We start from the raw sequence: 110,358 nt of genomic DNA, 5'->3' as shown, positions 1-110,358 counted from the left end.
AAATAGCACTATAGGTAAGAAGAAAAATATGTATTTTTGATTTTGGGGTGAACTGTCCCTTTAAATGAGGTACTTGGTCTATTCTTACGTATTTCCATGTTATTCTACTTTATACTCATATTTCATTACATTTTAGATGGAAATATTTTAGTTTTTTTTCTCCACTACATGCATAATACTAATTTGTGTATATACAGTATAGTTAACGAACTTTGCATTGTCTTGAGAAGAGGCAACATAGGTGAAACACTTGTGTGTAAGGATCATGGAGCTTTGAGATTTTACTTACAAAATGTATAATCATTTAATGAAATATAATGCGTTATTGTTGCTTAAACTATTAGACAGTATAATAACTAGTTAGAATTTACTTCACCTTATAATTCTGCTTATGTACCTTGATGCAGTGGTTTCTCACCTCAGGGTCTGGACTTCAGAAATGTTTATGACAATAATCTTGGGCATCACAAAATGATTAATGTTAAAGTTTTAATTGTTCTAAATAAATTATACTTATTTGTCTCTGACTTCTTCAGTCTGTGCTTTTTTAAAGCTAAATACTGAACTGTTTTACTTCTTCAGGCCTCTGTAAATCTGTCGCAATTAAACAATTTGAGTAGCCCACAAATTTGTTTGAACATTTCAGAATCAATAGACAAAAATGGGTTGCAAATAGACATTTCATAATTTAGGTCACAAATCAAAAAGGTTGGATACCAATGATTTAGCAAAACAGCAATACTGAAAGGGATTCAGCATCTTACTGAAGGCTATTGTAATAATGAATGAAATTGTAACATTTACCTGTGTATTACGCAGCTAAGAGGACCAATAAAACATTGAGGGACCTTATTACTTACAGTAATAAGCAGTTAAGTCACCACAGAACATGGAAGTATTCGTATGTCTTACATCTGCAGTAATAATTCATGCAGTCAGCTTGTGTGGGATTTGTTAAAAATCCCTGTATTTGCCCAGTTTTAATGGAAGTGAAAATATCAGTGTGTTTGTATTTCAGACACACACATCCTCAGAGACGGTCCAGACTCCCTGTAGACTCTATTTGCCTGGCAGAGTGGTGACACAGTACTTTATCCAGGCCAAATTACACCGCTGAGCAACATTATGCATTCGGTAACCTACTTAGACAAAAGAGGAAGTCTCCAAACTACACCAGGTGTCCAAAGCAGTGCATCTCTGTTCTTGTGTTACTTTAACCACAGCCATTTCCCGTGATGGATACATTTTCAAAGCCCGTTTAGCTGCTGGAACATGTCCTGAAATTTTCTCCTTGGTCTCACAGTGGAACTATTATAGAAAGCTTTTGCAGCGTGCTTCTCTGCTAATCCTTTTTTCAGACTCCAACCTGCAGTCCAAGTCATTTTCCTGACTGTGCTCTGCTGGTACATTAGCATACTGGCCCTGTCAGAGCTAATGAGGAGAAGAGCCACTCTGCGAGCACCCACAGCATACTGATGTGTATTCAGAGTGGCTCAGTGCGGTCGGTTTGGAAGAACAGACAATCTGCCTTGTAACATTATGCCTGTGTCAAGGCGGCAGATCAATAATGCCTGCATCCTACATCATTAAGCCCCTGTGGGATATTGATCGGGACACTGCTGACTTTGGCCCCAGAAGTGCTGAGTGGCACTTTACGGCCACAAGGTGTCTCACCACCCCTCTTGTGGTCTCCTCTCACTGAATGGACACTGGGCTGGTCCTCAGCTCTGAAGGCACGGAGCTGGAAAATGTGAGCAGACTCTGGTGTCTTTTTGTGACAAATATACTGAAATCTGTGATCATAAGAGTTTATGTATTTTGGCTTTGTCCCATGTTTACTAGCTTATGATGGGGAGGTCATCCCGCCCTGTGGCTCTGGCTCCCTGAATAACACAAAGCGGGTTATATCGTTTAATCAAAAACTGGCGTGACCTCAACACAAACTCATATTTTTCTGAGCTGCCTGCACGGGGAAGTTACAACAATGAGCCGTACGCAGCCCCAAAGTTCCTGCAAATACTAGGCAGCATAAACAGACATTTCCTCTGGCTCCTACTGCTCCAGCACCACACACCTCACTGCTGAACAGGCAGAAAGAAGCAAATATTTGCTGAAAGAAATTTTAATGTATTATTTGTGTCTTCTGTTTCATCACTTCTGAAGGACAGATGTGCACAGCAGTGGCGTAGTACCAAACTTCTGGGCCCTATGCACGAGCTGCCTCTGTGGGCCCCCTACTCCCCCTTCCTCTCTTCTTCGTGTCTCTGTCACGCACCTTTGGTATGCTGCTTTTTTGCTCTTATGATATCACAACGTTCAAACTTTAAAGGGATAGTTTGGATATTTTGAAGTGGAATTGTATGGGGTTCTTATTTGTAGTCGATGGTCAGTTGCAGGAGTCTGGTCTACCGCTGCCTTTATTAGTTTGTTAGTTTGTTTTAGTGTGCAATTTTGGCGAATCCAAACTAACCATTTAAACACCAGAGTCACACAATAACACAAACAGAATAACTGTTCACGGCAGCGGTGCACCACCTGCACCTGTTTTTGTCGGTGGACTCTGGTGGCTTTGACAAGAGCACAGACGGGGAACTGAAGCTGATAACAGTTTTCCTGGTGGAACTGGCTGTCTGACAGAAAGGTCAAAGCGGTGAAAATACTTTCAACATAGCATACACTTAAACTGTTGTAGATGTTACTTGGAGTGATTTTTTTTTTGTGACAAAAGTTAATTTTGTTTCAGACCCCTCCACAGCACTAGACTGCTTAGCCTCCATGTAGGACTCCAGCCTGCCTCTCCAAACTGGGGGTGTGTCGACTGACATCCACTGTATGTAATATCCCAGCTAGCAGGGAATGTTCCCACAACATTGGCTAACATTACCCACAAGTTGCAATAATGTTTTAAAGAAAACATTTTAACCTAATGTTAAAAGAATGTTTTAAGGAAGTTTGTCACATCAAATAATGTTCCTGTACAATTAAATGATGACTAAGACGTTACATTTTCACTGAAACACTCTGAGGAGGTTTTGGTGATGTTGAGAGGTGACAGATCATATAAAAGGTTCCCACAATGTTACATGAGAACAAAATATTAACGTTTTCAAAGCAACATTCAGAAAATGTTATTGAGGCCTGAGATTACAGACCTTTTTTGTTGAAAATGTAATGTGATATGTTAACAGTAGAATGTTGCCTGGACTTTAGTAAGAATGTTCTGGTAACATTAAAAAAACAAAAAATTGCTAGCTAGGATACTGTCTATAAATTGGTGCCCTATGCAATCCTACTTTTTTAAAAAAAAAATCAGCACTATCCCTTTAATATTTCTGTTGAGACTAAGAGTTGCAGTAATCACCAGATTTTCTCGGATTGGCTCCAATGGACATTTTTGCAAATCACCTCTCAGCTTGATGCAATATAGGCTTATCTTATAGCCCTACCCAGACGGCCAAACCCACCCAATCAGAGACGCCAGCTCCCTGGGTTTCATCAGCTCTCCGTGTTTTCCAGCCTGCCTCTGTCTCGTCCCACTCACACTCTCTGTCAGAGCGCGGCGTTGACAGCCACTGGCCACTGATCAGCCCACTTTGTCGGGGTTTGTGTCTCCATGCAAGACTGCTGAAAAAGAAGCTCTGACTCTCGCATCTTCTTTTATTTGCAAAGGCAAGCAACGAAACAACAAGCCCGTCCACGGCAACAAAAGCGCAAGAAGTCCAAAAAAAAAAGCCTTCAAGTAATTTTCAAGACTCATCCCTGTCTCACATCCCTTGCACAATGTCTGGAGAGGACGCACCTGCCGAGCAGCAAAACGCCGTGGACCAGAAGCAGGAGACCAAACCCGCCGAGGAGCCCAAAGCCGAGGCGCCCAAGACGGAGCCTGCACCCGCCGCCGCCGCCGAGGCGACCACCGAGAAGGTCCCCGAGGAGGAGACGTTCACCTACCGCGCGCTGGTGCTCACCGGCTACGGCGGCTATGATAAAGTGAAGCTGCAGGTGAAGAAGGGCAAGCCTGCGCTTAAGGCTGGCGAGGTGATGGTGCGGGTCAAGGCTTGCGGGCTGAACTTCGCAGACCTGATGGCTCGGCAGGGGCTGTACGACCGGCTGCCGTCCCCGCCGGTCACCCCCGGAATGGAGTGCTCTGGGGTGGTGGAGGCTGTGGGGGAAGAAGTGACGGACAGAAAAGTAAGCACACATGCCTCTCAGCTTTTTCTAGTAACGTTAAGTCTCATTTAGTAGTTGTGCTTTATTGTGTCAGTGATGAACATTTGCCAAGCTCCGTTTTTGGTACATCTGGATATGGGCGTGTCAGGCTTTGCTCGCCGCTCAGGCACTGATGGTGTGCAGTTTCATGACTTGATGAATTTATAGCCCATTTGGTCAGACAGTAAACACAATGATGGGTTAATAATAAATATCGAGCTGCAGTTTATATTTGAGCTTTTATGTGCGCCCATCCATTCATTTACTCGTGCGTAAAGAGCGAGCATTTCCAAGTGGAAAGCCTGTAAGTGTGCCCATGTTGTATTTTATTTCTGCACAAGAAGCCCAAAGTGTGTAAATGACACGAGTTGAGCACAATGAAGCCAGCAGCAGGCGTCGCCCCTCCTGTCTCCCCGCTTTTCAAATTGCGCTGAACAGTGCGCACTTAAGATAGAGCAACTTCGAGTCCAAAATAGTTGCCGAGATGGATTCTTTGTTCTTACGCAACATGCGTGTTGAAAGACTTTAAGTCTAAATAAACGCATGCAAATCCGCGGGATGCTTTCCGCCCTTGCAGCACCTACGCTGTATATACTGCGCTTTGATGTGTGCCAAGGCGCGGAAAGCTGCGTCAAGCCAGCCAGAGATAGCAGCACAGAGACCGGAAATTAGACTGCTGTGCCTTCAAAATAAAGCTATGAGTTGTCACTCTTTTCTTTTTGCATTTTATGTTAGCAGAAGAATAGAGAAGAAAATTATGTGCAAGACATGGAAATCTAGATGGCGTTATGAGTGTGCAAAAGTGTGTAGCCGGCAGAAAGTGCAATATTCTGCCTTATGCAGTGCACATGCGGATTGTAGACCTGCATTTTCTGATCCTGCTTGGGCCTTTATTGCACTAAAAGCAACTGCAAAAATAACGTTTTTTGGAATAACACAACAAAAAATGAGTTCTCCGTTCTATATTGCTTCTCATACTTTGCTTATAAAATGTTAACCAACAAGGGATTTTATTGTGAAACCGATGGCACGATGCCACAGCTCTTAATATGGCTGACTTGACACCGGTGGCGGAGACCGGAGTCACCGACGCCTTTTGTTACCGGGAGCGGCGGTGGCGCACAGACTCACCGCGCGGAAAGGGCGAGGCGCGACGCACCAGACAGCGTGGTGTGAGATATGAAATCATTCGCCCTCTTTGTCAACAGAGAGCCTATCGCCCCTGTTGTGTTCAGAAAATATTGACAGCCATAAATACATCGCGATCAAAGTTAAAAACCCACGCGCTCTCGGACAATGAAGTCAATTAAACCCTCATGATAATAAAAAAGACAGTTTTTTTTTATGTTCAGCCACAAGGAATGAAGTGGTGATTGCAAGAGCGTTATTTGTCGCTTTCTTCCATTGCATGATGACTCACACTGGCCTATATGTCTGTCTCCTGGCTGCATGGCACCACCAGGGTAACGCCTTTGTAAGGATATTAAACTACAAAGCCAACATTTTACACATGAGCCAGTGATGACTCACATGTATTCTAAGAGCTCCACGTTTTCTCACATCAGCTTGTCAATATCTACAGACAACACCTGATCAGATGTGCAAATGCAGAATCAGAGCATCTGGCTGGGAGTGGCACATAATGCCATGTCCTTACTGAAGTGGAATCTATGCAGAGTAATAGGAATATAACCGGTGACAGGTCAGCCAACAGCAGCCAGACATCATAAGATGTTAAGACCCATGTGTTTCTTAAATAGCTACTTTCCACATTGTAAGTAATGTAGATTGGATTTAAAGGTCATGTATCACACACACACATGCACGAACACCCAGCCTGTCATCAAGGCCTCACACTCCCTCATCCCCTTGCAGCCTTATAGAATTAAGAGCCAATCTTCCTAATGGATGGAGATCTCTGAGATCTGTTGGCAGCCGACTCGGAGGGAATGTGCTGACCCTAGTGGCACAGAATTTTTTGGGAGGCTCATCACTCACTGCGGCACACACACACACACACGCACACACACACACACACACACACACACACACACACACACACACACACACACACACACACACACACAAAGACACAGTATGGGTGTGTCTGATAGTTTGCTTCAAGTACAAAGCTATGCACACATGTATACCATTTAATTAGATAATGCAACAGAAGCATTGAGGGCTAAGTAAACTGTTATTGATTTTTATTTTACCTTTCAGACATTTAAATACAGCGTGGCAGCTTGTGTTTTCTAAAAGAAGGGCCTGCTTTCATACACAGATAGAAGACCCATTTTAGGACTTTAGGGTTTTTTTTAATGAGAAAAATGTTTATATTTGTTACAGGTGTTGGAAATAATGTTATTTTCTGATCAAAATTCAAGCAAGCAACAGCCATTCATACAGTGCAATCAGACATTGAGAGTTGATAAAGGCAACACTTTCACAATTGTTGCCCTCTAATCACCCGTCTTTGTCTTGTTTTTTGTTGTGCCGCTTGCTGCCTCCTGTGCTTTCATATTATCCCCTGCATGCCTCCCATTATATTTCAATAACTTCTGCAAAACAAGCATCCCTTGAGGGAAATTGAATGAAGTAATACTACAGTGCCCTCACCCGAAATGACCTCAGATGGAGTGTGGGGAAAAGTGTAACAGTGAGTAAGCGAGGAAAGAGGGGAAATATCACAAATCACACCGAAGCTCCCCCGACACCAAACATCAGCACTTTTCTCTCCGGCCCACTTTTTTTTTTTTCATTTTTCATTCTCCCTCTCAGTGAGTCTTGGTCGGATCTGACCCATATGTTCTCAATTACCTCCCTCTGGCCCACATTGTCAGTCTGGTATTTCCTCCATCCCTCCTTCCTTGACTAACTATCTCTCCTTCTTTCTTATAATCTTTTGATTCTTCCTCTGTCGAACGTCCTGTCAGTGAATTTATCATGCTGCCCTCCCTTTATGTTACCTCCTCTCAGCTTCTCCTCTCTCAGAACATATAAAGGCCTTTCTCTTTCATCCTACATGTCTTTCTTAGCATGATGACAACATTAAGGGCTTGCTTTCATACACCACAGCCCATTGACAGTTAAGCTGCTGGGTTAAAAAACAAAAATCAGACATCTGTGTTTTGTCTTTTTTCCCTCATGCTTGTCTAGCGTGATAAAATCTGGACATTTATTAGACTGAAAGTGCATCACGGCTTCTGATTTGAATCAAGCTGCAAAAAAACAGCATGAAGAATAATGTTATTTTGTTGGCATGACATGCTCATTTGCATATTCAATGGTGCAGTCAGGTGAAAAAAGCAGCATGTTAGACCCTCCTGTCACACATTTAACTGTATGTGAGCAGGGCGTGGCCTTTATCTGAACATCACACAAACCATGTTAGAGCACAATAACACCTACACTCACACTGGAGTGATATTGTGTTTCCGTCTAATTACATTTACAGGAGCCGTGCAGGCCATGTGGGTGTTGCATCTAACATTCATCTTTTGCCTCAACCTGACTCAGGAGTAGAAGTTGTTGTTCATCCTTTTTTTCTCTCTCTCTCTTTCTCTCTTTGATAATTTTTTGCTGAGCTCATCAAGGCTCAAAACCACAAAGCAGCTGACTCGGAGGCCCCTCATACCCCAAAATTGAATCACCATCTGATTAGGTCCATTCATATACAGTTAACTGGAAGTGTCTTTGTTCTGCGTGCCCTGCACTCCTGACCCTGACTGTGACTAGATTTGATGCAGTGGCATGAAGGCCTAGAAAGGAAATGCAAGTGTTTGTGTGTCAAACTGTGATGTTGTAACAGAACTGTCACAAGGCTCGCTCGCTTTGGCCTTGAGTGTTCCTACCTCCGTTCTGTGTGAGTGACAGTAACTCACATGCTTTTATGTGGGCGCCGAAGAATAGCTGCAGATGCATTAGAATGCAATGTGTGAGTCATATTTGAGTGTGTTTCCTGTAAAAGCCTGAACTCCCCTGTCTATCGATTTGTGCCACGCTGTACCCCCAATTAAACCCGCGAGGTTGATGAGTTTGAAGACTCAAAAAGGGCGAAAAAATGGAGATGGGAGTGAGCATGGATAACAAAGGGGAGGAAAGAGGGGCAGCCCACGCTGAAAAAGTGACAGTTTGAAAATAAACCAAATGACTTGGCCTCAGACAGAAAAGATGCGGGTATGAAAAGAGAAAGAGAGAGAGAGAGATCTCTCTAATTGGAGTGGATAGACAGCGAGGCGCATGGCTCCCTCCAGACCATTAGAGAGGCCCGGGTGGAGAGGGTTTGTTCCCAGGAGGAGAGAGCTTGTCTTATGCTCAGCCATGGGGAAGAATCTGGCAGGGACTCTGATGAGTGGAGGGAAGCCAGGGGAGAAGATGGGCCCCATTGTCCTGTCTCGCTGATGAGGAAGAGGGGATACGGGACACTCCTTCACAAGAGAAAAGAAAGAGGGTGGTGAGGATGCAATGAGACGGTGAATGATATGGAGGAAAGAGAGAGCGTCGAGGAAGGCGGCAAGACCGAGACACAGGCGGGACGAGACGAGGGACTGGAGAAGGGGAAGGAAGATGTTCTAAAGTTGTAAGGGGAAAAGGAGACAGGAAGTGAAAGAGAAAGAAGGGAAGAGAAAAAGTGAGGAGAATGGAAACGGTGCGGGAGGGAGAGCTGTGCCGCGCGGGGTGAGTGGGGAGGAAGAAAACAGGAAGAGAGTTATAACGCTGCAGTCGTCTCTGTTTCCTGTGTCCCTTGGGCGGGCTCTTCTGATTGGTTAGTGAGGGCGCCGGGGGGGGTAAGTTTACAAAGTGGCGTGTCCTTCTGGAAAGAGACAGTTGTGAATCAAAGGAATCTGCTTCGATAAGGACAGTTTGGAAGCAGAAAGTGACAAGATGGTGATTGTGGCGTGCAGCATGTCTGTGAATTCCTCACTGTCAGAATTGTGGTTCAAAGAGAAAGAAACTGCTTAATGATGCTCATATATTCAGTTTATACTTCGCGATCAATCCCAAAGCATCTAACGTGTCAAACAAAGAGAAAAAACGTAGAGGCACTTCCCTTTTTACCCTGACTCCTCTGTCGTCTCATCTTTTCCCTCCATAAAGTCAATACAGTTTCTGCCCTCACTCTGCTGCGGTTTATCACTTTCCTTGTTTGCTCTCACTTTTTAAGAGAAAACACTTTGAGATTTGGTGGACGAGGTGGCTGCATGTTTGCATGCCTGCCATTGTTGTAGACCATACTCTGTTGTTTGCTGCTGCACGACTCTCATCATTCCCACTGTGCCAAAGAAACTGTGAGGCCCAAACACCCTGTCAGACAAACTGTAACTGCTGACTAATTTTCTAGCAGTCTTGTGGTGTTCAGGTGGATTCACAGTATTCCTAGCTCAGAAACAGCCCAGTCACCGCAAGAAAATGTTGGCATTATACATTTCTGCAAAACAATTAAATACCTTTATTTTGCATTTTTCATTGCTGTCATAAATGTTTCTTAAGTGGTGGAGTGTTAGGGCTGACTTTGTTATGGGTAGATGGCGGGGATGGTGGATGGAGGTGCCTGCCAGGCTGCAGACCACTGTTTGAGACCTGCAAACACCCAAAACCAGTTGTGATCTAGCAGGTCCTTGCTTTGTTTGCAGGGGCTTTTTAGGCTCTAAACATGGTGTTTTGTAGCAACCAGCGGGGATAGTGGCACAAAAATTGCTTGTTTTTACTGAGAAATTGCTGTGTTTCCTGCTGAAATAGTGTTACAAGACATCACTGCATTGTTAATGCCAGGACAGTGGTCCAAAAACCAGTTGTTTTTTTACTGATATATCAATGCAAATAATGCCAGATTGTGGCACAAAAAGTTCTTGTTTTTTTACTGAGACATCACTGCGTTTCATGCCAGGATAGTGGCACAAAAAGCGGTTGTTTTTACAACATTTTTCTGGCGATTGTATTGTGGGAATAACTGCATTAAGTTAGTTTGCACTGTTTTTAGTAACAGGAGAAAGAGAGTCCTTTACTTTGCCATCTTCTTATCCTGTGTCCTCCTTTTGCTCCAGGTCGGTGATAAGGTGATGGTGCTGAACCGCTTTGGGCTGTGGCAGGAGGTGGCAGTGGTGCCAGCAAACCACACCTTCCTCATCCCAGACGGCATGAGCTTTGAGGAAGCAGCCGCCCTCCCTGTGAACTACATCACTGCTTACATGATGCTGTTTGACTTCGGCAACCTGCGGCCCAACCAGAGCGTCCTCATTCACGCTGCTGCAGGTAAGCAGACACATACAGAGAGGGATGCACAGTGCACATGCACATAGGGCAACCCTTTTAATGTGTCAGTATACTCTCCATGAAATGGCTATTAACTTAAATAATAGTTAAATTCATCATAAATTAATCAATGGTTTACTCACAAATTAAAGCAAACATTGTTTCCTGTTGTAGCTATGAATAACTGTTGATTTATGTTGTAATCTTGCAACTAGAAACCACATTTAATCAGTTTCATCTTAAACATTGTCAACCCAGAAACAGATGCAAATCAATATAGTATTTTAGCACCAGCTGTTTGCGCATTTTGAAATCTTGCGCAGAAGCTTGACATAAAGATGCAAAGTTGGTATTATGACGTTAAGGAAATGCCTTTGAATGTTTACAGAACCACCAGACTACTTCCCTCTCTGCACCTCCTGTTTATGCATTTCTTTTCTATATGAATTATGGCTGCTGGAGAAGGTCCCGCTGCTCATTAGTGTGAGATATGGCTCCGTGTTTTGCACTCTCTAGCACTGCAACCAGAGGAAGAGAGAGCACCTGCCACCTGGACCGTGAGGTGAAAGTTCGGTGTGAGTGGGTGGGAGAAAGATGGGGATTGAGGGAGTAAAAGCACCTGTTTTGGGGCGTGATGCACCGAGCCAGAGAGCATTTGATTTTGCTGTGTTTACACAATCAAGCCAGCTGGAGAGAATGGGGAGTGCATTAGCCAAAAAAAAAATTGTTCTCTCGCTATCTGCCGGCTCTCACTCTTCCTCTGGTTCTCACTCTGTGCAGAGGGAGTCAGAGAGGGATCCCTTGGCATTTGGGACAGTGTGTGGGCGTAGATGGCTAAAAGAAGTGAGCACAAAATGAAACATGGTCCCGGTTTCTCTCTGTCAGACAACAAAAATTACTGTGGGAGACCGCCAGCCCAGGTGGATATGATGTCCCTTGGTGTGCACAATAGCACTGAAAAAGAATGAATTCATAAGATAAAAAAGTACAGTTTCCCCAGAGCTGAACGCTGACAGTTAACAGACTCATAGTTGTGGGATTGGTGGTTACAGAGGAATCCCAAATGTTTGCGTTCACCATTTCATCTGGCTGATGTCACTCACCCCTGTGAACACACATCTCGCTAGATATTTCTGAATATGTTTGCTATAGGAGGAATGCTGTGGAAGTGTGGTGTAAGACGCTTTTCCCCACTGGTTTGGTTGAGGCGGCGTCTCTGGTTTCTCAGGGCTGGCTGCCAGTCTTGGCTCGCCAGCTGTCCGGACATCAGGATTGTAAAAGCACATTACTGAGGCTATGACAAAAACATTTGCTTAACAGTCTGCTTCACTGCACTCTGTCGTTCTCTACATGTGTAAATCATAATCATCACACTGTAGGCTCCACAACGCGCTCTGTTTAGACAAAAGCGTTTTTGTGAACAGGACAGTAATACCTTTTGTGGAAAAGGTGTTACCAGTGTGTGAGATGTGCACATCCCTCTCTTAACACCACCTTTCTGCGTTGTGGGGCTGCATGGTTCACACGGTGCTGGATGCTGAGTGTGGGAGGGGGGTCCCACCCCTGAGGCTGTCAAAAAAGGTTCCTGATATTCTCTGATTCGAGAGACAAGAGGTATCTGCTTTGACAGGGCCAGAGAGAGAGGGTGTGACTGTGTCTGTGCCTTTCTGTCTGCCTTCTCAAGTCTGATATTTTTTAATATTATGAAGGAAATTGCAGTCAGGGTGGCATGTATTCCTCACTGAATGATCTCCGGTGCTGGAACTAGTTGTTTTAGGCAATGTAATGCAGGAAATATTAACAGGTCTGTAAATCAACAGAAAACTCATCTGTAAGAATTTTGGTAACAAATTAACCAATTTAAGTAATTTATCAACAAAAATGCCAAAATTTACTGACTCTGGCTTTCAAAATGCCAAAATTATCTGCTTTTTCTGTTTTATATCATTATGATTTGAATATCTTTGACTTTTGCTTTTTTTGCTAAAACAAAGAAAGCAATTTCAAGACATCACTTTAGGTCCAGGAAAATTTCATTTCTCTCAGTATTTTCTGTCATTTTACAGACTAAAGAATAAACAGATGAACCTGAAAAATAATCAGCATGTTCACTGATTACGGAAATATTTGTTAGTTGCAACCCTGCAGTAATGTAATTAAAGGGCGTGTCTTCACAAACAGATAACTGTATAATGCAGATTACATGTCTACAGATTAACTAATGATAACATCTGTGATGATTATGATTTAACAGAAAGACTTTCACGCTTACACTCAACAGGGAGATTTTGTGTTCGAGGGGCGTCTGCCCTGCAGCAGCAATAAGACGAATCAGTCATGGAGGCCGAACACTGATAGTGATGGCTGGTGACTGTGCTGAGACTGATAGGCTGATGAGGCTGTTGAATCTGCAAAGACTTGGCACTGATAGTGATGAGGTGGAGGGTGTGCACAACTGAAAATACTAGAGGAAGAAGGAGAATCATGTTAGTTAAATGTGATCAGCTGAAAGAACAGCTGATGTGTCAATTGACAAGAATTTCCCAATTTGGGATCAATAAAGTAGTATCTATCTATTGATCGATCTATCCCTCCCCTCTCTCTCCGTCTGTCTGTCTCTCTCTCAGGTCAGATACTGTATGTCTGAGATGTGAGCAGATCAAAGACATTTTCCCATCTGTCCGTAATATATCTTTAAGAGGCCTGAGGAGGTGAAATTGTACAGTATTTTAGACATTTTGTGTACACCCTTAGAAATAAAGCTGCTGACGAGGACCATATAGGGTTCTTTGGCTTGTTGCCATAGGGGAACACTTTTTGGTTCCTGGTAGAACCTTTATAAGGATTTCACCTTCAGAGGATTCTACCTAGAGCCCAAGATATAGGGTTATGCTAAGAACAATCTGTGAAACCTTTGACCTAGAGAAGTGAGATGTTCTACAGAGAACTCTTAAGTGGTGTAATGGTTCCACCCAGTACCCTCTCTTTCTCTTTTTCCACCAAATTAACTCTGGTTCTCTGGACCAGTTCCATTCAGGATTCTTGGAACCTTGGTGTTATGTAGAAAACCAGTCCTCTTTTCCAACAGTTTTCTGCAGAATTATTGTGATCGAGGATGTGTCATCGGATGAGAGCATTACGCATATTACAGATTTTTATTATCCAAAAAACAAGCATGATCTAAATTTAACGGGACCCCTGAACAATCTTTTTTTCTGATGATTTTTCACTTGATGTCTCCATTGTTGTCTTCTCCATCCCATCCTTCTGGTCTATAGAATATGACACGCCCACTGATATTGTTACGGTTCAGGTGAAGAAAAACCTGCTACTTTTAGGGTTTGGGGGTTTTGAGGTTCTAAACCAATGTATTAATCTGTTCCATTTTGGTTAAAAAGGGGTATTGTGGGGTTCAGTCCAGAACATTTCCACTATTTTGTGTTTTTCTTTTGCATCATTTAGGGTGAGAAAACTCGTGAGGGGCCGGGGCTGATGCTGTTCAGTGTAACCAACAACACTCATGGTTCACAATCATGTTTTTAGGGGGCAGAGATGTTGTGAAATCACTACTACTTGGAGTTCTTTACTAATTCAACAGTGCAGTGGATATCAACTCTACCAGGATGCTCGGAGGCAGAGTGCACAGTATCTCCACTAATTAATGATTTAACAACAAGAGTCTGTTCAATACAGCTACGCAACTAAGTACTGTATAGCATGAAATGATGGTAAAGATATCAGCTATGTCAGAACACAAGTAAAATGAATTGATCAAGGGGATACATCTGAATGTAAAAATGCCATTTGAAAAATGGCAAAACATTTGAATAGTTGATGGTGAGGACCTTTTAAAATGTGTGCTTTCAACAATCCTTGAAGAACTTTCTTGAGAAAGGGCTCTTTGGATTGAAAGGGTTCTTATTTAGTCTTACGAATAACCCTTTGTTGGAAAAATGGTTCCTCAGAAGCAAATGGCTCTGGATCAAACTTTAGCCTCTAAGGAAGAACCTTTTTGGAACCCTTATTTCTAAGAATGTAGAGAGAAAGGAGTTTTTCCTTTTTTTTTTCCTAGCATTTTGACGCAACAAGTGGGGATCCCGACCCTCTAACTGAGAATCACAGATCAAAAGTATTATCCATCCTCAGAAGTGTACTCAGATTCCTTGCACTCATTTTGCAATTACGTCCAACTTAACCCATTCAGATGTCATTTACTTTACTGTAGTGTGTCACATGAAAATGTGGAAAACCACCACTGTTACCTCAATTAAAATTCCTTGTTCCAGTATGAATGTTTTCCAAGAATGTATCTCATTTTTTACAAGTATTTGGAGTCAAAACCAAGTAACACATCAGTACACAGAGCCTGTATTGTATGTTGATTATGAAACAATAATTAAAAACTACTCTGTCACTTCTCAACCCTGCCCACAGCTCCAGTGAACGCCCCATTCAGCCGCACAGTATTAGTATGTGGTTAAATGTCTTTACTAAAGCTAGTCAGACTGTCTCACAAGACTTTGCAACTGATGTTTGCATATAGTCATATATCCAACTAAACAGCAGCAATTTTGCGTGTCAGACATGCCTGTACAACGCCACATTCCTGCTAGAACAGTGTCTGTTTTGCAAAGATAAAATAGTGAGCTTTTACTTGAGATTAAGTGGGTTTATTTGTACAGCTGAGGAGTAGCAGTGGCAGATACACAATTTGTTTTTCACCCTCAGTCACAGGGTAGGATTCGGCAATTACCAAACAGCTCTCATAGACGTAGTGTGTGAAGAGCAATTTTCTTCTCCAGTCATAAATCTTTTCATCAGAGCATCATTCTAGTAAATGCTTGAGGGGTTCATCCTCACTTGATCTGGCTCATGGTTGACCTGTTTATTCTCATAATAAGCATGTAATCCACTGATTGAATCACAATAGGAAAACGATCCTCCTCTTTTCAATTACTTTTAAATTACTTTGTCTCCAAAGTCCCTGAAGCTTGCAGTTAAACAGATAATTCATTCTAGATCATTACAAAATTTAATGATATTCGTATGATTTCATCATCTTCAACTATAGCCTGTTAAAACAATGGACATAGGTACCCTGACGTCACCTGCTTGTTTGTGAACTTCTGTTTTTGATGCTCCTAGTTTGGCATTTTGGCCATCCGCATTTAGTTTTTTTGGCGCCACAAGTGACCACATTTTGGTGAGAGGCTGGCTCTGTGGAGGAGCGAGGGGTGGATCTGTCTGAGAATCTGAGGACGCTATTTGGAGACACTCAAAGCAGCCCACCCTTCATTATGTGTAATGTTAAGCCTTAATAAAATGTAAATTAGTGAGTTATATAAAAATCCACCCTCAGTACAGTTGTCGTGACTGTTGAAATTAGCTATAGACGTGTTTATTTCTGCTGTGAAGTTGGGCATTTTAACATGGCAGTATGTGGGGATTTACTATGTTTTGGAGCCAGCCTCAAGTGACCATTTGATGTGCTGAAGCTTTTGGCACTTCCATATTGGCTTCATTTTCCAGCCTCAGAGATTACCACTTGTCTTCAGTAGGTTAAGATTTATGTCAAGATAGTCACAAGGGGTCTTCGTCTTGTGTCATTAATAGTGTCATAACCTTTTTTTTCTCTATGAAATGAAACAACAGTAAAAGAGCAAGTCAGGTCCATTTTATTTATCGGATCCATATGGCTTTACAGTGTAACATCCAACAAGCCTTGATTGGGAGAAGGTGAAACCCCATAATGAAACTCTTTCATGGGTAGAGGAAGAAACTATAGGAAGAGCAACAGGAAATATAAAGTGTTAATTAAAGAGCTTTAGAGGTGCTGATAGAAGAGTTTTGTTGCTCCAGCATATTTAAAGCAAATAAGTAAAATGTCCCCAAATTTCATATAAAGTGAAGTTTTAAGTAAGATAACAGTTTGGTGAAAAACGACAGATTGTATGTAAAGATGCACAATACTTCCGCCTCTTCCCACTGTTAACAAAAAAGGAGGCCAAAATATTACAGATATTGCTGCTACCATCTTGCACTGGTGATGTAATTTGGGGCCACATTCTTCGCAGTAGTGATCTCACAGTATACACACCTATACATTTGTCCAACCAATCTTGAGCAGTGCCATTTATTGTGAGCACATCGATCTGCAAACACAGGTGTCAATTATGATGCTATGCCACCTTCTTAGAGCATCAAATAACTAATTAAACCATTTTATCAGGGGAAAAAAGAAAACTTGAAAAAAACCTTGGCATAATAAGACCTACATTCAATGTCAAGACTTTCTTTGGGAATAATTTATTTGACTAGTACTTTTTAGTTTGGGTTACCCACTAAAACAGACCTATACTGCAGTCAGCCACCAGGGGGTGATTCAAATTTTTGCCCTCACTTTTTGGGAGCTTTCATGTCATCATCTTCATATTAAGTCTATGTGTAAAACTTCAACAGTGACAGCTCTATATGGCAAATGACCTGTAGAACCTGAAGATGTAGCGAGGGCCTAAACAGACGATGATGGGTGATGATGGATATCCAAAAAGAGAAATAATTCTCTCAAAAGTATGGTGACCTTTACCCATCATGATCAGGTGACCAGCGTGGAATGCCTGGTGCTTAGACCATCAGTCAGTCATGCCTTTATGTGTGTGTGTGTGTGCGTGTGTGCGCACATGTGCGTGTGTGTGTGTGAGTAAACTCTGGTGAATAGTCCTCAGCTGTCTCTCCCGTGGGTCCGCTCCTGTCCTCTCTCTCCAAACAATAGCTTGTTGTATTTCCTCCCATCGTGCCTCCCTTCTCTGCCGCACCGCACATCTGCATCCTCCCTTCTCCTCCTCCCCCTCCGGCCCTCCGTAACCTCCGCTCCCTCTGCGTGACCTCGCCATATCCGTGCTCGATTCCTCGTCATCGGGGAACGTGTGTACGTTTCCCATTTTTGTTTTCCCCAGAGGGCTTGGGCGGGGGGAAGTTCAGCGACATTTGGATGTACCTCGTGGGTCTTCCACTGTGCCCAGCCAACAGCCTTTCCTCTGACCTCTCCCTGAACTGGTCCTAATGTTTATGAACCCTGGCCAGCCACCCCACCCACACTACACATTCCTGCATACATATGGGGCTCCGCTGCTTCAGTGATGACGTCCACCTCTGTTTTATTTATGAGCTCTCAAGTGACTTCAGGCCAACGTCAAGTGTCACGCATTGTATTGCAGATGTGGAATATGAATTAGGTGGCGCTACAGGAGCCTGTGTCATCAATTTATCTGATGCCTCAGGGCTCAGATGCTTCCCCCTGTTTGACATTTTGGCACTAATGCTGCTGGAGTTTGTGGATTCCAACTGGATCTTCTCAAACACGCTGACTAACAGCATAGTAAGGTGCTTCGGCCTGCTAAATAACATGTGTTGTCAATCATCTGCTCTCATAAAACTCCACAGAAGTGTGACTGAGGTTTGTGTGTGAGCTTCCACATGTCCTGACCGTTATTAAACTTTTTATTTTCCCCACCAGCCAATTATGGTGGCTTCCATAGTTGTGCAGCTGCTTCTTGCTGGAGTGGCTGTGTATAGGATAGAGTTACACCAGGTTACACTGAGGATTATCTGGAAACGCTTGATGTGAGAGGCTTCCAGCTGCTGCATGTGGGTGCAATACAACCCTGAGAGTGATGGGCCACAACAGTCATAGCAGAGGAGTTAAATCCTTGTTTATGGTAATCTACGTATAGACTTGAGCCGCTTGTTCTAGGAGTAAATTTAACCACCAGAAATTCCTGTTTGAAAGTTTTCTTTTCGTGATAGCCATATTGTTTAATGTTCATCATAGAAACAAGGGAGTTTTCTGTATAATTGAATGATCTTATAGAGTTGTGTTAATGCCATCAGTCTGATTTATTTTAACTTTGCTTCTTAGAAATCACATTTCTTTCTGTCTATTCAGTGTGGCAGATTGCTCTAAATACTGTTGCTGAAGACAGTTGGAAGCACAAATCAGAGCTGTGGCAAATCACAAAAAATATGCCACAAGTTAAATCCAAAATTGACCATGAATCTTAAAAACAGCTGATTGGAATTACTGAATGTTTTATCAGTTTTCTTCATAATCTGATGAAGATATATCTGATGATGTTATAACTCAACTGTTTACATTTTATAAGGCTTCGTGTAACTAAGAGTGGGCCGCTTTGAGTGATAGGTTGTCTTTCAATTGTGTCCTCAGCTTCTTAGTCAGATCCATCCCTTGTCCTTCCACAGCTCCACCCTCACACCCAAATATGTCATTCTGGCTCCAAATATCAAAGATGGCCAAAGCCAAAATGCCAAATTCGAGGCTTCAGAATGGAAGTCCACAAACCAATGGATGATGCCATAGAGGCTACATCCATTATATTAACAGTTTATGGTTTTTAGGTACACGAGGGCTTGAAGCTTAGACTTTTCATTAAAGAGCCAGATCATTTCTTATGTCAGTGGTTCATCAGCAAAATTTCCTGTCGTGTGTAGTGATGGGATATTAATGCAGTTATTGATTTTTCATCAGTCACATTCTTTATTGATTTCCTTATGAATTCTATCAATAATCTGTGTAGAAAAAAGAAGGCCCACACAGGTTTTCATTGTCAATGCAACTGTCATATTATCGCTGAGTCTGAACACAGTGTAGAGACAGAGTAGAAAAAATGTGATCAAAACATTACAGCATCACTGTTGTTATTTTTTTTTTATGAAATGAAGCCAACACTTTGGAATGTTTCTTCCTCTCCACCAGGACTCCTTGTTGTTGCAAGTTTCCAGCAGTGTAGAGGCTTGAGTTTGACATCATTTTTTTTGCAACAGGCAAATTTGAACAGCTTCGTAGTTGAGATTTAACAACTCAACTGTTTTGCTTCGTCTTTAGATTTTTGGAGATCTTCTTTCAACTTTATGTGACAATTCATGAACATACCTACAGATTCTCAGAGTCATTTAGTTGTAATTGAACTATTCACTCAACCTATGCAGCATAGATTGAGTGAATTGAATATGTAGTGCATTGCCACATAGATAAACATCTACAATCAAAGGATTGTTTGTAGATTGAACTGTTGAACTCAACTAATAAGCTGAACTAATGTTACTACTTCTCTATAAACTATCTGCAGGAGGACTGTCTAAATAAAGTGTTACCAGACTTAAACTTCTGGAATAAAATTGCTAACTCTATAAGTTGTGTCTGTAAGGGAAGTTGGCCTAAAACATCTCTAAACTATGATTTTAGAAAAGTGAAGTGCACTGTAAATACTTAAAGGAAGTGGAACAGGTGGCTGGATCTCTTGGGTTTGGTGAATTAGAGCCTCATCCTGGTGTAGATCTTCATGACTGCTGTCAGACCTGCAGGCGGGGCCTCAGGCATATGAGCCCTCAGTGCACAGATGATTGCAGATGGGATTGAAAAATGAGAAGCAAAAAAAAAAAAAACATGTTTGGGGAGGTTGGATGACTACAAGAAACTTTGCTATAGGGACAGAAATATAGATGTATCTTGCTCTCTTAAGACTCCCCCACCTGACAGATTATTGTGCTCATTCATTACAAAGCAGCTAACAATGTCCCTAGCTATTAAAGCATTAGCTCAAGTATAGTTACATCTCTCTCTTTTATGGACCCATTGTTCCTGGGAGCCATGATAAAAGTGATGTGCCTTGAAAATGGTTTCCTCTCCTCTCCTCTGTCTGCTCGGGAGGTCTTACCCTACTTTAGAGAATGCTAATTCAGTCTGACCACTAAGCGGGAGTCTGGGCTGCGTGGTTGAACCGTCTCTGTGTTCCCCAGGCCTGGCATCGCCAGCGGCAGATCAGCTGCACTGATAGGAGAGGGAAACCAGGGCAACCTCCAACCCAACCCGCCAATCACAATGCTCGCTCGCGCTCTCGTCGCTGCAGCCGTTGACAAATGACCCCATCCACCCACCCCCCACCCTAACCACCACATACAGTCGCAGGTGCATGTGAAACTTGTGTCAGGGCACCTGTTTGTGTGTGTGTGTGTGTGTGTGTGTGTGTGTGTGTGTGTGTGTGTGTGTGTGTGTGTGTGAGAAACTGGATGAGTGTGCACCACCTTGCATTTCATTTTGTAACTGGGTTTATGGGAGGAAAGAAAGTGGCTTATGTCAGAAGTAGATTTTGTGTCCATACATGTAGAAGCATATTTTTCTGTTAGCAGTGTGAGAATCCTCACGCAGGAAATCACAGGGACCACCTTCACACACGCGCAAAGGGCGTTTTTTTAAATTCACTCACCCAGTAACTAAAAATGAGCTTCTTCTCTACTGCACGGAGAGAAATTCACCATCAGAGAGAGCACATTAAACTGCTCTTCAAGCCCACAGTGCACACAGACACACATACACACACACACACATGCTTACACAGTCATCCCAGAAAAAACACCAAGGTTACATAATGCAGAGTAATACCTCAACAGTCCACGTTCACAAACAGCCAACCACAGCTCCTATCACCGTTACAGGACTCATATCTGAACTGTTGTTATGGAGCTGCGCAAAGTGGCAATAAAAAGTTCATTTATTGGGTTGTTGATGTTGTAACGCTGCCACAGCGGGGTAAGAAGAGATGCTTGGGTCCACGTTTGTATTTCATTCTTTGTCAGCTGCTACCACTGCAGGCTAGTGAGAGGTTAAGACACACATGAGTCCTTGAGGAAATGTGGAAATAAATGCAGGAGAAATCACACAAGAAAACAACACGGAGCTCAGAGACAAGGGACCAGTCATCTCTCTGGTGGTGACAGTAGACATATGGCCCCATCCGTCCCCCGACTAACACCTGAGATCATCGCTCACACGATATAGAAATGGTGCATTGAGACTACATTTATTTATTTAGACAACAAACCAAATCTGTCATTGAGGTGTTTTAATCGCGACGAGGCAGACGTGGCGTCCGTCCCGTTATTTTTTCATAAATCTGAAAAACATTTCAGATCTCCCCACCCACCCATGCTGCTGAACTCTGGGTGTGGAGCAATAACAGTGGCCTCAGTGTCAGTCTGGATTCCACTGTGTTTTGGGGAAAATTCCTCTTCGCTCCTAACAGTCATGTTATGGAAGCCAAGTGCAATTTGTGCCAAAATGCGAGTACGTAAAGATTCAGGGGAAGACAAATCCTTCTTTGTATTCTCCACAGAGAGAGAAAAACAAAATAGATAGGTGGAAGCTTTTTGACATCTCTTAATTTCCAAGTGTAAACAATTCAATTCAATCTTGAGAACAAATGCAATTAGGAGCAAGAATTTGCTTAAGCTGCTTTCTCTTCCCCGAGGTATGGGTAAGTGTTAGTGGATGGTCTTAAATCACGCTCAGCACATACCAAAAGAGATGATTCCTGTCGGAGGAAGGAAATATAGAAGGAGAAATCAGGAAACCAAGGAAACAACTGGAACTGAAGCATTGGGTTAATGAAAGGTTGATATTTTAATCTCTGTGCATATTTGTGAAGATTAGCTGCCATGCAGGACTGTTCAAGGCTGCAGCCCCACTCCTCTCTGCCTTGTGATCTGTGTATGGATGTATGGATGTGTGTGACTGCATGTGTGTGTGTTCCTAAAGTGATGTGGGGAGCGGTGAGGGGTTCTTGGCACAGCTCAGTAGTCTTGTGACAGGAGATCAGGAGTTTGTTCTCATGGGGATCCAGAAACAGGTACCTTCTTCCTCCCTAGGCATTGTATTTCTTTGCCTGGAAAATACATTTTTACACACCAGAATTTTAACGAACAAAGACAGTAGTGCCATGTTACAAATCAGTGTTTCTCCAAAGCTTTTCATCATGTTGCATATGGGCGGCCAACCTAGTACCTGCTAGTATGTGTACTTACCATATTTCTGATCTAGACATTAAGGAAGTTTTACGGTGTGCCGAATTATCCACAGAGGTCTCTTCCTCTCCAAAACAAACTGTCCCAGTGATACAAACTAGCAAAAACACTCACTAAAGCAGTTTTATGTTAAAATAAGTGTTTTTCCAACGTTGTTTGGCATATCAGAGCTAGCCCAGCATCTGCTGAAGTGTGCTCACCTATTTTCCTATTAACTTAAAATCAAGACATACAGGAGGTTTTTACTGGTAGATGAATTAAAAGCATAGATTTCTTCCTCTCCAAAACAAACAGGCAGGCTGATTAAAATCGCTGAAAACACTGAATAGAGCAGTTTCACGTAAAAAATCTGTGTTTTTCTGATTCTTTAAGGTTCATAGCATAGGGGCTTCTAATTACAGTGGCTGGTGCAAAAACAAAAATGTCTCTACCTATCTCTTATTCTCAGGTGAGAAAAAAAAGAAAACATATATATATATATATATATATATATATATATATATATATACATATATATATATATATATATACACATCCCCTAAATCTTACATACTGGACCTTTAAGAATAAAGATTTTTTCCTCATGGCTCACTGACTTCATAAAGCAGAAGCAGAAGGGGAATCACTGTGTTTATGACAGCAGCGTTGGTTAAATATTAATATGCGAGTGCCTGGCTGTACGTGGGATTAATGCATGCATCATCCTGTCGGACAGTTTTTCACACCTGTATGTGAGGGTTGCTACTATGCGACAGAGCCATCTAGCAAAACCAGCTCTTAGACAATGCATATATTCAACATTTTCTCACCTTTTTTTATCATCCCTTCTACCTCACACAAACAGTTGATATGTGTAAAAACCCATGTGAGCCAAACAGATGCACATTTGCTTGTTGTGTTTGCCTAAAATATTTATACAAGTACATTTGTTGCACTGTATATCATAAATCCACAGTTTTTTTAGTCTGCCTGTAAATTACTCCTGAATATATAAAAACCTTGACACATGCCATTAAGGGGAAGGTATCACCCAGTCTGTCAAACATAAACTGATGACAAACACACAATAACCACCAAATGACTCTTACATGCCCAGGAAGAGCAGTCAATGAAACAAAATGGCTCCCTTTGCTCAGTCATTGCTGGCAATTTGGCCGAGGTTTCCTTGGCAACACAAACTTGGTTTCTCACTGAGGACAAGGAGAGATGCTGCTGCTATAACGCAGCCGCAACAACACTCACATCCAACAGCAATGGCCTTGATTTTGTTTTCTCATCAATTCTCCCCTCAGGTGTGATTTTAGTAATGCAGAGCAGTGTATTCAGATTGCATGGATATAAGGTGTCAGATGAGAACCAAAAATCTGAAATGCTTCTACACTGATATTGAGGTAGTCAACATTTTTGTCTTTTTTTCCATCAAATGACTAATATCTCTAGCAGAGCACTCAAAACTTCAAATGAAAGGCCCTGAAATGAGTGTTTTTTCTAAAGAGGATAATATGATTTGACTTTAATGTTATCATTACATCTTGCTTTTTTTGGGGGGGGCTGTTTTTGTGATGTGATAGTGCAGCCTCAGAGACTAACTGCCAGGATGTTGTTGAGGAAATTGTGCTATTTGACTGGTTCACTGGCTCAGAATAATTTTCATGCTGAGCTGAAAGGACCAGAGGTGTATCAGGGTCATCTAATCTTATATCCCATTATACAAGATGTTAAGACATGATAACTCTGATATCAATTTGGTTACACATTATCGAACATCATTAAGGAAATATATCTTGTATCTGTCAAAGAAAAACCATCTATATCAGTGCGTTTTCCTAAAAAAAAGTAATGCACTTGCAAGTTTGTACATATCCTTCGTAATCATGAGCCAGTTATTGTTGCATGACCCATGTATTTGCAAAAAACACTGGACTTTCACCCAAATTGAAAGGATTAAAGGTTCTGTATGCAACAGTCAGAGTATTAATATAGCAGCAAACCAGAGCAGAGAATGAAGTCATGTTACCACTGTGTGAGCGGTAATCTGAGCTTCTCTGTTCTTTGTTGTGGTGTTAGTCCCTGTCAGTGTAATCCATTGGCTTTCTAATTGCCCTGCAGTGTGCTCATATAGAGGTTATGGTGTTGTCGCAGAAGCATAAAGCCCACCCTTCAATTAGCTCTGTCAGCACTGTTGCTGTTGTTAGTACTGTTTGCATTGTTAGCACCGTTAGTTGCTGGCCACCAGCTAACGCACCCATGTTGAGAGCAGTGTCCAGTAAATCCTGGCTCAGACTCTGAATCACAAATATGCTCTGAATGCGTGTAGTTTGTAGTATTTAGGGATATGTATTGCCAGAAGTGGAATACAAATAATCATAACTGTATTTTCATTTATTTATAATCACCGGAAAGTAAGATACATTGTGTTTTTCTTACCTTAGAATGAGACATATATATCTACACACAGAGCAGGTCCTTTCTGCGGTCAGCCATGTTGTTCTACAATAGTCCAGAATGGACAAATCAAACACTGGCTCTATATGGAGCTATTTGCGTTTTTGTGTATTTGCATCAGCCACTGTAGATCTTTTACACACTTGGCAAATGCTAGAAGTTTTAGTCTGCAGCCTCACTGCTAGATGCCACTAAATTCTACACACTAGACCTTTAACTACCCTCATAGGTTACAGAAATTCTCCTACATCTGAAGCCAAATAAACCATTTAAGAACCCAGTGGATTCTTAAAAAATGCCTCATAACACAGCTGCTAACGGGGCAGCTTTTCTTAGCTTGTGAAAATTTGACGTTTTGGATATATTTCAGTATTTGCAACTTCCAGTCTGTTGTAATATGTGTCATTCCTGTGTGTTCTCTTAGTTTTTATAGGACTTATGGAGGAAACCTGTCTTTATTAATGGAACATGATAGAATCAGAAATGTACTAGATTATAAATATGTCTTCCTCTTGGGTTACTTCTGCACAGTCTTATCAAACACGCAGAGGCCTTCTCGTGCATGTCTTCCTGCCTTTCTTTATCTCACTGTGCGTGCATATTAAATGTTGGGTTTTTTGTTAGTAAGCAAATCATGATTTCATCATCCATTTAATCCAGACCTGTGCAGCAGTCTGGCAGCTCAGCTATGCTATTAAAAATGGATGTAAAGGCACATGTTTCTTGTTGCTTTGTCCTCTGGTATCAGATAAGATGTGCTCTTTACATGGTCAGGCACAAATGACCTTTGCTGGTGCCTTTCAGTTCAAGTCCTCCAGTCAGCCTCCATTTCAAACAGGCCACTGCTTATCAGTAACCTATTACTTCTTGCCCTGGCTGCCTTAGCAAACATTGGCTGAGGCATTTGCCACAACTATGTACACACTTTCAAATACAGCGAACACAAACACAGATATCCGAAACATCCACTGAAGCACACAGTCTCACAGCGCTTTGTCTTTAAAAGTTATCTTGGACAACGTTGCACATTTTGTTTTCAGCTGGCACTGTTATAAGGAGCTCTGTTTATGTAATTTGCGATAGAATGTCATCCAGCTCTCCAAAACAGATACCACAGCTATATTTTTTTTGTCCTACTGATTTTTAGACAGGTTGTCTCTTGAATAAGGAAACCAAAAAATTAGATGTGTCATTTGAGCTACAATGGCTACTTTCTCCAGAGTTATATGTGTGTGTGTGTGTGTGTGTGTGTGTCTGTGTCTGTGTCTGTGTCTGTGTCTGTGTCTGTGTGTCTGTGCTTCTGCGTGTGGGTGTCTATTCTCCCCAGGCCAGTCGGGGTAATGTGATTGTGTTTAATGCGCTCTTTACATACCCTTGAGCAAAACACGTCCATGCTGTTATTGACTGGCTTGTTTGGAACAATAAATAATGCAAATCACATTTACCTGCCGTAGAAAGTACGAATGGAATGAGAATTCTTGGGTGCCTTTAGGGACTGTTCTGCTCAGCTGAGTTTCATATAGGTCTTGGTAGGGCTGAACAATATAAAGAAATTGTGCACAATTTTACAATAATGATGTCGCTTGTAATAAATATAAAGTATACCTAGTTTTGCATTTCTGCTGTTTCACTATATTGCTCAATTAAAACAATTTGCTTGTTGAATAAAATTTCCAGCATTCTTTTATTGAACAACTCAAAAACAAAAGCAACCAATATAAGTGCAGTTTTTTACTGATACTTTTAACTAACTCAAATAAATCCCTGAATGCAATATTGCAGTCTTTTGCGGTGTGCTGATAATGCAAGTTGAAATCACAATGAAGAATAAAAAAAAACGACATATTTTTTAGTTCCAGGTCTTGGCGTTGCTTTGAACAACCATTTTCAATTAAAGGGACACTTTGCAGATTTTTCGATCAGCTTTGCATTATAACAGTGAGGGCAGTCCATGAAAATGAACTTTGGTAAACTCCCTCCATCTAACCAGGGCCCAGATCTCCCTACTCATCTCCCAGCTCAAGTCTGCCAAATAATGCGAAATCGCTGGCTCTACAGCAGTTAATTTCACTACAGATTGAACTTCCACACTTTTGCACGCCTGCCACCATGGACACAGAGTATAGAAGCGGATCAAGAGAAAGACACACCCCTCTCTCTCAAACACAGACTGAACCTAGATCAAACTCTAAAACTAGGCAGCGCTGAGCAAATTTAAACCAATATTCTGTCACTGTATTGCCTATGTCTTGCCTAAAATGTCTTCAGAAACATATTTTTGCTCACCATTTAACTGTAATACAAGATCATTTGTCACCAGCTGGTCCCCATAGTTAGCCTTTCACTAGCTATAAAGTGTTAGCTTAAAAGTTAGGTGGTTAAGGTTAGGATTAGGGTATGGATAAGGGTTTCTTGTAACTTAAATCATGTCTTCAGGTATAATTAATAATGTCAATACATAAAGTTGATTATTTACACTTTTGGCCCTTCCTCTGGTCATGCTGTACATATTTTCAAAAGTATTTGTGTATTCCTACTGCATAGATAGCGCAGTTTTATGGAAATACCATCTTTCCAGCAAAGAAATGCTTTTTTAAGCTCTTTGTTAGTTGTCTTTTAATATAACATAAGTCATACCCTGTTATTTATATTTTTTCAAAAAATCATCAACAAACTTTTAACCCCTCCTTTCGTCCTTTAGGTGGTGTTGGTATTGCAGCCACTCAGCTGTGCAAAACAGTGAAGGACGTGACTGTATTCGGCACAGCATCTGCCAGCAAGCACGAGACCATCACCCAGGGCGGAGTCACGCATCCCATCGACTATCGCACCAAGGACTATGTGGAGGAGGTCCGCAAGATCAGTCCGAAAGGTGAGAAACTTGTCATGTGCGCTGGGATAAGTGCTCTAAATTTGGAGATGTTTGTGCAGAGACCGTAAAAAATGAACCAGGTTAAACTGTCTGTAATGAAGGTTTACATCAGTATGTATGTTCATCACTGAGATGGATTCATAAAGCAAATAGACCGGCTCTATATATTCCCACCAGCACAAAGCAATACTGTGTGACTGCAGCTTTTGTTGATCAGTGTTGAACAAACTGCAGACAGCGAGATGATGTATTTTCATACACTGTGGGTTTTTTTTCCTGACACAGTTCTCAGCAGAGTTGGCTGCCATGTACACTAGACTGACAGCATGTAGGGAGTCATTTTTCCTCCCGAACAAACTCATTTTACTAAGCAGTGACTGTTTGGATTCTCATCGCCATCAATAATGTATCCGCAGTGTTTTATTGAGATGTGGACTTGCTGAGAAAAACGTTGCTTTTCAGCAAAATGAAACAATGTCCAGTTCCTGTTTTTTTTTTTCTTCTTTTTTTTTTGTGGTCGCCCACCGCTGTGTTCCTAGCAGGATGGAGACTGTTATTATGCTGGAGGCTCATTTTGTAGTCCCCTCTCCAACCCGCCTCTGTTCTCTGTAGCATGTAGCGAGACAGAGAGACATTACAGAGACAGATAGGATGAGAGCGAGAGCTGACACTTTAGACAGAATGTATCTAATTAGAAGATCGGATCAATGTGCAGCCCTGCTCGCTACCTTTCCCTCTGTCTTTGGCTCTCTGTCAATTCATCTGTGCTGTGGTCAAGGCGGAGTCCTGCTGTGCGCCTCCAACAATCAATAGAACCAGGGTTTAATGGAGCAAGGAGGGGTAGCCCAATTTGAGGAGTCCCCTCTGGCACAAAGGAGCATCATTAAGTCTGAGCCTACATGGCCAGACAATAATAAGCTACAGAGAAACCTTCATAGTTAGGTTGCCGTTCTTTACCATCTGCTCAGAGGTTGGATTGTTATTCCCTCCACTTAGGAATGGAATGACGGAGAAAAATTTTATCCCTCTTGTCTTATCAGTGACAAGAATGAGAAAACATAAAACAAGCAGGATCTCACCACGCTCTCCTCCGCTCCTCTCTTGGCATACATATGGGTTCCTCTTCGTGTAAACATGGCACAACTTGGCTACACTCGCTACTCCTAGTGAACTCTGGCATGCGGAGGGGGGCTGCTGAGGAGACTTGGCAGGCTGCTCTCGCTGAATTCACACCAGTGATAACCGGGCCCTTCTTCTCTCTGCTGCTACAGGGATGGACATAATACTGGACCCTCTCGGAGGATCGGACACCCATAAGGCCTACAACCTGCTGAAGCCAATGGGCAAACTTATCACCTATGGTAAGTAGTAAAAACCAGAGTGTAGACCAGTTAGTTTAAGTTTAGAGCCAAGTTTGGAGCAGCTTTATCGGAATCCTAAGTGATCCAACACATGCCGAGTCCAGGAGTTAATGCAATTACATTTGGTTAAAATGGTCAAACGGCAAGTATGCTCGCCAATTTCAGTGATCCCCACAGTTTTCCACACAAAATAAGCACATTCAGAACCATTTTATGAGCCAAAGTCAAATAAAAATGAAACCTCTACAAGCAAACGTCTTGTAACTGCTGTGGATAAGTCTCACGCAGAGTTTGCCCCCAGGCTGCATACATCTCTCCAACCAAGCTTCTCCAAATTTGAATTTTTAAACTTACCAGAACATCTTATGTAATGCCTGAAACCAAATATGTGGTTTGTTAAGCTTGGTTGCTGCACTGCACAGCATGGTAGGAAGCACACGTTATGTTTTACTGGTATACTACACAAGATTTTCCTTAAAAACAGAATCGTACCAAAGTAATCCCTCTCAGTCATCACTGATGACCCACTGGAGGTGTGGTGATGTATTTACCTGCAGAGACCCCGCTCTCTGTCTGGATTTTCTTATTTTCTTCTGAGAGCTCTGACACACCACGTAGGTAGAGTACATACGTGCAGGTTCGCTATTGGCTATAGTCTTTGCAATGTGTTCAATTGCAGCTTCTCGGCTGAGACATAGGCGACATGAGGCGAGCAACAGTTGGCCTTCATCGCCTCTAGTATTTTGATGTCATTTTGGTGTGTCAGGGCTTTTATTTTCCTGAGCACAGTGTGCAGGTGAGGCAAGAACTTTATAAAAGACCAGCAACCAGGCCGTAAAAAGCATGCATGCAAGAGGAAGATACAGAAATTGCAAACACAGTGCCGGGAATAAAAATGCAAATAAAGTGAACAAACTGTTAACAAACAGTTACCAACAATTCCTGCATAGTATACCTTTAAGTTAACTTCATAACTAGCTACCTTCACAAGATAGCAGCTGACAGATGATGAACGCAGTATTTCTAAACTCGTTTTTTTGTCTTACTGATGCTCCTTAGCTATATATTATTATATGTTATGAAAATATGTCACCATTTTTTTAAAGCTTACTTGTTATTTTTAAATGTTAATCCACATTATTGCAAAAAATCATAAAATTTTGGAAAAAAAATTGTAAAAGCAACAAATTCAGTCTTCCTGGATTTCTTCTTTTAAAAGAAACTCCCACAAGATCTTAGAGTGTAACTGCTGAGCAAATTGTACTACAGTACATGAAATGGTCGTGGGTTTCCACACACACAGAATAAAGCTGCTTCCTGGTGGGCAGTGTGACCTCTCTGTAGAAGTCCATGTCCTCAGTGTGCCGTGTGTCATCTGTGGGAAGGCCTTTTACGCTCACTCTGTGGCGATGCCAATCTGGAACAAGCATGCATGCAACAGTGGGCGGGGTCGGCATCCATGAAGAACAGGGCCTTTCCTTTGCATGCTTGACAAAAACCCACTACCCAGCATGGTATCCCCCCCACCTCCACCCTCGCCCATTCACCCTCTCTCAACCCCAGGTCCACCCCACCCTCCCGCTCCCTCCATGCCGGTTGCTTCTCTTCCAGCTTATCAAAAGTATGCATGGCGGAACAATGGGCGTTTTATCCACACGAAACCTGGAATGTGTCTAAATGTAGCAGGCTGGGTCCCTCTCTTCCCTCAGAGCATGCTTTGTGTCCCCCGTTTTCCCCAGAGAGACACACAGAGACAGTGAGAGTATTGGAGCGTATGTGACTGCAGAAAGAGGGGATAGGGCAGGGATGTGGTGACAGTGAGCTGAAGTGCTACAGAGGTTTTCAGGGTGGAAGGTGTAGGTGAGTGTGTGAGAGAGGCAATGATGTAAACTAAAATAACCAGTAGAGGCAAATAAGGGGACCAAATATTGTTTTGACATGGTTGATTGATTCTCTTATTGTTATCAATAATTATTTGACCCATAAAATAATATAAACTTGAAAAGGATTAGAAATCACCAAAGCCCAAGATTTTAGTGCCTGTTCAAGGCAGAAATATCTCCCAGTTCTGCTGGCTTGCAGTTCTGTATAACGGATACAGTCGCAGAATGGGGGAAAAGAGTTGTCTCACCTTTCAGCCAGCACCTTTACACTGTTACAGTAGGTAGAAACAGTGCTGAAATGGTGTCTGGAAAGACTGGAAAGCCAGTAGGACGGGACCATGGACAGAACATGTTATGCTTGCATCCCACCACAGGACATTTAATAAGCAGCAAGTACTAGTTAGGGACTAAGTGAAAGAAGAAGACCTTGATTAGAAATTGTTGAGATTGAGATAGAGATTGTTATTGACATGTGTTACATGTCATGCCTCTTTGGAATCCACGATGCCGGCATGCTGTCTGAAATCACACTGGTGTGGCATGATGTTGCCGTTCTTTGGTTCTGTGTAAAAATGCGAAGGTGGCACAAAGAGGGGACTTTTTCCCCAAACCAACAGTAAAAGAAACAAACAGCAATTTTATTTAAAATGATATAAAACAGAGAAAGTGGCCAATTTCCAAATTTGAGGGACAGAAACCACCAAATGTTTGGCATTTTTTTCTTGATAAATACCTTAAAATAATAATTTATTATCGAAATTTGGTTATTTTTTGCCAATTAAAAACACGAGTTTGTTTCAGTGCAAAAAAGGAGGATTGATACTTAGGTGAGGGCAAAGTGGGAACTAAAGAGGAAAAGGGAGAATGTGGGAGTGGAGACATTATTGGATTAAAAAAGAACCAGACTAATAAACAATTCATTGTCAGTAAATCAGTTACAGTCACAGTCAGGGATTTAGAAATGTACCTAAGTTATACATGCACTGTGTTTCTTAGACTTTATCTCCCACAGACTATAGATTGAGCTTCTTCCTCTCCTCCTCCTTCTCCTTCAGGTGCAGCCAACATGCTTGCAGGCCAGAAGAAGAACCTGCTCGCCGTGGCCAAGAACTGGTACCATCAGTTCTCCATCCACACGCTCAGCCTGATCCAGGGGAATAAGTCGGTGTGTGGCTTCCACCTGGGCTACCTGGACGGGGAGATGGAGCTCATCAGCCAGGCCATGAACACCATCCTGGATCTCTACAAGGAGGGCAAGGTCAAGCCCCGCATTGACTCCACTTGGCACCTGGAGCAGGTTTGTGTCTAACTGTGGTTGCCTTTACACCAGAAATTAAACTCTATTAGAATAAAAATATATATAGCATGAAAGAAAATATTCTAATCGTCCACCATATTTACAACTGATGCAGCTATTTTTCCGGCTACATATGTCAATTAAAACATGTCTTTGACCTTTTATGTTACTATTTGAACAGCAGATTTTTAATATATTTTTGGCTGAATCCACACACAGAGATGTATTGCATGTAAAGAAGCTCTACATGACATTAAGAACATTAATATGGCAGAAAATAATTATTTGCTATATGAAGATATAGTGAAGTAATGGAGTCTTGAGCAGAGAAGGAAGTTGTGCTCCGTCAGTGTGTATTGTAAGCGGAGCTTCTCTTTCTGTTGTTGTGGTACATGGTTCAGCCGTGCGTGCATGTTAGTGCACTTGAGTCCCATGTGTGTATCCCCCTGGCTAGTTCGTTATTGCTGCTCAGCACTGTGCTTTTATGGTGGTCACTGCTCTTATTAGGATGGTGTCATTGCAGGAGCATAGCAGCTTTGTTTTCCTTCTTGTTAACACTGTTGGCACTATTGCCATTCACGGGCTGATCATGAAACAATGGGTCCCTGGGCACAGACATGCAAAAGGCCCCACCACCTCTCCTATGTGGAAAACAAGAAACACAGACTTTTTGGTGGTTTTTGCATTTCTTTGTAGTCCTTATGCATCTTTTTGTGTCTCTTTGTGTATATTTTGTGTTTCCATGTGGTTGTTTTGTGTCTCTCTGTACTAGTTTGGGTCCCTTTTTGTATTATTTTGTGTCTTGTTGAGGTAATGGTTCCAAAGTTACTGGAGAAACTAAATTTGGTGCAGAGTTATTCACAGCCAACATGGGCATCTGGTCAAGGATGGAGACACTTGAAATTCTTTCAGATATTTATTTCTCCATAAATACTCTGAGGTACTGAATGTGGTTTTGATTAAATCACAGACACTACACACAAAACCATCCAAGTCAAAAAAGACCAAGAAGCCACACTTAACACAAATTGTGAACAACTTAACGTCCCTCTAATGTGATGGCTCTAGCTGGGACAGAAACACAATTAGCCAATCGCAGAAGATGATGTTGGAAATACTGTTTCAGTTCTTAGAGGTGACTGCACATATCTACAGCTATAGGGCATTTTCAATATCAATTTTGTGCCTTTTTGCTTTTGTTTTTTTTTGTTGTTGTTTTGCTTTTCAGTCATATTTGTCTCCTTGTGGTTGCTTTGTCCATTTTTGTAGTTATTTTGTGTTTTTTTGTATTCTCTTATATTTTTCCCTTGTTAGCACGGTTCACACTGTTCTTTCTGTTAGCATGGTTCGGTTAGCTACTAGCCTCCTGCTCAGCATCCTCCATGTTGAGAGCCATGTGCAGACAATCTTTGAAGCATTGATTTACCCTGAGTATCACACAATGCTTGTATGTGGATTTCAGATCCATTCATACCTGGTTGTTAGTGACCTAATGCATCCCTGTGCACCAGGGTCTGGATGTCCAGATGATTCACTGTGACACGAGTGCATTTGCACCTGAACTACATCCCATTTTTACACTATGTGCTCACAGCCGAGTCCCCCAGAATTCATGTGAATTCCAGGTGCGTTTTTGCAGCTCGATCTGCAGGAGCTGGGTGTGGCTCTTCGATTCAATAAGGCTCAACAATCAACAGGCGAAGTTTGTCCACAAGAAGCGCCGTGTCTCCTCAAGCATAACTCACTCAGCCAGACAGAGTCAGATTGTTGCTGATAAAATTAACACTGCTGACAGATATGAATAGAGAGAGTGTGAAAAACACCAAGAGAAAGAGGGAGTCAGAGGCTGACATCTTCTGTTGTCGGAGTTGGAGCTGGTCAGTATTTTGGCCTGAGTTACCGCGGCCAGAGAGAAACACCCGCTGTCTTTCTCCGCCATCTGACGCTCTTTCTCTGCCTCTCCATCTGTCTGCTCTTTATATCGGACTCTTTCTCTCTGTCTTTAGGTTATTGACTCCCTCTCTGTCTCTCTCCATCACGCTGTATTCTCTCCTTCTCCCTCCTCACAGTGTATCTTTTTTTGCTTTCTCTCTTGTTGCTATGGTGACATCCTTTAGTCAGTGTGTGCGTCTGTCTTAGGGAGGGGCCCTGATGTATGAGAAAGAGACATGGAAGGAGCATGGAAAAACAGAGGAGAAGACAAGATATATCGTAGAGCTGTTGGGCGATAGTCAATCATATAACTGTTTGATTATTACAAGCTGAATACAAATGCCACGCCCTGACCCCATCCATCACAGCCCTTCGTCCATCCTCCGCCACCCTTCGTTTTTGCTCCAGTAATCAATGAACATGCACAGACAATAGTTGGAAATCAGCATTATCTCTCCCTTCCATGGTTTCTTGTGGTTCATTATCTACATCTGCACTGATATCCAGTAGGATAACGGTCATGTCATCAGCCACAAATAGCACACTCCAGTCCACAATGCCTGGGAGTCAAAGAGGTCGACACATCTTCGAGAGTGAAGGGTGGAAGTGGGTGGAGTCGTCAAAAGAGCCTCTTACTGTGACTTTCATTCACATTGAAGATGATTCTAATAATTCCCTGACTCACCCCTCCCTCCCTTTCGAGGCACGTTTCTCATTCGAAGGACACCAGTTGCTCCCTTCGTTCCCCCCACTCGCCTCCACTCTGAACTCCCACACTCCCCCTCTTTCCCATGTGTCTGAGTCGTCAGGGCCACGTTTCAGCCAGGCTTTACGTTGCTAGGAGATGGCCCTGTTGCCGTGGCATTGGTCGTTAGGTGGTCTGCCTTCCTCGCACGAAGAGGGTGATTGGAGGAAGGAGGGAGGGTGAAGCGGTGGAGGCAGGAACAGACAGTGGACAGAGCTCGGTGGTCAAGATTAGGGTGGGGTCGGTCTGGCTGGGATTCTCCTCTTGTCATTGTGATTGACAGTCAGTTGGATCAAGTTGGTCGATCCACCATGGGATCAGGGTTTGACTGATTAGCTGTCAAAACACGAGTGTCTGTCCCCAGAAGCAGGATGATAGGTTAACTTTATTAAATTCAGCTTTTATATCTCAATCCAAACATATTACGATTCAACAGAGGAGAGCTTTGATCTGGCCATAAAGATCAAGCCTGACCCCACATGAACCTGTACAGTTTCTTTGTGAGCACAGCCAAAGCCCAAGCCCAAACCATGGCAGGAATTTTGTGTCCCAGCTCGATTAGAAACCGGAATTTCAGCGGTAAAAAGAAAAAAAATTATATCCAAACACTTTTCGCAAGCAAAAGTGGGAGTCTTTCTGAGCGTTAACAGACATTTATGACACAATCTCCAACACGTGTCTTCTTCTACTGCATGTTCAGCACAATCACATGCCTTATATCCTAAAAAGAGATTGTATAACATTTCTCTTGATTAATGAGTGGCAGTAGTCAAGATGGGTTGATGGCAACACAGCCTATACATTATTTACATCATTACACAGACTGAAAGATCTATATTTTAAAAAATTGGAACAAGCCCGATCCGATTCCGATTTTCAAGCCTAGATTTCGGCATGTAGGCCATTTCCATCTCGTTTTTTGATATCAGAGTGGCCACATTTGGACAAGGGGTCGGAGCTTTGGAGGAGCATGCGGTGGATCTGTCTCGTAGACTGTGGTGTAGGGGTCGACATATTATTGGCCTGGCCAGATGCTGAGGCAGATATTTGGCATTTTTCAGATTATCTGTATCTGCATTTTATTTTAATGATTGCAGATAAAATTAATTCAATAAAAAGTGCAAAGAAAGTGTCGGCATAGGAGGAACTTTTGTTTTGTAAAACCCCAGGGACCTGAGTTTGATATACTCCAAATTCTAAATATTGACAGAAAGATTTTCATTTTTGCTGTAAAGTCCTAACAGTTCTAAACATCAGTTATTGGTCTCAGTAATTACTAATAATCAGTAACGGTATCGGCCCTGAAAAACTAATATCGATCGACCCTTACTGTGGTGACGCGCTGCAGACAGCCCGTCACTCAAGCAGCCCTTAATTGTAAATTAAAATGTAAACTGATGAGTTATAAAACATTTGTTATGAATGTTGAAATTAGCTTTAGAGACCAAAAACTGTCTTCTGCACCAGGCTGTAAGTATTTTTTATTTCTACTGTAAAGTCTCGAATTTTACATGGGGATCTATGGAGATTGACAGACTTCTGGAATCAGTCTCAAGTGGCCATTAGAGGAACTGCATCATTTGTTGGGACTTCCGACTTGGCTTTTTTTTTTCAGCTTCTGAGGTTGCTGCTTGACAGAGAATCAATCTCAGTTTTAAACAAATACATGCTGTAGTATGCATATTTAAAGGACAGGTTCACCAATTCTAGTGTCCAAGTCTATCTTGAAACAACACTCACACGTCTAAGTGTCCAGTTGCAAATTTGTCTGTAATTGTTCCTCCTGTCCCTTATAAAAGCAATTTTTACATCAGGGGGACAAAATGAGCAGTCCGCAATTACTTTGATGCTTTAATACTCTACTCTACGCTAATACTTTTATGTTTCTAGTGCAAAACTCTTTTGAGCCAAATTCCTTTTCTGTTTCCCGAGACATTGTTTCCTGTCTGACTTGAAATAGAGGGATAATAACATAAATACCGGATTTTGTACTAAAAAAATTGTAACTTTGTAGGAAAGCCACTTGATATCTGTAACGCAGATGCTGAGGCCACATATTTTTGTCAGCTAAATGTTATTATGCATTTCTTAGCTGAACAAGGACTATGGATTTTGTGACCCAACACTTGCACTTGAATCACATTATGAAAAGATCTCTTTACAGCCGGTATAAAGAGGAGGAACATGCACAACCACCAAAAGCTCTTGCATTGTACATGTGGGCATGTGAGTGTTGCTTTACGGCAGACTTGGAAAAAAATGTGAACCTGCCCTTTAATAATGAGACATAACTCTATCTGAAAGCAGAGGTTCATTCATTCATTGACTTGTAGTGGCTCACAACTAAATTTTAGACAAATTACGACATAAGAATTCACATTACTGCCAATATTAAACTCAAGCACCTCCTGGAACTGACACTCAGACAAAACCAGGATTGAACCAAGATCTAAGATCCAACTTTACACTCCATCGTCCACTTGCCAGGAACTCCACCTCAACTGCCATCCTTTGTGTCCTTAACTCAAAATGCAAGATTATACACACATTTTAATGTCGAGATTATATGATTTTCTAATCAAAATAAATGTGTTGCTCGATAACGTTTGGATAGTAAATAGAATGATCACTTTTGTCTCTCTGCCTGTATTTCTTGCCTACATCATAAACATTTTGCTATATTTATACTTAATAAAGCCTAGTATTGAAAGCATGTGTTTTCAGTACGTTCTCCCCTCATTTATTTGGTTATCCTTTTTTATTTGCTTCTTGCTGCTGCAACAATTTCATTTCCCCTCAAAGATTATTACAGTCTCATCTAAACAAATGCTGTTTCTCATATACTGCATATTAAAGTTATATTTGAGCCTGTACAATTTGTTCTAGTCTCTGGCTTCAAAATAAAAGATTAGAGGCAGAGAATGCAATCGGCTCACTGTGGAAATGTGTCGGTGGAGGAGAAACTGGCTACTACTGCGTACTCTCAATAGATTTTTCTCAATGACAGGTGTATTTTAAATCTCCCCTGCCCTCCTTTCACCCTCCACTCTTTCATTTCGCCTTATGTAACCGTCTTCTGTCCCTCCTCCAGGTGGGCGATGCCATGAGAAAGATGCAGGAGAGGAACAACATCGGCAAAGTGATCCTCAACACGGAGCCAATGCCTGAGGAGGAGAAGAAGGAGGAGCCCAAGAAGGAGGACAAGAAAGAGGACAAGAAGAAGGAGGACAAGAAGAAGGAGGACAAGAAGAAGGACGATGGCAAGAAGGAGGAGAAGAAGGACGACAAGAAGAAGGAGGAGGCCAAGAAGGAGGAGAAGAAGGAGGACAAGAAGGAGGAGGAGAAGAAAGAGGAGCCCAAGAAGGAGGAGAAGTGAGAGGGAGGGATGGATAGTCAAGCAGACCAGCATGGAGTTTGTGTCCTGGGAGCAGGGGGTGGGGTGTGGGGAAGGATGGAGATGGGGTGGGAGGGTGGTGCGGTGTAAGCACGGATTGGAGGGAGTTAGAAGGGTAGATTACAAAAATTATCACACCACTGTCGATCGTTCATCTCTTTCACCTCCCCTCCGCCTCACTCTCTTGGGTCCACAATGACAGCGATTACTCAGGCCTGGCTCCGCCCACCCCCGTCCCAGCTCGTTTTCTTGCGTTTATCACTAAAAGCTAAAAAATCCAATCATTTGTAACACCTAAAATTTATCGCTCCGCCTTGCAAGATCAAGATTTTACTATTGGGAATGAGACAAGAGAGCCATGGAGGATTGTGGGTACGGTCCAGGCCTGGGGGCAAATTACTGTTTCCTTGACAACCGTAATCCCTGCTCGCACTCCCGGCCCCACCTCGACCCCCGTGCCCCTCCGCACCTCAACTCCCACTGTGCTAAATTGTTCTGCTCTGACTTCCACCTGCCACCTCCTCTTCCCCCTCACTGTGCTGAGTCCCCCACACCCCCTCCACCACCACCTCCCACACCACCACCACCCCGCCACCCCCCAATCCATCCACAGGCCGGACCCACAGACAGGCACAAAGACAGGCAGATAAACGGAGAACCACACCCACCCACACGTTGCTCTCTTAGTGTCCAACGCTTAGTTATGTCACAGAGGATGAGTCAGAGAAGCCTGTGATTGGCTGATTCACCTCCCCGGAGATATTTGCATCATGGTTTTGATCATGATGTTTGGCGGCTCAGACAATAAAATGCTACAAGGCCTAAGTTCGGTAATCATATATGTGGCCATAGCTTCGATTGATCTTGTCTCCATCAGTGGGTGAGGGAAGCAGCTCTGCCATGCATGCGTTCCCACCAAAATCCAGTTAATATAGTGGCTGCACTCGCCTGAATATGAATTCCCCTCATAATGAGCCTTTCTGTGCAGCGCTGAATAGGGAGGCAGAAATCATTGCTCAGCTTCCCTCTCCTTAGTTACAGATTTTTCTAGCTGACCAACTGTTGGCAAGAAGTGCACGGTGCCAATTAAGAGAGAATTTGTTTCTGTTCAAACAAGCCACAAACACACACACACAAACACACTCTGATGAAAGAGGCACTGTCATGCTGAGACAGTGAAGCGTCTGAAATGAAAGTTAAAAAGGTGAATATCGGTCCCTTTTTTCGCCACCTCAGGATCGGGCGGCGTCCTTCCTCCCCTGATCCTCCTCGAGGCATTCCATGGCATTCTGCTCCTTTCACAGCGACCGCTCGCCTGTCGATCAGCCTGACCTGAGAGAGGAGAATTCAATTCAAGCTGGCATCCATACTTCGCCTCCCCTGCTTGTCTCCACTCTACTCTCTCTCTCTCTCTCTCTCTCTCTCTCTCTCTCTCTCTCTCTCTTTCCCTCCTCTTTCCATTTCCCTCTCTATGGTCGGCATAGCAACAGGCGTCAGGCTCGTCAGAGAAGGCACTGTGGTCTGTTTCTCTGACTCCCTCTCCCTGTGTCTCCCTATTCTGCCTCCCTAACTCTATATTTGCCAAAAGTCGGTGCCGTCGACCAGTATTCCAACAGGTGTAAAATGTATTAAGGATTTCAGATGATAAAAATGAGGAGCTGAGGTTTGATAGTATTAGAAACAGTTTGTTCAAACCAGCTTAAAGGGGAATTTATGTATTTTTCAACCTGGACACTATTTCCTCATGTTTCTGAGTCTGAGTGAGTAATCGGAAAACAGTTTTTAAAACTGGTCTACTATTGAGAGAAAACAGGCTGCAGTGTAACAACTTGGGCATTTGCGCATTGTTAATATACGTCCACTAAAAGTGCTTGTTTTTGCCACTGACAAGCTTAGATTGTTATTCTAAGTGTCTGACAGCATTATGGAAAGGATCCCTACAGAGAAAGATCTCTATTTAACCAGACACAGGCTCAAAATCACTATTGCCAAACTTAACAAACTCTGTTTAAATAAAGCATAATTTTAAGTGTGTATAGAGCCAACATATTTTAACATCCAGCTGGATAAATTTAGGATTTATTTCAACAAACCAGAGTTGGTGATTTTTGGAACAAAGAAAAGACACACCCAGATGACTTTTGTGAGTTTTATATTGTTTCTGTCAACTTTGAATGACAGAACAATTTTACAATGATATAATTTGTTTATTTAAATGGAGTTTGGTGAGTTTGGTGACGGCAGTTTTGGGGCTGTTTCTGGTTTCATGAGCAAAAAAAGGTAACGCCTGCACACTCACTCCATGCCACACACTGTTTCAGGTTTAACAAAAAAGGTCTATGTCTGTAGGGATCCTTTTCATGATGTCGCCAGACACTTAGAATAACAACATGAGCCTGCAGTGACAAAACAAGCACTTTTAGTGGTTGTAAGTTGATGATGCACAATTGCCCCAAGTGGTTACATTGCAGCCTGTTTCACAGTCTTGATTACAGCTGGACCAAGTTCAAAAAATGTTTTGTCATATTAGTCACTCAGACACAAAAACACAAGAAAATAGGGTTCAGGTTGAAAAATACAGAAGTTACCCTTTAAATCAAGTACTGATGTGTGCAATTAGCAGTGTGCTGACTAAAACAGAGCACCGCTCCCCCTGATGGCCAGCTCGAGCTGTGTCTCACTGGTTTAATTTCATTAGTTAAGTAAAGTTAAACTAAATCATCATAAAGTCCTTGGTGGACTCTAAATATTTTATGCAGGAGGATATCAACTTTAAACCTTAGTCATTTATCTACCTGCCTGTCTGCCCGTCTGTGAGCCCGGCCTCAGTGTTGAGACTCAGATGGTGACTAGTGACTTTGTAAAAAACACAAAACAAAAATGTTTGAAAAAAAAAAAGAAAAAAGTTGTTGTGTTAGCATGAGTGGCCTCCCTCATGTGCTGTGTGTGGTGTGCCATTGTGTGTGAAGATGTGTGTGTCCTCAGGTCGTTTGTCAGGTTTTAAAAGCACCCACCCCACCCTCCCTTAGCCACCCCCTCCCACCTCATACTTCTCTGCTACAGTGTGATGTAGCTCCCACCCAACCTTACCTTCTTACTCGATCTCCCCCTCCCTGTCTGATAAGAGGCCTGTGTTATGAGGACAGTTGGTATTAGTATTTTTGCACTCTGCTCGCTGATCTTAATGCACTTACAGGCATGGCGGTTGCACTCCAGTCCCACGCAGGCTTTGATTCTGCTCCAGGTTTGCAGCCTGTTTCCCATCATCTGCTCCCAGTGCATCTGCTGAAGCTCACTGAAAGCACAGGTGGCACAAACACACACACTCATGTAAAGGTCCCCTCATTTTCAGCTCGCCAGTCCCTGCCCAGCCAACTTCTCCTGGGTGGCAGCTAAAATCAAAGCATTCATCCATCCTTGACTGTGGGAAGGAAAATGTGGAGCAGGGGCGGAGTGGACTGGGGCTGGAGTGCGACGGCCACGCTGGTGTGGGGAGTGACTGTGTCCTGTCAGCCTCTGGTTAGTGTTCTGTTCTAATCTGCTGGGCTCCCTTTGTGAACCTGTGGACGGTGCTTCTGTTCCGAGTGCCATGTGAGAAACAAACGCTTCGGTTTAAAAAAAAGAAGAAAAAAAAGGATGTTTTACTTAATATGTTATTTTAATTTACCTTTATATTTCCGTTTGTTTGTCTGTTTTGTTATCCAAGGGTTTAAAGTTCAAAGCTCATACTATATTGTGTGGGGACCTGCCAACCTGCACTCCTTTTAAATGTGATGTTCTGTTGGTCCGAACCATGTGTGCCAAATTGTATGTATATTCCTTCTGTCAATGCTTTGAATATTAACAGTGCATAAAAAAAAATATGAAGACAATTCTGTTTTTGGATGCGTTTCCATCAACCTTGAAAAAAAAACAAAAGTCACAGTGTGTCAAGATTTGTATCCCAAATGCTCATGGGTGCTGACAGGATTCTTGCTGCAGTTTACAAAAAGGTTTAACACAATTTGTAGTTTTCGATTGGTTGCAGTCTTGCTCAAGCCTAGGCCTGCACTGTGCCTCTCTCCTTGCACACAGCTTACCTCAATCCGAGGCACCTCCCTCTGTATTTATATCCTTTTCACTGTGCGTTACCAGCTCTCACATCATGTCAACCGCTACAGGTTGAAGTGTTTACAACCATAATATTAGTATCACAGTGAAAAGGAAGTGGACATAGGGTGCATTTAAGGTTCAAAACTCCACCAAAAGACATATAGATTCACAGCAAATTTCCTCCAAGTCCAAAGCTCCATGGTTTTCCTCTCTATGGATTTCTGTTCCTTTCAGTTTGTTTCCAAATGGCTTGTATTGCAAGTGAGGGAGCAGATGTTTTCACACAGCTGTGCAGGGATGCCAATACTGTAACACAGCTGCAGAAAACCCCCAGCTTACTGGCTGATCTTAGCTCAGCTCCGGCCTGCCCCAGACACAACATTTCCGCTTCACAGCTGATCTCAGTTCGCTCAAGGATTGTTAGAGACGTTCCTCTTTTCCTGTGCTGCATCGCAGAGCGCCTTGGCCGGTGTAACAGTCACAGTCCAAAATTCCTCTCCGTATCGCCCCCTCTCCTCTTCACTCTCCATACTCATTCACAGCAAATAAAACATTAGTTTGACATCTGGAATTTGAAATTGCATGCATTCACTGGCATGTGGAAAAGTGATTATGATCTTTTTCTTTCTTTCAACATTTTCCCCCTCGGTTCTTTTGAGCTCAGATGCCTTTGAGATGAACTCAATCAGTTGGGCGGGTGGCCTGAGAGCGCTTCCACCATGGTGAAGCTGCAGAGTAATGTCATCTTGAAATGGTTTCCCAGTCATTCCAGACACTTATGCAAGAGTACTTAGCAACTCAGAGACGCACAGGAGAAAAAAAAACAGTGTTTCAAAGTTAAAATAAAATTTTCTGAACATTTGCAGTTCTAGATTTGATATGACTGATTAACACTCGTAGTTTTAGGATTAAAAAAAAATGCACTAAGACAATGAGTTTCCGATAGCTACTCTTCTGTCTGTCTCGGCTTGTGTAGCTGAAGTCCCTCACAGGCACCCACCGTTCAGCTTTGAGGTGAATTTCTTTGTTTTTTATGGTTTCTCAGGTCATTCCAAAAGCAGTTTTCTTCATGTAAGAAACCATTCAATTTTCACTAACACACGTTCTTTCACCGTGTTCACTGCACAAACTGTCACGCCATCCATGTTCGATGTAAGCTTTAGTATTCCGAGTCAAAATGTGAGGCTCTGTCAAGTGTTCACTCATCCACACTGAGAACCCAAACATCTGCCTGCAGCTATTGTTTTGTTTTTTCAACGCAGCAACATTGCAGAGATGCTACGGAGGTACAACCTGGCTGGGCTTGTCATGTACAGTACTAGGATGCATGTTTAGTCGACCAGAAAATAAGGCATGTGTTTATGTACAGCTCACCGTCTCTTTTCACGATAGTTTAGTAGTCGTGTAGTGGCGTGGTGTGAGGGAGAATGCCCTTCCAGTCGTATCAAGTTGCCAACTGAAGCCAATCCACTGCCCCCCCTGTGCCGCCTGACTCCCCATCCTCACCTGCAGCATGGGCACTGTCATGGCCAGCTGGTTCATTCATGATACAACTTAACCTATCTCTGGGAATGTTTTAGAAATCCATCCCACCGCACACCTCCTGTTAGAGTTCAGACACCACTGGTAATTTTCTACAAGGCATACCCAACAGGTTGATTTCTAAGCTAGTTCTCCTCTCTGTCCTAACTTGTGTTGTTTTGTTTTAATTTTTTCCCTGGTTGCAAACACTCTTCTTGTCTCGACTTTGTTTTTTAAACCCTTTGAATTGATGCTGCTTCTGTGCTTGACTCTGGGTTTACTGCGTGGTGCCATGTTGTCCACATGGCCTCTAGAGCTTGTAACGCTTCAGTGTGTAATGTTACCATATGCCTTACATGTTTTCCAGGACTAATAAAAAAAGCATAACAAAACGTGTCAGGGGATGTGTTTTTTTTATTTATTTTTTATTAATTTAAAAAAAAAGACTCAAGCACAGATTTTTATAAAGCAAATAATTTTACTCAACCAATTTTGTACAAATATCTTCCTGTTTTTCCTAAATTAGATGTTCCTTATAACCACACTGGATGGTACCAAATGTATATCTATACAGTACCATGCCTTTATGCATTTTCTTTAAAAAACAAAATCAATTTGAAGTGAGAAAAAGTTCAGGAATAGAGATAATGGTCACATTTGTCATTTACATGCAGTTTGAAAAAAATACAGCTTGAACCATCTATCTTAACTTCTTCAGATACCCGTCCATTGCAATGGACATAACTTTTATAGCATGTCTAGATCACTGCCATCTGACTCGATCTGACGCCACACAAATGCCCAGACTTATTTGATTGGGTGTCTATAGGCCAATCACAGTGTTCCACATCATCTAAAGTGGACGGCAGCAGAGCCATGTTCAATTTTTGAACATGCAAGGCTGACTGTGAGGAAAGGAGGAGGCATAAGGTATGTTTCAGTCTATAAATCATACTTTTAAAGTACATATTTTGTGTTTAAACTGTGTTTAAAGTTCTATAAGAAGTTACTTGGAAAAGTAAAAATCATGAAAGAATCGGAGCTTTTACTCAGGATGTGTTCATTGGAATGGACCATGGATCCTGGTGTCTCTTGAAAACAAATATGGAGAGTCCAGTTTTAATGGGGAAATACTGTCCTGTTTTGATTTTCCAATGAGCTAATCAAGCTTGTAAACCAATTATTGCCATTTTATTATTAGGTAACTTCTGTTTTTCTATTGAAGTGACAGAAAAAATAAAAAAAATACTAATGATTTATGAGTGCATTTAGAGAACAAATCCACCATTACAATATTTGTATTTATTTTGGGAGTGTGTTTGGAACATATTTGGGTTGTGAATGGGTTAAAGAAAGCAACACTAAGGCAGGTTATAACATTAGGAAATCAAAAATAGCTGCAACGAGTTATAGTATTAAGATTTCTGTACTCTATAATCAGAAAAATATTTAATTCTCTATTTACATCATCTGACATGCTCAAATATATCAATATAAGCTAACTGCCATAAAAAAATAGTGCAAATGACTCCAAACAAAAGAAAAACAAAAACAAAAACAAAAGACAACAAAAAAAAGTAAAACTGCACAAAAACTCCTAATTGATTTTAGTCCTAAGATTTGGCTGGTGACTCCTCAATCCCCTTGGAAGTCAAGACCTCAGACAAGCGAGTCAAGTAAGTGGAATCTGGGTAACCGTTCCTGTGAGAGACAAAAAAAAACCTCAGATATATGGACTGATGAGTCCTTTACGCCACAGCTCTGTGACACTCCCACTGGCCTCACTCACCCTGATTTGCCTCCTTGTAGGCTGGTCTTGTGTGGGATGCAGTCCCAGATGACATTGGCTTTTTTCTCTTTAACTGTCAATGTGAAGGTGAATCCCTGTTTAAAGGCCTTTTCCAGCCTGGGCAGCAGCTTCTTTGTGTTCTCGCTGTCAGGAAGGAAGGCCTCAAACACCCCTCCATGAAATGGTTTTCCTGGAAAGGGGTGATCCTCCTGGCGAGACATAACACAAAGACCAGTCTTAAACAAAGTCTCTAGATATTACCATGCACAAGGTAAAAGCAATTTGTTGTTAAAGCTATATGTGATACCTTAAAGGAACAGTTTACCCCAAATCAAAAAATACATATTGTTTTCTCTCACTGTATTGCTGTTTATCAGTCTAGATTGTATTGATGCTGGTTGCCAAGTGTTAGAGATATCAGCCATAGAGATATCTGCCTTCTCTCCAATATAAAGGAACGGGATGGCATTCGGCTTGTGGTGCTCAAAAAGACAAAAAATTAAAAACTCAACAGTATTATCTCTTAAAGAAATCATAACCTGGTTATTCCATTGCATCAAACCCACAATCTGTATCACTGCATAGAGGGAGGTGTGCATGTACTCATGGACGAGAGACTCATGCTCGTGGCAGTGCAAGATGTAAGCATTAATGGCATATTAGCTAGCACAGTGTTGTGAGCTAGCAGTAGATGTACACTTACTTCTGCATGGCAAGGTTATTATTATTATAATTAACTAGGTGTGAAAGAAACATTTTAATTAAAAAAAATGTAATTTGTTTTACTGAAACTATATTTTGCACCTATAAAACTAACTAAAATAAATTTAAAATATATAGGAAATAATGTCTTAAGTTTTAGTCTTTGCCAATTTGGTCAAAGTCATCAACACATCAGGCAACAGGAGGCGCTGGTGCACATGATCATACAGACTGGGATGTCAACATGACTGTGTGTCAACTGCCTACACAAACTGATGTTTGTATATCAATAATCTACATGTTCTAAACTTCTTAAATCTTGCCTCTGGCACATACACAACCCATCATAATAATCAAAACGAAAACTAAAAAATTAAAAGTAAACTAAAATTACATATTTTTCAACTGGAACAAGCAAACCCACTCTGGAAGCTGAAATTAAACTGAATGTAACAAAGAACAAAAATGTTTTAAGTGAAATAAAAAGAAAAACTAATTAGAAATATAAAACTGTTATTCTGCTGTATGGTGATACTGTTGTGGGTGTAGTTCAGTAGAAGTAAAATAGTTCCTACATGAAACTGCTCACAACAAAGCCTGTAGATTATTTATGAGTAACCAGATCATGACCTCTGGAAAGAGACATTGCTATTGAATTTTAAAAAATAAATAAATAAATTACATTATATTTACGAGAAGGCAGACATCTTCACGGCCAATATCTCCAACACTCAGCAGCTCACACCAAAACAATCTAGACTGACAAATAGCACTACAATGTAAAAATGTGTATTTTTGATTTTAGGGGGAAACTGTTCCTTTAACACACATTATTTAAACAAAGTCATACAGGATGGTAACCTCCTACAAAACATCACATTGTATTTCTAGTACTCTTTGTGTCATAATAGTTGATAGTAGTAGACATATATATGACTATAAAATAAATAAATCTGCCTATACATAACTTGTCTGGAGTAATGGCCTTCCACAGAATAATTCATTTTTTATGAAGTTATATCAGGTTATAACATTAGAATAGCATATTATTGAATACCATAATGAATGAACAGCATATTAAAAAGTAATTGAAACTGGTTTAAAATAACAATATCATCTGTTGTCTCATCCAAAATTAAAGACTTATAGTCAGTCCAGTATATTCTGTGAAAGGCCTCCATCATATACAACGGTAGACCAGTGAGAATGTGTTTTAAAAAAGGCCCTCACCCCTTGGATGCCATCAGGAATGATGTAAGTGATCTTGATAGCTGAGTCTTTTTTCTGACCCGGCAGGTTAATATTGTGGAGTTTACAGTAGCTCATTTTGCCATGGATGCCCGGTGTCATTGACTCTGTCTCGTGACAAACTCTGCAGTGGACATGTACAGTTTCCAAGCACTTCGGACACATATTAGCACCACACTTTGTTTTCATCAACTTCTCGGACTCCCCACACACACAGATGCACCCAGGGCCTCCCTGACCTGATCTGGAATCGTCTGGGTTGTCCTGGATCTCTGTAGGCCTTCTGTCCTTTTGGGAAGGAGGGATGGTTCTCTCTTTCTTATGAGAGGCCAAGCCTTTATCAGTAGAGGTTGTTGATCCGACATCATTCACTTGTCTTGTACTTTTGTCATCCCCTGCTTTAGAGTTATTGACAGTTGTCTCAGCTGTCTGTCCATCCATTTCCACAGTACCCACAATTTTAACTTTCTCTTTAATGACAGGGTCTTTCCTCACCAATCGTTGGCCAACAGATCCATTCACAAGCTCTGTCTCTCTCTGGTTTGTTCTCCTATCCTGACTACCATCAGTCCCATTAGCTTTGCCTGTTTGGTGGTCTAGCATCACCTGAGGATTACTGTAACCCTGCAGGCTACTACTTTGGTCCTCATTCATGTGTGAAAATGTAGATGGACTTTGATTGGAGGTAGAGGGGCCAGGGAGGTCCTGTCGTTCAGGTGTTTTGGCCAGATCTCCGGAAAATACCTCCCGCAGTGCAGCACCAACCTGAGAACACAACACTTTTGGGCCAAAAAGATATAAGCTCTTTTTATAAATCTGAGTGCTAACCTTCTTGAACCGGCTCCGCACATCAGCACAACAAACCTGTAAGGTTTCATCAGCTGGGTCAGTGATGCCCAGCTCTGACAAGCGCAGTCGGTGCACAGTGAAATCTGCACTAACTGAATCAGCCAGCCTCTGTAAACCCAGCTGACATGAACTCACTTTGGATGAGCTTGCCCCTCTTAAGGTGACAGTCAGATCAACGCAATCAACCGAGCTGCTCTCTTTCACCTGGACATCAGAAGTCAGGTCATCCACTCGGGTGCTATATGCCTCTTTTATGTGCTTCCACTGCATAGTGGGGACTTTAATCTCTGCTTTGTAGACTTCCCGCTTTTCCCTCCCTGTTTGGCTACTGAAGCTAGAGGATCTGCCCCTGGCTCTAACTGTTGACTTGCTGCAGTCGTCTTGACTCTTTGGACTTATGACTTGGGCTTTTTGCTGAGGTGTCCCTGAGAAACTACTGGCTCGCTTCAAGGCAGATCCAGACCCAGCAGGTGGAAGTAGAGTATTTCCTGGCAAACTGGACTGAGCCGTGCTAAGGGGGGATGTTAAACTCTTGGGTCGAGTATCAAGTAAATGTGAGTTCGAGGAGGTTTTATTCTGTGTGGAAGCACTTGACAGCAAAGCATCTTCACTTTTAAACAAGATGTCCCCACCAGTGTTTTGGGCTAATGCTCTGGAGACACTTTCACCAGTAATCCCTAGTGTTTCTGACAGAACATCATGCCCCGACATTGGCCCAAGGCGTGTTTGTCTGCTGGGAGATAAATGCCCTCGTAAGGTGAAGTCAGTTGGTCGGTTGCCTAAAGCGGCCAGGCCTGAATCCTTAAACCGAGCAGCTAGTTTATACTTTCTGGCTCCTTCAGCTCTCCTCTCATCCTCCTCTGATATCAGCTGCTGATCATCCAGATCATCCACAGTGGTGGACATGGTGAGGGGGACTCTCTGCTCATCAGCATTGGTTGATGAACTTAAATCATATAAAGGATATCTAAGACAACTGGCTACATCCTCTTTTTTACCTCGCAGTACACTGTGGTCCAAGAGAAGAAACTGCTTGGCCTCAGACACATCACTTCTGCTACCAATAACATAAATATTTTGCTCATCTTCATTCAGAAGAAGCTTGGGAAATCTGATACTTAGGTTCTCCATTGCCCTTTGCAGTCCGCCCCTGAGGGACAGGATATTCTTGGGGAGCTGGTTTCGACATATTTTGGTCTCATTCTCCTGATATAGCCTGCTTATTGCCTTTCTTGCCAACTTCAGGCACTCCTGATCTTGAACACCCTCCCCCTCTCTTGTAGCAACCTGCAAAAACAGAGTAGTCAATCCCTGATTTGTCATATCCACCACTTCAACGCCATACTGACTCAGGATATGTTGGTATTCCTTCCTGCAGTGTTTATGCAAATACTGGAACATGTCTGCATCCACAATTAGTGAGAAGTCCTCCTCTGACGGGGTTGGGTGCCCAGGAGGCTGCAGAGCTGCATCCTCTGTCTGGCCAGTATCTTCCCAGCTATAACCACCAGGTGTCAGGTCTCTATATGAGCTGGAGTTGCAATCATCAAAAAGCCTGTCACTGTGAACTTTCTCTCTTTGCATATTAGGTTTCTTGCTCTGATCCTCAGACTCCTGAGTATGCAGCTTTTGTGCTATTTGGAGAGACCTTGAGCCACTGGTGGTCAGTTGACCTGAGTCTTTGTTTTCTGCTGATTGTGGGTCTCCAGGTCCAAGATGGCCCAGTACTTGTGCCAAAGCAGCCTGGACTTTAGAATAGGCGCCATGCAATGTGCACAATTCCTCAGTAGCATCGTAGCTCATCTGGATATCAGGGTGGCTCTTAAGAAGGCTTGTCAATGCTGTTAATCCCCCAGGAAGCTGGATGTGGTCAACAGTTGCTGATAAACTTAAGATGACCTAAGGTGATGTAAGAAGAAAGAAAAACAAACACTTGTGGCTTTTAAAACATATTCAGTATATGTTTACATATTTTCCAGTATTCTATTTAAAGTAAAAGTGTGTAAGATTTAGGCGGGATTTAGCGGCATATAGCAGTGAGGATTACAGATGGCAACCAGCTGAAACTTCTCCCAGTTAGAATTCCTGAAGTCTTCATTATCCAAGAGGTTTTTTATCAGGAGCCGTAGAGATCTCTCTCTCTCTCCAAAACAAACGGACTGGGAGATTAAAACAAGGCGATGCAAGGAGCACCTGTTAATGTGTGCTCACCTTTTTTCTAATTCAGATGTTCAGGAGCCAAATTATCCATAGAGGTCTCTTCCTCTCCAAAACAAATAGACCAACTCATTTAAACTGGTAAAAACACTGAATAAAGCTGTTTCACATTACAAATCAGTGTTCCGATGCTGTTTGGCATCAGAGACAGGCTGTTAGCCCAGCACCTGCTGATGTGTGCTCAGCTTTTTGCTCTAGTAACTTAAGATCTATACATTCAGTAGGTTTTTACTGGAAACCAACTTATCCACAGAGGTTTCATGCAAGGAACAGGTGATATAAACCCAGGAAAACACTAAATAAAGCAATTTAAAAAATCTGGGTTTTTTCCAACATTGCTCTTCACATATGGGCTGTTGACTATGGTGGCTGACACAATAACGTGAATGGCCCTATCTAGAGCTAGTGTTTTGTTTGACCATTCTGGGCTACTGTAGAAACATGGCGGTGCAACATGTCAAACTCCACAGACGAGGACCTGCTTCCCATGTAGATATAAACAGCTCATTCTAAATTAACAAAACACAACAATGTTTATTTTCAGGTGATTATACAAAAAAGAAAACATACTTATTATATTGTATTCAATTTCTGCCAAAACATCCCCCTACATCCTACACACTGGACCTTTAATTTTACCTTGTCTGGGTCCAGGCTTTCACGGTGCTCAGTTACAACGACTTCACACTTCTTCCCATCCACTTCCAGAATATGCCGGCCGTGTTGAATAACGCTCTGTGCCACTGTGTAAGAGGGGTCAACAGACAGAAATCAATCTCAGACTGTGAAGCATTCTGACTAAGCGTTTTACAACTCCCCACTTCATTGACGTGCATGTCAACATTCCAGCTTAGTGTGAATCCCTGGTGACAGCTGACATACTGAAATAAATTACTGATACTTTGCAAATTACAGAAAATATGCTCTCATAAATCTTTCTTTTCTTATCTACTTTTTATTCTTCGGAGTGAAAAGTTAATGGAGCATTTGCTTTTGTAATGTGAGACCCGAGTGTCAATGTAGTTAATATAATAATATAGTTAACAGTATTTTCAAGCCAACATGTCTCTGGAATGGACTTAAGAATTCAGAGTAATACCCTTCCCCTGTAGTTCATATGCATGGACACGCACACTCTCTGACCCCACTGACCTCCGCTGTCCTCGAAGGTGATGAGGGCAGAGACAGGCGTTGCTTTTACAATGGTGACAGAGTCTATTTCCCCTCCTCCATTCTTGGCCCTAAGGAAGTGGATATATAGCTTGTCTTTCATCCTCTCATCCTCAATGTCTTTGGGCAGACCGCTCACCCTCACAGTCCTGCCCGGCTCTGCCATCTGCTGGGAGACACACGGTCAGTGCTGTGGAGAAGAACTCTTTTAAGAGCGAATGCAAGATAGCTGCACAAAAATGTTGTGATTTTGCATAAATAATGAGTATGATATGCCAAAAGACAACACCTTTTCATGGAGCTTTTAACGTAAAAGTATTGGCCATCCAGCCACAGACCCCACCCTTACAAAGAGCAAAGGAGACATATTTGATAATATAACACCCTCTATTGGGGGTTACTAGGACATTGCAGCAACATGACTAAAAAACTTCCATTTCAGGTGCAATCAACAATAGATAGAAATCGATTGAAACTGTGAGCAAATAAATCCTAAATTTAAGAATTTGTCCATTTCCTCTAAGGCTGGTTCTTTAAAACATTGACAGGCTAACAGAAAACTGATATTTGATTATTTTAATGCCATAACTATTGAGATATTTGCTCTGTATCATTAACGAACGTATTATCATCTCTTAATTCTAATCCCTTTGTGCATTATAAATATAAATTCATATAAAAAATAGTAAATAACAGCATAGCCTGTTATTTACTATTTTTTATATGAATTTATATGAAGATGAAGTTAACGCCCCTTCTTCCTCATTCCAACAATTTGAAGCTTTGTTTTGGCAACTACAGTAACTGACAGAGGATAAACTGCTGCTTTACTTACTCTCCTACATGTTGCTTTCCACACACGCACGCACACACGCACACACACTAGACATTTGTAATTGTAGCCTTAGTCACATTATACTGGATTTTAAACTCTATAGGTCGATTTTGCAGTCATCCTGCAACATAAATGCGCAAAATATTGAGTGTTTGTTGCTACAGGATGTCAGAAAATATGTGCAGAAGCGAGCAGGAAAGCCACATTGCAGAGCTGAGTGTCAAGGAAGTAGACAAAAATCTGACATTTCTGCCTATCGCAGGACGCACTATCGACGGGTCGTGTTGCGCCGCACGCAGTAACCATCAATCACCAAATATTGGATGTAGGTTATGTAAGATTTGTAACGAATACTGACCTTACAAAAGTTTCACGGCGATTTCTCGCTACCTTTCAAAAGACCGTCACACTTTACAAGACACGGAGGAAAAGTGAAACTACAGACTATTGTGTGATTTGTCATGTCCGCGCGAGAGGGCGATCAAGTGCCTCTTTCTTGCAGTTTTCATGTCACCAAATAGGTTTGCGTATCTACAATTCTCAATATTTTTTTAAAAGACTTTTCTTTTAAACTTCTTAGACAGTCTCATTCAGATAACTTATTGAGGCCTATATTTCACACCAAAAAAGCAAAGATAAGAGAAACGTCCAATAATGAATACAAAATTGTATAACTTTTTTCCTAGCCCATTAATCATCTCATGTCCCCTCAGAATATTGTTGTGACCCTTTGGAGGGGCCTGACCCCTACATTATAAATCACTGGATTGAATTATCTAATTACACTAAAGCTGTCAAAGCCACATTCACCTAAACAAGCTACTAATGTGAAATGCTACTTACACATTGTTGCATTGTATTAACAGTATAATAACATCATGTGGCCCATAGTCAAGGGGAAAACTACATTTACTTTTGATACTTTGAGTACCTCTGTGGTATTTTGACTGCAGCACTTGTAATTGAGTAATTGAGTATTTTTAAAAAAAAATAAAAATTGTATTGGCATTTTTATCAAAAAGCAACTTTTTTTTAACCTAAAGATCTACTGATCAGTATGCAGCCAAACCAAATGAACCCACTGAAAGTAATTGATTTGAGCTGTCTTGACCAATTTAATTACACAAGATTAACATTCCGAGACCATGCATACATAAAGACATGAAGGCATTTTTGGGTTTGCTGCAATTTATACCTAATTTTGCTTAATGTAGACCTGTTGTCTTTGTTCGTGGATACTAATTGTGCCATATAACAAAAGCACAGTACACCAATCCATGTAAAAACAAGATGGCAGCCAAGTTTTGAAGTTTTGAACAGTTTTGACTTGAACAGTGACCCCTAAACCATAGTTACAAATCATTGAACAAGTGTTGCACTAATTTTGTTTTTGCACAACTATGTTAAGGCATTGAAATAAACATTTTAGACATTTATACTTAATCACACAGTTGTGATTATTAAAAATAGACCCATAGTCCTCATATGAGGGCATAATTTCCCCCCAAAATTACTAACTGTTCAAAAGCAATTCTTATTTTTTATACTTATCAGGTGGTAATCCCAAATAGCTAGGAGAGATTTCAAATGCATGCCAAACAAAAACTCAGACCTAAGGAGGTTGAATAGTAAGTTTTAGAAAACAAAAAACTTATCTTTTCACTGTAGCCTTTAACCCTAGCTTAACTGCTTTGCATTTTGCTTCATACTTAGGCACTGCTGCACGTCTTTAAATGTATTATTATTATTATTATTATTATTATTAATGTGCATCCTCCTTTTGTGATTAAATGGTTTAATTTGGATCCAACAGAGGAGTTTATTTATCTATTTCTTAAATCACTTGAGTTAAATCTTCAGTTGATGAGGTCCAGCCAGGGGTGGCGGTAATGCATCATTGTATTGAATGCAAGTCACTCAGACATGAGCCGTAGAAGAAGAACCCTGTCTTTTGTCCAATCAGAGGCTACGTTGCCACATGCAGTGCGCAGGCGCAGTGGAGCAGAAATTTCATGTGTTGTACGTCGTGTCCGGTGGAGGTCACAGACATCTGAGCAGAACCGAGGTGAGTTAATCATGCCGTGCGCCCGTGACACTGAAAATACTTAACTGTGTTAACAAATGTGTGTGTAGCAAGAATTTCAAGCAAACTGGGGGTATTTCAACAATCTTTAATCTTTAAACGACGTTTGTTGAAGTGTTAGGTAAGGCTAACACGAGCAGCCACTTTGCATGTCCCTCAGCTAGAGTAACATGCGTAAAGTCACCCGGCGTGACTCTCCTGGCACACGCTTTGCTGTAGCAATAATTTATATCACATGATACATATATACGTAATTTTTAGCGTGTCATAAACGAAGAGCTTCAGTGCTCCGTTTAGTCGTCTTGGCTCTCCAGCTGTCTCAACACACCGCTAACTAACAAGCTAATGCTAGCAGGTGAGCTAAATTAGCTAATACACCCGCAGCCTTGGCATAACTCAGACCAAGGCCAAGGCCACCTATTGATGGATAGAGGGGATTTATATGGGCTTTCTAAGCTCCGTCGCACACACTTTAATGGTTTACGCTGCGTAGGTGTATTGTTGGTGATGTGTACTAATTGTTTCATCCTCTTGTCTTGTCTTCACTGTTAGTGGGATTGCTGTCATGGCCAAGCTGTTCGAGTCTATTGGGAAATTGGGGCTGGCCCTCGCCATTGGTGGTGGTGTTGTGAACTCTGCCCTCTTCAATGGTGAGTTTTGGACAATTAACAACACACATAACTGGTCATTTTTAACAGCAGCAAGGGCCATGTACTTAGATTTTACGTTACTGACAAGTGATCCATGTGTCCTTGATGTGAATGCTGCAGCACACAGTGAAGAATAACAAAAGTATCTTGCAGAAGGACCTGAAATTGTCTGAGCCGATTACCATCGGGGAATTGAAGTCACTATTAAACTTGGTCAACGTGATTGCTGCTCTAATTTTTACCGATATTGAAAATTGCACATATTAATGTAATTGACTGTTTTTGTGTTGCATTTTAACTGGAGGTTGTGCATGCTCTTTGTAATGTGTGACAAGTGTATTTGTCGGCTTGCATTTATTGTTGTAACAATGTTTAGGTTACTCTCTTGGCCAGGCCGCTCTTGAAAAAAGAGATTTTAAATCTCAATGAGACTATTACCTGATTTAAAAAAAGGGGGGATATAAGGAGTCTGAGCAATCGCATAGTGTCTAGTAAAACCACCATCTAATTCACTGTGTGATTATTGTGCAATTACAGGTGTTTAAGATGTTAAATTAATTAATCACCACGTTTAACTTCAGCATCTGAGACAATATTTCATAAAGTGGTTGAGAAAGCTCACTACTGAAACTTTAGAACATGCATGCAAATAAACAAAGCACAAGTAAATAAAGAAAACACCAGTTATTTGATAACACATAGGCTGCATTTTGAAAAAAAAGCACAAGTAAATAAAGAAGACATGAATCAAGCATTTTACAATGCATTTATAGAATTTTGCCTGATATCACACATAAGGGCCATCGTGTTACACTTTTCCAACATTTCAATCAGTCAGCTCAAACTCAAAGATCTGGACCCAGTAGATAGATAGAATAGAATACAGAAATGCATAGCAAATACTGAAATACTCAAAGTCCTATGCTCCATGTACTTGAGACATTCATCAGTCATATTTATGTTTATTGTAGTTTTGAAATTCTGTTTGCATGATACTGTTTTTATTTGATGTATTGACTATTCTGTTGGCATTAGTATTTATTACTCATGTGTATCATAGTTTATTTAGTGTCTGCTTAAAACTTCTATGATGTTGTAACACAATATACAGCATTTCTCTATTGTTACTTGTTGTTGTGTATATGCAGTGCATTTATTACAGCGTAATTTCTGTTTTCAAATGAATGTTCTATGAGTTCTATGTCAAATGTTAGGAAAATACTACACTGGATAAAAAAAAGGTTGTCAACAAAACATTTAATGGTTTGACATTTGTAGAGCTATAAACTAAAAAAACCCCGTACACTGCATACATTAACCTCTTTACAGAGAGACTGATGCTTCTTTCTTCTTTCTGCAGTTGATGCAGGGCACCGGGCTGTGATATTTGACAGGTTCAGAGGAGTGCAAGATGCAGTTGTTGGTGAAGGGACTCATTTCCTCATTCCGTGGGTTCAGAAACCCATCATCTTTGATTGTCGCTCCCGTCCACGCAATGTACCTGTCATCACAGGCAGCAAAGGTACATCAGTTATCCAGTAAACTGCTTGGATGCCATCCTCACTTTTGCCTCTAAACATTCTGTGTCTTTAAAACCAGGGAGGCCGTAGAGGTCTTATGTAGATGCAACTGGCCTCAAAGAAATGTCATAATTCTTGTATAAGGAGAGAAATGAGCCGGTGTGGTTTATCTCTATGTCACCTAATGTAATAATGCTATATATGTTAACAGTTGTTCATACACACAGGAGGTTTTAATCCTTTAACAAAAATCTTTCACTTATAGGCTAATACGTGCTGTAAGATCTACACTTACATTATTCCCCCCACAGATCTGCAGAATGTAAACATCACATTGCGTATCCTCTTCCGGCCGGTGACCACCCAGCTGCCGCGCATCTTCACCAGTATTGGTGAGGACTATGATGAGAGGGTGCTACCATCTATTACCACAGAGGTCTTAAAGGCTGTAGTGGTGAGTGTCACAATAATCACAAATACAAGTTTTTGTCGAAGAGTGATAGTGAGCTGATAAACGGACTCATAACTCACTGTGTGGTTGTGTGTGTGTCTGTTTTTCACAGGCTCGGTTTGATGCTGGTGAGCTCATCACCCAGAGAGAGCTTGTGTCTCGGCAGGTCAGTGAGGATCTCACAGAAAGAGCCAACACCTTCGGCCTTATCTTGGATGATGTTTCACTGGTATGGAGCTACTGGCAAATTTTGGCACAATGTTCATCAGTTGTGTTTCAGTTTGGAGAAGTTATTGTATTGTGTTCTTTCAGACACACTTGACCTTTGGCAAGGAATTCACAGAGGCTGTTGAGATGAAGCAGGTGGCCCAGCAGGAGGCTGAGAGGGCCCGTTTTGTTGTAGAAAAGGTAATGTTTTTAACACACAGGTCATTCCTATACTATTTGTACATTAAGGAACACGGTGGAGGGTTTTTCTGACATTGAGATTATGAGGCGGTGAACCTTTGAATTCCCGCCTTCAGCTCTGACAGGTGTTACAACCAAAAACACTTTTTTCTAATAACCGTAGCAGTTGGTGGGTTTCTAATGTTTGTGAATGCAATTGTGGCATTACCCAGAAACTAGCAAACAGGAATGAAGAGGAATGTTATGAATCGGAGCAAAGAGGGCTCCAGTCCAGTGCACCACAGTATTTCCGCAGATAATGTCTTTGCCGCCACATTGAAAAAAAAACGTTATGAAAACAAAACTTCTATTCCATGCTGTTCAAGGATTTTCCGGGTGGAGTTTATAAATACCATTGCAAAAGGCCGTTAGAATCTGTGTTTGTGAATGCTATCCCACGTGCCTCTATGTGTTTGTCTCACTGCTGCCCTGTATTAAGACAACATGTTTACACCGATGAAATATAAGGAAACAAAGAAACTTTTTTTAAATCAACCTTTTTCCCCACTTTATCAGTACAAAAGTTCAATCAGCCATCTATAAAACATAATGGTTTATTACCATACATTACAACATGACTCCCACATATAATGATAAAACCAAAAAATTTAAAATAGGAAATAAAATAATTAAAATAAATACAGTATAAAAAGGGATAGGTTGTCATATAAAAATGTCTTGTCAAAGTGTGTGAGGGGATTACTTACGATTATTTTTAAATACTTGAAAAACGGGGGAGATTTACATTTGTGTGACAGTGTGTTGGCCAAAATGCATCAATAATTTTAATTTTATTTTCAATCATATAATTATTAAAACTCTTAAAATACGTGGCTTGTAAAAAGTCTTTCCTTGAGCTAGTTGAAGGCACGATAAACATGCATGTGTGTGCACATGATCAGGATGGTACCACCTCCACCTAATTTTGAGCCAGGAAAAACCCTGGTACGCATACTCGAGGGGTAAATGTGTGGAATATTAAATTACAGTTATTGTGAACTAAGGCAACTCACTATATCTTCTTTACATTCTCTTAGGCAGAGCAACAGAAGCAAGCTGCCATCATCTCAGCAGAGGGAGATTCCCAGGCTGCCTTGCTCATCGCCAACTCCCTGATGGAGGCTGGAGATGGTCTGGTAGAGCTACGTAAGTTGGAGGCAGCTGAGGATATCGCTTTCCAGCTCTCCCGCTCCCGCAACGTTACTTACCTGCCATCAGGACAGGGCACATTGCTCCAGTTGCCCCAGTGATAACATCTCGCCTGTTGTGTAGCCCACTCCTGCTGTCACCAGCCGTTTCAAGGGCCATGGGAGGGGTGGTTGGAGGATTCAATAAAGTACTCTCAATTTCACACACATTCCTCCCACTCTTTCTCTAACCAACTCTGGACTGGGCTCTGCTGATAGCAGGGTGGTGGGAGACAAAGTGAGAGGTCTGCGATGGATACATAATGAAGTCCACCTATGTATACGAAGTGAGGAGTAACCTATATACAATTTTTGTTTTGATAAAAAAAAAAAAAAAAGACAATGCAGTAAATTCTGTAAAGATTAGTCTTTGCTACATTGTTTCAGAGCACTGCATGTGTGGAAAGCAACAGATTTTAACATCAAGGGAAAACTGTCTGATTCCTTTTAAAAGATAACATGATAAATCGTGAATAATAAATGCCATAATTGTTGTGCTGGAACGTTTCATCAAATTGTGTAACTCGGTATATTCAGATATGTAATGAAAGGCTCTCCTTATGATTCACTGACATAACTGACAAGAGATGGTGTATTCATTTGACTTAAATTCTCTCTGTGCATTCTGATTTGCCAGAGGGATTAAATTTCTTGAATATATCTGCTTCTTAGCTAATTATTTCGTCATGAATATTGCTACTCCCTATCGATTGGAACGTGCCTGTCAGATAGTAGAGGATGGTCCTTCGTTTTTTACAGTGGTCGCTGTGTCTTTAGTTTGTGTGGCAAAAGTGTACGGCCAATGTTTCAGAAATGGCTCAACTAAATAAAATTGTCTTTCTATGTTTCAGTGGTCACAGTCATTAATCAAGGCCTCTGAGCTGGCTGTGCAGTGGTTTTTGTTTAAAGTGTCACTATGGAGGATAACAATTGCATCCCATTTTCAAAAAATACTGTAGAAGATTATAACTTCATTGATGCCTCAGTAATTGTTCCATTGTGTTTCAAAAAGGATAAAAGTGTTTATCATTGGTAGTTTTGATGATGTAGTGAAAGTTTAAGAGATTTTCTTTTAACAATGGTAGGGAAGAAATTAAAACCTATGCAGCTCATAGTGTTTTTTTGTTGTTTTTTTAATTTTCTGGTATAAAGATAAAGATCAAATTGTGTCATAGTTCAAATTAATTGGATGATATATATAAGGTTTCTGCATTTTAGTTATTTTATGTTGAGCGTCCGTTTTTAAAACCCTTCTAATTTCCAAATCTTTTCTTGAAGGAAAATACAGTACTGTGCGGAAGTCTTAAGCCACCATACATAGATTTGTTAGCAAAGTTGTAATATTAATAACAATAAAATTATTTATATATATATATAAGACGTTTGCACAGTACTGTATGTCGTTAAATTATGGAATTGGGTAATTTTACTTGGACTTTCCATAGAAACATTAGAAATACACAAATATTTTACCAGGACGCCTTGTGTGTACTGACCATAAAAGCTTAATGTTAAAAAACAACATCAAACTCATTAAAATTAAGATGCATTATAATATTTAAGAGTACCAGTTGGTAAAAATAGAACAAAGTCATTACACTCTTAAGATTTCTCCTTGGAGAGGATAAAACGGTCCGTAGGGTCTTCTCATTATTATTTCATCAATCAAGGATTTCAGCTGGGCGCGCGCACCCTGTCTGGTTTGGAGGGGAGACGAAAAGAATCCAGACACGCTGCCGCGCGCCTGCCCAGACAGCGGCCTGAATGCCTGGGATGAGCGCGGGACGACGGTGGTACGCGCGAGAGCTTGGCCGGGCCACGTAGCGGGGCTGAAGACACCGGTGCGCAGGTATCTCCGTAGCCCGTACAGCATATTTACAAACAATCTCACCCACGTTTGCCCATAAAATAACTGGCATTGCCTTTTAGAAATGCACATCCGCGAATGTAGAGGGAGAGCGAGAGAAGTGCGCGTGCAACCCTGAATCTGTGCAACTCTGATTGCACGAACGCAAGAGGGAGGTCGCTCTCGACGAAGGTAAGCCAGCAAACCTACAACAAAACGTCGCTATATAACTTACATTAATGCACTTCATGTATGACAAGGGTAGCAGCTTCTGTGAAAAAGCACACGTATGTCACCGGTATCCGGTACCCGGAGCTGCTGTGTCCGCGAGCACAGCTAGCACTGACTTTGTGACAGTGTCGAGTTGAGTGGGTTTGTCAGTACAGCAGTCTGGGTTTTGTTAGGAAAGCGGTGCTTTTCATCTTGCACGTCAAGAAAGACACATTGATAACAAAGCATGGCTTTTCATCTAGCTTCTTGTGGGTCCGATAACTGTCTCACTTCCCCTTTCAAAGTGCGGTATCGAAATTAAGTGCAACGTTAATGCTAAATATCTGACGTTAATGCTAGCTTTGAGCTAACTAGCCCCAATCTGGGCGGTTTTGGGTTAAAAAAAAAGTGAAAGTCTTGCATATATTGTAAGCTAATGCATGCCAGCAAATACTAGCTTGTAGATAGCTTAGCTAATGCAAGGTAATATGATTGTTCTTGTGGTTGGGTTACCTTCACTGCACTAAAATATCTAATGGCTGCACCTTCAGCTAATGTAGCCAAGTTAGCTTGTCATGTGTGTGCAGGTTAGTACCTATGGAGTGTGGCTAGCTTAGCTAAGTAGCCTAAGTTGGCCAGGCCTGCACAGTGTTACTGCTGCTCGGTGTATAATGTTGCGTCTTTGTTTTAACCCTTTCTTTGCTCCGTACACACTGAAACGTTAACTCCAATTCTTGTAGCAGAAAAGATTACTATAAGCGTGATTTAGCTATGTAAGGATGAAGTAGTTGCACTACATCCAGCCATACTTTTTCAAATGATAATGTAGCTTTCGCAATTTAAAGCTTCGTTCGCCATTTAAAGTAAGCTTGTATGACCCAGTCCTTCCGCTTGTCTTCCAATTATTACTCTTTGCACTCTAAATAAGATTGTAACCAAGACATCCAAATTGAATGTTCTCATTTTCCCTATTTAGAATAGAGATATTCCCGTTGTGAACATCAGTGGTCCGCTCTCAGGTTTTCTCAAGAAAGAAACTTGAGAGAGCTTGGGGTTGAGACAATATCCACTTTCCTATGATAACTCAGATGATTTATACCAGATCAAAAACATTAGGTACTGCTCTATGAACCGATTATGAGCTTGAGGGCCAAATACTTACAGAGGCATGGAGCACCCCTGCAGTGCACCACACAGTGAGCTGGTTAAGGTCTTATGAGTTTGGACTGGGTGAGGAATGTGAACCTTCACACGGTCCTCTACAAGCTGCGAACGGGGAAAGCTCATTAAAGTCTAGACTTTAGAGGGAGTGTGGATTTGAGGAGCATTGCTGCATACAAAGAAGTAAACGTGACGCATTTTGACTGCTTCAGAGGTTTCATCTGCTTTACTGTCACAAGTCAAGCATTTGTGAACACTTGCGGCATTTATTGCTGTTGGTTTAAATGTTGTGTAGTGCCTTTGCTGTAAAGCTCCCATCCTGTGTCATTCAAATTTTAAGCCACAGCAGCAGTATCTATCCGGTATACGACTGGCTTTGTGGCTTACCCAATATGAAATTAGTTTTGGTTTCTCATCTTGTCTCTGAGGCATGATTGAGAAAAGCTATAAATTGGTTATTGTTGGATAAACTTTGATTTCTGGTTTTGTAGAGCATTAGTAATGCTTTGGATTACTTAAATGGACTGTCAGGGAGACACTCATTTATGCATGCTCCTCTTTTTTTTGCGTCAGGGTGCAAAGTTCATCTGTGAAAGCAGTCCAAACTTAAAAAAGCAGTTGCAGATGATTATCATTGCAATAGGTTTGACCTCCCCATCTGGCAAGGTGATTGTGCAGACTAATTACCTGTTATATTGATATTGAAGTCTGCGCTCTACTTGATACCCACATCAAAGGACTGCATTATTTCGCTGTGAGTGAAACTCTGAAATGAGTCATCATTGATAATGATAAGCTGGTGGAAGAATTTTACTCAACATGGGTTACATAACCTCAATGCGTGTGTTTATTTGGACACGCTTTGTGCAAATAAACACGCATTTACACACACTCTTTTTAGCAGTGAATTTAGCACATTTGTTTAAAATTGGGAATGAAAAAATGAATGGCATCTTAAAGTTAGCTGTTGCATTTTTTTCCGCCCTGATGAACATTTATTTTAAACACACATGGGCTTAAAAGAGAATGTAACAAGCTGATTGCATGTCAAGTCAGGTTCAGGCAGTGGTTTTTCATGCAATTTATATTCCTCTGTCATCCAGACGCAGGGTAATCTATTAGGCTTTGTGTCTAAGACAGCCATGTGAGTTGAGTTGCTCTGTCAGTGCAGAGCTCACCCTCCCCTTGTGGTCTTAATGCTCTCAGAGCTGCTGTCCAATTCTCAGAAAGGATCAGAGTCAGCATGCACAGGAAGACAGGTGTGCCTGTGTGTGTGGATAGCCAAATTCTACATAAATGACTTTTGCTTCCACTTGCAAAACTGGTAGAACACAAATTCATGTATGTTTGGCTTTAATAAACGCTCAGCAAACATATTTAGTTTCATTTACATATGCCATCTTTCTTACATGTTTTTTTCTGACAGTCTTATGAGATGAAGTGAAAGGAGGAGCAAGAAAATCAGTTCAGGGTTTACTGAGAGAGATTAAAGCAATTAAGTGAGAATCAGTTTGAACTTAAATTCAGACTAAGTACTGAAATTCACGTAGCATCTTTTGGATGAGTGAATGAAGTTGAAAAATGTCAGAGTAGAAAATCTATAAAACTCATGAAAGAAAACTTTTTTTTTTGAGCTTTCAAATTTAGAGGTTTCACTTTAAATTATTCTGGTTTTATTCCTCATATTCTCAGCCTCTGATCAGTTTGAATCAGTGTTGATACTGAACCCTCAGTAATAACATAGTTATGGGAGCTGTAGTAAAATTAGAACACCACAAATGAAAATTGAAATTGAAAACTGCTCTAGAAAGGTTAAAGTTAAAAGATGCTTTTTGCTAATTGTGATCAATAATTATGAACGTAATTGTCAAGATGATCATCATGTTTGCCTTGGCTGTGTAGCTCTACATGATTCCTGTCACTAATTATCTGCTCCTTTGCACACTCTCTTGCTCCTTTTTTCTGGCACTCTGGCAAACCCTTCATGTTAATGATGGCTGTAAATTAAAGACAAGAACAAAGTGGTCTTCTTGGGTCGGTTGGGAGATGTTTGAATATGAAAGTCCCTCATGCCCTATTTTTGTTTTCTTTGTAGATGGAGGAGCTTTGTGTTAAAAAGAAATAAGGCGTTAGACGTTAGGAGAGGATGTTTGCTGTCAAGAAAGGAAATGTGTTTTTTGTTTCTTGCTCAGGGAGGTTTTCTAGTGAACGAACCACCCTTTTGCACAGTCATTATGGCGAGTAGGGTGTGAGGTCAGTTGAGGTCAACCAACAGTCAGCCAGGGACACCCCTGCTGAGATGTATGCAAAAATCAAGAGCGTACAAATGGCATAAAAGCAATATTTATTTGTGTACATGCTGTCTTTTTCATCATCAATTTGCGTAAACAAGATGGTCTCACTGTAGGTTCCAAACTGTGCAGTGTCTTGGCTTCATAGAAAGGTTGAAATACAGTTTCCTGTGGTTGTATCTGCAGTACAAGCTACTGAGCTGTGGTTACACTATGCTCTCTAACAGTCAATGGGAGGTGTGTGTGCAAGTTGGTGTGTATTGTTTAAAAGACTAGATAATATTTTGTGTAATCAGTGCAGTTGGTCTGGGTTTTGTTTTTGCAAAGTGCTCAGATAAGTCTTGTAAATTATACCAAATGTTGCGCTGGAAAGATATGAAACATAACTTTGACCATGAGCAGTTTCTGAATCGAGGAATTTATTGTTTAAAATTCAGATTGTAGGTGATGTACAGTGATTGTGTATGTGTTGTCATAGTCCATTGCTGTACATTTGAGCTATCAACAAATGTTTCAAGGTTTTTCTCCTCCAAACTCTATTTTAAAAATGTTTTATCTGGCCATCTGTAAGAAGATATTGCACTTCGTCTTGTTTTGTATGTGCTCATAAATGAACGAGTTGGTGTACTGGTGGGTTTTTTGTTAGGGATATAACAGTATAGCAACTCAAAGGAGTATCATGTCATGAAATTGCAGGAAATAAGCACTGATGAGCATCACTAAAAAACGTTATCTCCAAAATGGTCCTCAACGGAAACAACAAACATAATGTGTGGAAACACACAAATTAATCTAGCAAGCAAACCACCTCTGAGTTTTATTTTTTAGTGAGGTGTTTCAGTTGTGGCTTGGAAATATTTAGAATACGCAGCTTTTGAACTTGAATCTACTCACATTCACTTGTGAAGCCTGCGGTTTTAACTCCTACACACAACACTGAAACATTTGCGGGCAAATGTGGTGCTCTGTGTTGAAAACTTAACAACATGGCTTTGGTTTCAGTTCACAGTATTTGTCGTTACACAAGACTGAAAGAGCACCTTTTCTAACCTCATCTATATTTCGCCTGTTTCCTCTCTGTCTTATCTCCTAGGTAATGCACTGTAAATGGCTCCTCAAGCAACACACAGAAGTCATTACAGCAGCTCCATGTCTGGCATTCAGCTTGTCTTGTCCTGCTCTGCAGTTTGAAGACACTGGCACCCTGCAGGGCAGCAGCCTTCAGAGAAACTGAATCTTGGATCTGCCTACACCTCACATACTAACTTGAGAGGAATTCAGCTTCAAATGTTCAGCATCAAAGACACTGAGCCTTTGATTTTACACTCTGATTTTTAGGCACATGGAACAAAACTTGGAACAGATTGTATGTCTTTCAGAAGGCATTTCCTACCTTGGACAGTATGGATGCTCTTTTTGAGTCAGGTTGACTCTCTTGTCTCATCCCCTCCTTCCTGTCTCTTCAGTTGAAGGAGGGTAGGGGATTGGTGTGGGGTCCCCTGCCCCTCCTTGCAGAGTAGGCTAGTCTACCTTGACACCATAGCAGTTACTCTTTTTTCCCTTGTGCACCTACCAACTGCATCCCGCCATTCACTCTCCCTCTTCATGAAATCCTGCAAGAGCCTCAAGGAAGAGGTTTCTGTCCCTAGCCTTGGCGGGATGTCACAAGAAGAAGGACGCAGGGTGCCGGTGTCAGAATCCTATTTTCACCCTCCTAACCCAGATCTGGACCTGATGGGCAAGCTTTATAAGAGGGAGGTTGGTGGCAAGCCATATTCTGTGTTAGTGGACAATAAAATGGCGGCCAAGACATCCGTGGGAGACCAGAACATTGGTCAGGTGCCGACTCAACATGTGACGCCGCAGCAACATCAGCAGTACTTCATGGAGGGGGGAGCAGGGCAGGACGTGGGGACGCACGGGCCCCAGGCTGGCAACGACGGCACCTCTGAAGACACTGAAAATGATGATGACGATGAAGAAGAGGGTGAGGATGAGGACGAGGATGGGGAGGATGAGGGCTTCAAGCGTGAGCAGATCATTGTGGAGGTTAACCTGAACAACCAGACACTTCATGTATCTAAGGGGGAAAATAAAAGTGGAACCACAGCAGATGAATCTGAGAGAGCTGGCAGTGACCATGATGATGATGAGGAGGAGGAGGAAGAGCAGGATGAGGACAGTCCTGATGAAGAAGAAGAAGAAGAAGAAGAAGAAGAGGAGGAGGAGGAGGGGGAGGAAAACAACGAGGAAGATGATACTGAGAGTCGACGAACAAGGTCAAAGCGGGCCCGTCGTGGTACGAGTGGCACAGAAGCTTCCAGCCAGCCTCGCAGGAAAAGCCTCAGAACAGTTCTGAGCGCCGCAGGAGTGACGACCAGGGGCCGACGGAAGCCCTTGGAGCCTTCGAAGAGCAAGCGTAGGTCAGCCAGATCAGCCCCATTGTCTGCTGGTTCCACGACCACAACGACAGAAGGAAAAGCAGAGGTAGAGGAGAAGGAGTTGCTGGCGTGTGAAAAGTGCCCGCGAGTGTTTAACACACGCTGGTACCTGGAGAAGCACATGAATGTCACACACAGGCGAATGCAGATTTGTGACAAGTGTGGCAAAAAGTTTGTCCTGGAGAGTGAGCTGGCCTTACACCAGCAGACTGACTGTGAGAAGAACATCCAGGTAATGCAAACTTTTCTCTCTGCTTCTGCAAAGTCACATTTTATTCTGAATGACTAAAAGGGCATTTCCAGGGTTCACCATATTCTTTGATTAGATTTTTATATAATTGATCAGTTCAGCAGTTTCCCAGCCCATCGTTGTTTTAGATTTATTTTGGGTGCTTCGATGCAATAAACAGAATGCTGAAGCAGTTTGTAAATATCTGAAACATAAAACTGTTATGTTTCTTGTTATACTTGGTTCATAAAAAAACTAGTAATAGGATTGTGGTGTAAGAGTGAAGGAAAATAACACATTAGTTTTGTTCCTGGGCAAACAAATTTGGAATCCCACTAAGTCATATATCTGTAGCCAAAATACTGCCTAATAATAATATTAATTATGTTTTATGTTTTCTGGGGAGTTATTTGTAATATTTAAGCCATAAAAATGCAAAACATAATCATTTTAATGGGCTGTATTGTGATCTGCTGTCATTGATGGTATCATACATGGGTTCAATTTGGTTTTGATTCTCCAAAACAAAAAAGTGATTCAGCTTTTTAATACCTGAGGGTGTTTTGACTGGTTTGAACGGCTTAATTTAGCCCCATGGTTTGCTGAAGTTGATTTGGATTATCAGTTTGTGAAGAAAGTCTTTTCACCTTTTCCCCAGCTGGTTAAACAAGTTGAAAAACCATTTCAAGCTGTGAATAAACAAGTTCTCTAATAATGAGCTCAATGGATCAGAAAAAAACTGTTTATTAATGCAGAGCCTGTTAATGCACTTCTCAATTCCAGGAGGCAAAACTCAACATTCACTCTTTTTGATCATTTCTGTTTAGGAGAGAGTACTGCAAGTGGAGTATGTTTAACAACAGGGCTGCAACCATTGACTGTTTTCATTGTTGATTAATCTGTTAATTATTTCTGGATTTATCAATCCGTTGTGTGGTCTTTAAACTGTCAGAGAATTGTGAAAATAATTGATTATTATTTGCCAAAGCTGATGATGATGTCCTCAAATGTCTTGTTTTGCCCACAACCCAAAAGATATTCAGTTTCCATTTCACTTTAAGAAGCTGGAATCAGAGAAAAGAAAAAAATCTTAAAAAATTACTCGAACAGATAAGTAAATCATCAGATAAGTTGGCAGTTAATTTAGTAGTAGACAACAAATCAATTTATCATTGCAGCTCTCATGTCTCAGTAATAACACACTGTGAATCACAGTGGATGTTAAAATGAGTTTTTACACCAATAAAAAAAAAAGGGACATCATCAAATTAACCTAAACTCAATGCAAATCTAAAAGAGATAACCGATCACATTCACCCCTTCTACTCTGAAACACCAAAACCATTACGAGTGAAGCCCAGTGAATTTACATAATAACCTACATGGAAATCACCTGTAACACCTGTATAAAATCAAAGCGTGAAAGTTGATGTTTTTAGGTTCGGTACACTTTTATCTGATAGGTTTAACTACTGGATAGTCACTTCTTGGTCAAAACTATATCACAAAGACAAAGGATTATAGCAAAACAAATTAAAAAAAAAAAGAACAAATCAAGGGTGGAATACAGTAATACACATCCCTTGGTATAAAATGGGATTTAAAAAACCCCACAGCACAGTGTAAATCTGACATGAAAAATTAACATCTTTGTGATAAGAGTGCAGTTAAGGCTACCAACAGAGCTCCGGGGTTCATGAATGAGATGGCAGATGCACAACTGTGACCCCAGTGCTCCCCAGCTTTATGATAGTGAAAAAAAGAAAGACGCTGTTTGAAGAAGAAAAATCTCACATGATAGCTTGGCAAGCATTTGCCAGAAGACATGTGAGAGATACTAGAACAGTGGAAGTCTCTGATATGATGAGACCAACTTTAAGCTTGCTGGCAATCTTTTTAAATGCTATCATTTATATGTTGGTGGCAACGTGATGCTGTGGGGAGGATGCTTCTCTGCAGTCTGCAACATAACTGCCAGTACAACTGGACTGACTTTCCAGCAGGACAGCTTCTCCAAACAAAGAGCCAAAGCTCCAGAATAGCTTCAAAACAACAATTTTGGTATTCTGTATTTTCAGAGCCAGTCTAAACTTGAATGTTCTGCAAAGAAAAATTACAGTGTCCAGTTGTGCTGAGATGATTGACCCACACAGACATAAAGCTATAATTGCTGCCAAAGGTGCCTCCGCTTAATACTGTGACAGGGATAAGACACAGAGGCAATCAATTGTTTTGTAATTTATGTAATTTATACAATGATATATAAGTCTCCTTCTGTTGATGTGTCTTTTTACATCCACTTCTAATCTTTTTTCCATTATTTTAATGAGGACAAGGTGCAGGTGGGGTAAATACTTCACAAGTGAAAAATATGATTCAAACAGAAATTACATCAGTTAGCAATAATGAAATCAACTTATTCCTGTTTGTTTTTCTCCCTTGATGGCATCTAGATTGTATAATCAATTGAACTTTGTCAGAAGATTTCCAGGGGGAATTCAGGAAATTAGACACATTGTTAATTTCTCCAGCAGAGGGAGCTGGAGTATAATGAAACTGTACTGGAAAAACAGAGCCATCTGATGGCCATCAGGATTTGTTGCTGATGATGTTCATCAGTAACAATAATCTTTTATCTTCTATCTTTCTATGTGTTCTTCAGTGTGTCTCCTGCAACAAGTCTTTTAAGAAGCTGTGGTCACTGCACGAGCATATTAAGATTGTGCACGGCTATGCGGAGAAGAAGTTTGCATGTGAAATCTGTGAGAAGAAGTTCTATACTATGGCTCATGTCCGTAAGCACATGGTTGGTAAGTGAGGGTCTTTTTTTCCACAGTTCCTTTTATGCTGCATCACAATGTCACACACTGTGGGTGTAAGCCATTGCTACTTACATTAAAAAAATAATATTATAGACATAGTTCATGGTGTGTTTTGGGACTTTACATGAGCAGTTTTTCCTTTTGAAAGGTTTTTATGTAGCTTTTTTTTTTCGAAAATCACAAACGAAACTTTCTTTAATAACAAACAATGACACACTGCTGTCCTGGTTTAAACACTAACATTATCTGATTTAGTGTTTGCAGTTGTCTCAGTGTTATTTTCTTCTCTCTCTCTTTTATTCATCTCTTCCCCTCAAACCCAGCTCACACTAAGGACATGCCATTTACCTGTGAGACATGCGGGAAGTCATTTAAACGCAGCATGTCTTTGAAAGTTCACTCACTCCAGCACTCTGGAGAGAAGCCCTTCCGTTGTGAGGTAAGATACACACACGCTGTGTCCCTGTTCAGACATGATATTCTGTAGACCGTTTCAAGGGGTCTTTCAATTGCTAGGAAACGACATTGTTGTTCCACCAAGACTCTCAGTCCAACTACTACTGTGCACGAAAACAGCAGAAGAAATGCAAACTTTAATCTTTTTTGTGGATGTGTGCACGCAGCGCAGGCTTTCCATGAGTGTTTTTTTTTTTCCCCAGCTGCAGTTTTGGACTCGCAGGGTGTATAATTGATATGTTGATGCGTTTGCAGATTATCAGATCAGATCGATGAAATAGAGCTGTTTGTGAGTGAATGCAAACTTTTAGACAACACAAGGAGCAGTTAAGTTTCACTGTCAGCACGCCTGCCGTTCTACTGTTCTGTCTCTGCCTTGTTTCTGGTGCTATAAATAACCGAAAGGTTCCAGTAGTGCTCCTAATAAACGGTCCAGCTCCAAAATAGAAAATCAGTTTGTGGCAGTAGATGTTTTCATCATGGCAGGCTGCCCCAAATGAATGAAACTCTGAAAAGTGAACACAGTACACGCAAATAAGAAGTCCCCTCTCTTCCTCTGAGTAGCAATCATTAGCTTGCATTAGCAAGCAAACAATGTGGGCTAGCAATTGTTATCTTGAACAAGCTTACTTACCGGAAATGGAAAGACCCTGGAGTTTCCAGACGGTGTCCTGTTATTTCTTTTGACAGCTACAATCCACTCTTTGTGCTGGCTCGTTAGTTTGTAATTCATCAAATGGAACAACTTACCATTAAGCAGCAGTGTCCTAAAACTAATTTTGTCAGTCTCCACAGTGTGTATTTCAGATCAGGAGGACTAAAGTTCATCCTTTCATCAGCTGTTGTGTAGTATCGGCTAGACTGGAAGCCTAAGTGGGACAGTGATGTTGTTTCCTTGCAACTGGAAGACACTTTGAAACAGTCTATAGTATATTACAGATATATAGTATATTCTGTTAAATCTGAATTGGGTCCAAAGCTAGTTGAGACAGATTGCAGTTCACAACAGTATCATAATGTGTCTCATATGTATCTGAAGCTAATGCTACATGAAAAGATGATGTAGGTTCAGGCCTCACAGCCAGAAAACATGACAAGCTCAGTTTTATTGTGCTGATTGCAAACTGTCCTTCAATGTGATCGGACACATTTTTGTTCAGTTCGCTTTATAGTGTTAATATGTTGTGTAACCCCCCTAACCGTGGCCTTAAAAGGTAGATACAGTCATCCTTTGTTTGTCCTCATGCCACCCTGTCATAAGTAGACGACACTTGATACATGGATATCCAAGAGGAATTTTACAGCCAAACTTGTTCGTCTTGTTCTGTCATTTTCCATCACCCTTTTACATGCTTCTGCTGTTAAAAATGTTTTGCCACGTTAAAGGCCATTCACATAACATAGAAGACAGGAGCCTTTTTACCATGACAGTTCCCAAATAGACACTAAGTATTTTTCAAGCAGCCTAAATTCCACAGCTGAATGATGATTTTTCCGCAACACAGTCGAGGTTTAATTTGCTTTTCTGCTTGAACAAATGTCAGAACCTCTATAATGTTGACATACTGGAGTGATGGTATGCATTAAATATTGTTTGTCACAAACACACACACCTAAAACATCATCCTTGTTGCACATCCTTTTATAATGTATTTATTTTGAGCTGAATTCAACACTCAGTACTCCATTTGGCTGTTAAAGTGGAGTGACTAAAGGTTACAGTTCTGTGAATTTGTCCTTGTGTGCCTCCAAAAGAAGCCTCAAGGTAGGTTTTACTCATTAGTTTGAGCAGAGGAGCATCTGTGCCATGTGGTTTGTGACCAACCACAAAATATTCAGTTATATTCAGTTGATGTCTTTCAGACGGGGTCCATCCTCCTGTTTTTTTAAACATTCATCAGACAGTAATGCAATCTTAGTTATACAGAAAAGTCAGGCCTTGTCAAATATTAGCAAACCACACATTCAGTGGTCACCAGTTAACTGTAACATAAATGTAGTTCAGTGTGTTGAGCTTCAACCAACATCTGTTTCAGATGCATTTTGTCACATTGTGTGTCAAGATTTCCAGCCTTATTTCTGCTCAACACGGTTAGTTACAGTTGAATATCTTTTCCCTCTCCTCACTTGTGAATTACAGGAAGTTGACAGATGGGGCGCTTTACTTCTACCCGAGGCTTTTTAATATCCAACCACTTAAAGAACAGCACACAGGGAACATGTGTGTATGGGTGGAGCTGCTCAAATTAAATGTTTGAAGTCTTTCTGCACTGCAACATGTGATTACATGCCTGTTAAGGGTGTATGTAATGTATAGGTCATTCTCATCAGTGGTCTTGCTCTGTAGTGCCATATGGAAACTGCTGGATTTCTTTACCCACAGACATTTATTTAGCCAGGTGGTGCCATTGAGGTTATAAATATCTGACTCACAGACTTGACTAAAAAAGCCTCATAATGCAAACGCACCATGTGGTTACATGTACCCAAATAATCTGGTTATTGTTGGTTTGCTGCAGTAACCCAATTTCTTAAATCTCATATACATATAAATGAGAAATCTGATTCCATTATCAGATTAAGAGATTAAGAGAAATCTTGTTAACACCGTTTGATATCCGGGGCCTATACTACAAAGCCAGTTCAACAAGCCCAGGGTATCTTTTGGTTATCTGGCTTCACTAACCCTAACGTTGGCTGTCTGGATAACCAATACCATGAAACTAGTCTTTAACTAGCTCAGTCAACTTTCAGCCACAAGCCCATTCATCTGAAAGAGCCAGGGTGGTTAATTACCAGCAACTACCTGCAGGAGTGTCCTGTTTTACTGATAGCAAGAAGTCATTATAATCAGAGTGAAATAGGAATGATAGTCTATAATCTTACAACAGAATAAGAAGATGTAGAAAAACTAGAAGTCGTTTCCAAATATTCAAAGTAGGCCAAGGATTAAAACGTGTAGGTATTATTATATATGATTTAAGTATAGAGTGAGTGTTTTTTACTATTTATTAAGGAACTACTCTAACTATGTAACATAAGCACATTTAAGAGTAACACCAGACTAAAAAATGGAAAAGTAGAAGTTAATAGCCCTTTTTGCGCAGAATTAAACAAGGCCGGCATCAGACCACTCTGGTGTATTATTGAAGACAGCATGCCGGCATTGCAGAAGCCAAAGAGGTGTGACATTTAACACAACAGCATCTGCCTCTGGTGTAACATGTAACATTTGACAATCAGCAACACTTTATAAACAATAACAATGGCATAACATGGCAATAACAATCATTCACTGTCCCTGTTGTATGGCGGCTGATCTCATCAGGGTAAGGAGCTCCTGAATGTCGATCTTTCCCAATTTGCAGACATATATGGCTGCTCTTCTTGTTCTTTGAGTTAGCCATTAACTGCTGCTAGCTGCTTTTTGAATCTCCTGTGGTGGGTCGCACACATAACACGGCGTCAAAATGTCACATCCGTACTGCCCATATTCCCATTCTGCTGTCTGTCCCTTTAACATAGACCTCGATGCGGCACTGTTTCTACCTATGTTGCTGGTTACTTTGTACACCGATTCCATGATCATACCCCTTTTACAGAGTGGCGGGGATATTCCCACCTTGAACAGGCAGTGTAACGGGCTGATGACTCGTGAGGTCTATCTGACTAAAATCTTGCATTAATATTCACAGGAGCCAGGAAGCAGTGTGTGGACAAATTTCTAGTTCTTATTACACAGGTGTCACATGTTGTTATGAGCTGCAGTGATGAAGTCAAACTGTAAAATCAGCCACACTGTCAGCTATCACTCTGGGAATAAAATAAATTTTGCACAGTTAAAATGCAGCTAAAATCATCATCAGGTTTTTAGTGTTTCAAAATTATCTCTGTTAGAAGCTTTGTTTTATATACAGAGTGGAAATAGAAAGCCAGGAACAATAAAATGATTAACTGACCTATAAAAATGTATTCTCTCTTTTATCCTGTTAAAAAGTGAACCAGCTTCATGGTATCATGGTACTTAAAATCAGGGTTACCCTTAAATAACCTTAAAACCCCAAAGCCTGCTCAGCATAACGGGCCTCTGGGGAAACCTGTTCTCTTGGTCCTTGTATACAATTTTCCAGGGGGGTTCAGCCCCTCATGCACAAAAATATAAATGTGAATGGAAATAAGTTTCTCAGTTTCCTGACTAACCTGGTTTCTTGTGTTCATGTAAATGTAATCCATACACAGCAGTTACATGACAGCAGTGTATCGATAAATAAGATCACAGAACTTTTTTAAATTTTTAATGCTCAAAAGTATAGGAGGAGGAGGACATGAAAGATCTTTTACTGTCATTCAGAGTTTTTTGAGTTTTTGTGTGTCTGTATGTATGTTTAACAATTTCCTCTGTTGACCTGGTGTGCTACTCGAATGTCTCTGTTGTAGAACTGTGATGAGCGGTTCCAATACAAGTACCAGCTGCGGTCCCACATGAGCATTCACATTGGACACAAGCAGTTCATGTGCCAGTGGTGTGGCAAAGATTTCAACATGAAGCAGTATTTTGATGAGCACATGAAAACACACACAGGTGAGTAATGCACCCATCGCCTATTAAACAGACCAATTTTGTTCCTGGGGTCTATTGTTCTTCGGGTATGTTTTAACCTTTTTTGACCTCAGGAACGTTTTGTTGGAGCTGAACTTTTGTCTAGTTTTAAAACTCTTCTTGACCGCAGAAACCGGGAAACGATGAACTACATAGTCACTGGACAACCTCAGAGTTAAATTTAGATCCAAAGCTATTGATGCTGCCTGCTAAAACTAGCTACTCAAGAGACTGTGGTTTCGAACGTTCAAGGAGCAATCAGCAGCGTGGAGTCTCTTATTGTTTTTTCATGATACTGAAATTTGGAAATGCAATACAATACCTTGAAAAATATTGACATTTAAAACCATTTTTGATACCAAGGGGAAAAACTGATATTAAGGGTTCACAAGTTATATATTTAATTAAAAGATAAATATACCAGTAGTATACCTTGACAGTTACGCCTTTTCCTGTCTTGATTAGTATGGGTCTGAAAAATGCAAAGACATGGGATGTGGGATTTTATGATTTTATGAATTTTTTTTCTGATTTTGCATTGTAAAATTTTGAGGTCATATTTTCCAAAGTCATGTTTTTATGGTACAGTAAATATTTGGGCAAAATTCTCACAAACTCTATTGTAAAGTCGGTCTATATTTTCATGTTGCTCAGCATTAATAAAGTCTTAAATTCCATTTGCCTTATGCCTTAGGAACCTTGATAAGTAAGAGTGAGAAAACACAGCTGGTATCGATGTATTGATACTGCAGAAAATGAGTATTGAAACTGTTTCAAATATTCATAAAATTTCATTTGTATTGATAAATCAGTGTTTTTGACAATACTTGTGTCAAATACAAGCAAGTTCTGGCCATCACTACTATAAGAACAGGGACTTGGAAATTTACTTTCTGTAATGTCATTAACGCTTGAATTTATGCAGCCAACTTTCCAGTCTAAAAAAAAAGAGTGTGATAACAGAAGAAAGGCGAAAGAAAAGTGTTTCACAGTGTTTAAATTTTATACAGTCTAAAACAGAAAATTAGCTTCAAAGCTCTCTGCTGAACCTTACTGTTGTGGAGGCAAGCAACAGCCTTCTCATTCCCTCTTTGCACACCTCTTTTTTTTCATCAGCAGTATTCAAATCAGTGAATTACAGAAAACAACAATAAGACTTGCCTGTTGTGGCATTGAATGCAAAAGATTGTTTCATTTTGAACGATATAACAAAATTCTTCAGGTGTATCACTTGAAAGAAAAATGTTGAGTGACACTTTTTTCTATCAAAAATATGTAATTTCAGTCCAGCAACAGTCATCACACAAGTCACACATCCTACCATAAATCAGGCCTTACATGTGAATAGGAATGCAAAATGCCTAAAAGACTTAAAACGTCATACTTTTTTTCAGTTTTTGTCGTTAGATGTTAGGTTTTTTATTCTGTCTGTAAAATATTGTCTAAGATTCAGAAATGTTTTGAGATGAAATCTTTGCCAAACAACAACAATGTTCCCGGGCTCAGTCAGCCAGCCAGTCACCATACACTCTAAATAAAGAAGACATGAGAAGTTTCCAAAATGAACATTATAGTGGTAAGAGCAGGAAGACTTCGCCCAGTTTATGTAATGAGAGGGATGCTCTACATCAAAGAAGAGCCTTGCATATATTGGGGCTTATAATGACTACCCAGACACATGCTGTATTACATCCCTCTGGTTTTCTGTCCCTGCTGCTTTGCTATTTCGAAGTCCAAACTGAGCAGTGCAGCCTGTTCGTCTTTCACTGTTTTCTTTCAGCCGTGCCGGTCGTGGGTGGACACACTGCTCTCCGTTGGCCCTCACGGTTCTATTTGCGATGTGTAATTACACTACCCTCTCCTCTCCTTGCCACTAGCAACCAGTTTGGAGACACACCCAGTCTTGCCCTGTAATAGGCGGCACCCATGTTAAACACAAACTCTCAAAGTTTGGTTCACTGCTGCTCACAGATTTCTCCTGATTCCTTGTGAGTGTACTGTAACAGTTACAGAGGACTAGCACATTGGCTGTCACCTTTTGATATTCAGTTGGTTTGGAGGAGCTTCACACATAACATGCCAGTGTAAGGCATTTAGAGAGCCCTTCAGCAGCCTGTTAATAGATGGCTGTGTGGGTGGTAGCAGGCACATTCAGTAGCTCCATGGAGGGAGGTTAATGAGAGCGGCATTCCAACGGAGCTGCTGTTATTCACTTTCACATCTCCTCTCCTCAAAGTGTGAATTGTAATAGCTTCCTGCGGAGTGGGTGGGTTGACAGCAAAGACCCTCAATTCAAGATGCCAACTTATTAGCATTTTTAAAAGAGAACTGTCACTCTTTGTAGAGAGAAATGAGGGGAAAAAAGTTAACTTTGTTTTTTCTGAGAGCCTTAATCGGTTGATTTATTTTTAATTTGTAAGCATCGCATTTGACAAAAAAGGATTTGACTCAGATGCATCATATTATTTTCTCTGTGTAGCTCCAGTCTTCTTGTTGATTTATACAGTCTCTGTCTTCCTCAAACATCACTCTTTTATTTTCTGACTCTGTGCAGGAGAGAAGCCTTTTATTTGTGAGATCTGTGGGAAGAGCTTCACCAGCCGGCCCAACATGAAGCGACACCGCCGCACCCACACTGGGGAGAAGCCCTATCCCTGCGAGGTGTGCGGCCAGCGCTTCCGCTTCTCCAACATGCTCAAAGCACACAAAGAGAAGTGTTTCCGGGTTACCAGCCCTGTGGTCCTGCAGACCAGCGGCCCACCTGTGCCTGTCCGCCTCTTTGCCAACCCCTTCACCTCCTCTTCCTCCACCTCTATTCCCAGTCCCTCAGCTCCCACCCCGGCCACCTCGGCACCGCTGGGCCTCAGCCCGACTGGTGGGCCGATGCCTCCACGAAGCCCCGTGGGACACACATTCTCCCACGTACAGCTCCACTCAAGCCCCACTCACCATCACCCCCACCCCCCAACAACCCCACAACACCTCTCAAACACACCCCAGCATGCCTCCCCTCACCCCCACCACCACCTGGCCGTGCCCCCGGTCTCCCACCTGCCTCCACCCCCGGCCCTTTTCAAGAGTGAGCCCTTAAACCACTGTGGGCACGAAGACAGCAGCTACCTGCACCACATGGCTCCCCCTGATAAAGGTCCCGGGGCCCCACAGCACCACTGAACTGTGCTCCAGCTCTGCAGGCCCACACCAAACCGCGCCTTGTTCCTCCTCTTCTCATAGTCCTGCCTCAGTCTCTCAGTTGCCCCTGATGAAAGGGTGCTCCTCTCAAACAGATATAGATAAGTCAAGCTACACATGCACGCCTGTGTATGTGATTATACACCCTCAGTGTGCACATTATTTAAGTAAGACGCCTACTTAAATAACCACGGTTGACTGACAAAGATTTCACAACCTCTTGAATTTTTTTCTTCTTGAACATTTTCTTAAGAAATCTACACAACATGATTTCCTTGCGAGTTCTCTGTCTGTACATTCATGGGTGTATAGTATCTTCTTTTCATCAAAAGCTGCTGACGGAGGTCGACATATGTATTACCCGGGCTTCGTGGATCATCAAGGAGTCATTGAACTTTTCCTCTTTACGTCAAGTTGACTTGTGGTTGCACATTGATCAGGACTCTTGCTCTGTGTGCAGTTCCTCCCCACAGCAATACTCAACCTGTCCTCTCAGTTGTACTGCAGAGCCTCGCCCCACAGCAATGTTTGATGAATGTTGGTTCTACCTGAGCCTTTCTCTGTCCTGAAGCCAAAGTTGAGGCTTTCTGTCAGAGGGGCGACAGCAGCAAGACGCAGTGCCATAGGTTACAGTAAGAAGGGGGGAGGAATTTTTGTAGGGGACATTAGAAAAAAAAGGGTTTTGTAAATGGTTAGTTGAATCTAGACGTGGTCTAAGGTTCACATCACGGTTAAATGGTGCTTTCCATTCCAGTACATAAAATATTTCTTAATTTTGCTTTTCCATTTGATTTTCAGAAGTGTAATATTACAAAATGTATTCTGTCAGCCTGGCTTTTCTACAATGGATTTGAGTTATGACTAGAAACTCAAATCATGCAGGACATACACCCTCACAAGCACACTCTGAAAAGACAACAGATGGCCACTGGTGTACTTACTGCGATCAGTGCAACCTCAGCTTTCAGTACTGTTGGTCAACCAATGTTTTTAGATAACAGATGACTGTCAAATACTGCCACTGTGAGGGGCCAGACACATGGCCCCATCAGGATTTACCCCACTTCCCTTCGCTGCTGTCGAAATGATACGGGTTACCATGTGAAAGGTCATTTGACATAAACACACACACGCAGTATACACACACCGGGACCTTTTTTCATCACAGTTCTTAGCAGGCAATTTATGCATATTCCTCTTAGCCTATATTCCACGGTTTGGTGTGGGGCGTAGTATGTAAAGGTTTGTTTTTTTGACTTTCATCGTACAGATTGATCCACACAGGCAAACGCGTGTCTAAACCTGTTGAATGTTGCCTACGCAAAATGATGGCTGATGAGTCATTCGTGTTTTTATTTTATTTTTTTATTCTTTATGTTCTCGGATAATTTGCTCAGTTTTAAGCTAATGAATGGTTCTGCAGTGTAGATATACTGTTATTAGCACATGATAGGAAATGTCAGGATAAAAAGCAGTGGTCATACAACTTCTAATACTCAGAATTCTTGTATAGATAAGCATACATGTGATCAAGTCAGCATCTTTACATTTATTAATGTAATAGCCGATGGTGTGAATGTCATTTGTTTAAAATGGTTGGCAAGTATTTGGCATGAATTTGAGCTGCGTGGTTGTTAGCCCTTCACCCAATCTGACAGCTATCAGATGTGTGTGTAGGAGCGACGTTGAGCTTGTGTGTGTGTGTGTGTGTGTGTGTGTGTGTGTGTGTGTGAGAGAGAGAGTGAGAGAGTGTGAGAGAGAGAGCGAATGTGCGCATGCATTAGTCTCTACCAGTCTGTCTGGTTATCCCCAGTCAGTGCTCTTCTACCAAAAGCTGCTTTTACACAGTGTGACCCAAAATGTGTATATTTGGGGATACCTGAGATGGGCAATAGCAGTAAAATTAACATGATCCTCTTTCTACCACTCTAACTGTATTAAGTCTGAAGTGGTTAAGTAGCTCCATAGATTAGGATGTACCCCTTTCTTTGATTTGAGACCTGCAATTATCCTGCCATTTCTGTGGGTCTTAATACAGCCGTGTTATTAGCTCATCATCCTGTCCCCTCTGGTTCACTGCTGTGCTTCAGCATTTTTGCAGTATGGAACTTTGTCTTGTTGTTTTTTTTTTGTTTTTTTTTTAAGCCTTTTCATTTGTGTGTATTCTCTGCACTTTACTGCTGCGTGGGTGAGGCGCAGGGAAGCGAGGGACTGACAATGCATTGTGGAACAGAGTGCAGTTGTGGCTGCATGGAAAAGGGTGGAGGTGATTATTTCGAGTGGATGTTTTTAGGCAAGGAAAGGAGGAGAATCCCGGATGGAGACGGTTAGTGTGGAAGGGACCATAGCAAACAGGAGGACATGTCTTTTAGTAGTGAATTTAATTTCCTATTTTTTCAAAGAAATACACTTTTGCTCCTGATGTTCCTCCTGCTGTGGCGACTTTACACCAGCCCCTCCAAGCTATGTCTGAAATCCATTCTTTTGTTCTGTTTCTAAATGGAGTATTTCCTGTCCGTCATGTCCTTTTCTGTCTTTCAGTTTGCCTGAATGATTCTCCTCCTCCTTTCTTTGTTATATAGAATGCACTTTCTACTAAAATTCTTGGCTAGTTAAAAAAAAATAACATTGTATATTCTTTAAAGATGTTTTAAAAAATCAATATACTTTTTCCCCTTTGTATTTTTAACCACTTAATGTAGCATTGCGTATTTTATTATTGTATCTGGTACAACATGTGCAGCTTTATAATGTCCTGGTTTGTCCTTTTTTTTGTATGTTATTCGGAGATTGAGGAGAAGTGAAAAAGTTGGGCCTTTTTTGATAATGTACATTTAACTGACTGCTAACTTTGAGAAGTAAAAACAAGTAGCCATGATTATCACATATCCGTGTGCCTCTTTTTATCTTCAGATGCTATGAGTTTACTGTGTAACTAAACCAGGACAGGTTATTAAACATGAAATGTGGAAATAAAAGGATCGTGAACAACATGTTCCTAGTAGTAAGCTAAGGACCTTAAGCTTTGCTGAAAAGCTTAAATTCCAGCTGACTGTTGCAGTTGCACAGACTTGATTTGAGTGAGTGCTATAATTTGACTATTTTAGGGTCACTGGGTTCTTGGCACAAGGCTTGGAACCAAACAATGTCTGCCGGCTGCACATGACACTGAAGGTTCAGCAGCTGACTGTTTTATGTCCTCTTTTTTCTGTAACTACTTCTTTTATTTTCCAATATGTGACCCCCCCGGTCTTCTTTTTAAAAGCTAACTTCATTTTTGTTTTTCAACCAGGACCCTAGTGTCCAATGTTTTTTGTTGTCTAACAGAGTAATGGGAACAACAATTTTTGAGATTGCTCCAGTATTGAGCAAGAGGGCTGTTATGCACTGTCTGTGTACATCAGGTAAAAGTGTGTTTTTTTTGCCTCTGACAGGCTCAGGTTCTTTTGTCTGAGAACATTATAGGACGGATCCGTACAGATCAGCCTTTTGACAAAGAGTAAGATACTTTTTGTTTAACCAGACAGAGCTGTGAAATAACTGTTGCCAAACCCACCAGGCTCCATTTAAGTAAAAATTCATGTTAGTGTATTTTCAGCCATCATCGAACTGGGTGAATTAGGGCTTTATTTCAACAAAACCAGTGACCAGTGAGTTGGTGACTGGTGGAACAGTGGAAAGATAAAGCAAGATGGTTTTGAGAGTTTTGTTTTTTTTCTGACTTGAATTGTGTTTTATTGTGATAAAATACTGATGATATAAATGGAGTCTGCTGGGTTTTGCTATGGCAATTTTTAAGCCATTTCTAGTTAAACAAAAAGGATCTTACTCTGTAAAAGGTTCATCTCTGTAGGGATCTTTTTCATAATATTATCAAACACTAACACTCTGTCAGTGGCAAAAACAAGCACTTTAAGTGGAAAAAAATTTAGGATGCACAAATGCTCTGAGTGGTTACATTGCAGCCTTTTTCGTGGCTGCAGGCTGCAACCCTCTCTCTCAGTACTAGAACAGTTTAAAAAATGGATGTTCCCAGTCGTCACTTTAGCCCTTTTCCCACTGCATAAAAAAACTGCTATCATCTGAGTTTTTATTGCAATTGGAAAGTGTACAATCGGCATTCACACCCAGGTCAAATGACTTTGCAGTAGTCACGGATATTTATCGCCTTTGGCTCCAGTCAGCATTGATGGAAACACAACAGCCAGATAAACCCACTAATTTTAGTGCCTGCTCACGTTCTAATTTTGGTGGAAAAGGAGTATTTGACACAAAAACATGAAAAATGGGGTCCTGGTTAAGAAAAGACCTTGACTATCAGTGACCTCTGGCAGGGATTTTCTGTCTTTTTACCTAAACCCATATCATACCTTTAGGTGTTAGTTGCATTTGGAGAAAGTGTCATTAGCTGCTTATTCCAGTTAAACATCCACCCAAGAGTAAAAACATGATTATCTGAAGAACATCCTCACCAACAGCATTTGCTTATCTGTTGTTCCAACTCAACTGGTTTTATTCATCCATTTGCAGAGCATTCTTCCTCTAAGGGCAAATTAAGACATTCACTGTTGCTGGAATAACTACTAAAATGCAGCGTGCCCTCTATCACCATAGGTGGCTTTAAGTGGCGCACCAATGAGTCACATAATCCTATAAGATAGCAGAGCGGGCCGATGGGTAGAGAAAAGTGTGAGTGACTCACTGATGGTGAGTGGGTGGTCAGGTAGCGAGGCTCACTTCACAAGCAGAGGAGATAATAACACACCGTCTGTACATCTCCGTTCCCATTTGGGTTTGAAAATAGTCAGCCACCCCAGCTGTTAGTCATTACGCCTTGTGGTGTAGAGGAGGGAGGAGGCTGCGTCTGTCAGCAGGCAGATAAGGAGAGGAGGGCTTCATGCCGTGTTCTTCATGCGTGTGGAAAGTTGCTGTGCGGTTCATTAATCACTGTGTATTTGCAGGGATTTAACACAAACTCCCTTGCTGCGATGCTAATGTTTCGCTGTGGAAACCACAATGTTTCAGATTTGAAATTATTTATTACTTTTCATGTACTTAATTTTATTCCAGCTATATTTCCTGTGTGTCACTTACAGTCAGGGTTCCCACAGTTGTGGGATATTCAGGCTACATGTATATATGACCTAGTGTGGCGGTATTTGTTATGGTGAGCGAGACCTGCATGTTTGTAAAAAAGTAGCGTAACCAGGCCAGCAAGTGACGCAGTCGCAGGGAACCCCATGCTTTTCCAAAATAGACATTCAATCATGGATCCTTGACAAATCATGGTTTTGAGTTTTCATTGATGGAAATTTGTGGGAACCCTGTTCAATTAAGGTCAGAGGTCAGCTTCAGAGCAGCTTTTTTTCAACCATTTTTCACACTGACCCAAATCCTGATCGTGCTGTTGAAAGGAGTCTTTAGCAGGAAATCCATTGCTTCAGCCCAGCTAAGCAGTTGAGATTATTCAAATATGTTCCTTTTCACGACCATACACTGTGTTTTTTCCAGGAATTTAGGCCCCAACCTGGGTCAACACTAAATTTAAAAATACAAACAAAATGCAGTTTACTTTGCTGTCTTCTCAGACTTGGATTGTTTACTCTCTCCAATGTCTCACCTTAATACTCTGCTGGAGAGTAAGTGAGTATAGTTTGTGCTTGTATCCTGCCTTGAGACACACAGATCATTAACTGCACAAGTGAGGCAAGAGCAAACACAGGCACGTTACCATACATAGTGCTGCACATATATCCAGCCCCCCCCCCACACACACACACACACACAGCACCACCTCTCCTCTCGAAAGCATCGTGAACGCGCACTGAAGGCTGCTATTAAATGGGCGGACTTGGAGGAGCGGTCACGTTCACAGCGGCTCCGGGCTTTGAGTGTCACATAAAAGCGCGCGTGCCACCGGCCGACCAGCGGAACTCTGTCACTACTCCCCGCGAGACCGGACCGGACCAGCAGCGCTCGTGACACAGTAATGCTTTTTATATAGGATTTTAAATACGCTTGATCTGATGCACGTCGGGCTCCCTGCTGCTGTTTTTGTTATTGTGAGGAGAAAGTAGGTTAGTTTTGCAGCCGGCAGACAAGGTTGGCTGATAATGCATGTTGGGGATGTATCTGTGAATTCTTCTGTAAGCTAAAAATAACACAAAGTATTACTCGATTGTTGCAAAGGAGATTTGAAATGTGTTTGTGCCGGAATCTTGTGTCGTTACATCAGGCGATTCTTCTAGTTTTTATCTTGCTGTATTTGATATCTGATCAGGTGATCACTCTCTTCTACATGCGCTTGAGGGTCGTTAAGTTATTTTGAAGTTGAGAAGAGGGAACTGAGCAACTTAAGAGAAAATGGCCCAGAAATGAGCAAGAAATTAGTAAAAAAGGACAACATTACCTAAAAAGTCGAATTAATTAATAAAAAACGGGAAAACAAACAAGAAATGACCCTGAAAATCGCTTGGAATAATTTATATTTGACAATATAGTTGAATGATTTTAAATGTATACCTATGGTGATTATGAGTATAGTTCTCTGTATTTATATATATATATATATATATATATATATATATATATATATTTTAATCAAACCAATTTGCTGAGGGTCCACAGGTTTAAATACTTGCGAAAAGCGTTTGAATGCAGAATAAGTGATATCAATTCAGGTTGCAAAGGGTTACGCTGCACACTGCTATGTTGCTGGTCAGCATTCACTGTTTTTTCCTGTACTACAGAGAAAAGCAGTCGCACAGCTTGAAGGCGTCGGCAGGGGAACAGGGAAAAACAGGAGGTCCTCCACCCACAGTCAAAGGTAGGTAGGCATATACTTAAACACACTGGCTGAGCTGTTTGTTTATGATGCTGCCCACAGTTCAAATTTGCTTGCTTGCTTGCAGGAGCTGCTTGGAGCCCAGATGTTTTTCCAGATCTAACCATAACCACCATGTTTCCCTCCAAATGTCTAACTTTTGCTGCAGCCGGATAACCGCCTCCTCTTACCTTTGTAGAGCATTTTTTTTCACAGACCCGGGGGCTGCTGCACTGTAAAATCTGAGAAGTTGATTTTACTTAGGAAACCGATTGCCTTGAAATGGTAAATAGATACAACTATTAGTGTTAAGTAGTAACAACTATTGTTGTTAATTTATTTTTGTCTTTGATTTATAGTAAAGTTTACTTTTGAATTTGAATTTACTTAATTTTGTGAAGTAACCCTAACCCAATTTAGAAATAATAAGTGACAGAAAAAGTTTAGACACCATTGGTGTAAGTGTTAGCCACTTCAGTAAACCAAGTTTTCTATGCCATATAGTGTGTCTGTATTCTGTTAGTTGCAAACCAGTCAATCATATTTTCATATTAGGACACATGGTAACAATGCAGAACTAGCAGCAATCCTAACTTCATCATTTAAAATAATCCTCTTTGTCATGTTTAAGTCAAGTCAGGCTGACTTGGTTTACTAAAGTTGCTACCACCAGAAAGAATTCAGAAAATTAAGTAAGTACAGCTAAATTGTGAGTACACTTGACAATAAGATATTAGGTAAAGACAATTTAATAATAATAGTTTACGTTAATTTCCCTTTTCAAGTAAGATCAACTTGTCAGATTTTACAATGTTGATGCTGCCTCTTCTGGTTAGAAAGCACTGCTGACTGGCTGCTTTACTCTCCTTCTGGGTTTGACCTTTTTTACATTTAAAAGATGTTCAGATTATTATGCTATTGCCTGTTTTTTTAAAATGTACATTTGATTCTGTTTTTACCTCCATTCCAATTGATGTTTCCCAGAAAGCCATCCTCGGTAGCCTCCACCTTACTGTGGCCTGCCTTGCGTGGGATGCTGCTGGAGAGTGGGAGAACTGAAGTGTTGATGCCACCAGTAAGAGGTGTGGCATAGTCAATCATGGGGGATTCAATATTCAACTGCTGTTATGTCCCACCCCATCCCCCAGGAGAGGGGGAACCCGTCGTGTCGAGACGCGCGAACATCATGGCCTCCAATTCAACCAGCATCTCCTCCGACAAGCGCTTCCTCATCTTCTTTGACTTCGATGAGACCATTGTGGATGAAACCAGCGACGACTTGGTGGTGCAGGCCGCTCCGGGGCAGCACCTCCCGGACTGGCTGAAGGACACCTACCAGCCCGGCCGGTACAACGAGTACATGCAACGTGTGCTGGCCTACCTGGCGGAGCAGGGCGTTACTGAAAGCGACATCCGGAGCATCATGGAGAAGATACCGGCCACGCCCGGCATGACCACCCTCTTCCAGTACATCCGCACCCGACCGATCACGGACTTTGAAGTGGTGCTGCTGTCCGACTCCAACACCTTCTTCATCGAGTCCTGGCTCCGGCGCGCCGGTGCCCGCCAGCTCTTCCACCGGATCTTCACCAACCCGGCCACCTTCAACAAGGACGGCCGGCTGGTGCTGCGGCCTTTTCACTCCCACGACTGCCTGCGGTGTCCGAGCAACATGTGCAAGCAGGTGGTTGTCAGGGACTATGTGGCCCGCAGGACGCAGGAGCGGGGCCGCCCATACCAGAGGGTCTTCTATGTTGGGGATGGAGCCAACGACTTCTGTCCAGCGCTCGCACTCGGGCCCCGGGACGTGGCTTTCCCGCGGCGGGACTTCCCCATGCACCGGCTGATCACGGAGACCCATGAGGCCATGCCCGGGGAGTTCAAGGCAGTCACGGTGCCGTGGAGCAGTGCGGAGGAGGTGGTGCAGAGGCTGAGGAAGCTGGTGACTGAATAAAGGGTCACACACACAAGGGACAGAGAGGGGAGAAAGTGATAATTAAGGGGCCAATTGACACTTTTAATCATATTCTCAGGTAATAAAGTTCCAGAAAGTTTTTAAGGCGATAAAAAAAAACTTGGGTGTACACTGTAAAAATCGGACAAGTTTATTTTACTTAAAAAAAAAAAATTGAGTAAACCAATTTGAAAAATCTAAGTAAATATAACTATTAATCTTAATTTATGTTTACTTTATATCTAATAGTTACATTTACTTAAAATTTGGTTATATTTACCCAATTTTATGAAGTTTTTGCAACTTAAAAATGACTATTAAGTCAATCTGTTTTTGAGTTTACTCTGCTATATACCTGTATTCTGCTGCTTGCAAACTAGTCGATCATATTTGTATTTTCTAAAACGTGGAAACAAAACAGAACTTGCAGATCTCCTAACATCATCATTAGCAAAATTCTCCTCGTCATGATCAAGTTAAGAGTGGCTTAGTTTGCTGGAGTTTGTAACAGTTAGAAAAAAACAAGGTAATTTCATTTGTCACTTTTAAGTTGCAACAACTTCACAAAATTAAGTAAATGCGGCTAAATTTCAATGAAACTTAACAATTACATATAAAGTTAACTTGAAATAAAAGTAGTAGTTATATTTATTTTCCTTTTTCAAGGTTTCCAAGATTATTTTGAAGTAAGAGCAACCTCTCAGATTTTACATTGTATGTCTGGCATCCAGCCTGCACGTGCCTCAGTCCAGCTTCTTATGATGTGGTCCAAAGGTCAGAACAGATGCCCAGTTTATCATCAGCAGGTTAATGATTATGGAGACCTGCCACTGTCACCCAAGAAAGGAGATCAATAACAAAACAAATATTTTGTAATAAAGAACTATTTAGAGGGTATAACTGAAGTTTGAAAGCATTTACACTATAAGTATCCTTTAATGGCTCGTGGTGCTTTTAGGCCAAAATGTTAAACTGGGGAGTACTTAAGTAGCAATATTTAAAAATGTTATCTATACATCAACCAAGTGACTGGTTGCTCTTTAATAAAATGTAAAAAAAAAAAAAAAAAAAGAGTTTTCATATCAGTATTTTTTAAATATCAAATTATAATCTCAATACGTGAAATTAGAGTAACACTGCCATCAGATGGGCATTATAACAGATACATATAACATGACCAAACAATATTTTGATCAACATGCTTATCAAAGAACATATGTCTGATCTAGATATGTATGACTATGTTGTAGCCTAAGACTGTTTGTTTGACTTGTTTATCAGTCTGTTGTGTCTTTACAGTGTAGGCCAGGCCTACTGAAGAAAATATTAACACCAGCAGGAATAAAAGCCATCAACTGAAACTCTGCCTGTGACTGAATTTATCATCAAGCATTATCAACATGTACGCAAAATAATTCATACATCTCCCTTACTACAAAGCTATGTGTCTGTGCTGCAGAAAGGCCACATTTTATATATAAGGAATGTTTTTGTTTTAAAATGCTTTGCTTCACCTGTAAGAGATTATAGGCAAATTTAGTTCTTGGTACAGCAACCATGCACACTGCAACTATATATCAACTCTGCACAGGTTAATATAGGTATAAAGTCCTGTAAAAGAGACAATAATAAAACAAACATTTGGAATCAAAACAAATGAAAATAGCACTCAAATTCATTTTTCCCCCCTGTATTTAGTTTTATATTTTTCTGAGGTTTAAACATGTCTTTTGACTAGACTATTTACTAATTGATTTTAATGGGTTTAAACTTCTGCTTTAGTTTTTGTAACTCATTTATTTTGCATAAACTAATTTAAAATAACTAATTTAATCATAGAAAGTTATTCTGGGGTATATAGGACTCATTCAGTTGAACTAACTTAAATGTTATCAATTCCCTTTAATAAATCATTACACAGGCCTAATCTTGGTGGACATGATTCATTTTTGTGAAATAATCTTGTAAATGTATGTTTCCCATGTCATTGAGCTTCTTTTGAATTTGAAATTCAGGGGTGAAACAGAGACCATCATTATCAATCATACTTGTTTAGTGACGAACTGGAATCGATGGATGTTATACAGTAAATGTACTGCAAGTATATGAAGAATATTCACTGCCCTCCAGTGGTCACAGTGCGTATGCTGTCATGTGTCTGACGCACAGCGGAGTCGATACATTCATTTCATGCCTGGTGTATGGTTTAAAACAGCGTCAAAATACAACTTTCCAAATAGACCAAGTTGTGGATAAGAAAGGTCACCGCTGGAGGGGACTAAAGGCACTCATGACACCCATCCATCCATCTATTTATCTATCTATTTTTTTTTAAATTCCTTATTTATTATAAACAAAGCACGAACACAAGGGGGGCATTTCAGATCATTTGAAATTATTGAAAAACTTAAAATATTAATTGAGCAAATTAAGAAATAAAAATTCAACATCAATCCAGAATGATTTTACGTGAATGCATTCACAAAATAAAAGTATAATTGTTTCTGTGTCAGTATTCGCCAACAGAGTACACGGGACTCAGAAAGATTATTCCTTTTCTTTTTTTTTGAGAGAGAGAAAAGTTGTGTAATAGATTAAATGTATCCTTTAAAAATAAACTTCACCAACCATATTGTTGAAAAAAAATATTAGTTAAAGTAAGTCCAGAACAATCAACATGACTGTCCGTTAGACATATTGCTTCCTTGCAACAACCATCCAACCATCTCACCTCCAACAAGAATATCAAACATGACAAGGCAGACGTGATAGCATACTCATTCTTCCGAAAAAGGCATACAAAATATAACTTTTTAATTTGACGAAGTGTCGAATTGCGCAGTGAATACTGGGGTATGGGTTTTAGGTTCGAGGCGGTTTCAACATAATAATAATAATAATAATAATAATAATAATAATAATAATAATAATAATAATAATAATAATAATAATAATAATAATAATAATAATAATGCGTTTGAAAGGTCGATACTGTATTATCGCCGGAGGGGGCAATAATGAGCCCAACAATGAACGCTGTCCGCCCTCAGAGGTCAGTAGAAGAAGAAAGCCGGAAGCTGTTTCTCAAGCGCATGGCGCTATTCGAGAAATTATTTATCTTTTGAATACATACCCAACTTTTTATCCCGTTTTGCAGGGACTATTTGTTGACCGGTTTATAACAGAAAACAGGTAAGCTGGTTTTGCAGTCTGTAAGTTTTAGTTTATAGCTGTGAGCTAACGTTAGCAAACATTAGATAATAACGTAGCTGTAACGTCGCCTCCAAGTCATTCATTTCTTCACCTGTTAGCCGACTAGCATGCTAGTGTTTGGCTTGCTAAGAACATTGCGAACACAAGAAAAAAGAAGTTTGTTGTTCAGAAAAACGTCTCTGAAGCCAAATTTTAATTTGAATGTTTGCCAACGGAAAGCTGCTGTAAGCTTGGTGAATAAATAACGAAACTGATGGTGCATATTATGCTACGTGCAATGTTAGCATTGGCATTGGTGGTAACTGTAAGGAGCTACTTTTAAGTAGTTAGTGAGTTTAGTTAGTGATAGTTATCACTGGATTCTGAATCGCAAGAAAAGTCTAATTCACATTGCAGGGCAAACTAAGGAGACGTGAACGTGACTACATTATTGTTGTATATTGACTCACATAGTTATTACTTTTTAAAACTGCCGTTAGCTCACCTATGTGATACAAGTCTAGTTGTATCCGCTCTGCACACTGAGAGAGATAGTATGGTTATTTAACATTAATCTTCAGTCTTTCAGCTGAGTTTTGTTGCATTATTCGTCGGGGTTGGTTTTCATTCATATATTGGCTTTACCAAAAAAGTAAATATATTGGTATTTTCTCCTCTTTCAGTTCTCTATAAGATGGAGGCTGATTTGTATGATGAGTTTGGAAACTACATCGGTCCAGAGCTGGACTCTGATGACGATGAAGATGATTTGGATGCAGAGGACAGGGACGTCGACGAGGTACTCTTTAAAATATTTTTAAAACAATTATGAAGTGCTTTAATTCTTTATGCAGTATGTAAACACACGCCATGGTAATAAAAATCTCTCCTTGTGCAGGGGGATGAAGATGATGATGATGAGCCCGCTGATGCTGATGAGGATGTCCCGGGTATGGAGGTGGTCCTGCACGAGGACAAGAAGTACTATCCGACAGCAGAGGAGGTCTATGGGCCTGAAGTGGAAACTATTGTCCAGGAGGAAGACACACAACCACTCACAGGTGAGAAACAAGAACAGTGAAATCATGCACATTTGTGATAAAACTGACGTATTTTTTTGATTAATCGATAAATTGAAAGAAAAAATGAGGGAATGCTACATTGAGTGATTGTTTACAAAAAAAAAAGGAAACGTGTAGAGTTATTCATGTGAAAGAAAAGGATTTATAGCTATAATCAGAGTGCATTGGATACTTTTTTAGACTGGCAGCTTATACCATGGACCTCTATACTGAGTAAGCTGGGACAGCTATTGCTTTTTATTTTAATTAGTGAATCGTTTTGCCATAAAATGTCAGAAGATAGTGAAAAATGCTCTACATAATTTCCCAGAGCCCAAGGTGACGTCTTCAGACAGTATGTTTTATTTATCTAACAGTAAAAAAAAATCCCAAACTATTCTGTTTATAGTTGTATATTGAAAAGAAAAGCATAACATTCTCACATCTAAGACGCACAAAACCATTTAATGTTTGATTTTTTTTGCTTTAAAAATTACTTAAAGGATTATTTGATCATCAAAATAGTTTCCATTTAATTTTCTGTTAATGGACAATTTTCTAGTGCAGCTCTAGTGCATAAAGGATTTGGTCAGAAGATGTCACATATTTCTGATGGTGTGTGATGGATGCTAATACATCATGTGCTGTTAAAGTAAACGTGCGAACACTGTTTTCTCTCCTCTCCAGAGCCTATCATCAAGCCTGTGAAGAATAAGCAGTTCACACTGATGGAGCAGGAGTTACCTGCCACTGTTTATGATATGGAGTAAGTCATTTTGAATAATCACTCTTTTTTTATTTATTTATTTTTTTTGGCCTAAAAAGTCTGAAGGTGCACATTTTCATTTAGACAATAGCACTCAACTGGATCTTGTGTATTTCTCAGCACATATGTTTCATTTACATCTGTGTACTGTCTGTCTTTCAAGCTGTGATATCTCTCCTCTCTTGTCAGATTTCTTGCAGATCTGATGGACGGTCCTGAGCTAATCCGTAACGTCACGCTGTGTGGTCACCTTCACCACGGCAAGGTTAGAGCGTGCTTTACGGTTGCCTCTGGCTACATTTCTCTTTGAGCTGTGTATTTCTACTCAGGGCTCTTCTGTGGCATTTTGCCAAAGAGGACATGTGCTCCTAAGATGAAAATTTTAGGAGGATAGGAATGTTTTGGAGCATATGCTAATAGCACGGCTGCATGTTAGACTCCTCTGCGGCTCACAGGGATCTAATGAATGTGTTTATCCCGTTCAGACGTGTTTTGTGGACTGCCTGATTGAACAGACGCACCCAGAGATCAGGAAGAGAGATGATGTGGATGTGAGTGTTGACTGTTACAATAAACCTATCTTTGCATCTTTTATTGCAAATAAATTCTGCATATGACTGCAGAAACTAATATGACTTGTAACTTTTTCAGCTGCGATACACAGACATCCTCTTTACAGAGCAGGAGGTGAGTGTTTGGTTTAATTGTGGCATTTAATCATGTGAATATGATCCACAAAAAATACAGTTTAATTAAACAACTTAACTTATGGGAGGTCGCAGGTTCTTGTTTTAAGAAAATATGATTTTACATGTTAAATCCATGTTTCCCTTGCTGTAGAGATTATTTCTATTTTGTGCTTTTTCCAAAGAGAGGAGTTGGTATCAAGAGCACCCCTGTCACAATGGTACTGCCTGACTCCAGAGGCAAATCCTACCTTTTTAACATCATGGATACACCAGGTATTTTGCGCTTTCTTTCCTGAATTTTTGGGTTTTGGTTTATCATAATAGAAAGTAATGTAAACTTTGTGTCCCCCTCTAAGGCCACGTGAACTTCTCTGACGAGGTCACATCCAGCATCCGAATCTCAGATGGTGTTGTCCTCTTCATAGATGCAGCAGAAGGAGTGAGTCACTTACATTTTTCTCTTCCGATCTTCTCCCAGTCCTCCACGTTCTATGCATATATGTAAAGGTTCTTCAACCTTCTTATAACTCAGACCTTTGTGTATCTCTGCCCAGGTGATGCTGAACACAGAGCGTCTGATCAAACATGCAGTTCAGGAGCGTATGGCCATCACCATCTGCATCAACAAGGTGGACCGGCTCATTGTGGAGCTCAAATTGCCCCCCACAGATGCTTATTATAAACTTCGCCACATTGTGGATGAGGTCAATGGTTTGCTCAGGTAATACTTGAAACCCATAATGTCCACAGTGTCTGCAGAGCATGGATGGCTTCATATGATGCAGTACTATATTTTGGGGGGGTAAACTAAAACATTTTGTTTTCACTATGAGGTTACAGAGAGAGCAGGAATATTGTATGAATGGCATTTTCTTAAATTGTTAAGCCAAAAAAAAGTTTCTAAAATAGGATGAACTTTTGTCTTCATTGACAAAATCAGACACATCATGGTTTGTCATTTCTCTTCCCTCTCAGCACATACTCCACAGATGAGAACTTGGTTGTGTCTCCTCTCCTCGGAAATGTGTGCTTTGCCAGCTCTCAGTACAGTATCTGTTTCACTCTGGGGTCCTTTGCAAAGATCTATTCGGACACATACGGTAAGACTCTTCAGCACACGCTCTCATAAACAACAAACGCATCTTTATCTCATCTCGTGTGTACTGTGCAGTTTAAAAGCCGTGGTTATACCAAACACCTCCTGTATACTACCCTTAGAAACCGGTGTACATACTGTATGTACATGTGCCTAAACCGTAGATCTGTTTAGCGTTTCCATCGCAGACGGTGTTGGTGGGGTTGTTACCGCATAGTAATAGCTGCGTCATCCAGCGCTCACCATGTTTCGTCTTCATAGGTGATGCAGAGGAATATCTGCACCTCACTGATCGTCTCCAGAACAGGGTTGCGTGCTGACGTTTTCAGAACAAAAGAGATCAGACTGGAGTATTTACAATCTCTGTCACAATCATTAGGATATTAAAAATAATGTGGGATTGTGCATTGAGTCCTTGTGGAACAACTGTTGGTTCTGTATTTACTAATTATCAGATTATGTATCTTTGTGCTGCTCAGATTTAGGTTTGAAAAGTGAGTGAAAAACAGTTCTCCACAGATCAGCGTGGGATCGAAAATATAAAAGATACATTTTTGAAACACATACACATTTAAAAAGGAAGAAGACATTAAAAAAACCTGCTGCTGGAGGAGAAAACATTTAATTTACAGTATTTTTAGCCCCCCCCATTTTAATCAGATTAGTGTGCTGGGTACCTCACCAGGGGTGAAGAAAAATGGGATGAAATAGAACAATTCGATTGGTAACATCCAAGACCTTTGATAATGGAAATGCACAATAAGCATTCTAATGTTTAAAAAACGGAACTGAACCGGACTGCTTGGTGAAAACGAGGCATAAGGTGCTAATTAACTCCTCTCTTTGTATTTTCAGGTGACATCAACTACAATGAGTTTGCCAAGAGGCTTTGGGGAGACATTTATTTCAACCCCAAAACGTGAGTAACTAATTTGTGTTTGAATGCTTATTTTTAATGCTAAGCTGGCTTTCTCCTTTAAAAACATTATTATGGCATTGATTGAGCATATTAATGAATGTTTTATTTTTGTTTCTGGCCATTTACAAGACCCATCCCTCGTGGGATTATTTAGACTCATTAACTAACCACATTCCCAACATTCTGGCATGTTAACCCACCATCCTTTAACAAGACATGTAAACCAGACATAAACACCATCCAGACAAAAATATGAACCTCCCACAAATAACACTCCAGAAAAGAAGGATGTCTCACAATGGGCAAGAACAACAAATATGCAATTCACAAATACAAACTAGACAAAGTTTACATGCCAGTGCCAAACACTGAATATTTGATCCAGTTCATAAACCAAAAGTCTGCAATCCATATAAAACGTTTTTGGGTAATTTATCTGATATGTTAATTCTCTGCTTCTGTTCTACGTGTTAGGAAAAAATTCAGACATTTATCAGAAAGAATTTTTATTAAAACTTGATTTCATTTTTTCTTCCCTTCAGCCGCAAGTTCACAAAGAAAGCTCCCAGCAGTAACTCTCAGCGCAGCTTTGTGGAATTTGTCCTGGAGCCTCTCTACAAGATCCTCTCACAGGTCGGACATGTTTAACGTACATCCTGTGTCACAAGACAACACGGTTAGCTCAATACTTTCAGGCGCCAATGGGCTCGGTATGAGTGTGTAATCCTCACGCAAATCCTCTTTGTGTGTAGGTGGTTGGGGATGTGGACACGTCTCTCCCCAGAGTTTTGGATGAGCTGGGGATCCACCTGACTAAAGAGGAACTGAAGCTGAACATCAGACCCTTGCTGAGGCTCGTCTGTAACCGCTTCTTTGGAGAGTTCACTGGTATGGCTGGATTTATTATTATCTATTTTTTTTCATTCGGTTTGTGTTACTGTCTTTGTGTTTATAATTTAGTTATATGGAGAATGTAGCTTCATAACAACACTGAGGCTGTCTTACTACTTTACATGATATATCTACTCATGATTGTAATTTTAATCCTAAAATAAATGGTCATGCTTTAGTATACATGTTAAATAAATAGCTTTGGTTAAATGATTTCAATCCGATTTCAATCATTTTGATCAGAGATTCAAGCTTAAGTGTTTATTGGACGCTAAATAAAGTGATCCGATAAGATGTGCGTTTACATGCACCAAAGCATTTTATTCAGAATATGTTTTTTGTCTTGTGCAAAGTGGTTCTGACCCCTGTGAAGCATGTAATCTGTAGGAAAAACAGAAGTTTTTTCCCCAAATGTTTTCAAAAAAATTCAATGCAGACTTCTGATAGACACTACAATTTATTAATGTTTCTTAAAAGTCTTGTATGCAGGCTGCTGCTAGCGACAGACGATTGGTGCAGTGAGTGAAACTTTGCCATTCATTGTGCTTGGTTTAAAAGTTTGCATTCCTTCACCTCTGCAGCAGCTGCTCATCTTATCCAATGATTTGATCATGTCTGACCAGATCGACAGATTAATTATCCACGCTGAGACCCAAACCCCTTCAACTGCTGCTGTGGAAAAAAAAACTAGTGACAAACTCTGTCTTCGCTGCGTTCACAAACCAAAAAAGCATTAATAGAGCGCTAGGTATTTTTAAATTCATAAACAATTCTATGACAAAATCAGCAGAGGGTGGTGCATAGAAACAGCTGTTGCAGCATGCTTTTTACGATGCATGCATCCCCTACATCATCTATTGTTTCCCTTCATGTGGGGTAAACAAGCACAGAAAAAAAACTTTTTTTAATTCAACCAGAGAGAAACAGATGGATTAAGCATTTAGATAACTATAAGGCACTAATATTTCCCACTGAATGGATTACCAAAAGTTTACACTACCCCTCTCAACCCAAGACTGGGTCAGTCTCTTACGATTGAATAGTTACATAAGGCATTTCCATTCTGACTGAGCTATTATCCTGATTATTTGTGGAACATTAGAGTTCATATAAATGTAAAGTCAAGTATGAATCTCTCCCCTGCAGGCTTTGTGGACATGTGTGTGCAGCACATCCCCTCACCACAGGAGGGTGCTAGGAACAAAATAGAGCACACATACACAGGAGGTCTGGACTCGGACCTGGGGGAGAACATGGCAGAGTGTGACCCTGATGTGAGTATAATGGAAGCAGAGCAGAAGAGGCTTAGTTTATTGGCTGGTGAGAAGCAGATGCGGCACTTAACTGCAAATAGATGCAATCTGTTTCTAGTCGTCGTCAATAGTGTCATCCCGGCTGCTCTTACAGATTAAGCCAACGGGCTGTTTTAATTGGCTTGAAATGAACAAGCTGTTAATTAAGCCAGTTTAAGACAATGGCGGACATTGATCACAGTTTTCCAAGTTCCATTTAAAAGTCTTACTGCCTTTTACGGAAGAAAGTGTCATTCGAGTGGTAAGACTTTCCTGCCCTATTTCCTGCCTCTCTTATCCCTCCGTCCTGCTCACCTCATGTCTCCTGCCTCAGGGTCCTTTGATGTGTCACACCACTAAGATGTACAGCACAGAGGACGGGGTTCAGTTCCATGCGTTTGGCAGGGTGCTGAGCGGGACCATTCAGGCAGGTCAGCCCGTCAAGGTTTTAGGAGAGAACTACACCCTTGAAGATGAGGAGGACTCCCAGGTCTGCACTGTGGGCCGTCTCTGGATTTCAGTTGCCAGGTAGGCTGCGGCAGCTCGGCTTCCAAAGTTTGTAGAGTCCAAAATCAATGATTGATTGTATTAAATCTTACTTTTCCATAGGCTTGCTGCGATAGTCGGTGGTACCAGTGCTGTGTTATTTGGGCACCAACCGATTACACTACTTGCCCACCGTCGTTTTGTTTTAAAGACAAACAGCAGACGGTACAATTATAAAGCGACAGCAATGTTTCCCACATTACTAGAATCTATCTGTGGTGGTGTGCGTGTGTGTCCCCTTGTATTATTTTGTTTCCCCTTTCAAAATTCAGAGTTTTTTGGGTTCATCAACAGAGCGTAGGCAAAACTCTTCATGAGTTTTTTTCTTTCCCCTCGGCAGCAGTTTGAGGAGTTTGAGTCGCAGGGTGGGTAATTGATCTGTTGATTGACACTGCTGTACAGGCACGTGAAAGCAAACTTTGAAACCCAAATATGTAGAGACATATGCTGATATCGTGTTGGTCCACCTCAAATCACTGAATGTGTGGAAAACCCTGACATGAAGCTGCAGCAGTAAGAAATGTAACTTACAACAGCACTCAAATATTGAGCTTCATTGAAAAATATTCCCTCTTGTAGAAAGTCTAATCTGAAACAAAACTTAATTAAATGGAATATTTACCATATATGTTTTAGATACCAAATAGAAGTGAACCGAGTGCCTGCAGGCAACTGGGTCCTCATTGAAGGTTGTGACCAGCCAATCGTCAAGACCGCCACAATCACAGAGCCCAGAGGGAACGAAGAGGTGAGACATCAGACCGAAATACCATCAAGATCTTTAAGAATACCTTATGAGAAACAACATAGTTGACATTTTTTACTTTCTCTGGCAGGCTCAGATTTTCAGACCGCTTAAGTTCAACACAGCATCAGTTATAAAGATCGCAGTGGAGCCCGTCAACCCCTCAGAGCTACCGAAAATGTTGGACGGACTGAGGAAGGTCAACAAGAGCTATCCGTCACTCACTACAAAGGTACGTCAACATGCAAGTGCAGTAGTGGGTCGAGTCGTGTATTTTAGCAAGATTATAAAAGGTATCAGGCTTGCATTGTTTGTAAATTCAAACCTCTGTAACACAAGCACAATAAACTACTAAGTAACCAGGTAATAAATGAGACAAATGTGGATCTTAAAGGAAAGATTAATATATTAATATGAAAAGTAAGAACTGATCTCATCAATAATTGTGTGATTGTGTTTCATTGTCTTTCAGGTGGAGGAGTCTGGAGAGCACGTGATCTTAGGCACAGGAGAGCTCTACCTTGATTGTGTCATGCATGACCTGCGCAAGATGTACTCTGAGATCGACATTAAAGTAATTATTCCTACTTCTTACAAAAAAACAGCCGTAACTTAACGTATGACACAGAAGTGCAGCATGTATTTATTTTTTTGTGTAATTATGCTCATGTTTGTCCACAGGTTGCCGACCCTGTTGTGACTTTCTGTGAAACGGTTGTGGAGACGTCGTCACTGAAGTGCTTTGCTGAAACGCCGAACAAAAAGTGTGTATCAAACATTATCTTTAGATCATATGACAATGAAAACTGAAAATGAGTGAAATTTTATTTTAGATGTGTAAAAACAAAAAGTTCAATCAGTTCCAACAAATAGGCAGAGTACAGTGAAAAGCATGTTCCGTATATTCCATTTACAAGCTTTGACATGCCTGAAAAGGAGCAGGAAGAAGTTTACACTTATTTAATCTTACCCCTGCTCCACAACTCAGTCATTTTTCTACATTTTAAAGAAATATATTACTTATACAAATATATATGCAATATATTTCTTCAAAATGTAGACAAATGACTCAGTCACATATAAATAAGTACAAGTAGAAATAAGCTTTCCTTGCAAGATTATTTATAGAAGTCGAAACTCACAGCTGTGTTATAATATTTACTTGAAGTTTCTGATTGTCTGCATGAAGTGATATTACGATTGTTGGATGTTGTATTTCAATTTGTGCACTGTTTGGAGTCACTGTCAGTTAGTTCTTCCCTTTGGCAGAGTGTCTGCCCGACCCAGAATGAGTGATTGACAGCTGTGTGATGTGATTGACAGGAATAAGATCACCATGATTGCTGAGCCCTTGGAGAAGGGGCTGGCCGAGGACATCGAGAACGAAGTGGTGCAGATCACGTGGAACAGGTATGATATCACCATTTCTCAGTTAATTGAAAAGATATGATGTACCTTTCATGTTATAAATATTGGTAGATTTCTCGTATTTCAGTCTGATATGGTAGTAGTCTTATTAATTTCTCCATTTGACAGAGCCATTCTGACTAATCATTTATTCTGATCATTTCCTTGGTTAGCGGGGATAAATGAGCTGACACGTTCGAGTGATGATTGGTTCTTTAATTAAATGCTGTCACTGAAGAGGGTAGGAGATATAGAAATGCCCAGGGCTGATATGGTCATTTTAAGTATGCAGTTATTGGATTTGTGGGTAATACTCCCCCTAAATATATATATGAATATATAGGTGTGTTACCCAATTTTCTAGCCGTCTTGCATGGACAGAGAGGTTTCCACTGTGTGGTCTTCATACCATCAATTTTCATTTTTAAATTGGAAGTTACAGCCATGTGTTGCTATTTGATAAGACAGCGTCAAATCAGTCTGGTGTGTCGTGTTTGGTTTAAGTTGAATTTCATTTAGGTCACATTTTCTGAGGTGTGTTGAAAACTGTCAGAATTGCAGAACAAAGTGACAGTAAAAGTGTATATCTGCTTCACCACGTCAGTTTGAAAGTGGCATCAGAAACCTCACTTTCAAACTGACATGGTGAAGCAGATATACACGAGTTTAAAAAATGTCAAACACATAAGTAATGAGTAACAATAAAGTATCAATAAAAAGTGATGGAAAAAAATGTGCATTACCGTTACACACCAACTTCCACCAATTAGCCACAATGTTAAAACCACTGTCAGGTAAAGAGAATAACATTGCTAATCTCATTACAATGTGATGTTTTTCTGGGAAACTCTGGGTCCTTGCATTCATGCGATTGCCACTTGGCATGCACCACCCACCCAATATTGTTTGATACTAAGTACACCCCATTCATGCCCCCCTAATGTTCCATGCTAGACCACAGAACAGCTCAAGAATGGCCCAAGGAATGTGGCAAAGAGCCTCCAAATTCCCCAGATCCCAATCCGATCAAGCAAACTTGAGACAGGCCAGTGCCCCAGAGCCAAGTCTGATCAGGGTGCGGCCCTCTTGGTTAAGCTTGGCTCTGACATTTCAAGACATGGACACACACTGAGTCACAAAGTGGGCTACCGTGTCCCACTGATGCTTGATCAGATTGGCATGTGAGGACTTTGGAAGCCATGGTGACGCCTTGAGCTCTTTATCACGTTCCTCGGGCCATTCCTGAGCAGTTTTCGCCATGTGGCAGGGCCTGTTGTCCTGCTGGGGGGGATCACTGCCATCTGTGTGCCATTGCCATGAGGGAAGATACTTTGTTTGCAATGGTGTTGTGGTGGTTAGTGGGTGCTGCATCCACATGAATGCCAGCACCCAAAGTTTCTCTGCAGAGTTTCACACTCTAAAGAGATGGTCGATATTATTGACTTCATCTGTCAGTGGTTTTAATGTTGTGGCTGATTGGTGTATTTTCTTATCTAAAAATTGTGAAATAGATGTATGAGAATTTCTGTATTTAAGTATTTAAGTGAAGAACAGCCGTTTGTACTTCATGACGAGTGTGTGCTCTTTAAAAATCCTTCTCCAGATATTGATCAGTTCACTCACAGTAATTGAATCATGCACTAAAAGCATGCATGAATTTTCCCGTCTCTGTGACATGATGACCATGCGTCAGTATGTGTGTGTGTGTGTGTATGTGTGTGTGTGTGTGTGTGTGTGTGTGTGTGTGTGTGTGTGTTCTGCTTCAGAGTGGCTTCCTGTCAGTCCTCAGCTCATCTGTTAGGCCATCTGGACCCAGCGGTGCCAGCATAGACTAGCAATGCCAAAGAAGTGACATACTTCACACACCATTAAACTGAACCTCCGCTCTACTCCTCCTCTTCCATTAACCCCTCTGCCCCCAGATCAACCAATCTCCTTAATGTTTCCACTGACACAATGTGCAGACGTGCTTTCAACCAGTGGCTGTTTTGTTTCCTCATGGCAGGAAAAAATTGGGGGAGTTTTTCCAGACAAAATACGACTGGGATCTGCTGGCCGCCAGGTCCATCTGGGCCTTCGGACCGGACACCACGGGACCAAATATCCTTGTGGATGACACACTGCCCTCTGAGGTGAGTTTTATACCTGCCATGCAGTTTAATCACATCTAAGTAGGTTTAGGAAATATACATTAACTGCTGTGTAGTGCTTACTCTGAATGTTTAGAGTAGTGTAGATGTGAGTAACAAATGTTTTGATTTTGGATTATGTTTTTCATGTATTATAACATCCCAGAGTCCGACGTGATGCCGTCAACTGATCTGTTTTATCAGACCAACAGTTCAAAACTCCCAAATATTCATTTCACAAACAGTAGAAACAGCAAATCCTCAAACATGAGAAGCAGGATCCAGCAAATGTTTGTCAGTTTTACTGGATAAATAAGTAAAACAAGTAATCAGTGACAGCACTTTTTCATGATTTATCTTCTGTCATTTGACTAATAGGTTGAGTTATCATTACTAATGAGCCAGCCACCTCTTTGAATGTATAACTCAGGTGACAGTAATTATATTATTTCTAATTTATGACAGTAATCATACTATTTCTAATATATGACAGTAATTATATTATTTTTAATTTAAATTGTAATAACGCCAAACTTTGCTATTGTTAACTTTTGATGTCTTCTTTTCTCTGTAGGTGGACAAGGCGCTGCTCGGCTCAGTCAAAGACAGCATCGTTCAGGGCTTCCAGTGGGGCACCAGGGAGGGACCTCTGTGTGATGAGCGTAAGTTCCTCCTCTGTCTCTTCCAGCCCCTGAAACATAAGGAATAAGCCTTTGTTCTCTGTAATGGCATTGGTGCTGAGATTTCCTCTTTTAGCATTGGGAGTAGAGTTTAATTCTGTGAAACTGGATTCTCGGGAATACATATCCAAACTATTCCACGAGAATTCTAATAATGGGAAAACAGAAAGCACTAGTTACGCTCCAGGCGTAAACCAATTAGGTGAATATATACATATACGAATCAAGACAGAAATACTTAATGTAAGCCCTTTACATCCTCTCGTGTTCACAGAGTCAGCAGGAATGCAGAACTGAGCAAAAACTCACTGGTAACGTCTTTTGGCCCACCAGTTTCATTTATTTTAGGCTCTACCTCCTAAATCAGGCTGACACAACATGGTGTCTGCTACCAGATTTGTGTGGAAATATTTCAAAAGATTAAACAATGAAGAGAAAGAATACGTTATTCATCTCATTTTAATAGAATGATTATGAAAACACCAAATTGCCCGCTTTGATGTGTTTGATTTGTTTATTCAATGAATAATTCAGGGTTCCCATGGTCATGACACTCCTGGAAAAGTTTGAAAACACTGTATTTCAGGCATGGATATGGTTTGTAAATAACAATGCATTAGAAAACTTATGAATATACATTGTTTTGACTATTGTTTAAAATATGTTCATGAAAATGTCTAACGTTAAGCAAAATATGTTCCTAGTATTACAAATTAAAAATATATTGCTGCGTAGCGTGACTGTAAAATGTCACCAGTAGCATGAATTCATGTTGCAGTTACATTGAGATTGACAGGATCTACAGCTCTGCCCCCGAAAAAGGGGCACAGCCTCGAGGTTTTGCAAAGCACCCGTCTGCAGCCTTCTGGTCTATTGGCATATACAGCGGATTTGTCAAATGAGCAAGTTAGCAAGGGCTAGCAGTTTGCTTTTCTGCAAATGTCTGAGAGTGTTTAATAATGCGTGATTGATTTACTGTAAAGGCCTTTATGAACTCATGAAAATGGGATAAAATATATGAAGTTATGAAAACTTTTGAGAATTTGTTGGTAAAAATGTGTGGGAACCTGGATAATTGTCAAAAGTCATTTCTATGAGGTTCTCAGCAGACATACATACTTACACATTGTGCACACAGTAATAATTTTTCCTCGTCAGTGTCATGTTTCCATAACTCTGTGTTTCTGCTGCCCCCAGCCATCAGGAATGTCAAGTTTAAGATCCTTGACGCAGTCATTGCGCAGGAGCCGCTCCACAGAGGAGGAGGCCAGGTCATCCCTACAGCCAGGAGAGTGGTATACTCCGCTTTCCTCATGGTGAGATCATCCTCCTTAAGCCTATTCTTCTCCTCAGCTGCCATTAGCTCCTCCCGACTTCATTTTCATCCTCACTTTCTTTAATGTTCCATTACCGTGATTACGGTTTGGATTCTGCTGACGTGCGTTCTTTTTAATTGTAGAGCGTTACGTTTCTCTTTCACAATTTTGGCTTCTTCCCTCGTCTCCTTTCACTGTCCTTCATCATAAATCCATAGGTCGGCAGTACATGGGCCTGCCATACTGTTTTTTTCCCAGGCTTTTGTCCTTCCTCTAATGTATGGGCTCCCTTGTGTCGCAGGCCACTCCAAGGTTGATGGAGCCCTATTACTTTGTGGAGGTTCAGGCTCCTGCTGATTGTGTGTCTGCCGTCTACACAGTGCTGGCTCGAAGGAGGTCGGTATATAATTATGATACCATCATTGCTGTGCATCTCTCCCCTTCTCTCCCTCTTTCTCTCTCTCCTTCTCTTTCCTTTATGTCATTACTGCAGTTGAATTGTTATTTACGACAACTATTGCACGTCTGTCCGTCCTGGAAGAGGGATCCCTCCTCAGTCGCTCTTCCTGAGGTTTCTACCATTGATACCCCCCCCCAACGTGCTGTAAACCTCTCTGAGGCAAACTGTCATTTGTGATAATGGGCTTTATACATAAATTTGTATTGAAATTGAATGATACCCTCTTTATCCTGAAACTAGTATCAGCCCAGACAGAAAATGAATGCACTGACAATGACCCCCAATAATGACATACGGTATTATTTTTTATTTTTTGGGGGCGCTTTTTGCCTTTTATTTGATAGGACAGATTAAGCGTGAATGGGGGAGAGAAAGGGGATGACAAGTAGCGAAGGGCCGAGGGTCTACCCACTGAGCTACTGGGCGCCTGAAATATAGGAATTTAACTTTTTTTAAAACGTGGTCTTGTGTTTGTCCTCTAACAGGGGTCACGTCACCCAGGATGCACCTATTCCAGGGTCTCCTCTCTACACCATAAAGGCGTTCATCCCGGCCATCGACTCTTTCGGCTTTGAGACAGACCTCCGCACACACACACAGGGGCAGGCCTTTGCTCTGTCTGTGTTCCACCACTGGCAGGTAGACAAACCAGCTTTCCTCCTAACATCAGCCAGCTTTCCTTTGAAATGAACACAACACAGGAAATCACCACTACTGGTATGCCATTATAGGAAGATGGGTGCATCGAGAAAAACAGTTGGTCGTTGTAATACTCCAGTTGGGAGCCATCAAACCATATGCACATATCAAGAGTTAATGGTCGCTGTAATCATCTGGCTGCTCATTTGGCTATAAAGAGATCTCTTCCTAATCTGATTTTAATGAAAGTGATGCAGGACAAAATCCACAGTCCTTGTTATGTGCAAAAATGTATCTAAATTTCAACTGTAGCTAATATGAGGCCACGTCAGACAGAACAAGTGGGTATTTTTTCCCCTAAAGTTAAAGGCATTTTTGTGCAAATTCCTCCCATATCCTTGCAATGCAGCTCAGCAAGGAAACAGTGTCCTGGGAAACAAAATAAGGAAAATTTGTACTAAAATGGATAACTTAAAAGAATCATACCAAGTTAGTTTGACTGACTGCTTGTTAAAGACATATGTGAGCTTCAAAGTAACTTCAAATGCGCTTTTGCACAAAAAGAGGAATTTGGAGTTTCTCTTCCAACTTGTTCATTGGAAACTGATTAAAAAAGCTTGGAAAGTAGAATAACAGTAACAAATAACTCTTAGTATTACATATTGGCATAGGAGTAAAGATTTCAGGCAGACGTAAAAAATGTCAACGAGGTCAGTCGCGGTAACTACTTCTGTTGGACAATATACTGCCCCAGGAAAAAACGCAATAAACGATAATGTAATTTTGAGACCATATTATGTTACTAATATGATAATGTAACAGCATAAAAATGCCAACAAACTCTTTTGCACTTTCAAAGAGCAGTGAACTTTTAATTCTTAGGAATATTCAGACATGAAACGTGAAAAAAAATATAAACATGTTTTCAAGTAATTAACACCTGTTAATATATACAAGAACATACTTATAAAAAATGACATTACCTTTATAGGTAGCCCAAAATGTTTCAGTGTGAGACTTAACACCAAATGATGCCTCTTGTAACTAACAAACTTCAGGAAGCTTCAGGAACACTCTGCTGTCGGTTCCCTGGGGGGAAGTCGTACAATGATCTGGGAAACCCTGCTGTTTATTATCATGATGGCTTATGTGAGCAAGTACGCTTGTAAACACAACAGGCAATTTTGAGGTCAGCAAAATGATCATGGTCATGTCCATACATTGTACAATAAGATAAATTAATTATCGCGACTGGCCACCTAATGACGACCTCTCCTTCAAGGCCTAAGGTCATTTTTTTAATGTACCTTTTGAGGTGACCAGATACTTATTTCAAGATCAAGAAGACACTTACAGATCAGCTACAGATGAAACAAGTAAACATTTTCCACCTACATACAGTAAGAAGCTATTTGTGGGTGTACATCCGAAATTTATTCACATGGCAGCTGTTGTCAGATATATTGAAACCTAAAGTGTTAACAGCTTGCTGCAAACACTCACCTGCCTGCATCGTTACTCTGACAAGCAGCGTCACAGGAACTGATTCAGACACCTCAACAAACAAATCAAATTAAGAATAGCACTGTGAACATTGCACATTTGTTTTTCAGATTTTAAACACCCCTACTCTTATGACAAATCAGATTTTTCAATTTGGTATCCCTCTGTCACTCGTACACATATTCACACGCACCAACTCTCACACACGCAAAACTGTGGCAGCTTGTACAGCAGAGTGACCAATCTCGTGCACATCCCAGCCATTCTGGCTAAATTCATTTTGATGTGGAGTGTTGAGTCATTACGTTTTGAGTATAATGTAGCAGTCTCTGTCTATGCCTGCCATGTCTGACATGTGTTTGTGTCTGCACTTTGCGAAGCTGTGTCAGTGAAAATTAACTCCACTTAGAGAGGATTAATACTTTACAGCAAAGTCATTCATCTGGAAAGAAAAGAGGGGTTTTCCTCAGTACAAATATTTCATGTTTTATCCCCTTGAGGTGAAAATACAAGTGTTTGACAAAAGACTAGGCATGAATTATTTATTTAAAGGCTTGTCCAAACACTGGATAAAAAAAGATGTATTGTAGAGTGATCCTTTGTGACTATACAGAATACAAAAAAAACCAACAAAACATTGACTTTTTTTTTTTTTACTTTACAGGAGCACAGATGGGTTTTGCAGTAATGTCAGGAAATTTAGTTATTGTCTGGCATAGTTGTGTCAGGGGAGTTTTTAAGTGCAAATCACGACACACAACTTGCTTTGTAAACTAAATATGAAGCAAAGCGCTAAATACGGAGGAAAGCAGTTATAAAATCAGATTTCCCCCGGGATTATTCCTGAAATTTTTGCTCCAGTCAGCTGAAATAGACCATTCCATTTATGCAGCCTAGTGTGATTTATGTCCATATCACCCAGTCCTAGATTGTCAGTCCTAAACAGAAAATGCCTTTTTCCCCCAGAAGACACCCGCACGGTCCAATGCCAATCATTCTTCCCAGATTACTTTTTTAAAGGGCAGATACAGAGTTCTTACCAGATACAATCGACACCCTGAGTTATCTCTTCTGCTTTGGGCTTCAGCAGATATTATTCCTATTGGCACATATTGATTAAACTGCCCTAGAAAATAAGAATAACAAGGGAGTCTCTGAACTGTGCTGTTTGCCCCATTAAACCCAAGAGTCTGTGTGTGCCTCCCTCATTAGTTTGATTATGCACTGCCAGTATTGGCATGCAAACAGCACAGTGTTGAGTTACTGTTGTTAGCAGCTCTCATCCATGTGTGGATTGGGCTTTAGCCACTCCATTGATTATTTTTTTTCCCTTTTCCTCCTGTTTAATCTTTGCCAGAGGCAAGGAACGTCTTATTTAGTCCAACGTTTTCCAGTTTCAACCCTCCCCTTCCTTTCTTTGCATTTAAAAGGGGGTGGATCATGTATCCATGGCAATCACATTTTGAAGGTCATATCAAATAATGGATTTAGTGAATCATTTTAAAAGCCTGTGAACACTTGCTTCTTCTAACTCAACCTGCTAACACTGCATTGATGCAGCGTTGGTCACAAACTGTGGGAGTGTGCATGTTGCTTTTTTCCATCACATTGATGGACACAGTCCTGACTCAGTAACAATGGGACAGATCTGCAACCGAATCAAATATGCAGTGAAAGGTCTAAGCCAAGATTAGAAGTGTCTACTCAGTTTGTTAAAGCTCAAAATTTGATGTGTGTTGTCAGATTGTTTCTCAGATAAGGCCTTTACTGGACTTCCTCTGTTGAACGGTCAAAGCTGCCATTCCCTCGCTCTCTCTGGGTTAACTTGATTTTACATTTCCTTTCAGATCGTCCCTGGTGACCCTCTGGACAAGAGTATTGTGATCAGGCCTCTTGAGCCTCAACCTGCCCCTCACCTGGCCAGAGAGTTCATGATCAAGACCCGAAGGCGCAAGGTGAGCCTTTTGTCTGTCCATCACTTTTGGATTGTCCTGTCCTCGTGAAGGTGATATCCCAAGAACATGTTTCTAGAAAATTTGGCACAAACATCCAGTTGGACTGAACGGTAAACGATTTTGGTGATCAAAGGTCAAGGTCACTGTGACCTTGTCTGTCTAATTCTGGTTGCTCTGTTGGTAGAGCAGGTGCCCCATGTACAGAGGCTGTGTCCTCACCGCAGCGGCCGCGGGTTCGAGTCCAGCTTTGGCCCTTAGCTGCCGGTCATCCCTTCTCTCTCTCCCCCTTTCACGCTATATCTGTCCTATCAAATAAAGGCACTGAAAACAAAAAAGCCCAAAAAGAAGTGACCCTAAACTTGGGTGCCTATTATCAAACTGATCAGTTTGCAGATCGTCTTTGCTACTGGGGGAAGATGCGTGTGAAGCATCCACATTTTTTTAAGAAACTGATTTAAATTTTAAGTACAACTTGACTGATATGAGGAGGCAAACAACTGCAAGGTGGCAATTCTAGTTGTACATTTGTTGCTAAATGTTCCTTTTGCAAGACTGATGTCCTGTATCTTTTGCTCTACAGGGTCTGAGCGAGGATGTGAGTATCAGCAAGTTCTTCGACGATCCTATGTTGTTAGAGTTGGCCAAACAGGACGTGGTCCTTAACTACCCCATGTAAGATTCCAACACATAATGGCAAACCATAACTGCAACGTCAAAACCTCCACTAGTCACTCAACAGCAAACCTTACTTTTTTTGTGGCACAAAAAACTCAGTGACCCGAGTCAGGTCACTCAGTGATTATTCTGGATCTCCAAAGACTCCATTGCCATTTTATGACCTTGTCTCCCATTTCCTACTGGAAATCCCTCCCCCACTAACAGTTAAAAGATCTGAAAAAAAGAGAGACCACCTAGATCAATCATTAAAGCCCTCCTGTTGAAGAAGAGCTCTTTCTCTTTCCTTTTAGAAAGCAACTTTCAAAATATTGCAGAAGTTTGTCTCATCTTTCTTGTTGTATTTTTGTTTTAATGTACAAATTATCACTGTTTTGTAGAATAAGAACTTCAAAACCTTAAAAAAATGAATGTCATTGATTTGGTGTGTCTTAATAAAAGAAGTCTTTGTAATTCATAGAATGATTCGTTGTTCTGAACTGTCTGGGACGGAAACCACATCTTCACAACGATGCTACAGTTGAGGGCTTCTGTAGTTGAGTTGGAGTTACTTATTGTGTAATTGTCAGTTGGAAAGCTTGAGTGCAGTGGACTCAGTTCTGTGTCTGGGTGGAGACTTGAGCCTAGTTGAAGCTCTGCTGATGGTGTGAGTGACTGTTGTGTCTGCTTAGGATGCTTTGTGGGTTTAATAAGTGAATTAACACGCAACACTGATATATTAGTTCTATTTTTGAATCATTTCAGGAATCTTTATGTGCTGAAAATATATAATCTGTAACACAAAAGTGTGCAACAAGGGAGGCTTTCAGGGGAGCTGAGCTCCCCTTAGCTTCCCCGTAACTCGGAACAACAGACTCGCACTTGCTGGATACGCTCGTCGGCCAGCAAGATGAGGAACATTTGCACCTCTTCGAGCGACCACAGCGTGATCTTTCTTATTGCCATTTTTGGGGAAAAAAAATGCTACAAACCTGCGGCTGCTACAATAGCTTTGTTGTTTGTGCTGTGCAGGGTATTTGTGCATCACGCGCATTGATGACGCGGTGACGTAGTGATGATTCTGGCGGACCATCAATTGTCTTCAGTGTTTCACGCCACCTTTTAGTACCTCATAGTACCCGGTCGATGCGGCATGTCGAAGATGACAGATGTCACTAAAAAAAACACAACTGTTAATCGATATATTGATTAAATGAGCAACATCAATTCAAAGAGTAAACGGCGATCCATATCATCCCCTTTCAGTTGCGCCTTTATTTTGAAATTCTGTAAAATGAAAAAGCATGTCGAAAAAATGACCAAAAATGATGTACCATTGTATGGCAAAATTGTCAAAATATGATA

The 110,358-nt window shown here is 41.0% G+C and overlaps 6 protein-coding genes across 13 annotated transcripts; 5 read left to right on the top strand and 1 right to left on the bottom strand.

Moving 5' to 3' along the window:
• Positions 1 to 3,499: 3,499 nt before the first annotated feature.
• vat1 (vesicle amine transport 1) lies at positions 3,500 to 44,279 on the top strand. The gene is made up of 6 exons (XM_042505357.2): positions 3,500 to 4,188; positions 10,254 to 10,461; positions 27,485 to 27,655; positions 28,927 to 29,016; positions 31,955 to 32,196; positions 37,965 to 44,279. Exons 1-6 carry the CDS (start codon positions 3,781 to 3,783, stop codon positions 38,247 to 38,249), a joined length of 1,404 nt encoding a protein of 467 aa, XP_042361291.1. The 5' UTR covers positions 3,500 to 3,780; the 3' UTR covers positions 38,250 to 44,279.
• An 883-nt stretch (positions 44,280 to 45,162) lies between these two features.
• On the bottom strand, positions 45,163 to 53,152 carry LOC121956092 (uncharacterized). Of its 2 annotated transcripts, none has more exons than XM_042504192.2 (6): positions 53,049 to 53,152; positions 51,838 to 52,021; positions 51,325 to 51,428; positions 47,602 to 50,367; positions 45,670 to 45,878; positions 45,163 to 45,581 (listed from the first exon to the last, which is right to left on the bottom strand). In XM_042504192.2, the coding sequence occupies exons 2-6, from the start codon at positions 52,019 to 52,021 to the stop codon at positions 45,494 to 45,496; spliced, it is 3,351 nt and encodes a 1,116-aa protein (XP_042360126.2). In that variant the 5' UTR covers positions 53,049 to 53,152; the 3' UTR covers positions 45,163 to 45,493. The 2 variants fall into 2 exon arrangements, with proteins under 2 accessions (XP_042360126.2, XP_042360127.2); XM_042504193.2 differs by having other exon boundaries at positions 51,838 to 52,045; positions 53,049 to 53,151.
• A 1,460-nt stretch (positions 53,153 to 54,612) lies between these two features.
• phb1 (prohibitin 1) lies at positions 54,613 to 59,873 on the top strand. The gene is made up of 7 exons (XM_042504881.2): positions 54,613 to 54,755; positions 55,326 to 55,423; positions 56,784 to 56,945; positions 57,255 to 57,397; positions 57,507 to 57,623; positions 57,707 to 57,802; positions 58,879 to 59,873. The coding sequence occupies exons 2-7, from the start codon at positions 55,339 to 55,341 to the stop codon at positions 59,089 to 59,091; spliced, it is 816 nt and encodes a 271-aa protein (XP_042360815.1). The 5' UTR covers positions 54,613 to 54,755; positions 55,326 to 55,338; the 3' UTR covers positions 59,092 to 59,873.
• An 858-nt stretch (positions 59,874 to 60,731) lies between these two features.
• On the top strand, positions 60,732 to 81,162 carry znf652 (zinc finger protein 652). Of its 3 annotated transcripts, XM_042505139.2 has the most exons (7): positions 60,732 to 60,877; positions 60,958 to 61,066; positions 65,630 to 67,209; positions 69,869 to 70,016; positions 70,352 to 70,467; positions 74,922 to 75,066; positions 77,639 to 81,162. In XM_042505139.2, exons 3-7 carry the CDS (start codon positions 66,142 to 66,144, stop codon positions 78,256 to 78,258), a joined length of 2,097 nt encoding a protein of 698 aa, XP_042361073.2. In that variant the 5' UTR covers positions 60,732 to 60,877; positions 60,958 to 61,066; positions 65,630 to 66,141; the 3' UTR covers positions 78,259 to 81,162. The 3 variants fall into 3 exon arrangements, with proteins under 3 accessions (XP_042361073.2, XP_042361072.2, XP_087947227.1); XM_042505138.2 differs by having other exon boundaries at positions 60,760 to 61,066; XM_088091101.1 differs by lacking the exon at positions 60,958 to 61,066 and having other exon boundaries at positions 60,788 to 60,877.
• Positions 81,163 to 81,675: 513 nt separating this feature from the next.
• phospho1 (phosphoethanolamine/phosphocholine phosphatase 1) lies at positions 81,676 to 88,414 on the top strand. Of its 5 annotated transcripts, none has more exons than XM_088091103.1 (3): positions 81,676 to 84,262; positions 85,026 to 85,102; positions 86,084 to 88,414. In XM_088091103.1, exon 3 carries the CDS (start codon positions 86,199 to 86,201, stop codon positions 87,051 to 87,053), a length of 855 nt encoding a protein of 284 aa, XP_087947229.1. In that variant the 5' UTR covers positions 81,676 to 84,262; positions 85,026 to 85,102; positions 86,084 to 86,198; the 3' UTR covers positions 87,054 to 88,414. The 5 variants fall into 5 exon arrangements, with proteins under 5 accessions (XP_087947229.1, XP_087947230.1, XP_087947228.1 ...); XM_088091104.1 differs by having other exon boundaries at positions 84,054 to 84,262; positions 86,248 to 88,414; XM_088091102.1 differs by having other exon boundaries at positions 84,054 to 84,349; positions 86,248 to 88,414.
• Positions 88,415 to 90,085: 1,671 nt separating this feature from the next.
• Positions 90,086 to 109,476, top strand: eftud2 (elongation factor Tu GTP binding domain containing 2). Its single transcript, XM_042505205.2, has 28 exons — positions 90,086 to 90,245; positions 90,929 to 91,044; positions 91,144 to 91,306; positions 91,994 to 92,072; positions 92,262 to 92,337; positions 92,558 to 92,623; positions 92,724 to 92,759; positions 92,944 to 93,034; positions 93,118 to 93,200; positions 93,316 to 93,482; positions 93,737 to 93,861; positions 94,713 to 94,776; positions 95,319 to 95,409; positions 95,529 to 95,664; positions 96,814 to 96,941; positions 97,294 to 97,487; positions 98,142 to 98,253; positions 98,342 to 98,482; positions 98,723 to 98,824; positions 98,932 to 99,014; positions 99,574 to 99,660; positions 101,663 to 101,789; positions 102,361 to 102,448; positions 103,664 to 103,782; positions 104,084 to 104,178; positions 104,728 to 104,881; positions 108,232 to 108,339; positions 108,920 to 109,476. Exons 2-28 carry the CDS (start codon positions 90,940 to 90,942, stop codon positions 109,013 to 109,015), a joined length of 2,916 nt encoding a protein of 971 aa, XP_042361139.1. The 5' UTR covers positions 90,086 to 90,245; positions 90,929 to 90,939; the 3' UTR covers positions 109,016 to 109,476.
• The last annotated feature ends 882 nt before the right edge of the window (positions 109,477 to 110,358 follow it).

This window comes from Plectropomus leopardus, chromosome 18 (assembly GCF_026936395.1).
Source record: "Plectropomus leopardus strain MGB_pleo_1.0 chromosome 18, ASM2693639v1, whole genome shotgun sequence".
NCBI lineage: Eukaryota > Metazoa > Chordata > Actinopteri > Perciformes > Serranidae > Plectropomus > Plectropomus leopardus.
The sequence above is the reverse complement of the archived record's forward strand: the minus strand, read 5'-3'. Positions and strand labels throughout refer to the sequence as shown.

What these genes read in the sequence shown, in the direction of transcription:
- phospho1 (XM_088091102.1), top strand. Translation starts at nt 84,303, where the DNA reads ATGCACGTCGGGCTCCCTGCTGCTGTTTTTGTTATTGTGAGGAGAAA. An exon ending in TTTGTTATTGTGAGGAGAAA is followed by an intron (nt 84,350 to 85,025) that starts GTAGGTTAGTTT and finishes CCTGTACTACAG; the next exon opens with AGAAAAGCAGTCGCACAGCT. An exon ending in TCCTCCACCCACAGTCAAAG is followed by an intron (nt 85,103 to 86,247) that starts GTAGGTAGGCAT and finishes CCCATCCCCCAG; the next exon opens with GAGAGGGGGAACCCGTCGTG.
- LOC121956092 (XM_042504192.2), bottom strand. Translation starts at nt 52,021, where the DNA reads ATGGCAGAGCCGGGCAGGACTGTGAGGGTGAGCGGTCTGCCCAAAGAC. An exon ending in CACCTTCGAGGACAGCGGAG is followed by an intron (nt 51,429 to 51,837) that starts GTCAGTGGGGTC and finishes CCTCTTACACAG; the next exon opens with TGGCACAGAGCGTTATTCAA. An exon ending in AAAGCCTGGACCCAGACAAG is followed by an intron (nt 50,368 to 51,324) that starts GTAAAATTAAAG and finishes ACATCACCTTAG; the next exon opens with GTCATCTTAAGTTTATCAGC.
- phb1 (XM_042504881.2), top strand. Translation starts at nt 55,339, where the DNA reads ATGGCCAAGCTGTTCGAGTCTATTGGGAAATTGGGGCTGGCCCTCGCC. An exon ending in AGGTCTTAAAGGCTGTAGTG is followed by an intron (nt 57,398 to 57,506) that starts GTGAGTGTCACA and finishes TGTTTTTCACAG; the next exon opens with GCTCGGTTTGATGCTGGTGA. An exon ending in TCTTGGATGATGTTTCACTG is followed by an intron (nt 57,624 to 57,706) that starts GTATGGAGCTAC and finishes GTGTTCTTTCAG; the next exon opens with ACACACTTGACCTTTGGCAA.
- znf652 (XM_042505139.2), top strand. Translation starts at nt 66,142, where the DNA reads ATGAAATCCTGCAAGAGCCTCAAGGAAGAGGTTTCTGTCCCTAGCCTT. An exon ending in TGTCCGTAAGCACATGGTTG is followed by an intron (nt 70,017 to 70,351) that starts GTAAGTGAGGGT and finishes CCTCAAACCCAG; the next exon opens with CTCACACTAAGGACATGCCA. An exon ending in GCACATGAAAACACACACAG is followed by an intron (nt 75,067 to 77,638) that starts GTGAGTAATGCA and finishes GACTCTGTGCAG; the next exon opens with GAGAGAAGCCTTTTATTTGT.
- eftud2 (XM_042505205.2), top strand. Translation starts at nt 90,940, where the DNA reads ATGGAGGCTGATTTGTATGATGAGTTTGGAAACTACATCGGTCCAGAG. An exon ending in TGGCAGAGTGTGACCCTGAT is followed by an intron (nt 96,942 to 97,293) that starts GTGAGTATAATG and finishes CTCCTGCCTCAG; the next exon opens with GGTCCTTTGATGTGTCACAC. An exon ending in ACAGTGCTGGCTCGAAGGAG is followed by an intron (nt 104,179 to 104,727) that starts GTCGGTATATAA and finishes GTCCTCTAACAG; the next exon opens with GGGTCACGTCACCCAGGATG.
- vat1 (XM_042505357.2), top strand. Translation starts at nt 3,781, where the DNA reads ATGTCTGGAGAGGACGCACCTGCCGAGCAGCAAAACGCCGTGGACCAG. An exon ending in GGGCAAACTTATCACCTATG is followed by an intron (nt 29,017 to 31,954) that starts GTAAGTAGTAAA and finishes CTTCTCCTTCAG; the next exon opens with GTGCAGCCAACATGCTTGCA. An exon ending in CCACTTGGCACCTGGAGCAG is followed by an intron (nt 32,197 to 37,964) that starts GTTTGTGTCTAA and finishes TCCCTCCTCCAG; the next exon opens with GTGGGCGATGCCATGAGAAA.